At 54.1% G+C, this 129,743-nt stretch overlaps 15 protein-coding genes, 1 long non-coding RNA gene and 1 other non-coding gene across 42 annotated transcripts in view; 9 read left to right on the plus strand and 8 right to left on the minus strand.

Annotated features, from left to right (window-relative positions):
• Positions 1-9,537: 9,537 nt before the first annotated feature.
• On the minus strand, positions 9,538-12,496 carry TMEM95 (transmembrane protein 95). The gene is made up of 6 exons (XM_036451778.2): positions 11,278-12,496; positions 10,996-11,052; positions 10,157-10,237; positions 10,053-10,073; positions 9,846-9,950; positions 9,538-9,721 (listed from the first exon to the last, which is right to left on the minus strand). The coding sequence occupies exons 1-6, from the start codon at positions 11,444-11,446 to the stop codon at positions 9,630-9,632; spliced, it is 525 nt and encodes a 174-aa protein (XP_036307671.2). The 5' UTR covers positions 11,447-12,496; the 3' UTR covers positions 9,538-9,629.
• A 121-nt stretch (positions 12,497-12,617) lies between these two features.
• On the minus strand, positions 12,618-14,510 carry KCTD11 (potassium channel tetramerization domain containing 11). The gene has a single exon (XM_036451774.2). The coding sequence runs from the start codon at positions 13,722-13,724 to the stop codon at positions 13,023-13,025; it is 702 nt and encodes a 233-aa protein (XP_036307667.1). The 5' UTR covers positions 13,725-14,510; the 3' UTR covers positions 12,618-13,022.
• A 653-nt stretch (positions 14,511-15,163) lies between these two features.
• On the minus strand, positions 15,164-27,562 carry ACAP1 (ArfGAP with coiled-coil, ankyrin repeat and PH domains 1). 2 transcript variants are annotated; one of them, XM_036451768.2, is made up of 23 exons: positions 27,442-27,562; positions 27,100-27,237; positions 26,501-26,558; positions 22,985-23,104; positions 22,747-22,800; positions 22,603-22,661; positions 22,173-22,356; positions 22,006-22,050; positions 21,799-21,894; positions 21,617-21,691; positions 20,953-21,062; positions 19,462-19,513; positions 19,269-19,369; positions 18,832-18,955; positions 18,537-18,748; positions 17,838-17,907; positions 17,619-17,713; positions 17,344-17,513; positions 16,612-16,784; positions 16,220-16,329; positions 16,026-16,136; positions 15,644-15,693; positions 15,164-15,360 (listed from the first exon to the last, which is right to left on the minus strand). In XM_036451768.2, the coding sequence occupies exons 2-23, from the start codon at positions 27,150-27,152 to the stop codon at positions 15,260-15,262; spliced, it is 2,223 nt and encodes a 740-aa protein (XP_036307661.1). In that variant the 5' UTR covers positions 27,153-27,237; positions 27,442-27,562; the 3' UTR covers positions 15,164-15,259. The 2 variants fall into 2 exon arrangements, with proteins under 2 accessions (XP_036307661.1, XP_036307662.1); XM_036451769.2 differs by lacking the exons at positions 26,501-26,558; positions 27,442-27,562 and having other exon boundaries at positions 27,100-27,429.
• Positions 27,563-27,586: 24 nt separating this feature from the next.
• On the minus strand, positions 27,587-31,353 carry LOC118726708. Its single transcript, XM_036451771.2, has 8 exons — positions 30,875-31,353; positions 30,423-30,530; positions 30,225-30,272; positions 29,672-29,760; positions 29,339-29,578; positions 28,779-28,943; positions 28,559-28,695; positions 27,587-28,015 (listed from the first exon to the last, which is right to left on the minus strand). Exons 1-7 carry the CDS (start codon positions 31,315-31,317, stop codon positions 28,598-28,600), a joined length of 1,191 nt encoding a protein of 396 aa, XP_036307664.2. The 5' UTR covers positions 31,318-31,353; the 3' UTR covers positions 27,587-28,015; positions 28,559-28,597.
• An 830-nt stretch (positions 31,354-32,183) lies between these two features.
• On the plus strand, positions 32,184-44,357 carry NEURL4 (neuralized E3 ubiquitin protein ligase 4). Of its 9 annotated transcripts, none has more exons than XM_036451759.2 (29): positions 32,185-32,686; positions 33,565-34,012; positions 34,223-34,288; positions 34,433-34,731; positions 34,899-35,010; positions 35,098-35,186; positions 35,641-35,713; positions 35,854-36,118; positions 36,326-36,507; positions 36,828-36,913; positions 37,017-37,189; positions 37,288-37,488; positions 37,573-37,649; positions 37,773-37,851; positions 38,394-38,569; positions 38,652-38,783; positions 39,187-39,332; positions 39,456-39,680; positions 39,776-39,874; positions 39,963-40,121; positions 40,309-40,473; positions 40,980-41,138; positions 41,492-41,671; positions 42,002-42,089; positions 42,176-42,283; positions 42,429-42,573; positions 42,730-42,842; positions 42,922-43,087; positions 43,658-44,357. In XM_036451759.2, the coding sequence occupies exons 1-29, from the start codon at positions 32,405-32,407 to the stop codon at positions 43,860-43,862; spliced, it is 4,698 nt and encodes a 1,565-aa protein (XP_036307652.1). In that variant the 5' UTR covers positions 32,185-32,404; the 3' UTR covers positions 43,863-44,357. The 9 variants fall into 9 exon arrangements, with proteins under 9 accessions (XP_036307659.1, XP_036307660.1, XP_036307652.1 ...); XM_036451760.2 differs by having other exon boundaries at positions 38,394-38,563; XM_036451761.2 differs by having other exon boundaries at positions 32,186-32,686; positions 37,033-37,195; positions 37,290-37,488.
• A 194-nt stretch (positions 44,358-44,551) lies between these two features.
• On the plus strand, positions 44,552-47,277 carry GPS2 (G protein pathway suppressor 2). Its single transcript, XM_036451770.2, is given in 13 exon segments — positions 44,552-44,666; positions 44,870-45,032; positions 45,395-45,504; positions 45,585-45,615; positions 45,618-45,696; positions 45,826-45,905; positions 45,994-46,076; positions 46,241-46,391; positions 46,496-46,585; positions 46,676-46,755; positions 46,844-46,939; positions 47,102-47,122; positions 47,124-47,277. Coding segments are annotated over 12 exon segments (978 nt in total). The 5' UTR covers positions 44,552-44,666; positions 44,870-44,938; the 3' UTR covers positions 47,187-47,277.
• Positions 47,278-47,489: 212 nt separating this feature from the next.
• Positions 47,490-52,205, minus strand: EIF5A (eukaryotic translation initiation factor 5A). Of its 5 annotated transcripts, none has more exons than XM_036451775.2 (6): positions 52,025-52,205; positions 49,996-50,181; positions 48,676-48,780; positions 48,431-48,562; positions 48,261-48,334; positions 47,490-48,118 (listed from the first exon to the last, which is right to left on the minus strand). In XM_036451775.2, the coding sequence occupies exons 2-5, from the start codon at positions 50,158-50,160 to the stop codon at positions 48,272-48,274; spliced, it is 465 nt and encodes a 154-aa protein (XP_036307668.1). In that variant the 5' UTR covers positions 50,161-50,181; positions 52,025-52,205; the 3' UTR covers positions 47,490-48,118; positions 48,261-48,271. The 5 variants fall into 5 exon arrangements, with proteins under 5 accessions (XP_036307668.1, XP_045442532.1, XP_036307669.1 ...); XM_045586576.1 differs by lacking the exon at positions 52,025-52,205 and adding an exon at positions 51,887-51,905; XM_036451776.2 differs by lacking the exon at positions 52,025-52,205 and adding an exon at positions 51,663-51,686.
• Positions 48,780-50,341, plus strand: LOC118726712. Its single transcript, XR_004990381.2, has 2 exons — positions 48,780-49,657; positions 49,899-50,341. It is a non-coding gene; the product is annotated as an uncharacterized LOC118726712 (long non-coding RNA).
• Positions 52,206-71,188: 18,983 nt separating the features above from the next.
• On the plus strand, positions 71,189-76,476 carry YBX2 (Y-box binding protein 2). The gene is made up of 9 exons (XM_036452002.2): positions 71,189-71,520; positions 72,099-72,162; positions 73,488-73,521; positions 74,278-74,367; positions 74,536-74,820; positions 74,940-75,043; positions 75,360-75,537; positions 75,923-76,005; positions 76,107-76,476. The coding sequence occupies exons 1-8, from the start codon at positions 71,244-71,246 to the stop codon at positions 75,971-75,973; spliced, it is 1,083 nt and encodes a 360-aa protein (XP_036307895.1). The 5' UTR covers positions 71,189-71,243; the 3' UTR covers positions 75,974-76,005; positions 76,107-76,476.
• A 405-nt stretch (positions 76,477-76,881) lies between these two features.
• On the minus strand, positions 76,882-82,534 carry SLC2A4 (solute carrier family 2 member 4). Of its 2 annotated transcripts, XM_036452000.2 has the most exons (11): positions 82,288-82,534; positions 80,882-80,998; positions 80,597-80,769; positions 80,384-80,508; positions 80,153-80,268; positions 79,898-80,060; positions 79,627-79,814; positions 79,357-79,461; positions 79,112-79,213; positions 78,406-78,609; positions 76,882-77,891 (listed from the first exon to the last, which is right to left on the minus strand). In XM_036452000.2, exons 1-11 carry the CDS (start codon positions 82,318-82,320, stop codon positions 77,688-77,690), a joined length of 1,530 nt encoding a protein of 509 aa, XP_036307893.1. In that variant the 5' UTR covers positions 82,321-82,534; the 3' UTR covers positions 76,882-77,687. The 2 variants fall into 2 exon arrangements, with proteins under 2 accessions (XP_036307893.1, XP_036307894.1); XM_036452001.2 differs by lacking the exon at positions 80,597-80,769 and having other exon boundaries at positions 82,288-82,533.
• Positions 82,535-97,592: 15,058 nt separating this feature from the next.
• On the minus strand, positions 97,593-97,721 carry LOC118727076. The gene has a single exon (XR_004990488.1). It is a non-coding gene; the product is annotated as a small nucleolar RNA SNORA11 (small nucleolar RNA).
• A 5,717-nt stretch (positions 97,722-103,438) lies between these two features.
• CLDN7 (claudin 7) lies at positions 103,439-105,256 on the plus strand. The gene is made up of 4 exons (XM_036452300.2): positions 103,439-103,779; positions 104,445-104,609; positions 104,721-104,805; positions 104,897-105,256. Exons 1-4 carry the CDS (start codon positions 103,557-103,559, stop codon positions 105,057-105,059), a joined length of 636 nt encoding a protein of 211 aa, XP_036308193.1. The 5' UTR covers positions 103,439-103,556; the 3' UTR covers positions 105,060-105,256.
• A 479-nt stretch (positions 105,257-105,735) lies between these two features.
• Positions 105,736-114,409, minus strand: ELP5 (elongator acetyltransferase complex subunit 5). Of its 5 annotated transcripts, none has more exons than XM_045586583.1 (8): positions 114,255-114,408; positions 114,045-114,105; positions 113,883-113,963; positions 109,776-109,996; positions 107,481-107,662; positions 106,983-107,078; positions 106,743-106,843; positions 105,736-106,155 (listed from the first exon to the last, which is right to left on the minus strand). In XM_045586583.1, exons 1-8 carry the CDS (start codon positions 114,298-114,300, stop codon positions 106,131-106,133), a joined length of 813 nt encoding a protein of 270 aa, XP_045442539.1. In that variant the 5' UTR covers positions 114,301-114,408; the 3' UTR covers positions 105,736-106,130. The 5 variants fall into 5 exon arrangements, with proteins under 5 accessions (XP_045442539.1, XP_045442541.1, XP_045442540.1 ...); XM_036452287.2 differs by having other exon boundaries at positions 105,740-106,159; positions 114,255-114,407; XM_045586585.1 differs by lacking the exon at positions 106,743-106,843 and having other exon boundaries at positions 105,736-106,159; positions 114,255-114,409.
• Positions 114,410-114,693: 284 nt separating this feature from the next.
• CTDNEP1 (CTD nuclear envelope phosphatase 1) lies at positions 114,694-121,196 on the plus strand. Of its 7 annotated transcripts, XM_036452294.2 has the most exons (9): positions 114,694-114,827; positions 115,255-115,617; positions 118,386-118,452; positions 118,540-118,658; positions 118,832-118,924; positions 119,312-119,428; positions 119,648-119,774; positions 120,185-120,269; positions 120,542-121,196. In XM_036452294.2, the coding sequence occupies exons 2-9, from the start codon at positions 115,516-115,518 to the stop codon at positions 120,600-120,602; spliced, it is 771 nt and encodes a 256-aa protein (XP_036308187.1). In that variant the 5' UTR covers positions 114,694-114,827; positions 115,255-115,515; the 3' UTR covers positions 120,603-121,196. The 7 variants fall into 7 exon arrangements, with proteins under 7 accessions (XP_036308187.1, XP_036308186.1, XP_036308190.1 ...); XM_036452293.2 differs by lacking the exon at positions 114,694-114,827 and having other exon boundaries at positions 114,834-115,617; XM_036452297.2 differs by lacking the exon at positions 114,694-114,827 and having other exon boundaries at positions 114,834-115,617; positions 118,853-118,924; positions 119,648-119,759.
• A 1,069-nt stretch (positions 121,197-122,265) lies between these two features.
• Positions 122,266-124,271, plus strand: LOC118726941 (GABA type A receptor-associated protein). Its single transcript, XM_036452301.2, has 4 exons — positions 122,266-122,487; positions 123,046-123,124; positions 123,246-123,364; positions 123,800-124,271. The coding sequence occupies exons 1-4, from the start codon at positions 122,398-122,400 to the stop codon at positions 123,863-123,865; spliced, it is 354 nt and encodes a 117-aa protein (XP_036308194.1). The 5' UTR covers positions 122,266-122,397; the 3' UTR covers positions 123,866-124,271.
• Positions 124,272-124,834: 563 nt separating this feature from the next.
• DVL2 (dishevelled segment polarity protein 2) overlaps positions 124,835-129,743 on the plus strand; it is a 15,237-nt gene continuing 10,328 nt past the window's right edge. The window contains exons 1-2 of the mRNA XM_045586581.1: positions 124,835-124,839; positions 126,485-126,488. The gene's annotated coding sequence lies outside the window, so the exon portion shown is untranslated. The remainder of the gene's footprint in view (positions 124,840-126,484; positions 126,489-129,743) is intronic.
• Positions 125,086-129,345, plus strand: PHF23 (PHD finger protein 23). 2 transcript variants are annotated; one of them, XM_036452277.2, is made up of 5 exons: positions 125,086-125,332; positions 126,796-126,827; positions 126,986-127,078; positions 127,618-128,455; positions 128,560-129,345. In XM_036452277.2, exons 1-5 carry the CDS (start codon positions 125,299-125,301, stop codon positions 128,772-128,774), a joined length of 1,212 nt encoding a protein of 403 aa, XP_036308170.1. In that variant the 5' UTR covers positions 125,086-125,298; the 3' UTR covers positions 128,775-129,345. The 2 variants fall into 2 exon arrangements, with proteins under 2 accessions (XP_036308170.1, XP_036308169.1); XM_036452276.1 differs by lacking the exon at positions 125,086-125,332 and adding an exon at positions 126,129-126,180.

The raw sequence follows: 129,743 nt of genomic DNA on the forward strand, positions 1-129,743 counted from the left end.
AGGACTTCCAGATCAGGCTCCTGCATTCTGACACCTTCACAAAATTATTAGTCACTAAGACACCCCAGAACTGGACTTTTTTTTTTTTTTTTTTTTTTTTTTTAAGTTGCCCCTTTATCTTAGTTCAGCTCATTTATACGGCGAAGGTTATTTTTGCTCAGAATCTCAGCAATTCCAATTGGAAAGCCAAAATCCAAACCAGCCACCCATTTCTTTCCTCCAGTTCGGCCTTAGCCTGGGTTCTGCCAACCCTTAACCTGGGGTTCTGTCAACCCTGGTTCCACCTCGAGGGTTTTAAAACACAGCTCAGGTAAGGTCAGACCCTCTGCCAAAGCCAGGGAAGGTCCTGGATCCAAGAGACAGCTAACCCAATGGGCAGAGCTCAACGGGCCCTTTGCTGGATCCTAGCTCCAAGTCCAAGGCCAAGGGATGATCCCCAGTGAGTTTTCTTTGGAATTCTGCCATGACTACGCCAATTAATGTTAACGAAAAAACCATTGAAACCTGTAAAGAATTTTTGTGAGTTTATTTGAGCCAAACTGTCGACATATGCCGGGAAGCAGAACCTCAATGAATTGAGATAATGCTCCGGAGAATGGCGGGTTACATTTCTATATTTATACACTGCAATCAAAGGAAAGGGACGTAGGTGAGTTACATGAAACTCAGATTAGGGAGGTGGGACAGAGCGAAGTGGGGGAAACCTCTGGGATAGGGTAAAAGGTGAAATGATGGACAGGAGCTTCTTTTACAGAGATGGATACAGGATACTCTAACGGAATTAACAGTTGACAATTAACTTGACAACAATAACAATGAGGGAATGTCTCGAGGCCATTTGTTGTGCCCTGAGGGGTCTGGGTAAAAAGGAAGTTACAAGTTACCCAGACATCTCACAGATAGGTTATCTTACAGGCAGGAAGGCAGATGGGATCAGTAAAGAGATCTAAGTTGATCTTTGTCAGGTGAGATATTGGCCTAGAACATGACTACCCACTGTAACCTGTTTGTAGTTAGATATTTAATTTTCAAACCATCTTTTGCGGTTATTTTAGGTCTCTGAGTTTGCAAGACTGCCACGCAGGCCTCCCCTGAGCTTGTCAGGTTAGCGTGTGGCCCTTTTCCTTCACAATGTGAACATTACTTTCTATGCTGACTGTACTTTATTGAGGTATAACTTACATTCAGTAACATGTACAAATTTAACTGTATAAAATCAAAGCACGTCAAGAAATGTGCCAGTACACATCCCTTAATGCAGATAAAGACCTGGAACAATCCTACAAGCCCAGAAAGTTACCTTGGGCCCATTTGCCATCAACCCCATTCTCCAGAGGCAACTGCTTTTCTGATTTCTTTCTTTTTAAAAAAATATATTTTATTGATTTTTTACAGAGAGGAGAGAGGGATAGAGAGCTAAAAACGTCAATGAGAGAGAAACATCGATCAGCTGCCTCTTGCACACCCTCCACTGGGGATGTGCCCGCAACCAAGGTACATGCCCTTGACCGGAATCGAACCCGGGACCTTTCAGTCCGCAGACGGACACTCTATCCATTGAGCCAAACTGGTTCCGGCCGCTATACTGATTTCTAAAACCCACAGATCATTTTTGCCTGCTCTTGGCCTTCTTATCAATGGAGTTTCACGGTGTTTATTATTTGCATTTAGCTTCTTTCATTCCACACATTTTGAGACTCATCTTAGCGTTTACATACTCTTCTGGTGAAGACACAATGGCTCCAGAAGTTCCTTCAGGGCAGAGCATGTGAAACCTGATTTTTCTCTGAATGTCTGGTGTCCTCACAGGTCTGCGTGACCCAGAGGCCCTGTGGGAGTTGAATGAACACACGAGTGCAGAGCCCACGGGGAAAGTAGGACTATGGGCAGATGCGTCCAGAAAGGCCGGCAGGAGCCAGAACGGGCATCAATTTATCCTTCCGGCAAGCTTTCCCTGTGCCGGATTCTGGGCACTCGGGTGAACAGTAGGCTGAATACCTGCCGGGCTGGGATTCATCCTACAGAGCCTTGCAGAGCACGGTCAGGAGCGTGGGCCTCACCCGGTGACTCTGGGAACCGCTGAAGGGTTTTATTTTATTTTTTTAAAATATATTTTATTGATTTTCTACAGAGAGGAAGGGAGAAAAATAGAGAGTTAGAAACATGGATGGGAGAGAAACATGGATCAGCTGCCTCCTGCACACCCCCTACTGAGGATGTGCCCACAACCAAGGTACATGCCCTTGACCGAATCGAACCTGGGACCTTTCAGTCCACAGGCCGATGCTCTCTATCCACTGAGCCAAACCAGTTAGAGCAACTGAAGGGCTTTAAATAGGGGATGACCGACCAGCTTGCTAGAGAACGAGACTGGGAAAAGGTGAGCGAGAAGAAGCAGGGAGCTCAGGAAAGCGACTCTTACCATTGGTTCAGGGGAGAGAGAGTGGCCCGGGCGAGGCTGTGTCTACGTGATGGGGAAGGCCGAGGATGGTGCACTACCAATGGCCTCGGTCCTCCATGTTCCAGCAGGGAGTCTGAGGTGGAGCCTCAGCCCCACCTTTGCCTTTGGCCTGGGAAAAAACAAACAGGTCATCCGAGGCCTCTTTACTCCTCCCCTTCTCCCCATTCTCACTTTGGGACTGAAGTGCCTCTCCTCGCCACCTTTGCGGGTAAAGGAGGGTGGGGGGTTGGGGAGCATAGTCTGACCATCCTCACCTCCCTCAGGGAGCACCTCCTTCACAGGAAGGTGAGTTCTTACAGCTGGAGGTCCAAACCAGGCACCACCCCAACCCGCCAGGCCCCGTGGGCCCTGCATTCGAGAAGGATGAGCACATTCACACCACCGGGGCCCGGCCTTGCCTCACTGGGCAGAGGGCCAGGGGGATGAGCAGAGGGCGCGTCCGCCCTCCCCCGCTCCTGCGTGGGTGTGGCGTGGAGGTGGAACCCGTCCCTCCGCGGAAACCTCTCCGCCCCTTTCGGGAAGCACGTCGGTGCCCCCTTGGTGTCTTTTCTGCTCTGACCCCTGAGATCTCTGGGCCCTTTCCCTTCCCCTCACCCAGGCGCCTTCTCCACCGGGGAAAGCACCTTCGTGTGCGGGATCTCTCTCTCTTCTGAGCCTTTGAGTGGCTGTTCCTCTGCTTGGAAGAGTGTTCCCACCCTTACCCCAGCCCGACCTCGCTAAGTGCAGGAAACCCATCCCTAACTGGTCAGGTCTCTTTCCCTGCACCCTCACCGCCTGGGTTTGCACTCTCTGCTCTGGTGGGATTTGCCAGTAACTGTCTGTCTGCCCAGCTAGGGCTCCAGGCGGAGAAGAACTTCATCCTGCCTGGCTGTCGCCGTGCTCCCCGTGCCCAGTCCACGGCCTGGCGCGGAGGATAAGTGCTCAGGAACCGCTGCTGAACAAATGGATGGAGAGTCGAGTCGTCTGGCCAGGGTGACGCTGAGGTTTCTGACATGGAGCGCTCCCTCGCAGGAGTGATGGGGATGGGAGTTTCCAAATGTAACCCATCGTTACTTTCCCGGTGAGACCATTCCCTCCTCCCTCCCCATTTGGCATCCCGTGTCCCACATAGAATGGTGCTAATCTGTGAAGTCAATGGGATGCTCTGAAAAGGATGGTGTGTGACTTCTGAGGTCCTAAAAGACGGCGCGGCCTTTGCCCTCCTCTCCTGAGTCACTCGCTCTGGGGGAAGCCAGCCACCATGCCATAAGGACTCTCAGCCCTCTATGGGGAGGCTCTACGCAGGGAGGGCCTTCAGGGCCAAGTTCTAAGCTCCTTTTTCTGCCCACTCTTCCAGCTGTCCGTTGTTGAGTAATAATACCTCATGGGGGAAAATCATTATGCTCCCGGATGCTGAGCACCCGGAATTCCCGCAGGACGCTTTGGGGAGGGTTTACATCTCTGCTCCACTTGGTCTTGGGTCTCGGTTGGTAAAACTGAAATCTGGGGGTGACTTGACGGCTGGGGGGCTGTACTGTCACTACTCTGTCTGGCAGTCGATGGATTTGGGCTGAACTCCTCACGTAGGCCAGGAATCCCCATAGCATCGTGACTCTGCTCCAGGGTGAGAACCTCGAGAGGCAGAGGGCAGAAGGTGCCGATTTCTTAAGGCCTAAGAACAGAAAGTGGCCCAGCATCACTTTGCCAGACAAGAAGCCCAGGTTCAAGGGTAGGATACCTAAGTCCTCCCTCTGTCCAGGAGGCATGTGAGAGAGCATGGGGGCCGTTATTTAAAATGCCTATAGCAGGCCGGAACCGGTTTGGCTCAGTGGATAGAGCGTCGGCCTGCGGACTCAAGGGTCCCAGGTTCGATTCCAATTGGGGGGCATGTACCTTGGTTGCAGGCGCCTCCCTAGTTGGGTCGATGTCTCTCTCTCATCGATGTTTCTTCCTCTCTGTCTCTCTCCCTTTCTCTCTCTATATATTGATATTAAATATATCAATAAAAGCCAAAACCGGTTTGGCTCAGTGGATAGAGCGTCAGCCTGCGGACTGGAGGGTCCTGGGTTCGATCCCAGTCAAGGGCATGTACCTTGGTTGCGGGCACATCCCCAGTAGGAGGTGTGCAAGAGGCAGCTGATTGATGATTCTCTCTCATCGATGTTTCTAGCTCTCTGTCCCTCTCCTTTCCTCTCTGTAAAAAAATCAATAAAATATATTTAAATATATATATATATATATATATATATATATATATCAATAAAATACATTAAAAAAAATAAAATAAAATGCCTCTAGCAGCCTCCCATGTATGTGAAGGGCTCTGGGAGGCCACGCCCCGGTGAGCTGGCCTTCTGTGCTCAGAAAAGAAACACAGACGCCACCAGCCTCCTGTGCTACGTGCTCAGGAGGAGCTCCCTTGGGGAGGGCACGTCACGGGGGCTCCGAGAAGGGGCTGGAGTTGTCAGGGTGCTTCCCAGGCCCGGGGGAGCAAAGACAGAGAACTTGAATCAGTGGCCTTAGGGGGCGTGGCCTGGAGGTGGGCTGCATGAAGAAACACCACCAGCTGGTGTAATAGGTGCCACACGCAGACAGTCCACCCTGCCTCGGGGGCTCAGAGAAGGCTTCCCCGGAAAAGGAAAAGCGGAGTCTGAGCCAGAGGAGAAGGGTGTCCCAGGGGTAGGAACAAGCCCGGGCACAGGCAAGGAAACATGAGACAACAGTGTTGGCCAACTGTGAGTGACTCAGAGTGCTGTGGGGTGGACAGAGCTGAGGGGCGAGGCTCCAGGGACGTGCTGGGGTCAGGTTCCAAGAAGCATTACAGAGGCAGATCACTTACTGGTGGGAAGTGGGCACGTGGCATGGAAGGCAGAGGGTGCCCATGGTCCGCTGGCACTGCCATCAGGCCTGGGAGAGATCACAGGGCAGGGGTGGGGGTCAGGAAGGAAGGACTGTGTGGGGTGTGGGGTAGGAGATGCCTGTGAGGCATCCGAGTGGAGATTCTGGTTTGATATGTGTTTGGACAGGTTTGCCCTGAGGACCAATGAGACAGGGGAGCTGCTTGCCGATGGAGAGCTTTGAACGCCAGGGTCAAGGGCCAAGTCTATATTCTTTTCTTTTTAAAAATGTTTTTATTGCCGAAGCCGGTTTGGCTCAGTGGTAGAGCGTCGGTCTGCGGACTGAAAGGTCCCAGGTTCGATTCCGGTCAAGGGCATGTACATTGGTTGCGGGCACATCCCCAGTAGGGGGTGTGCAAGCAGCAGCTGGTCGATGTTTCTCTCTCGTCGACGTTTCTAGCTCTCTATCCCTCTCCCTTCCTCTCTGTAAAAAATCAATAAAATATATTTTAAAAATGTTTTTATTGATTCTTAGGGAGAGGGAAAGAGATGGAAACATCAATGATGAGAGAGAATCATTGATCAGCTGCCTCCTGCACACCCCACACTGAAGACCAAGCCTACAATCTGGGCATGTGCCCCGACTGGGAATGGAACCATGACCACTTGGTTCATAGATCGATGCCCACCCACTGTGCCACGTCAGCCAGGCCCAAGTCTATAGTCTATAGACAAGGAAGAGTGAGGGGAGGTTTTCTTTTCTTTCTTTTTCTTTTCCTTTTTTTTTTTTTTTTTTTTTTGTGTGTGTGTGTGTGTGTGTGTGTTTTATATATTTTATTGATTTTTCACAGAGAGGAAGGGGAAAGAGAGTTAGAAACATCGATGAGAGAGAAACATCTATCAGCTGCCTCCTGCACACTTCCCATTGGGGATGTGCCTGCAACCAAGGCACATGCCCTTGGCTGGAATCGAACCCGGGACTCTTCAGTCCACAGGCTGACGCTCTATCCACTGAGCCAAACCAGTTTCAGCGCGAAGGGAAGTTTTAACTAAGATATTAGAATGGCTGATGATTACTGAGGGCTCCTTACATGTTGGGTACAGTCCCAAGTATTTTATATGCACTTATTTGGACCTCACAGTCATCCTATAAGGTGAATACTTCTGCATTTCATGGAATTTAAGAAACCACCAGTTGTGTATATACCATTATATGTCTTCAGTTTAAGATGGATTCTTCAGAGATGTTAAAATGTAAACAGGAAAAATAAGGCCACAGAATTGGTGAAACACATGATCTGCATTTAAAATATAAAGAAACAGGAACTGAGAAGTTAGGTAACTTGCCCAAGGCCCACTAAGAGCTAGAGCCAGGATCGGAAGCTCAATCCAAAGCCCAAGTTCTCTTTTCTTTTTTTATTAAATTTTCATTGTTGAAAGTCCCCCATTGACCCCCTCCAGCCCACTCCCACCCCACCCAGGCCCTCAGGTCCCGTTGTCCGTGACCATGGGCCAGACAAGGTTCTTGATTGAAGATTTCCCACACATCCTCCCTCCCCTGCCTTCCCTCTGAGACAAAGCCCCAATTCTTCTTTTCTTTAAAAAAAAATATTTTATTAATTTTTTTTACAAAGAGGAAGGGAGAGGGATAGAGAGCTAGAAACACTGATGAGAAAGAAACATCAATCAGCTGCCTCCTGCACACTCCCCACTGGGGATGTGCCCGCAACCAAAGTACATGCCCTTGACCGGTATCGAACCCAGGACCCTTGAGTCCGCAGACCGACGCTCTATCCACTGAGCCAAACCAGTTAGGGCAAAGCCCAAATTCTTAACTATCTTTTGCTGTTGGACAGAAGGTTGTGAGCATGCGTAGTTTTAAGACCAGTGTGGCCTTTGTACTGAGGGTACAAAGTATTTGAGGGGAGCGGGCAAAGTCAGATGGCATGTCTTGGAGACACGTCCACAGGGAGAGGGTTCTAGAAGGGGCCTGGGTGCCATGGGGCGGGAGGAGGGGACAGATCCGGTAGAGGTCCTTCATGAATGGGCAGAAGCGGTTGACCTATGCATGTTGGGTGTGAACATAAGGACAACTCCAAAATGCTGGGCCTGGGAACAGCGGTACAGCACAGGCGGGGGTGAGCAGCTACCGCAGACCGGAGGAGAGGGGGATCCCTGGGCAGTTAGGACTGCGCTTCTCATCCCCGCTGGGAAGTGACGCTGCCTGGCACCTGGTGGGCACTCACTAAGTGTGGGTCAAATGAGTGGACGAACGAGTTCTTGCATGATCTTGGGCAAGTTGTGTAATCTTGCTGTGAGATCTCTGGGTCTCATTTTGTGTATAAAATGACGGCATTGGACTAGAACATGTTGAACAACATGGGTGGTACTCTCCTGGAAGGGGTAGGCATGCTTCTTCCCATCCCAGGGCCTCCTTGGGTAACCCCAAAACCTGGCTGTACGTGAGATGAGCCAGGCCCCATAGGAGGCCACTGACTTCAGAATCTCTGAAGATGAGGTCCAGGCATGGGTGGTTTTTAAAGCTTCTCAGGTGACTGAGGTGCAGCTGGTTGAGAACCTTGGCCCTGGAGCCTCCAAGTATCCAATGTGAAAACCACTGAGGTCGGTGAGGGCTCAGACCCCTTCCAGGCCCAGGCCCTGGTGACAGGCCTCTCTTTTCTTTCTTTCTTTTCCCCCAAATATTTTAATTGATTCCAGAGAGGAAGGGAGAGAGAGAGAGAGAAACATCAATGACGAGAATCATTGATCAGCTGCCTCTTGCACACCCGCTACTGGAGATTGAGCCTGCAACCTTCCCATGTGCCCTTGACTGGAATCAAACCTGGGATCCTTCAGTCTGCAGGCTGAGGCTCTATCCACTGGGCTAAACCGTCTAGGGCTAGGCTAGGCCTTTCTTTTCATGTCCCACCTCCCATCTCCCAGACCAAAACTCCTGAAGCGGCCTCACTGCCTCTGAAGCAGGGTTTCCTTGCCACATACTAGTGACATTTTGACTGGATCACTCCTAGTGGGGGAGGGCTCCCTGGTCTCTGCCCACTCCCTGGTGCCAGTAGCTTTATCCCCCAGTCAAAGCAATCAACAATGGCTCCAGGCGGGGCAAATGTCTCATGGGGTGCAAAATCCCCCCTTGTGCTCCCCTAAGTTTCCTGCCCTCCCACCCCAGGCGCAGACAGAGAGCAGGCAGGGCGGAGGCCGTTGCACAGCGCGTTTAGTGGGGCCTGGCAGGCGGGCAGCCTGAGGGAGGCCGGGCTTCACCGTGTTAGTGGAGGGCCAGCGTGCCAGCGGACTGACTGATGTGGTTTTGCTGTTCTCCAGAATCCTCATTCCCGGACTCCCAATCAGTCACAGGAGGAGCGTCTGGGGCAAACGGCCCCCGCTTTACGGGAACAGGCCGGCCGACGGGTGTGGGTGTGGGAGAGCGAGTGGAGGGGATTCTTTCCTTCTGTAGACATTTTCCTGGCACTGGTGACGGCCTGTCTGATTGGGTGAGGCTGGAGGGGAGGAACTTTCCACCGGTGGGCGCCTGGTCCCCGAGGCCCGCTGGCAGTAGGATCGTGGGGGTTTTAGAATCTGGAAGACTGAACTTTAGGGGCTGGAACGAAGGGGCTGGCAGCCTCACACCTCCCCTGCCCCCCAAGCTACGTGGAAGTTATGGGTACAAGCTCTTCCCAGCTGGAGGCTAGTATCTTCGTAAGTTGCTTTTTGCTTCAAGGAAGTGGAGCCTGAGGGAAGATGGAGGTGGGAGGTCTGGGAAGGGAAGGGAAGGCAGGGAATGGGAGGGAAAGGGAAGGGGAGAGCCGGGACCGGTTTGGCTCAATGGATATAGAGCATCAGCTTGGGGACTGGGGGGTCCCGGGTTCGATTCCGGTCAAAGGCATGTGCCTTGGTTGCGGGCATATCCCCGGTGGGGGGTGTGCAAGAGGCAGCTGATCGATGACTCTCTCTCATTGATGTTTCTGACTTTCTATCTCTCTCCTTTCCTTTCTGTGCAAAATCAATAAAATATATTAAAATATATATATATATATTAAAAAAAAGAAAGGGAAGGGGAGAGAGGAGAGGAGAGAGGAGGGGAAGGGAAAGAGGGGAGGTGATGGGAGTGGAAGGGGAAGGAAGGGAGGGAACAGGAAGGGAGGAGAAGGGAAGGGAGAAAAGGGAAGGGGAGGGAAAGGGAAGGAAGAGGAGGGAAAGGGAGGGGAGGAAACAGGGAGGGAAGGGAGAGAAGGGAAGAGGAGGGAAGGGGAGGGGAGGAAACTGGGAGGGAAGGGTGGTGGAGAGCCCTGGGCGGGTCAGAGGCAGCGAGGCCGCTTCCCGCCCCCAGCCTCCCGCACTCACTCCACCACCAGGCTAAGGCCGCCCAGGAGCAGGACCGTCCCAAAGACACAGAGGAGCAGAATCCTGGCTTCCTGGAGATCGTGGCTTCCTGTGGGGAACCCAGGGAACAGGGAAAGATGCTGGGAGCCACACCCCCCAACCCCGGGAGCCTCTGGGCTCAGAGGGCTGGGTGAGGCGGGGCCGGCCGCGGGGTGGGGGTGAGGGGTGAGGACCTGGGAAGCAGCGCTTCAGGGGCCAGCAGAGCACCTCAAAGCCCGCGCAGGTGGAGCAGTTGTACAGGATGGTGCTGCCCCCTGCAGGAGACAGCGGGTCCGGCGCTGGGGCGGCCCCACTCCACCCTCCCGGAGCACCGCCTCCTCCCGCGCCGCCCGCTCTCCCGGAGCCCACGGCGGCCTCGGTCCCTTTCCTTCTCTACTCACAGCAGGCGGGGCTGCACAGAGCTGGAGGAGAGAGGTGGGCACAGGTGAGCCCTCAGCCCCTGTGCCCCAGACCCAGGCCTCCTGGGCCCCTCCTCCGCCAGTACCTTCCCTCTCGTACTCAGGAAGCCCGGTCTTGTGAAGCCATTGCCAATAGAGAGGGAGCGAGGAGAAGGAGCTTTTGATCTCTGGGGAGGCAGAGGGCAGCCATTTTGCCCGGGGCCTCACAGGGGCCTCACAGTACATATTGACTTCCACCCCTTTCCCGGGCACCTCCCACTCACTCCCTCTGTCTCCACCTGCCCTCCACCCTTCCCTGCCCTCCCTGCCCCTCCTCCCAGCCCCTCCTCCCAGCCCCTCCTCCCAGCCCCTCCTGCCAGCCCCTCCTCCCTGCCCCCTCCTGCCAGCCCCTCCTCCCTGCCCCCTCCTCCCAGTCCCTCCTCCCAGCCCCTCCTCCCTGCCCTCCCAGCCCCCTCCTGCCAGCCCCCTCCTGCCAGCCCCCTCCTCCCAGCCCCTCCTCCCTGCCCTCCCAGCCCCCTCCTGCCAGCCCCCTCCTCCCAGCCCCTCCTCCCTGCCCCCTCCTCCCAGTCCCTCCTCCCAGCCCCTCCCCCCTGCCCTCCCCGCCCCCTCCTGCCAGCCCCCTCCTGCCAGCCCCTCCTCCCAGCCCCTCCTCCCTGCCCCCTCCTCCCAGCCCCCTCCTCCCAGCCCCTCCTCCCTGCCCCCTCCTCCCAGCCCCTCCTCCCAGCCCCTCCTCCCTGCCCTCCCAGCCCCTCCTGCCAGCCCCTCCTGCCAGCCCCTCCTCCCAGCCCCTCCTGCCAGCCCCCTCCTCCCAGCCCCTCCTCCCAGCCCCTCCTCCCAGCCCCCTCCTGCCAGCCCCTCCTCCCAGCCCCCTCCTTGGCATCGACCCAAGCCCCAGGGTTGTGCCTTCCCTCCCCAGTGACCTCACCCATGACCCTCAGGACCCTGTGCGTCTTCTCCGTGACTTTGTTCATGGACACCTCGTCTGTGGGGACAGGCAAGGAGCAGTGATGTCCTCATTAGCCCATTAGATTCTTTCTGGACTTTCCCACTGTCCACAGACGCCCTCCCAGCGGGAGAGGCCGTGGCGTCCAGGACCCAGCTGAGGGGCGCAGCAGGGGAGCCACACACTGCCCTGCTTGGGGCCGTGTGTGTGTGTGGGGGGGGGGGGGGGGCTGTCGCTGAGCCGTCCCTGGGTGGCTGGGCTTACCTAGGGCGAAGGTGGAGAAGTTCCAGGAGGCCTCGCAGTCCTTCCACTGGGCCTCTATCCGGCTGCAGAGCCACGCCAGGCGGCCCGACAGGCCGTGCGCTGGGAGGCGGCAGAAGAGACAGGCCTGGGCAGCCCCCAGCAGAGCCACCGCTAGTGCCAGAGTCCACATGAGGCCCAGGGGGCTGCGGGAGAGGGAGGCTCTGGGACCCTGGTTCTAGTCCTTTGCCTGAAAGTCGCAGAGTTCCAGAACAGTTAGAGGTTCTAGAGCATTCCAGAACAGTCCCGCTGCCCTGGGGACCAGGAGAGGGGCAGAGGGGCAGAGGAAGACGGCACTCCCCACCTGGCCCTCAGCAGCCTCGACAAGTGTGTGGTTCCAAAAGCAACTTTATTTTTCTTCTTGTGAGCGATAAATAATAAGCGACCCCCCCAGAGAAGTTGTCCATGAGTATCCCTCCCTGCGGGGACGCAAACACCCCATCCCTCCCCATAGCCTCCCGGCCCTCCCAACCTCTCCGGCTCCTCTCTGCTCCGAGCTGACTCCTCTTTCCCCTCTTTCCCCTCCCAGCGACCGAAATCCCAACAGGCCCCTCCTGCATACGTGGTGACGTGAACGCACGTGTACGCGGACACACACACACCCCTGGTGGTTAAACTATTCATTTTCACAGCCACAGACACACCTGGTGCCCAGTGTGTGAGCAACCCCAAGCAGGCCCGGACACGCAGAGACACAGAAACACCGTCGCCCACAACACAGGTGGACGCCCGGATGTCGGGGACGTGCACATCAGTCAGACACGCACGTACACAGGAAGGAAGGTGGGCCAAGGGCCAAAAAGAGCCTGTCCTCCTGCCCATGGCCAGCTCCACCGTCAGCACCAGATGCTTAAAAACCCGGGGTCTCCAGAGGGATGCTCCTCCCACAGTGAGTGGGGATCCTCCTGGCTGCCTCCTGCCGGCCTAGGGTGGGGTGCAGCTTTTCTGTCTCCCTCGGTAGGTGCCTGGGGACACAGCAAAGAATGTCCCTCCCTATGTTCCTTCTTATGCCACTGGTCAGGCCCGGCCAGGCCACTGTGCTCTAGAAGTCACAGTCCAGGAGGCCACATTGGGAGCAATCACCTCACCGAAACCGGTTTGGCTCCGTGGATAGAACGTTGGCCTGTGGACTGAAAGGTCCCAGGTTCGATTCCGGTCAAGGAATTGAATGTACCTTGGTTGCAGGTACATTCCCAGTAAGGGGTGTGCGAGAGGCAGCCGATCAGTGATTCTCTCTCATGGATGTTTCTAACTCTCTATCCTTTCTGTAAAAAATCAATAAAATATGTATTTTTTTTTAAAAAAAATCCCCCTTCCTTCTAGGCCTGTGTCCCTGCATTGTTCAGAGAAGTGCCCCCCCCCCCCCCCCACTTTTCCAGACCCCTGCATACTGAGCTCCAACCAATGAACCTGGAGGCCCACAGGCTCAGTGAGAATGAGCCAGGGCAGCCGCCACCCTCCCAGGATCAGCACCAGTCCGGCCCCTCCATACCGCCTGTGAGCCCGCAGTGGGCTTGGGCTGGAGAGTCCTGCCCACATGTGGGCTCCAGTCAGGTGCAATAGGACCTCTGACTCGGCCCCAGAGCAGAGCCAGGAAGGGTCTGCAGGGGAGCCTTCATCCCCTTTGCTGTCCCTTTCCCCCACACACACACACCGCCCCAATCCTGTCCCACAGTCAAACCCAGGGCGGTCCTCCCAGTTCTGAGTTCTCAGTGGCGGACAAAGCGCAGCGATCTGGAGTTGAGCAGGTCTTCGGGGTCAGGGAAGACGGAGTCTAGCCGGAAGCCGTGCTCCAGGGCCACCTGGAGCACCTCCTCCAGGAAGCCCGGGGTGCCCACCACCTCCCGCCGCTGCCCCGGCCGCCGGGTCCACAGGGGCTGCAGCCCCAGCTTCCCGTACTCCGCTTCGGGGAGTTCTGTGGGGCGGGGGGCCCACTCCAGGCGAAAGTGGGGCCCCCCCTCTGCCCTCTCCTCGGCGGCCACGCCGAACCGGGCCCGCAGGGCGCCCAGGCACTCGGGGTCGGTGCAGAAGAGGTTGGCGCGGAAGGTGTCCACGCGGGCGGAGCTGAGCTCGTAGTGGTGCGGGCCGCGGCGGGCGGAGAAGTGCACCAGGCGGGGGCTGGCCTCCACGTCCGCGTGCAGCAGGGCGGCCGAGGGCGCGGGGCTGCCCTGGGAGGCCTCCAGCTCCCGCAGGGCGTCCAGGAGGGGCTGGATCTGGTAGAAGTCGGCCTCGGCCTTGAGCAGCGCCGTCTCCCCGTAGCCCAGGGGCAGGTCCAGGCGGCCCAGCCGCAGGAAATTGAGGATGTGCCGGAAGGCCTTGCCATCGCGGTCAATGAAGTAGTAGTGGCCGCCTCCCTGGGAGCAGAGGTTGGGGGGGAAGGGGGTGTCGGCCCTGAACATGGCCCCCAGCATGGAGTCTGGGAAGCGGGTCAGGGTCTCCAAAGTGGTGGAATAGAGCGTGCCCCCCACATTCAGGGTCACGGGGCCCCCGAAGGAAGGGGGTGAAGAGGGCACAGGAGGAGGGGAAATTTTGGGGAGTGCTGGAGACACCAAAGGAGAAAAAGGCAGGACCTCCTGGGGGTGTGCAGACTTGGGTCGGAAGGTTCGGCCTCAGTGGGAGGCACTGGTTGGAGCCTAAGGCAGCAAGATTCGGGGGGTTCACCCCCGCTACCTCGGTGGTAGGGGGTGGCTTCCGGGCACAGGGGCGCCCAGAGGCTTAGAGAGCGGATGGAAGGAGCACAGGGAAGCCCAAGAGGAAGGCAAGTTCGGTCCAGACGCATCCAATGTGGGCGGCCAGCGGTTCCGCTCCGTGGGCTGCAGACAGTGGCTTCCGGAGTTCAGCCCGCAGGTGACGGCGCGCACCAGGCCGCCTCGGGAGGGTCCGGCTCCCGAGTCCTCGGGGGATCGCCGTCGCCGTGGGCAGACCCACCGGGGTCCTGGGGGCCAGTCGGGGGCCTGGCCGTGGCCCGGCTCCAGCGCGGGTCCCAGGAGGTGGAGGCGGGGCTCCCGGAGCTGACCGCGGCGGTGCCTCGGCTGGCTGCGGGCGAGGATGCGCTAAATCCCGCTGCGACTGTGCGAGGACTGGATGGAAGCGGCCGCGAGTCTCGGATGGAGCTGACCAGTGCCTCAGCTGCTGCCTCAGCCTCTCCGCCCCCAGGAAGTGGCCTGCGCTGCCGCCCTGCTCCTTTAAGGGCAGCCCCGCCCCCTCGGCCCGCCCCGCCCCCTCGGAGGGCGCCCGCCCCGCCCCCGCGGGCTGCGGCTCCGGCGGCGGTGGGAGCGGAGCGGCGCCCGGGGGCGCGGGGGCACCGGCTGGGCCGGCGGCGGGCGGGGGCTGGTGACTCGTGCTGTCGCTCCGGATGTGGCCGCGCCGCCCGCGGCCCAGGTGTGCGGGGCCTCACGTCCGCAGGCCGGCGCAGGCCCACCCCCGCCGCCGGGAAAGCAGGCGCGGCCCGAGCGCGGGGGCCCGGCCCCCTTCTAATGCTCCGGGAATTCCCGAGGGGGCGGGTGCTGAGCCGCGGCATTCCGGGGATGCCGCCGGGCTGGGGCGGCCGAGCCAGCGTCTGCACCCGGCCGGCCGCCAGCGCCCCTAAGGGAAGCCGGCCTCAGCCCACGCGGGCTGCCGCGCCTCTGCCCGACGGGCCTGGCCACGTCGCCGGAGCCCGAGCCCCGCCCCAGGGCCTCCCGGTGCGAGGGCTGAGGCCACGGCTCCCTCTGTCCCCTCTCCCACCCCACCCCCCTCGGGAGTTGTCCCTTGTATGATTCGACCTCACCAACTCCCATCCCAGGAGCCACAGCACCTGACAGCCTAGGGTGGAGCGGGTCCAGGTGGCGCCCAATAAAAGCTACGAAGCGAAGATCAAAGCACAGAGGCTTTAATGACAGGGTGAGGGCGGTGGGCGGTGGGTGAGGAAGGGTGGGTCGCAGGCCCTCCCCTGGAAGGCCTGGAATCAAAGGGTGTGCAGGTCCTGAGCGCGCCGGCTCAACTTCTCGGGGTCGTCTGATGCCATAAGGGAGAAGTCACGGAAGATGTCCAGATACGTCTCGTCTCCTGAGGGGAGGGAGGGAGGGTTGGGAACCGCGAAGGCTGGGCCCCCAGCTCAGGAGAGGATGCTGGGGACAGTGGGGTGGTCCTGGCAAGAGTGTGGGGGGAGGAAACACCTGAGCTAACGGCACAACTCCTGCCTGTTTTTCCCCTCTGTTCTGAGGCCTGGTGTGTCCAGTACGCCCAGTGCATTGTTGATAATAGACTTAATCAATGAAGCTGGTCACCAGGGGCCAGAAGCCAGAGTTACAGTGAAAGGCCTGATGGAGCAGGGGTGGGGGTACTTTACCAGCCTGGCCCTGGGCTGCTTCTGCCTCTCTCATCTTTGCCAATCGCAGCCTAAAGAGGAGAGAATGAATGAATGAATGACAGCCATGCCCCCCAACCCCCGCTTCCCATCCATTGAGCTGGGTTGTTTATTCATCTCTTTGCCCAGGGCCCAGTGATTAAAAGATGCCTGGCAACAATGTTGACAAATACTGACTCTCAGGATGAGCTCACTGTCCTTGGACCCTGCCCACACCCTGCTACTCCGGTTCCCAGTCAGCACTTGGGAGCATCCCGTCTGCTGCCGCCCAGGAGCTGACCACGCCCCTCCCCAGGCATCTCGGTCGTGGAGTTAGCCACTCCCGTGGGAAAGGTGCTAGTCCCGCCCCTTCAGGTATCCTCACAGGGTGACGATGTCAGCGTTGGCTGTTTCCATGGCGATGGTCAGAGGGTCCCTGCCCTCAGAGTCCTGAGCTCCCAGGTCAGCTCCCCGTTTCAGGAACAGGCAGGCCAGTCTGGAGAGGACAGCCGGGGTTAGCCAGCAGCTCATCCCGTCTGCAACCTTCCTCCCCACGGCCATCATCGCTGCCTGTGCTACCCAGTGTGGCCAAGGATGGTGGCGTGGTGGAGTGGGCCTCGGCCCTGGCTGTCCGCTTGGTTCACATTCGCCCCGTTCTGGAGGAGAAACTCACAGGCCAGAAGAGAATTCTGCATTGAGAAGCAGAGAAAGGGGGGAGAGGGTGGCAGCTGTAGAGGCAGATTTAAAGGTTTGTACAGTTCGGAGAGCAGGGCATGGGATCAGGGGTTTAGGGGTACAACTAGGTGTCAGGCTCTGCTCTGGCTCTGAACCTCTCAGTACATTACATCCCAGTGCGACCTCATGAGGGAGCGTACGGATGGGGAAACGGTTACCACGCCCTATGAGGTGGAGGAGGGGTGGGGAGACGACCCGGCGACGTAGGGTGGATGGGAGACTGGCTGGACGCTCACAGCAGCTGTGGCGTGGATCAGCGGCGTGGCATTCTTCTGACCCGAGTTGACCCAGTTGACGTCAGCTCCGTGGGCGAGGGCGTCAGCCATGGTGGGGAGGGATGGAGGGTGCCCAGCAGCTCGGAACAGCAGGGCCCCCGGGTGCAGGCTGCCCAGGTTTTCCGAGGGTGGCTCTGTCAGGGGGAATTGGCTCTGAGTCTGGGGGGAAACCCTCGGCAAAGTCCCCTGCGGCTGTCACGGGGGAGGTCACTCCTCAGCTGTGCGGAGGCTCCCAGATTGCGGGGAGCGGTGGGAAGGGGAGGTGTACGTGAGTGTGGATGTGTGTGGGGTCCCCAGGGCTAGAAAGCATCACCACCTCTTCCTGTCCAACCACCCGGACTGGCTGGGGTGTTGTGGGCGAGCTGACTCACTGAAGGTTCCCTCAGCTCCCTCTGCTCCAGCCAAACTCACACCTGCCTCACAGGCCTCCGGAGACGCAGCTCATTCTCCCTGCTGACTTTTCTCACGTGTTGACACCTTCCATCGCCCGCCCTGCCCACTCCCAGCCCATGCTCCTTCCTGTCCTTCACTATAACCCCAGACCTCTCACCTTCTGAAACCGGTGCCGATGCACCTGGCTGCTCAGCGTTCTCAAAGGGAAGGCCTGGCCCCACACTCGGAACCTCCCCACCAGGTGTGGCACAGCGCTGAGCACACAGCAGGTGCCCAGTGAATGCCCAGCCGGCCCTCTACCTGGCTTGGACCGGAAGCTCCCTGGCTGGGGCTTGATGGGGGGCTTTGGGGGCACAGGGGGCTGCCCCCTCGGGGGCCCCCGGCCGCCTCTTCGCCCCCGAATCTCAGGAAGCTTGGTCAGGAACTTCTTCTCCACGTATTTGGCATGAATCCAGGCCTCTTTCTCCTGCCTGCAGGGGTGAGGAGGAGAAGGAGGCAGTGTTCCCCCCTCCCATCCCAGCCCCCCCCCCCCCCCCCCCCCCGCAGAGGGCAGCCAACCCCTCCCCCAGCCTCACCGGGAGCAGCTGGGCCCCGGCTTCTTCACTGCCAGGGCCTCCACGCGGGCCTCGTAGATCTGGTTGATGACTACGTTCCCCAGCTCGCACATAAGCTTCAGGTGCCAAGGCGGAGGCAGGCAATCAGGTAGGGAGGGGGCAGAGTCTGAGCCCTCGGGCTCCACAGCCCTGTCCGCAGCCCATCCGACCTCCCCTCTCTTCACAACACCCCCAAATCACCTTCACTAGTTCCGGCTCCCATGAGTCCAGTGTCAGAGACCGGACTTTGGAGAAGTGAACTCCCAGGCTCCTGGAGGGCCAGAGGGGGAGTCAGGCCCTGTGTGAGGCAGCAGCCGTGGGAGCAGCTGCCGATCCTAAGAAGACTTGGAGACAAGGTCTTGCATTGGGGCCATGAGAGGCCCTGGGCCAGGAGGCACAGGGCAGCCGGGGCCCTGTACCTTGACCAGCATCTGGCAGGTCCTGCCTGTTCACATCCCCTCGTCTCACTTCTGCATTTCATTTTCAGAGTCTCCTCCTCTCTATCACTCCCTTCACTCTTGGTGCTTTGGCCTAGACAGCTCTTTCTTGCCATTCTCCTACCGGACTGGCTCGGGTGTGGGCTGCATAGACTTGCTAAGGCCTCACAACCTCTTGTCTCTCTGCTCTTCAGTGGCTCACCCGTCCTCAGCAGTCCTGACCCCACCTCTCCAGTCAAACCAATAAACTACTGTGGGTCCCCAATTGCCGGCTGGACTGGGAGCTGGGCCCCCCTGCATCCGCCTGGTGCCCCACAGGCTCAGCCCAGGCGTGTGCCCAGGGACAGCCGGAATCGGAGAGGACGCCGGGGCAGGCGGAAAGGAGAGCCGTGCGATGGGCTCTGTCTCCGTTCCCCCAGCAGCCAGGAGGAATGGGCCCGGGCGGGGGGCTGTGGGAAGCGACCTGTGGATGCCGGAGCACTCAATGCAGAGGGTGACACCAAGGTTGATGCTAGCCCACTCAGGCGCTGGTTCCCGGCAGTCGCAACACTGGGCGTTGCCATCCACACTCTGCACCTGGGCTGCCACATGCCCCACTCCGCCGGGCTCCCTTCCCCTGGCTGTCCCGCCGGGGCCCAGGGTGGCAGCAGAGCCCATGACAAGGTGTCCTGCGCCCTGGGGCAGATGGGAAGGAAGAGTGACCATGGGGTCTAGGGGAAGGGATGTCCCACCTGCCCTGGACCCCCACGTAAAGGTACCTGGCCTGAACCCCGGGAGCTGTCATCCAGGCGCGACTGGCTGAAGGCCGTGGCAATGCTGCTCTGCACGGCACTGACCCACAGCTGTAGGAGACGCTCCGAGTCGGCCTGCAGGAGGCAGGACCTGGGCAGGAGAGGGGACGGAGAGCAGGGCGGGGTCTGAGGTCTGGAGAGCAAGTGGCAGACGGGCAGGCTGACATTCAGCTAGTATTCCGCTGGTATCAATCATAGGGAAATATTTCTGCACCAAGAGGTTATGTCCTTCTAAATATCCCCTCTCAGCCTATACCCATCCTCAGGCCGAAGGGTGAATGCCTAGGGCTTCATGGGGGGCCTCCAGCCTCTGCTCCACGGGGGCCTCGGTGACTGGCCCTACCTTTCCAGCTGGAGAAGATTATTGAGAGCTATGAGAGCGCCACCTCTGGGATCAGACTCACTTGCTAGGAGACACCACCTCAAAGCAGAACCGCCTCTCGGAGTCGGGGCAGAGCTTCACCGTGCAGAGACGAAGGTCGTCCACCACCACGGTCACAGGGTCCTGGCAGGGGGAGGTGCAGGGGCAGATGTTCAGCCACAGGAAGCAAGGGCGGACCTCCCTGGGCCCAGGCCTCCAGCACCCGGGCTACCCACCTTGAACTTCTTCTGATAAACCAGCTGGTTGCTCTGAATAGTAAACCAGCGTCTGCAGGTGGAAGCAGAGTTTGGACATGGGCAGCACCAGGGTGAGGCTGGGACAGGGACAGCAGAGAGGCTGCGTCCTTGGCCCCGTAAGGATCTTGCCGATAAGATAGAGACCTGGGCTGACTGTCCCATGAGATGCTCCAGAGGAGGGCGACAGTTGTGTGGACTGTCTAAGGGGCCCTAATCACATCTTGGACAACCTGATGTGATATATTTATGAAGAAAACTTACAGCAGATGACGGTAAAATGCTTTTCCTAACAAAATAAGACTGTTGCTACAATTTGTTGTTGTTGATAGAAGGCAGTCTCCTGGGTAAAGGACTCAGTATCTTGGGGAAGGAGCCCATATAGGATCTGATTTACACAAAGACCCCGCAGGGGCTGGCAGTGGCCCTTGAAGGGGAAGGAGACGAGTCAGAGCAGACCACCATCCTGTTCTGTATCCTGCAATGGCTCCCCATTTCCCTCAGAGTTGAGCCCAATCCCTAAAGAAGCCGACAGGCCCTATCATAATTGACATCCCTATTAATTCCATCGTCTCCTACCACTTCCTCCTTCCTTCCTCTCCCTCTCCTCATGCTAGCCTCCTCTGTTCCTCCAGCATCCGGTTTCTCGGGGCCTTGGTGCAGGCTCCCCTCTTGCCTAGAACATTCCTCTCCAGAAGTCCTTGGTGTCCTCACTCAGAAGTCACCTTCTCACCAGGCCTACCCTGACCACTCTATTTAAAATCACACCTTTCCTCAGCTATCCACATCCCTTACTTTATATTTTTTCTCCTCTGGCACGCTTACCTTCTAACCTAATATATACGAATAGAACATTTACCTAATTATTGTATTATCGCCTGTCTTTGCTGATGGGGTATCAACTTTCTGAAGGCAAGGGTTTTTGTCTTTTTCCTTGCAGTGCTTAGCATACTACAACCACTCAAAAAATATTGAATCGGCCTGGCCAGCGTGGCTCTGTGGTTGAGCATCCACCTATGAACCAGGAGGTTGCAACTGGATTCCCGGTCAGGGCACATGCCCGGGTTGTGGGATCGATCCCTAGCGTAGGGAGTGCAGGAGGCAGCCAATCAATGATTCTCTCTTCTCATTGATGCTTCTGTCTCTCTCCCCCCTTCTCTTTGAAATCAATCTTTTTTTTTTTTTTTAAATATATTTTATTGATTTTTGTACAGAGAGGAAGGGAGAGAGATAGAGAGTTAGAAACATCGATGAGAGAGAGTCATCGATCAGCTGCCTCTTGCACACCCCCTACTGGGGATATGCCCGCAACCAAGGCACATGCCCTTGACCGGAATCGAACCCGGGACCCTTCAGTCCCCAAGCCGACGCTCTATCCATTGAGCCAAACCGATCTTGGCTGAAATCAATCTTAAACATTGGGAAAAAAAATTAATCGGATGGCTTTGGCTGATCGGAGTGTCCTCTCCTCACCTGCTCCAGGTCTTAAATGCGTTGCTGGCCCTTTTGAAGAGATGTCCTTCCATGACCAGGCCACCAGGACCCTCCTTGAGACTTGGCTCTGGCTCCTCCCCGCCCAGCTCCTGAGGGCACAGAAAGGTCAAAAGGCAATTTTGTTTTTTTGTGTTTTTTTTTTTATGTTTTATTGATTTTTTACAAAGAGAAAGGGAGAGGGATAGAGAGTTAGAAACGTCGATGAGAGAGAATCATCGACCAGCTGCCTCCTGCACACCCCCCACTGGGGATGTGCCTGCAACCAATGTACATGCCCTTGACCGGAATCGAACCTGGGACCCTTCAATCCGCAGACCGACGCTCTATCCACTGAGCCAAACCGGTTTCGGCCAAGAGGCAATTTTGTGAGCAGAGAGCAAGGACCTGTGCCCACCTCCTCCCTCCAGCAGTCCCAGATCTAACCTACTTATTTATTTATTTACTTTTATTACTGATTTCAGTGAGAGGCTGATAGAAACATCAATGACAAGAGAGAATCAGATTGGCTGCCTCTTACACTCCCCGCACTGGGAATAGAGCCCAAAGCCCGGGCATTTGCCCTGATTGGGAAGAGAACTGTGATCTCCTTGTTCCTGGGCCGATGCCCAACCATTGAGCCACACAGGCTGGGCCCAGCCCTCACCTTCTGTTTCAGCAGCACATGTCTTTGCTCCATGTCCCTCTTCTGTCGAGCTGAATTCAAGACCAGCTGGTGCAACTGGGCATAGAAGGGGCGTTTCAGATGGCCTGAGCCTCCAACTAGGCCAGGAAAGTCATCTCAGAGCCCATGAACCCGTCCCATCTGCCTGTTCCAAGGGGCCCTACCTGGGCACCCAGCTCCTTGCGATACTGGGCCAGCCGGCTCAGCTCCTCGTGGCCCTGCTGGAAATGGACAGCCTGGGCTTCCACCAAACGCAGCACCTGGGGTCAAGGTGGGGAGGGGGCAGGGCTGAGGAAGGGCCCCTCGGTATTTCCCTCTTCCCTCCTGTTCTCCATCAGCAGGCTCCTCCCCACCTTGCCCTTGAAACTCACAAATTCCATGATGTCAAACTTCCTCTTGTCCTCAATCACATTGATCTGAGGGCCCAAAAACACCTCAGGTCAATCTTGGAAAGACAGGGCGCCCTCCCAATGCACACCAGGGACTCTCTAGCCTTGAGGTGGCTGAGGCCCTGGTACCCAAGAGTGGGGACAGGCACCTGCAGGGCGTAATCCAGCGCCCGTCCCCGGTACCCGGCTCGAGCACTCTTCAAAGCAGCCGCTGCCTCTTCTGCCTCCTGGACCCGGCGCCGGGGCACCTCCGCATTGTGGGTCAGAGCGGACTCCAGGCTTTCGGCACCTCGCCAGAAGTCCCGGCGAGCCTCTCGGAAACCCCGCAGACCTCTGGGGGGGGGGGGGGGGGTAACAAAGAATCACAGACACATCCACCTGTCCCTAACCGAGAAGCCCCGAGCGCAGGCCCAGCCTGCTTTCCTCCCAGCGGGTCAGTTGGCCTCTGTACGGTCAGAACTCCAGGGGGTCTTGGGGTGGGGGATAGCAATGAGGTCACAGGAACCCTTAGTCTCAGCTTCATTCAGGGAGGTGCCTGCGGAAATGGGCGGGGGGACTGGCTTCCCTCCCAACACTCACTCCTTGACCAGGGTTTGGATCTGCTGCTGCAGCGTGTGCTGGGTGGCATCTAGAAGCTCCTGAGGGGAAGCGGACATTGGAAGGTAAAGGTCAGGGCCACGGACAACCCTGCTCTCCCCCCATGCCCTACTTACCCCCACTCACCGCATGGCTCTCCAGCTTGTGGCTCAGGCTCTCGGTGAATTTTTCCAGACACTCCTAGGCAGGAAGAGGCAGAGAGAGAGAGCAGCAGGCGTGGGGGCGAGGGTAGGACTGTCTCAGGTGGCAGCACCAGCCCTGCTCTGGCCTGGGACCTGTAGACCCAGACCACCCCCCCTCAGCTTCCACAGGATCTCTCCTCATCTCAGACCCCAGCCCACGCTGGCCCGGGCCCTGCACATACCGCCATCATGGGCTCCGGGGGACCCAGGTGGGCCAGGTCGCAAATGCCTGCAATGAAGGCGCGGCCAGCAGCAATGTAGTGGTGCCCGCTTTCCAGGAGGCCATTGCCCAGCTTGAGGAGCTAGGAAGCAGCAGGGAAAGGGGAGTCGTGCCATGCGCCACCATAGTCGTAGCAACTCCCACTGCTGTCCCCCTTCCTCTCCCTTCTCCGGGGCTGTGACCCTCCCTCACAACCTCGCCCAGGCCAGCTCTCAGTTTCTAACACAGACCTGCTGCTTTCTCACCTCTGCCGCTTTACTCCCCCTGCTCTGCGCCTGGGACAAAACTCCTCCCGGCCTGTCACCCAGGACATGGTCAGCCTCACCTCCAAAAATGTCTCTCCCTGCCTCAGAGCTCCCCAGAAACTCCCTCCTCATGCACGACTCACAGACTGAATGCTCTACCTAACAGGTGTAAATTCTGCAGCAGCGGTCCCCGCCTTCTCCTGGCCCTGCCCCACCTAAGCATCTCTAAATCCTGATGCCCTCCCTATGACACAGAATTCTCATTATTCAAAAAGTGAACTATTCTCGTGGAGGAAGCCTAAATGGCCATTAACTTCCAAAGAACACGGCATCCATGAAAGGAAAAATAAAAGAATGAAAGGACAGTTGAAGGGCTGAGAAAGAAATCACTAAGAAATTGTTAAAATAATAATAATAATATGAAGTGATAGGAAAAAACAGCAAGTAAAGTTTTAAAACATATGGAAATGAAATGCATAGATATGCTACTATATATTTATATACACATGTGAGGCCCCAAGAACCATAAGAAATGCAAAAAAAAAAAAAAAAAAAATCATTCTCAAATCGCCCCCCTTAAAAATCAAATTGCCCCCGAGCAGGGCGCCTGTCAGCTCATCCAGTGAACTTTTTTTTTTTCTTTATTGATTAAGGTATTGCATACTAGTATGTGTCCTTATGCCCTCACTGCCCTGGTGTCTGTGTCCATTGGTTAGGCTTATTTGCATGCATACAAATCCTTTGGTTGATCTCCCAGTGAACTTTTGTTGAACCGGAAAACACTTTTGTGAGCTACTGAAGGCCTCAGGGAAATGTAGTGTAAGGTGGTTAGCAGGATCAGTAATGGTCAGGAAACTGGTCATGATCAAACCTTATCAGATGTCCCCATGGGGTGACAAGGGACAAAACCCCATTGTGTAGAGCTGGGGGACTGAGTGTCCAGTTTTTTCCTTTATCCACCCTTCTCCCTCTTATATCTGAGTTAGAAACCTTTGTAAGACTGAACTAGGGACAAATGGGTACAGCCGTACAAGAGGACGGTACACAGCCATGCAAAGGAGTACACTAGTTGTAGATGAACTATGATAATGAACTACTGGTACTCCTGATGCACAACAACTTGAATAAACTTCAAGGACATTATTCTAAGTAGCGGGGGAAAAGTCAATCTTGAAAGGTCACATACTGTATGATTCCATTCTAGAAATGATGAAAGTCTAGAGACAGAGGCCAGATGGGTGGTCATCATGGCTTAGAGAAGCGGGCAGGGAGGGTATCACTACAAAGCCTAATGCAAAAGAGTTCCCTTGTGTGTGGTGACAGGAGTTTTGTATCTTGTGTGTGACGCTGGTTATAAGAATCTATATAGAGGGAAGGATAGGGGGATATAATGGGAGACATCTGTAATATTATCAACAGTAAAAATGTATTTAATGCCAGGACCGGATTGGCGCAATGGATAGAGCGTCGGCTTGGGGACTGAAGGGTCCTGGGTACGATTCCGGTCAGGGGCATGTGCTTTGGTTGCGGGCATATCCCCGGTGGGGGGTGTGCAAGAGGCAGCTGATTGATGACTCTCTCTCATCGATGTTTCTGACTATCTCTCTCCCTTCCTCTCTGTACAAAATCAATAAAATATATATATTTTTTAAAAAATGTATTTAAAAAAGGATATAGCCATGGCTGGTTTGGCTCAAAGGATAGAGCATCTGACTGTTGAATAAAGGGTCCTAGGTTCGATTCCAGCCAAGGGCTCAAACCTGGGTTTCGGGCTCAATCCCCAGTGGGGGGCATGTAAGAGGCAGCCAACCCATGATTCTCTCTCCCTCTTCCTTCCTCTCTAAAAATCAATAAAATATATTTTTAAAAAAGAATCTATACACATGATCAAGTGTCATAGAGTTATTCACACAGTTTTTTTTAAAGAGCATATGCAAAACAGGTGAGACGCATAGACAGTTCGTTGCAGCACACCGATGTCCATTTCCTGGTTTGGGAGGTAGGCACGGTTAGTACACCACAGTTACTTACGTAAGATGCCGCCATTGGGGGCAGCGGGGTGATGGGTGTGTGGGACTTCCCTGTACTGTTTTTGCAACTTCTTGTGAATCTGTAATTTACTCAAATAGAATGTTTAACTTTAAAATATATGTATATATTAGCTGTTCACCCACTGACTTTCAGGCCATGGTAGAGGCACTGGTGACTGAGCAAAAACAAAACATAAAGGTCCCTCATGACAGTTAGATTCAGATGAAAAGAAAAAAACATCAGCAAAAATATCATGACAGACATATGCCAGGGTGACCCCCAACGATTCCCACCCTTGTATAATCCCTACCCCTTGAGTGTGAGAGAGACCTGGGACTTGCTTCTAACCAGTAGACTATGGCAAACATGATGGGACGGCACTCCCGGTGGACGGCACTCCACATGGCGAAGGTGATGGGTCCGCCCCCGGGGGCGATATGAATGGGTACTATCTTGCCAGCTCACACAAGGGAGACTCTCCTGCTGGCCTTGAAGAAATAAGCTGCTGTGAAGCAAATTGCCTGTGGACAGGGCCCCATGGGAGGGGGCTTGGTGACTTCGAGGACTTGAGGGCCTCAGCCCCCAAACCTGAGGGCTTGGAAGAAAAGCTTGGAAGAGACTGCAGCCTGTGAGGCCCTGAGCAGAGGGTCAGCTAAGCTTCCTGACTCTTGATCCACCAACACTATGATAAAAAATACGTACTGTCACTAAATGTGTAACAACTGGTTATACAGCAACAGAAAACTAAAACGGCAAGGACATATGTGATGTCGGATTGAGCTGAATGCTATAGAGAAGAGCAGAGCCACTAAGAGGACGGGAGTGTATGTATTTGTAGCGGCACACGCATGGGCTGTTTTATAACAGGCGGCGGGGAGGGCCTCACTGCAATGTGTTTAAGTGGTTCACTGGTTTGTCCTCCAGTCAGTCTGTGGGCTCCGGGGCAGAAATAGTCTTGCTCTACCCAACAGCCCAGGGCTGGTACAATGCGGGGCTCAAGAGCCGACAGGGTAAGTCCACAAGTGAGACTTTTTTCCCAAGATCCCGAGCCCCTTGAGGGTATAGAACTACCTTTTTGCTTCTGGTTGCCCCTAAATATCTATCCCACGTGATTAGCATTCAATAATCTCTGGGATTCATTCTCTGTCTCTAACTTCCTTCCTGGTCCCACCCTCTTCACTTTCAAATGGACCCTGAGTCACCTTTTCCAGTCGGGTCTCCAATTCCGACACTTCAGCTTCCACCAGCTCAATAGAGGCTCTGGGAAAGGAGGGATGGTGTCAAGGAACAGAGCTTGGATCCATGTAGTCTGTCTACCTTGGCAAGGCCAGGTCAGGGGTTGGGGTTAGAGAGTGGGGGTACAGACAGACAAAGCTGGTGGGTTAAGAAGGCCCACCCACCAGCCCTCTTTAGCTTGCTCACGCCACAGTGTAGGAGCTACTGTACTATGCCCAGGCCAGAGCAGGAAGGGTAGAAGGAGGGTGGATGTGGTAAGGGCAGGAAGTTGCTAACCGCCCAGAGCAGGTGCTGGGGGAGGGGCGGGGGTCCCAGTGAGAGGAAGGATGGAATGCCAGCTCTGGGGGTGAGACACCTCTGGGTTTGATAGCAGAGGTACTACTTTGGCCCACATGCTTCACCTTGTCCCTTTGAGACCTAGTCCCTGCTAGGACATCTGGCCTGGGGAAGGGTGTGCATGTGTGTGTGCGCGCGTGTGTGTGCGTGTGTGTGTGTGTGTGTGTGTGTGTGTGTAGGGGGGTGTCGGGCCACCTCTCCTCTACCCCCCAGACCTGTGCACACTTACCGGAAGCGGGGTGAGTCCTTAAGACACTCCTCGAAGTCCAGTTTGACTGTCATCTCAGCTGGATCACTTCAGGCCGATGGATCTCGGAGCCAGGCGGGTGGGAATGCAAGTGGAGGCCCTCCCTGCCCCCAAAGGGGCCTTGGGGAGGAAGGAGAAGAGCGGTCTCCCTGGGTAGAGCCTGGGAGGGGTGATAATTCTTTCCCCAAGGGGAAGGGGTGTCGTAGGAGGAGCTCTCGCCCCACACTTCCAGGCAGTGCTGGGAGGGGCAGAGGCGGGGCCTGGCAGAGGAGAGGGGCCTGAGATCAGAGAAGCCACAGCCCCGCCTCAGAGATATGCTGTCACCTTCCTACTGGGTCAGATCTCTGCTCCTTTCTCCTTTAGTGGTTGAGTATTAAGAGCCTGGCAGATACAGGTTCAAATCCTGGTTTGGCCACTTAGAGGGTGCATGACCCTGAGCAAGCTCTCTGATTCCTCAGTTTCTTCACCTGGAAGATGGGGATGGCCACCCCCGCCTCCAGGGTTGTTGTAAGAATTAAAGATGATACCAGGGAATTTATGTTGACCGAATCACACCAATCACTGCCACCCTGCTGCAGCTGGGCCTTCTCAGACTCCGAAGACCTCCTGGACTCCAGTTCCCCATGCTACTCCGAGCTTTCTTCTCTCCTCTTCTCTGCTGCTCGTGGGGGTTTCCTGTGTGCGAATCACCCTCCCTCCTCTCCTCTCTTCAGTGACTGAGCAGGTCCGCCTGGGCCCCCAATTCACAGCACCCAGACTGCTGCTCTTCGTCTCTTTATTTTCCACCCCGGGGGTGGTGAGGGCAGGGGAGGGCTGGCCCCCTCCCCATCTCCAGCTGGCTACATTTTCTATGGTGTGGCTTCTCCCTCCTCAGTCCATCAAAGCCGAAGGGATTCATCTGGAGAGAGGAGGAGGGCTTGGGTGAGTGTTTTCTTATAGCAGGCATGAGATCTGGCCCCTGTGACCCCTCAGGCTCCCTGGGACCTATCCTTAGCCCCTCTCCCTCCCTGGCCAGTGCATGCAGCCACTTGCCCCTGCCCAGGCTCATAGCTGCACTCCTTCTGGTTTGAGGAGTTTGGGTTGCTTCTGGTTTTCCTCTCTGAGCTTTGTGGGCTTGGGCAGTTCAGCCCCTTAGGTGCCAGACACCGACAGTAGCCAGACACTGCTTAGGACCCACTTCTTTGGAAAACAGGGAAGAACCAGGAGTGGGGTAGGTGGCAGAGAGAAGTTGGGAGGAGGCTTGGGACCGGTAGATGGTGTCAAGCTGGAGGGGGTCCCAACCACTTCTGGTCTTCGCGGCTGCTCTCTGGACACTGTAGGCCTTGCACACTAGGATGGTTAGGGCCTCAGCACCTGTTGCAGATCTGCTGGCCTAAAGGGAGTGGGGGCTTGGGGGGTGGGAGCTTGCCAAGAGCCAGGCCCAGTGACATGATGCGCTCACCAGGATGTAACGGTGTCCCTGTCACAGTCAGGGAGTTCTCTATGGCCTGTGATCCCGAAGGGGGCTTCCTCTGTGGTCCAGCGAACGGACCTCAGTTCCTGTGGAATTCTCACTTGCCCAGCTCAAGCGTGAAGAACCTGGAAGCATCCCCGATCAGGGTTGGAGCACCCATCAGTCTGTCAGCTCCCAGTCCTCCCGCCCCCAGGCTAACCGGACCCACTGTCACTGTCCGGCTGCTCATCTTCCGAGTCCTCCTTGAGCTCCGGGTGAGGCCAGCACCTCAGGTACCTTCCTTTGCTGTAATACTCCTTCCGCTGCACATCAGCCTCCTTGTCCGGCATGATTTTGGCCGAAGCTGGGGACTGATTTCTGAAGGTCAAGGAATCTGAGGAGTCACCCAAATTCATCTGTCCTACAGCCATCTCGGGTGCCCAGGTCCCTAGGTGCCCACTGTGACCTTCCCACCGCCAGAGGGGAGAAGCTCAAGCCCCAGGTTCTCATCCCACCTCTATACCTCCTTCTCTTTTAGGAAACCCTTAGTGACCTCTCCATCCCCCGCAGGTCTCGTGGTTGTTCTGCTTATCCTCATCAGCCAGACTTTCCTGGGGATTATCCTGATGGGGAACTTATCCCAACTGCCCCTCTGTCTCTCCTGGGGTCACCTCCCAGCATCACCTTCCCCTCAGGCAGCAGGGCCCTTGGCCAGTCCATGCACACTGAGGAAGAAGGCTCTGGACGACAATTCCCTTGAGTCCCAGGGGCCCCACCATCGCTACTAACCCTCAGTTTCTCGGATGTGGTTCCTGGTCACCAGGCCAATCTCATTTGGGGCTCCTCCGGCCAGTCCTCTTGCCTGGCCTCCCTCCACAGGCCTGGCCTCTGGGCCCAACATCACACCTCGACCGCCACTGCCCAAACTTTCACTACCCGCCTTGCTCTTCGACGGCCGCTTTTTCTGAGCGCTGAGGAACTTTCCTTCATCGTAGTGTGCCTTGCGGTGCTTCTCAAAACCAGCGGTGTCTGTGGGCCGGTTTGAGAACTCAGCTCTCCTGCCACGGTTCACTCCACCTCCCCTTTCCGTGCATTCCCCCCCCCTCCCCCCCCCCGTCTCACGTGTTTTGGAAAAGTTGTCGGAAGGCCCCGAGCTTCTGTTATCAGGATGCTGAAGGACCTTGGGGTAGAAACTGTCCATTGCTGCCAACCTGCAGGGGGTGAGGGGGAATCTAGTTGGGAGCAGTGACGTGTGAAAAGACCATGGGGGCAGCTGGTTGACTCCCCCACCTGCGCCTTGGCTGGATGAGGAATGAGGTCCTCCCATTTAGGGGACCGAAAAGCAGAACTGGCTCAGATTAGAGTTCAGGAGTGGAAGGAGGAAGACACGCATCCCTACTGATCTCCCGCAGGCCTCTCGCCTTTCTTTCTTTCTCTCTCTTTTTAAAAAAAATATATATTTTATTCATTTTTCACAGAGAGGAAGGGAGAGGGATAGGAAGTTAGAAACATAGATGAGAGAGAAACATCCACCAGCTGCCTCCTGCACACTCCCTACTGGGTAGGTGCCCACAACCAAGGTACATACCCCCTACCAGAATCGAACCTGGGACCCTAGAGTCTGCAGGCCAACGCTCTATCCACTGAGCCAAACCAGTTAGGGCAGGACTCTCACCTTTCAGCCAGGGCCTCGGGACTCACTGGGTAGGAGGGCTCATTCGGCCTGCAGAGGGAGGAAGCAGTGCAGAGAGGCGGTAGCATCCAGTCCCTGAGGCCTCTCCGCCTTCTCTCCCGCCTTCCCCGCCCTGCCCTTCCCCTCCGGTGAATAGGTAAGGGAGTCTGGGCTGGGGGATTGTGGCTGACAGCGCAGCACCTGTGGAAGGGAGTGCTCGGCTCATCCACCTTCATAAACCCGTAGTCCTTGTCAGCAGGGTGGTACGTGGTCATGATATTCATCTCATCCCAGTGTTGAGACTTTTTCCTGCAGTTGGGGAAGGACACAAAGAAGGGGTAGGAAACCTAGTGACCCCCTGCTCACAGTCCTCCCGAATTCTTTCAGTCATTCAAAAACTCCTTCTACCCCCTTGCCGTTCCAGAGAAACAGGAGGCCACGGATGAGGGTCACGCCTAAGGATGACCACGGACTACGTACCTAGAGTGCCTGTAGCCCTCTCCCAAAGACCTGGAACCTCCCATTTCCCACTCAATGGCCATCACATCTAGTTCTCAAGACTCCGCCCCTTCCCTCCTGGCTCGGCCCCCTCCAGTGTCCGTAACCCTCCCTCCTGGCTCCGTGCATCCTGCCAGATAAGCTGGGATCCTTACTTTTCCGCACTGGGGGATTTCTGTATCAAGGTGGGGTTGCTGGTTTTTAGGATGCTATGGGGCCGATCCTCAGAGGGTTTGTGAGGGTGCAAAGAAGTTGAACCGGAACGCGAACTGCATCCCGAGTCAGACGTCCCGGATGCACAGGTTCCAGGAACGGGGGGATTAGATCTGCCAGGGTATGTGCCAGTGTGGCCCACAACCTCCCCAGGATGCTGGTTGGGCCTGGACCCATGAGCCGCTTCCACTCCGGAGTGACGGAAGGAATCCGGGCTTCTAGATACTATTCCGGAGCGGCAGGAACCTTGGGACCAGAAAACTCCGGAGGGCAGCCCGGAGCCCGCCTCCATCCATGCGCTGCCTCCTGGCACTTCCCTGGCTGCCCCTCCAGGGGGTTCCTGGGTGAGGCTGCCAGCTGTCCCCCCAGACTCCTGCTTTTCCATTGCCCCACCAGGGGGCCCCGCTCAGCTACCCCGCCCCGCCCCCTCGCCCCACATGGCCCCGCCCCGAGGCCCCACCCCGCCGCTTCCGTCCACGGCTCCGGAGCCAGGACCGGCCCCTCCCCTCTGCCCCGGGGAGTCGCGGTGGGCGGAATGAAGACTATATAGGGGCCTCGGGCTGAGAGTTGCCCCTCCCTCAAAAATCTTTGTCTCTGGGGCTTGTTCCGGCTTTTCTCTGGTGGAGGGCGGGGGCGAGAAGCCTTGTGACCTCACAGTCATCCGACCTCAGCGCGAGCGCCGTTGCTGGGCTGGGGGCTTGATCATAGCTCTGGGGCAATTTTTTGGGGCCGTTAGCGCCGTAGCTTGAAATTGTCCGCCGGGGTTTCTTTGGGCTTTTTATTTATTAGCTTTAAAACCTAAGCATGAATAAACTGGAGTTCAAGGTGGGCTTGGCTGGAAACATCCGCAAGCCTTTTCCCCCCAAAAGTCGGCCGCTTTGCCTCTCACGAGAGGTGCGTTATAAAGTGGAAAGTGGAGGGACTGCGATCCTGTCGCAAGACACATCCGGCCTCGGCGGTGTGGAGGGCCGAGGTCTCCATGGTTAAAGCGACCGGTTCCCGGTCCCTGTTCACACAGCTTCGACGCTCGAAGCTGAAAGACCCCGCCTCCTCTTGCCGTAAAGCGACTACTTCGGGGCGTGGCCTGCCGCGACGGGGGCGGGGCTGCCGGCGCCGCTGCCGCAAAGCTGAAAGTGTTTCAGGCGCCGGCACCCCCCCTCCCGTCGTAAAGACGGCTGCGGCCGTCGTTTCTTTCACTGTCGTAAAAACTCCCAGCCCAAGTCTTCCCCGCTCTCGGAGCCACTCCATCACCTCTCCCTGCCGTAAAGCAAGCCTCCGACCCCGTCGTCCTTCTGTTCCCACCGGGTGGCCGTTAATTCCTTAGCCCTCAGCCCGGGATGCCTCAGTGCCCGGCAGTGCCGTAAAGCACACCTGGCCCCTGCCCCCGGTCCTATTCCTTCAGGGTGTTTGTGCACCGCCGTTGCTACGGTGCCGCCAAACGCGGCTGTCGTGCGGCCCCGGCGTCAGAGGCGATGGCGGCGGGGTCGGGTGGGAGTGGGGGGTCCGGGGGAGGCCCCGGGCCGGGGCCCGGTGGGGGTGGAGGCCCCGGCGGGAGCGGCCCAGGCCCGGGGTCTGGCGCGGCTTTGGGCAGCGGCGGGGAGCTGCACCCGCGCACGGGGCGCCTGGTCAGCCTGTCGGCCTGCGGGCGCACGGCGCGGCGGCAGCAGCCGGGCCAGGAGTTTAACCACGGGCTGGTGTTGAGCCGGGAACCCTTGCGCGATGGACGCGTCTTCACCGTCCGCATCGACCGCAAGGTGCGGAGCTGGGGCCGCAAAGCCAAGATGTGGAGGATGGTGGGAGGGACCAGAGGGAGACGGGTAGGTCAGCCAGCGGAACCACATCATTGGGTACCGAGGGGGGACCGACAGGCTCAGACGCCAGGTGACGTGCAGGGAGGGAGCAGGAACCCGAAGCATTCAGCCTGAGGGAGACCAGGAGAGCTTGAATTTCCTCAGGACCCAGGAGCAGGGGAGGGACACGGGCCCTCGCCCGCTAGAACGAGTAGGGAGCCAGCCCGGACAATGTCTGGGAGATGGAGGATGGAGAGATGTCAGAGACGTGATGGGCAGGGGAGAGAGATAACCGAGAAAGATCAGACCATTGAAGGACAAACTCAGGGTTGGATGGGGAAGATGGATCGGAGTGGGAGGTGTGTGTGATTTAGGGAAGAGGCCAGGTGCACGGAGACTGACTTTGGGCAGAGAAAAGCCAGAGCCTAGGAGAGAACTGGGCCAGGGAGAAGAGAAGGGAAGAGAATGATATATTATACAAGAGCACGGAATACGGACGCGGAGAGCTAGCTGTGAATGTGGGTGGCTGAGGAGCCACAGAGTCCAGTGAAGTTAGAGGGGGCGGGGAGCTGGAGCCAGGAAACTAGCCAGCATGGTGGGGAAAGGACAGATCAGACACTGAGCGGGGTACAGAGCAGAGTGGACCAGACCTCCCAGGGACAGAGTCAGAGAACCACTTGTGGGGCTGCGGCTCTGGGTTAGTGTGTCAAGTGAGAAAAGCCAGTTAAGCCGTCGGCGCGGTGGGGAGAGGAGGACACGGTGGCCTGTGAGTTGTGGTTTCCTAGTGGTGGGAGGCCCACTGGTGGCCCATCCTGAGCCTCTGTCCACCACCCCTATCACAGGTCAACTCCTGGAGTGGCTCCATTGAGATTGGGGTGACGGCACTGGACCCCAGTGTGCTGGACTTCCCGAGCAGCGCCACAGGGCTGAAGGGGGGTTCGTGGGTAGTGTCGGGCTGCTCGGTGCTGAGGGATGGACGTTCTGTGCTGGAGGAGTATGGTCAGGACCTGGACCAGCTTGGCGAAGGGGACCGTGTGGGCGTGGAGCGCACAGCGGCCGGGGAGCTGCGGCTCTGGGTGAATGGGCGGGATTGTGGTGTGGCCGCCACAGGCCTGCCTGCTCGCGTCTGGGCCGTCGTGGACCTTTACGGCAAGTGCACCCAAATCACTGTGCTGCCCCCGGAGCCAGGCTTCAGCTCCCCCACTCCCGTCCCCCCCACACCTGCCCTCGAGCCCGCCGCTGCCCCCGAAGATCCTGCCTTGGCTGAGCAGGGGACCTCTAGGGATGAAGGTGAGAACACAGCTAGGGCCGTGGTGGAGGGGAGGGGCCCAGGGGATGGCTGAAGGGAAAACCTAGGACAAGCGAGGCGGGGTGCGGGCAGGGCCACTCAGACCCCTGAGTGTGGTGAAGGGGAGCAGGGGCTGGAGGAGGGGTCTCCTGGCTGGGGGCTCTGCCGCAGGGCCGAACCCTTATCCCCCTCCCGTCCTGCCTGGTTCCCAGCCTTCATGGTGTCCCCAGCACAGGCCCGGCCGGAGACGTTTCCTAACAGCCTTGAGTCGCATAATGGTGAGGGCTCCCGGGCGGCCCGGGAAGGGGAGTGGGGATGAGGCGGACAAGGGGGGGACCTCAGGAGAGGGGTAAGGAGAGCACTGCGGGCCCCAGGGCGCAGGGCCTCACTCACGTCGGCTTGCCTTCCGCCCCGCTGCGTAGACTTTGCCGGCATGGAGCTGTCTGAGGTGGTGAGCAACGCCATCCTGTCGGCCTATAACGGGGGGCTCCTCAATGTGAACCTGAGCTCCCCGCCAGCCGGGGAAGCGCTAGGGCCCAGCTGTGCCGCCACCTCCCCCGTCCTCACGTCCAACGACGCCCTGCTCTTCCACGAGAAGTGTGGGACGCTCATCAAACTCAGCAACAACAACAAGACGGCGGAGCGGCGCCGGCCCCTGGACGAATTCAACAACGGGGTCGTCATGACCAACCGCCCGCTCCGGGACAACGAGATGTTTGAGGTGCGCAGGCGCCAGGCCTGGCGGCACCTCGCCCGCTGGGAGCTGAAGACGAAGAAGACGGGGCTTGCTCCTCGCTCCGGGAAGGGCGGGGGCTGGGGAAGGACCAGGGGCGGGACTCCCTTCCCTCCATTTACATGCCCGCCTCTCCCTTCCAATCTCCCACCCAGATCCGCATCGACAAGCTCGTGGATAAGTGGTCGGGCTCCATTGAGATTGGCGTCACCACCCACAACCCCAACAATTTGGAATACCCAGCCACCATGACCAATCTGCAGTCAGGTACCAGCGCTGGCGGGTGGGGGGCGGGGGCCTGGGGAACTGCGGTGAAGGAAACTCGTCCCCTGACCAGGCTGTGCTTCCCCCTAGGCACCATCATGATGAGCGGCTGCGGGATTCTCACCAACGGCAAGGGCACCCGCCGGGAGTACTGTGAGTTCAGCCTGGACGAGCTGCAGGTGAGGGGCCAGCCCGCTGCGTCCCTGCCCGGGCCTTGATCTTTTGCCGAAAGGTTCTAAGCAGGCAGGGCTGCCCGCAGCCAGGCACTCAGTTTGTAAGTTGGGTGGGTTCCGTTCCTCTTGCTGGTTGGCCGTGTGTGATGGTGGCCGGAGGCCAGAAGCTTACCCTCTTGGGTAGTTGTTCCTTTCCTGCAGAGTCTAAAATGAGCCCGTTAGCGGGGTTTTACAGATCGTCGTGAGGGTTAAGCAAGTTCCTGGCTGTCAGGGGACTTCCGGAGTTACCGGAGGGCTCGCAGAAGCATCAGGGCGGTCGGAGGACGGGAGGACTTGGCAGCTGTCCCCTGGGACGTGGGAGGTGGGAAGACTCGGGGGCTGCTCCGTGCTCGTGGTTCCCGTGTCCGGAGCCTGATTGTGGATGAACTCCAGACTGTTCTTTTTTGTTCGTCTTGAATAGGAGGGTGACCACATTGGTCTCACAAGGAAGTCCAACTCTGCCCTCCACTTCTTCATTAACGGCATCGATCAAGGTCAGGGGAAGTCAGAGGGCTGGCGGGCCGGGGCTCCCCGGGGGGTGGTCTGTACCTCATCCTCCTGCCTCTGGATTCTCCGTCTCTATATTTGACTCTTCTCTCCTTACCCCCCATTCCTGTGCCTTCCACCCCCACAGGCGTGGCTACCCCATTGACGCCCCCAGTGGTGTATGGTGTGGTAGACTTGTATGGGATGGCAGTGAAGGTGACCATCGTCCACAATAACAACCATAGCGACCGTCTGCGCAGGAACAATGCCATCCTGCGGGCGCTGTCCCCTGAGGGTGCCCTCCGCCGAGCTGCTCCCGCTGCCCAGGCTGAACCCGAGCGGCTGCTCTTCCACCCCAACTGTGGGCAGAAGGCAGCCATCACCCACGAGGGACGCACGGCTCTGAGGCCCCAGTATGGCCCAAGGGGTGGGGAGAAGCCTGCAGAAGGGGCTCTTACGGGATTGGGGGAAGGGGTGAGGAAGTGGGAGGTATAAGGAGTCTGGTCTGGGCTGTCCTGGGCAGGAGGGGGGAGCCTTCTGAGTTTGCTGTTTACCTGGTTGGCTCGGGCATGTTTGGAGTTTGCGTTGGGGGTCTGAGTCCCCGCTTGCTGTGCCCTCAGTGCCACCGATGACTTCAATCACGGCGTGGTGCTGAGCAGCAGGGCCCTGCGGGACGGAGAGGTATTCCAGGTGCGCATCGACAAGATGGTGGACAAATGGGCTGGCTCCATTGAGATTGGTGTCACCACCCACAACCCTGCCTACCTCCAATTGCCCTCCACCATGACCAACTTGCGTTCTGGTGAGCTCCCGAGAGGGGCAGGGCCAGAAGAGGGTCCTAGGGAGGAAGCCCCTCGCGGCCCTGGCGCGAGCTCGCCAGCCAGCCCCTTTTCACTGTCACACGTGTCACACGGTGACGGCCGGGCCAGTGGCCGAGGACAGCCCCAGACAGGGCTGCACTGGCGTGAGAACAGCCTTTTCTCGTCTTCCTCTGGGGAAAAGCCGGCTGTCAGGGGAAAGGCAGGCTGGGCTAAGGCTTCGGGGAGCAGCGTGGGGGCCACTCTGTAAAGGAGGGGAGTCCTGGCTCCCCCCTCATGTCCTCTGCTGCTCCTTGGCCCCCAGGGACCTGGATGATGACTGGGAACGGGGTGATGCACAATGGGACAACCATCTTGGATGAATACGGGCACAACCTGGACCGCCTCAAGGTGGGAGAGCAGACGTGCCGGAGGCCTCGGCAGCGGGGAGCAGGCCGGGGCGGCTGCTGCAGGACCAGCCCAGGCAGGGCCTCTGCCTGACTCCTCACTCCAGCCCCGCTCCTTCCAAGGCAGGGGACACGGTGGGCGTGGTTCGCAGGGAGGACGGGACTCTCCACTTCTTTGTCAACGGGATGACGCAGGGCCCTGCCGCCTGGAACGTGCCCCCGGGTGTCTATGCTGTTGTGGATCTCTACGGCCAGGCTGCCCAGGCCACCATTGTGGACGCCCTGGGTGAGGGCCGGGCTGGGCAGGGGCAGGGCGGGGGGTGGCCTCCGGAGGCCCCAGAGACAACTGCATGCCTAACGGGCGATGCCCCCTCTTGCAGAGGTGACCCCGGTCCCTGAGCCTCTCCCTGAGGGGAACAACCAGGCGTCTCCGAGCTCCCCATCGTCGGGGGCCGGGGGCTCCGACCTCCGCTTCCACCAGCTGCACGGCAGCAACGCGGTCATCACGAACGGGGGCCGCACCGCGCTCCGCCACAACTGCCGCAGCGAGTTCAACGACGCCATCGTCATCTCCAACCGGTCAGTGTCCGGGCGGGGCTGCCCCGCTCCCGCTCCCGCCTGAGCAACCCACAGGGCCTGTCTGATGGCCGCTCTCCCGGGCAGGGCCCTGCGGGACGGCGAGCTGTTCGAGATTGTCATTCAGAAGATGGTGGACCGCTGGTCAGGCTCCATTGAGGCTGGTGAGGGGCAGCTGTGTGTGTGTGTGTGTGTGTGTGTGTGTGTGTGGGCCTGTGCCTATTGGGGGAGGTGCTGCCTGCCAGGGCCTAGGGGCCTGGCTCTGACCTTCCCCGGCCTCCTCACAGGAGTGACTGCTATCCGGCCAGAGGACCTGGAATTCCCCAACACTATGACGGACATTGACTACGATACTTGGATGCTGAGGTGGGCTGCTTGCTTTGGGACCAGCTGGGTGGGTCTGGTGGAGCTGGCTGGACAAGGAAAGCAGGGTTTCAGGCTGCTCCTGTGATAGACGAGGGCCGTGGTCGGCAAACTGCGGCTCTCAAGCCACATGCGGCTCTTTGGCCCCTTGAGTGTGGCTCTTCCACAAAATGCCATGGCCTGGGCGAGTCTATTTTGAAGAAGTGGTGTTAGAAGTTTAAGTTTAAAAAATTCGGCTCTCAAAAGAAATTCCAATCGTTGTCCTGTTGATATTTGGCTCTGTTGACTAATAATGAGTTTGCCGACCACTGGGCTAGGGGATCTGACTACCTCTTCTCTTTAATTCTGGGAACCCACCCCCCTCCTTCCTCACAGGGTACTAATGCTTTTTCATGAGCTCCTGGGGATGTAGGAGACAGGATTGGGTCTCAGACCCCAGGTTGAGATGCTAATCCAAGGCACTGGGAGTTCTGCCAGGCAGACTGGGCGGGGACCGGTGTGGGGAGGAAGCTGGGAGGCTGAGCTCCCCCCTGCCCTCCCGCCAGTGGCACAGCCATCATGCAAGATGGCAACACGATGCGCAACAACTACGGGTGCGACCTCGACGCGCTGGGCACAGGCGCCCGCATCGGCATGATGCGAACCTCCAAGGGCGACCTGCACTACTTCATCAACGGCCAGGACCAGGGCGCCGCCTGCTCAGGCTTGCCTCCGGGTAAAGGTGACTATTCTGTGGCTTCCGACCTGCCACCCCCAGCCTGGCCGTGCAGGCGCCCAGGCTCTGACTCCCGCTCTCCTCCCAGAGGTGTATGCGGTAGTGGATCTCTATGGCCAGTGCGTCCAAGTGTCCATCACCAATGCCACCGGCCCCATGGACAACAGCCTGGCAACCAGCAACACCGCTACCGAGAAGTCATTCCCCCTGCTCTCCCCAGGTTCAGCCGACAGGGAGGGAGGTGGGCTCTACTTGCTGCCGGGGCCTGAGAGAGACAGCTTCCGGGTCAGGGAAGCTGCTCAGGACAGGCTGGCTGCAGCCGCTACCGGCAAAGGGGAGGGAGCAACCCGGGGTGGACAGCAGCCAGGAAGAGGGCAGGGCGATGCCTGGCACACAGGGCCTGGGTGCTTCCTTGCCACCCAGGGGCTAGGACGTCATAAGCTGGGTCTACCAGGTTTGGGGATGAGTCTGAAGGTGGTGAAAAGAGGTGTCACAGGTAAAGGGGTGATGTCAGATGGGACCTTTATGTCCACTCCCTGTTTCACCTGAAAGCTTTGCTCTGTGTGCTGTCTGAAGCTCGCTGCCCTAATTCTACTGTGTTCTCTGGCACCATCTTTCCTCAGTGGCCGGCGTGGCTCACCGGTTCCACGGTGTTTGCGGCAAGAATGTCACTCTGGAGGAAGATGGCACAAAGGCGGTGCGGGCAGCTGGCTATGCTCACGGCCTTGTCTTTAGCACCAAGGAGCTCAAGACGGAGGAAGTGTTTGAGGTGGGCTGTGGAGAGATGACAAAGGAGGCTTCCAGTCCCTTCACACAGGACCAGCCTGCTTCCTACCTACCCCCCTTAGCCCCCATCTATTCCAATAGTTGCAGCTCCTACTTTCTCACGCAGGTGAAAGTGGAAGAGCTGGACGAGAAGTGGGCGGGCTCCCTGCGGATAGGGCTAACGACACTGGCACCAGGGGAGATGGGGCCCGGAGCAGCTGGTGGCCCGGGGGTGCCTCCCTCGCTGCCTGAGCTCCGGACAAAGACCACCTGGATGGTGTCCAGCTGTGAAGTGCGGCGTGACGGGCTGCTCCAGAGGATGAACTACGGCCGGAACCTCGAGAGGCTGGGGGTGAAGCGCTGGGTCTGGGGAACAGGGTGGGGCTGGGAGGTGGGGAGGCAGGGGAGGTGGGCTGAGCCTCTGTCCTCATCTCCCCTTGGTCCTAGGTGGGGAGCCGTGTGGGCATTCGCCGGGGGGCAGATGACTCGATGCACATCCTGGTGGATGGCGAGGACATGGGGCCTGCAGCCACTGGCATTGCCAAGGTAGACAGACCCCGATTTGCCTTGAATTCTGGGAGTGGGTTGAGGTCTGCCACTCGTCCGTCTCCAACTTCCTGTTGTGTGCCTCCAGAGCGTGTGGGCTGTGCTGGATCTCTACGGGCCCGTGCGGAGCGTGTCTATCGTCAGCTCCACGCGGCTGGAGGAGCCAGAAGGCACCCAGCCCCCCTCCCCCAGCTCCGACACTGGAAGTGAAGGTGACGAGGACGAGGACGAGGAGCACGGCCTGGGAGTAAGGCTGCCGCAGGGCCCTTGGGGCACACGGAGGAGCGTTGGTGGGCCGTCGGCCACCAGATTGTCTCTGGGTTCCCCAGTCCTGCCCAGGGTGGAGAGGAGCTTACACGCACGAGCTCTGAACTCTAGGGGGGGTTGGGCCTCACCTTGGCAACCCTAGCAGCTCAATCTCTTCTCCACACCAGGGCGAGGACCAAGTGGCCATTATGCCTACAGCCCTTGAATTCCTGGAGAACCATGGGAAGAATATCCTCCTGTCCAACGGGAACCGTACAGCTACCCGGGTGGCCAGCTACAACCAGGGCATCGTTGTCATCAGCCAGCCCCTGGTGCCCCAGCTGCTGGTCCAGGTGGGCCTTCCTTTTTGTCCTCTCCTGGTCCCCAGCAACTCCTGCTCAGGGTGACCCAGGGCCAGCCTTCCTGGAGCAAGGCCTTTCCGGATCGAGGACAGTGAGAGGCATGTCCTTTGAATGACTTTCTGTGGTGGGAGGTGCAGGTCAGTGCCCGCTTGGTACCTAGTGAGGGAAGCCGGAGAGGAGCTGGGGGATTCCAGGGAAGATGCCGGATCCTGTGTGTGGGAGCAGGGAGGGCTTTCCAGAGGGGCCCTTTTGCTGCCCCTACAGACAGCACTGTCAGCCAGGGGGAGGGAGCCTCTAGGGACAGGAATCCTTGCAGAGTCCACAGCAAGAGCAAGGCTGAGAGGAGAGGAAATCACTGAACTTGCAGTTTCTAGTCCCTCCACACGTGAGAAGGGCAGCATCCCAGGCCGCACTCTGGGCGGTGTGAGCAGCAGGCTGTGCTGGGTGGTGGCCTCTTTCCCAGGAGCCATGACGGGAGTAGCCGCCTTCTCTCCCAGGTGCGGATAGACTTCCTGAACCGCCAGTGGACGTCTTCCCTTGTCCTGGGAGTCATCACCTGCCCGCCCGAGAGGCTGAACTTCCCTGCGTCTGCCTGTGCCCTTAAACGGGCAGCCTGGCTGCTGCGGGGCCACGGGGTCTTCCACAACGGCCTCAAGGTGGGTGGGGAGCGTGGAGGAGGGAGGGGCTGCCAAAAAGAAGGAGCGGGGCCCTGGGCGTGGAGGTAGGTCTGTCACAGACATGAAGCGGGAGCACTGCAGTGAGTGGACTGACACAGGGCGCGAGTGTCATCTGGACAGTCTCCGGCTGGCTGCCTCCTGAGCTGTAACACTGAGAATGTTGCAGGGGGGAGGGAGGTGGCGTCTGGGTCATTGAAGCAGAGGGTGGAACCCAGACTGTGGGCAAGTGTGGAGGCAAGGCCCGAGGACTGGACCTGAAGCAGCGTGAAGGGTGGGGTGGCTGCTGCTGGTGGGCGTCTGCTCGGGGAAGACAGTGGGTCTCTCCTTCCCAGATCTGTGAGAAGTTTGGGCCAAATCTTGACACGTGTCCTGAAGGCACCGTCCTGGGACTGCGGCTCGACAGCTCTGGGGGACTGCATCTCCATGTCAACGGGATGGACCAGGGGGTGGCTGTGCCCGATGTCCCCCAGCCCTGCCATGCCCTCGTGGACCTCTACGGGCAGTGTGAGCAGGTCAGTGGCAGTGGAGGCCGGGAGGAGGGATGCCTGGAGACTTCTGTCCAGGTAAAGGGGAAGTTCAAGGAGGAGATCAGGAGGCTCTAGAGTAGGGGTGTCGAACTCAATCAGAGAAGGGGCCAAAATCTAAAATCCAGCCTAAATCGCGGGCCGAATGGTTTACTGAACAGTCATAAACTGTCATTGTGATGGAAATGCAGCGGAGTGCAGTGATGACAGCGCGGTGCGGGCCACATTGCAAGGCCTGGCGGGACGGATTTGGCCCGCGGGCCTTGTGTTTGACACATGTGCTCTAGAGGATGGTGACTCTGGCTTGCTGTGCTGCAGGTGACAATTGTGAGCCCTGAACCGGGAGCTGCCAGTTTGAAGAGTACTGGAACCCAAGGGGACATGGAGAAAGCTGACATGGTGGACGGTGAGCCAGCCCAAAGGGACCAGGATCTAACCCAGCCCATCCCTCCAGTCCATCTCCCATGACCTGAGCCACATTTGCTCCCTCAGGGATCAAGGAGAGCGTATGCTGGGGCCCACCGTCAGCTGCCAGCCCTCTCAAGAGCTGCGAGTACCATGCCCTTTGCTCCCGATTCCAAGAACTGCTGCTGCTTCCTGGTGAGTCCCAGCCCCCTAGGATCTGCCTTGCTCCCTGGACGGGTGCAGGGCCATGCTGAGAGCCAGAGACCAGTCAGAGGAGGCTGTGTAGTTGAGACCCAGAACAGGAGCCATAGCAGCGAGCCTGCCACTTGCTCTCCCGCAGAGGATTATTTCATGCCTCAACCAAAGCGGAGCCTGTGCTACTGTGAGTCTTGCCGGAAGATGCGAGGGGACGAAGCCCATCGGCGCCGTGGGGAGCCTCCCCGGGAATACGCCCTGCCCTTCGGCTGGTGCAGGTTCAACCTCAGGTACAGATGAGGCATGCATCCCTCTTACTGTTCTTTGCCCCCTTGAAAAAGGAAAGCCCCAAGAGGTGCATGGAAGTGACTGAACTGCATGCCTAGGGAATGCCCTTGGGGAGCCAGTAACCCTTGTCCCATCTGCCCTATCTGCCCACTTCCTAGAGTGAACCCTCACCTGGAGGCTGGGACACTGACCAAGAAGTGGCACATGGCATATCACGGCAGCAATGCGGCCGCCGTCCGGAGAGTGCTGGACCGAGGGGAGCTGGGAGCAGGTACTGTAGCTCTGACAGAGTCAGAGCGGCTGGGCCTGTGGGCGGGGCCTGTGGGCTACTCTGACCCAGTTCTCCTCAGGTTCTGCCTCCATCCTGAGCTGCCGGCCCCTGAAGGGAGAGCCCAGGGGAGGGTTTGAGGAGCCGGGTGAGAACTGTGCACCTCCCCGGGAGGAGCAGCCCCCTCCAGTGCTGCTTTCTCCCTCCCTCCAATATGCTGGGGCCGAGACCCTGGCATCCAAAGTGCAGTAAGTACACAAGAGATGCCCCAGGGCCGCTTGGCTCTCCATGATTTGCTCTCTCCTTTTCCACCTTGTTTTTTTGGTTCCTCAGTCTGCACCCAGCCCTTTCTCAGTGTAGCTCAGTGGTTGAGCATTGACCTATGAACCAGGAGGTCACGGTTCAATCCTGGTCAGAACATATGCCTAGGTTGTGAGTTGGATCCCCAGTAGGGGGCATGCAGAAGGCAGCCAATCAATGATTTTCATCATTGATGTTTCTCTCTCTCTCTCTCTCTCCCCCACCCCCTCTCTCCTTTGTGCTCTCTGAAATAAATAAAAACATTTTTTAAAAAGTGTAGTTGGAGCAGGCATATTAAAAAGGGTAGTCAGGGTGGATATCACTAAGGCTGGAGAAGAGATGAGGGAGTTAGCTGAGCGGGCACTGGGAACAAGGCCATTTAGAGTAGAGGGAACAGCTAAGCCAGGTCCCTATAACGTAGAAGTGATTCCTGGGACTAACAGGCCCCGTAGCTGCAGTTAGGAGAGGTGACTGTGGCCAGAGGCCTCACCGCCCTGTATCTGCTTTTTGCCTGACAGATTTTGGGACCCCAAATTCCAGCGGACACACCAGGCCCAGGTGGCATTCCAGGTGTGTGTGCGCCCTGGCTCCTACACCCCCGGCCCTCCTTCCGTGATCCTCAGAGAACCTCCTGACCCTCACTTCAGCCCAGCCGAACTTGAGTGGGTAACCAAGGAGAAGGGGGCCACACTCCTCTATGCCCTGCTGGTACGGGTGGAATGAGGGAGTGAGACCTCACTACTACAAGCACAGTTGGGCCTCGGGCCCGTGGACTCCGAGTGACGACTGCCTCCGCCTCATTCCAGTGGCCCACAGCATGCATGGTGCTCATTCTGGCAGATGCGCAGGAGCATGGAGGCAGCCTCAGATTTAGGTGGGAAGTGGAGGACATCTCCATGTCCAGAGCCTCAGAACACTCTGAAGTGGAGGAGCTGGTGGGGAACCCAGTTCCAGGCCCTGGGTAACCCCTCTTCATGCACTGATTTGGGGAACACGACTCCCTCTGACTCCCTCCCCTGTATCACTTAATTTATTTCCGTTTTTGTTCCTGGTTACTGTGAATTCCAGAGGAGTCTCCCTGTGCCCCACATGAAGCTGCTTTTTCCGGTGGCCACCAGGCAGGAAAGGGGAAGGGCGGGCGCAGTGGAGGGTTTGGGTCCTCTGTACAGTTGTCATGACTCTGATTTCGAAGGAGCCAATAAACACCGTCTCTGAGCACCTGCGTCGCCTCTCTTGCACTTCCTGAGGGCGTTCCTGGCCGGCCTGGTCAGGTGCCCAACCGCGGGACCAGAGCTGGCCCGGGCGGCTGGCGCGCCACCAGAAGGGGAGTCCAGGGCTGGGCGGCCTGGGGTCGGCTCAGTGGAGAGGTTTGGACGCCACGGGTACCCGTCCTCGGCACTTCCGCCTTTTCCTTCTGCCCAACCCTTAAAGCCCCTGGATGTTGAACCCGGAAGGATTAAGCCCAATTACCGGATGTGACGTTTGGCCGAGGCGCGCAGGTGGGAGCGGAGAAAGCACAGAGAAAGGGTAGGGAGGGGCTGGGGCCGGGTCTGGTGGGGCCGGAGGCGAGAGCCCCGAGGCTAGAGACCCCTAAGCACGCGCGTGCGCGCTGCAGCAGAGGTGGGCGGCCCCGCGATCGGGCGGCAGGTCCCGGACACGTGACCGGGGCGGCGGGCGGCCCTCCGACTCCGCCGAGAGCGCGATTGTCTTGAGCGCTCGCCTGCCCACAGGCCCCGTCCCAGGTCCGGCAGTCAGCGACAGAGCCGGGCGCCCACGGCCCGTGCGCCCCCGGCAGCACCATGCCTGCGCTCCTGGAGCGCCCCAAGCTTTCCAACGCCATGGCCAGGGCGTTGCACCGGCACATCATGATGGAGCGGGAGCGCAAGCGGCAGGGTGAGTTGGGGCCGCAAGCGGCAGGGTGAGTTGGGGCCGAGGCGGGAGGGCACACACCCATGTGGACACCGCCGTTCCAGACCCCACCCACAGGCAGATCAGTGCTGCGGTAGGAGCTAGTATAGGGATGGAACAGCCCCGAGGTGGTGGGAGTTTAAATCCCCAGGTCTGAACTCCAGAATTCCTCAGCTGGAAAGGACCTTGGAGAGCACCTGATGAACCTCACCTCTCCCTGTCTCCTTGCAGTGATTGGAAGCCTCTTACCAAGAGCACTGGGATAGCCGTTTTTGCTGGTTTTCAGTCTCTAACATTCTAATTACTTTAACCATTCTGCCACTTTTCCTGTTTGACCCTTCCTCCAGAGGAAGAAGAAGTAGACAAGATGATGGAACAGAAGATGAAGGAAGAGCAGGAGAGACGAAAGAAAAAGGAGATGGAAGAGAGAATGTCGTTAGAGGAAACCAAAGAACAGGTATGTGTTCCCTTGATCTTTCCCAGCGCTTTCTCCCCGTGGCTCTCCTACCTTCACCTTTTCCTTCCCTCCTTTTCCAGATCCAGAAACTGGAAGAGAAGCTTTTGGCCCTTAGGAGTAGAAGCACCAGCTTTTCCTGCAGCTCAAGAAAGTTTTACACGAGGAGGAAAAGCGGAGGCGAAAGGAGCAGAGGTGGGATTGGAGAGCTAAAATTAGAATTGGGGCAGAACTTCTAGATGGAGCCAGGTAACAAAAGATGGTGTTTGTGGCAAGAGGAGCCACTTGTCCTTGATGTTTGACCTGCCTTCCTTTCAACTCTAGTGACTTGACCACTCTGACATCAGCTGCATACCCAAAGAGCCTGACTGTTCACACGGGAACTCATCTCCTCAGCATGCAGGGTGAGGATTAGACACCACTTGTCAGAGGGGCCCTCCTGGGCCTCCCAGACTGCCACTTCAGCATCATGAAGCCCCTCTCCGTCTCTAGGGAGCCCTGGAGGACACAATCGCCCAGGCACCCTCATGTCAGCTGACAGAGCCAAACAGATGTTCGGACCCCAAGTGCTTACAGTAAGGAGTAAAATTGGGTGTTTCCCCTTTTACTTCCACCCACCTTACCAAGCCACTATTCAAGCAATGAGTGTGACACTTAAATGTACAGAGAAAAAATGGAAGCATACACAGTCACTTGAGAGTCTGCTTTCAAGTTTACAGCGAGTTCTCATCCTTCTCAGACCCGACATTACGTGGGCTCAGCAGCTTTCACAGGGACCCCAGAGCATGGGCAGTTCCAGGGCAGCCCAGGTGGTGCCTATGGGACTGCTCAGCCCCCACCTCACTATGGACCCGCTCAACCAGCCTATAGCCCTAGTCAGCAGCTCAGAGGTAAGTGGTGGGAAAAGGGGAGAGGGGGTGCTTTCCTCAGGCCCAGAGGGTAATGTTGTCAACAGAGTAAAGGGAGGGTCTAATGGCTGTGCCTCCTTTTTCAGCACCTTCAGCCTTTCCTGCAGTGCAGTACCTGTCTCAGCCACAGCCTCAGCCCTATGCTGTGCACAGCCACTTCCAGCCCACCCAGACAGGTGAGAACACCCCATTCATGGGCCCTGGGCCCTCAAGTTCTCCCTTTCCTGTTCTCTATTCACTTCACACACACACCTTCCCCCACCCAGGGTTCCTCCAGCCTGGTGGTACCCTGTCCCTACAAAAGCAAATGGAACATGCTTACCAGCAAACTGGCTTCTCTGACTCAGTGAGTGTGGAGCTTGGGAGATCAGGGGAAAGGGCTTTTGCTATGGGGAACCCCAGGCTTCCTCGGGTTCTGACTCTGTTCTCTGCAGTCCTCCCTGCGCCCCATGCACCCCCAAGCTCTGCATCCGGCCTCTGGACTCCTCGCCTCCCCCCAGCTCCCTGTGCAGATGCCATCCGCAGGGAAGGTAAGGATGGCGTACCTGACACAACTTCTATAGTCTGTGGAAAACAGGATTGGGTAGGACAGGCCCTCATCCGTAGTTTTCCCTTCTTGGGGGAGGTTATGTGGGGATGAAGCGGAAGGGAGAACACGCACACTGACAAACCCCTTTCATCACCACCACCAGTCCAGCTTTGCTGCTACTAGCCCAATCTGGCCCCTCGCTCCCTTTCCTCCAGCACAGCCAGAACCCAAGATTCTATCACAAGTGACCATCAAATTTCATCTTCAACTGCACCCCATCTCCTACCTTGGGTGAGGGTCCCTGGTATCTCCTAGGCCAATAAAATTTATCTGCCATTGCCCCTGGCTACTACTGTTTGTGTTCACCCCCACCCAGGCCATGCTAAGGCTGCTTAGAGGGTAGGGGATAGGTAACATGTCATGGCAAATGAGTGTTCCCAGACTGGGGACACTCGGATGATTGTAATGAACTCACTGACACAATCTAATCTATAATCCATTTTTGGTTCCGTCACCAAGTACCCATTTATTCAGAGTAGCCAAGTTGGGGCTTCATATTAAACTTGTAGTTTTATTCAGGTTTGATTTTAACAAATGTGTCAGGGTAAGAGCCCACAGGAAAGGGTGAAGCCCACGGGGGCAGGGCCCTCCCAGATGCCTGTGGAGGGGGACAGGTCCCCTTTCCTCTCCTCCTCTTCCCTCTCCGGCTAAAGGGATTTGGGGAGAGACATAGGCATGGGGAAGGAGCTGGTCCCCAGTCTGTAGGGCGGTGCTTGGGATAAAGGGCTATAGGAACAGAGACCAGACCAGGGATGAGTTGGGGGGGGGGGCACACGGACCATTTGCCAGAATCCACGGCTGATTCCAGAATTAAAAAAAAAAAAAAAAAAAAAAAAAAAAAAAAATCTAACCACAAGCAGCACCCACCCCATCTCCCCCACAGGGCTGTAGTGTGAGGGGAGAAGAGGAAGGCAGCTTCACCGAGGCCATGGCTCACTCCTGGCCAAGGAAACAGGATGAAGGGCAGGGGCTCCCCAACAGATTGAGGGGGTGGAGGAAACCAAAATAAAACATCAAATAAATTGTGTAGGAGTCCAGCCAAGGGCCGGGGCCAGAGCTGAGCCAGGCTGGGGGAGGGGGCCTCTGCAGGCTGGAGGATCACTGCGCCACCACCGCCACCCTGTGTACAAAAGAGAAACCAGGTAAGACAGGATAATACCTTTAACAGGAAGAAGGGTTAGGGGCCAGAAAGCCTAGGACAATTAAGACTAAAGCATCCACAAAGTATGTGAAGGGGGCTTAAGGGAGTTTGTGACACTCACCTGGGAGCCAGTTATTTTGCCATGGCCTTGATTGCAACAGCTGCCTCCTCCGTCATGGCAGACAGCACTGTAATCTTCAGGGAGCAAAAGGGAGAATCAGAAACCTGAGCTCAGGGACCACGCACAAGGAGCAAAGCTGGACACAGAAGTGGGTGGGTGGGGCACTATACCAGGATCTCCTCTCCACAGTCGTACTTCTGCTCAATCTCCTTGCCAAGGTCTCCCTCAGGCAGACGAAGGTCCTCCCGCACCTCCCCACTGTCCTGGAGCAGTGATAGATACCCATCCTGGATGCCAATCAGCTGGGGAAGAGAGGGAAGGAGGTTGACACAGGGTCTGACACACCAAATACCATCAATCAGTATCTGTGCCCCCACCCCAACTGACTAACCCTACATCAAGACCATCCACATACCTGGAAATCATTCCTTTTGATGTTGGGAACGTCCATATTATGAGTTGACGGGCAGATATCTTCATATTTCTTCCCAGTAAAGATGTCAATACCGACCAGGTGGACCTGTATGTACACATTACATCAAAGAGAATCCCAACTAAACTTCAGGATGGAGGAGATAAAAGTTCAAGTTGTCCCTGGTTGGTGAGGGAAGTTAGACTAGATTGGGCAAAGATTAGGGGAATTGGTAATGAACCATAACCAAAACTTCTAAAAGAAACCTGAGGTGAAAAGACCACCATTGAGGCTGGGTTCACAGCACAGGGAACATGCAGGCTGGTTTTGGAGTAGTCAGTTATCTCGAGCTAGCAAATCATTGGTAAATAAAATGCTAAAAACTTGGAAAATAAGAAAGGTAGAAGGGAAAGAGCAGAGAATACAGGAAGGACTGAGAAAGGAAGAGAGCTGAAAAAATTACTTAGGGGAAATCAAAGAATGAAGCAAATAGGAAATAAGAAAAATGTGAAGTAGGAGAATCTAGGACATCAGGGGGTAACCCAGGATTTATGCCAAGTCAACAGAAGACAGGGTTGAACTTTTGAGGAAAAAATAAGTCTGAAGTGCCAAGGAAAGCACTGGGCAAGAATGTTAGGGCCCAAAAGGCAAGGAGGCTGTTAACTCAAGGAGAGGGGGCTGCCTCCCTGGCCTCCTTCAGGGAAGGCTGTATTTCGTTAGGACTGAAGAAACCCTGGGCAAAGTGATACAAATAAAGAGCACCTATAAAGGGTCAAGGAAAGATGAACAGAAAAAGTGAAAGGATGGAGCAGCTAAACAGCCAGAGCACAAAGGACCACCAAGAGAAGTTACAGGTTCACACAGAAGGGAGAGGAGTTATCAGAGAATGATGGTGGAAGAGGCTCAAGGCTGGTAGCAAGTGTAGAAAGGAAGTATCCAGGGCTGAGTGCTGAACACAAGGAATTGGATAATAGATAAGAAAAGAGTTAGCCGAGACTGGTTTGGCTCAATGGATAGAGCGTCGGCTTGGGGACTGAAAGGTCCCGGGTTCGATTCCAGTCAAGGGCATGTACCTTGGTTGTGGGCATATCCCCAGTAGGGGGTGTGCAGGAGGCAGCTGATCGATGACTCTCTCTCATCGATGTTTCTAACTCTGTATCCCTCTCTCTTCCTCTCTGTAAAAAATCAATAAAATATATTTAAAAAAAAAAAAAAAAAGAAAAGAGTTAAATAGAAGGCTAGGACTGCTGATAGCTTGCTGCCAGGAGCCCCATGGGCAGGGAAATGTGGGGAAGGCAAGATGTGAAGCGGTGGAATTCTAACCTTGGCATGGCCGTGCTTGCCAGTCTTGGAGGTGGACATCTCCACAATCTTACATGGCCGTCCTTTGAGCACCACAAAGCCATTCTTACGTAATGCTGAGCACTGCATTGGGAAGGTGGCTGAGGCCCCTGCATCTCCTGTCTCGAAGTCCAAATCATCTGCCATTTTAAGAGGCTTCGATTCCAACTAGTCAAGAAAAAAACTGGGGTCAGCAAGGATAGAGGCTAACAGTGTCTCCAATTTATCCCATTACTCTCTAGAAACTGCTTCATTTTCATTCCAGATGTTTATTCCATTACCCACTTAAACAAAAATTCCTAGATTAAATACTGACTGTAATCACAAATACTTGAGAACTCATGTGCGTGTTAGGGAGAATAAGCTGGATCCCCACCCCAAATGAAAGTTAAAAGGGACTTGGGAAAAGAAGTTTTGGGGCATTAGGATGTCAAATCTGAGATGGGCAAAGACCTAATCCCTGGGGAGGGGGAGGACTCAGGTGTTACTTGCCACTGAAACCAACTACCCCTTTAGCCCACACATAACCAGGGCTATAATTAGGTGAGCAGCTATGAGCCAGCCAAAGGGCGGGGCTAATGTGGAGGGGAGAAGGGAGGGTGGATACCGGAGGACAGGGCCCCACCCGTCTCTGTTACACCCCCCCCCCACCCTATCCACACACAAGCTAGTCATTGGTACAGGAAACCACAGGGCTCTTTGGGGGATTCCCGCCTCTCCAACAGGCATTTGTAGATGCAGCCAAGGGGGAGAAAGTAGTGTTGTTTTCTAACTGATCCCCCTGCCAAACACCTCGATCTTGTTTCCCAAAGGGAACCCAGGAACCCAGCGTCTCCGTGAGGGCCCTCCCACTTTTCCCAAGATGCTTCGGTCCTGTCGGCTTTTCAGACGGGGCCTGCAAGTCCGTAGAAAGTAAGGGAGTTGGGAGTGGTGAATGACAATAAAACGAAAGCAAAGACTGGTAGTAATTAGTAGTATAACTTATAGTAGGTTAGTAGAATTAAGACTCTAAAACCAGAACTCCCAAAACATACACATGGAGGAAGACAGTGACAAGGTTGTGAGCCCCTAACCGCGGGAGCTCATGTGCCCCGGACTTTAAGGCGCTGTCAGCACCACTGAGTTGGGCTCCCGTCCAATCGCCCTCGTTTTCTCCATTTCTCTGACTTCCAAGCAAGAAACAGTGTCGCTTACTCCTGGCTGGCCCCCCTCACTTCACCTGTTTGGGGGGGAAGCTCCAGGGGCCCATGAGGTGGGAGAGCGCTAACATATGCCCGCAGTGGCTCTCTCGGTGATCACGATCCGGGCCGCCGGCTTCTCCCACTCCTCAAACCTCCAAGCTCCCTCAGGCGCCCACGAGGACCTGCTTCCCCGCGCTGAGGGTTGCCGACTCCCGCCCATGTGGCCGCCCGAGGCTTCCGGTGGCCGGGACTTGGGGGGAGGGGTCCCCGCGCTGCCATGCGGACCCAGTCCACGTTCGGCCATGCGGCCTCTGACCCCGAGGGCAGCCTTCCGTACGGGGCACTTCCGGTGCCGCAGCTGCCCCCTCCTCAAAGGCCGCGCCTGTCCGGAGCCACGCCGGCCTCCCCTCCCCCGCCGGCCGCCAGCTCCCCCGAAATGCCCTCTCACCGAATAGCCCCCTCCCCCACCTCACGTGGCCGCGCGGCGCCGGGTTCTCAACCGCCCAGGTACCCTTGTCCCGGCGGGCCGATCTGGCCCCCGGCCCTCGCCCCGGCGTGACCGCCTGGCGGCCTCTCCCGCGTGGCGGCCTCGCGGCTCGCCGTCCCCCGCCCTGCGTCGCTCCAACGTCACCCGGCGGGACCCAACCGTCACCGCACGGGCTAACCAGGGCAGCACCCGCGCCTTTCCGCACCTCGCGCCGCTTGCCGACCAGACCCCGGCGGCGGCCACCGCCGCTCCTTTCTGCCCCCTCCCCGACCCCCGCGCAGTTCCATCTCTCCTCCCAGGTCCAAGTCAAGGTTCCGCGCACGCGCGCCCTGCTCGCTCTCACCTCGCGCGAACGCAATAACTCGACCCCGTCCGCTCGCCGCGAGCTCAACCGCTGCCTCTGAGCCCGCTGCTGCTGCCGCCGCCGCCGCCGCCGCCGCTGCTGCACACGGGTCTTAGTACGCAGGCGCCGACTCCCCACTGACCAACCAAGCAGCCCTGTGACAGCCGCGCAAGCGTGCTATCCAGCTCCTCCGCCCTCCACCCCCGCACTGCGCAAGCGCAAAGATCCTCCCCAAGCTCCATCCTCCCTCCCACCTACCCGGCCAATGACGTGTACGCGCGACTCCGCCCCTCACTAATACTGAGTTCAGCCCACTAGTAGGCAACGCGCAGGCGCACCCGGTTTTTTAATCCCTTTAACCTCCTCTTCCCTCCCCGTGATAGACCACTAGCCCTACCGGACAGTTCTTGCGCCTGCGCAGTAAGGAGCCCTAGCCTCCACCCTCTGAAGGAAACGCCTCGACCACAAAGCGCATGTGTGTGGGACTCTTGGCCACCCCTCCCACCTCAGACGTCGCTCCTACGCCGGACGTAGGAAGACCACGCCATCGTCTCGCTGGTCTCATCTAGGACGCATGCGTTGTAGGAAACGCCCCACCACGGCTGTAACCGGACCTAAACGCCTCACACGTTTCAGAAAACTTGCCCTGTGAAGTGGGCTCCCTGTCTCAAGACCGCCCCCCACCCACCCGGCCTCAGACCCAGTCGCACACATGCGCAGCAGAGCTCTTTGCCCTCCAGTCGGCCCAGAGCGCCAGTGCGGCCGGGCTATCACCCATCTCAGCTTCGGTTCTGAGCTGTAGGCTCTGCTCTGCCATAGAGTTTCGTTCGGAAAGATAGAGCGGTCCTGTCTCGGCCACCATCTTGTTTAAACGCTTGATCCGCATTGGTCCCTGTGGCTCACGCAGAGGCTATTCTACCTCTGAACCCTGAATTAAGATACTTATTTGTAATTCCCCTTTCCCCCCAATCCAACTGTTCTCTGTGATCTCCAAAACAATTCTCTGCTAGCGCACTTAGAAAAAAAAATTATAAGAATGGTATGTTAAATTCCACTGACGTTCTCTTAAATTATAGATGTCCGTGAAGCTGGAAACATCAACCAGGCCATAATTCTATAGCACATGTGTCAAACACAAGGCCCGCGGGCCAAATCCGTCCCGCCAGGCCTTGCAATGTGGCCCGCACCGCGCTGTCATCACTGCACTCCGCTGCGTTTCCATCACAATGACAGTTTATGACTGTTCAGTAAACCATTCGGCCCGCGATTTAGGCTGGATTTTAGATTTTGGCCCCTTCTCTGATTGAGTTCGACACCCCTATTCTAGAGAATAAAACTGCATTTCCAGCCCTGATCGGTTTGACTCAGTAGATAGAGCGTCAGTCTGTGGTCCCTAGGTCCCGAGTTAGATTCCGGTCAGGGGCATGGGCCTTAGTTGCGGGAGCATACCCAGTGGGGGGGGGGGGGGGGGGGGGGTGCAGGAGGCAGCTGATTGATGTTTCTGACTCTGTCCCTCTCTCTTCCTCTCTGTGAAAAGTAAATAAAATACATTAAAAAAAAACACAACACCCTGCATTTCCTGAAAACTTCTAGTCTCCCACCAGTTCCCAGGTTTCCAGTACCACCTTCATGGCTATTTTGTTTGCTTCAGTAAGCTAGGTGAACAATAGTACTGTGGAACAAGAGGAGCAACTAAATATCTGGGATTAGAATCCAAAATCCTGAATCTGGTTCTTTTATTTTATTTTTTTACAGAGAGGAAGGGAGAGAGATAGAGAGTTAGAAACATCTATGAGAGAGAAGCATTAATCAGCTGTCTCCTGCACACCCCCTACTGGGGATATGTCCTCAACCAAGGTACATGCCCTTGACCAGAACCGAACCTGGGACCCTTCAGTCCGCAGGTCAACGCTCTATCCACTGAGCCAAACCGGTTAGGGCTGGTTCTTTTATTTATTTTTAAATATATTTTTATTGGCCGAAACCAGTTTGGCTCAGTGGATAGAGCGTTGGTCTGCAGACTGAAGGGTCCCAGGTTCGATTCCGGTCAAGGGCATGTACATGGGTTGCGGGCACATCACCGAGGGGAGGTGTGCAGGAAGCAGCTGGTCAGTGTTTCTCTCTCATCGATGTTTCTGACTATCCCTCTTCCTTCCTCTCTGAAAAATCAATAAAATATTTAAATAAATAAATAAATAAAATTTTATTGAGTTCAGAGAGGAAGGGAGAGGGAAGAGAGAAACATCAATAATGAGAATCATCGATGGGCTGTCTCCTGCACGCCCTCTACTGGGGATTGAGCACACAACCCAGGCATGTGCCCTTGACTGGAATCCAACTCAGGACCCTTCAGTATGCGGCTGCTGCTCTATCCACTGAGCCAAGCCAGCTAGGACCTGAATCTGGTTCTTGTTTAAGAATCCTGTGACATGATAAATGTGAGCTGCAAACATCAGCTTGAATTAATACATTTAGGTAGCACACCAAAGGCCCAGTGCATGAATTCATGGACTAGTAATGTCCCTTGGCCTGGCCTGCGGAATTGGGCAAAACCAGCTCTGATATCCGCTGAGGGGTCCCGGATTGCAAGAGGGCAAAAACTAGGCCGAGGGACCCCACCATTGCACTACTGGGGCCGGGGAGGGATGTGGGAGGTTGGCCAGCTGGGGATGGTGGAAGGGACCCAGGACATGTCTAACCCCTCTAGCTGAGTCCCAATCACGGGACCCCAGGAAGAAGCTAACCTACTTGTTGGAGCATCTGCCCCCTGGTGATCAGTGCACATCATAGCAGGGGTTCAGGAGCCTTAGCATATGGTTAGCATATTATGCTTTGATTGTTTGAACAGACAACCAACCCCATGATGGAACACTTAGCACATTAGGCTTTTATTATATAGGATTATACTATCACCCCTCAGCTCTTTCCATTCAATTTTCTGAAATGCTTGCCCTTTCCTTTGTAAAACAAAATTTTCTGGCCCTAGCCAGTTTGGCTCAGTGGATAGAGCATTAGCCTCCAGATCATTCTGGTTTTATTTTGGTCAAGGGCATGTACCTTGGTCGCAGGGCGCTGGTCAGGCTGATGGAGGATATTTCTGTCTCTCCCCCTCCCTTCAGCTCTCTCTAAAAATCAATGGGGGGGTGTGTGTTGGGGAGGTAATATCCTTAGGTGAGGATCAACAACATACATGAGATCACAGTAAACTGTGTCTGTATCTCATGTAAAGATAAATTAAGACAGCTGATGGAAAGAATTCCCATAGAGAGAAATCAGGCAAGGATTAGGGTTCTCTGTGGTATAAATATTTCACAGTGAACTGATCCTTATCCAGGGACCTGGGCAGGAACTATCTATTCTTCCACCCTCAAGGGCTTGCATAAAAGTCAAATCCATCAGCCAAAACCGGTTTGGCTCAGTGGTAGAGCATCGGTCTGTGGACTGAAAGGTCCCAGGTTCGATTCCAGTCAAGGGCATGTACATTGGTTGCAGGCACATCCCCGGTAGGGGGTGTGCAAGAGATAGTTGGTCGATGTTTCTCTCTCATCAACATTTCTAGCTCTCTATCCCTCTCCCTTCCTCTCTGTAAAAAAAAAAGTCAAATCCATCAAATGGATATTGAGAATGGTCAAATAGGTAACGCTTTGAAGAACAGGTCTTGAACCTACTCTCACAACACCCAGCTGCTGGGATCATAGCAGAAATCTTGACTGCACTCACCCATTCATTCAGTTAATATTTACTGAGTCTAGTAAGTACCAGATACTTGGGACACAAAGATGGTGAGCTTAGCAGTATGATCTCTGCCCCACAATTGGATGGAATGAGATTATCAGATAATAAACAAAAATCCAATGTTGGTCTGTGTGCTCAGGCCAGTGCCTGTCTACCACTAGTGAGTGATGGGTTTATAATGAGAGTAGGTAGGAGGAGAAGCCCCCTGAAGTATGCCTGAGGGATCTTTGTGATTCTGGCCTTGCCTCTTTGGAAGTTGAAGGAAAGAGCTGTAGGTGGAAAAGAATGAGACTGAAGTTGTTCTGGGTCTGGAAGAAAAGACCTATCTACCCTCGTTGAAATCTTGCTCACCCTGGGTGCTAGAAAAGTGAGAACATTTCTTAACAACTGGACCAAGTGAAGAGAAACAAGGCTGGGGACAGAATATAGACCCGGCTCACAGAGGAGGGAAGCTAAGGAGTCAATCATAAATGACTACAGCATGTTGACTATGATAATTCATTTTCTCATTCATTCATCTCCAGGTGGTCTCAGAAGCCTTGCTCTGTGCCATGCTTTATGGCCCATGGGGGAAAGCCAGGCACCTGTAGAGCAGTGTGGTGCAGCCCTTTGTAAGGAATGTGGAGTTGAATGAGCACTAAGATGGGGTCAAACCCAGTCTGGAAGGCTGGTAGGTCTTTTGGCAGTGGAGACACCAAAGCTGAGGAATCAGAGGATCAGCCTTCAACAGGGTGAGGAAGGATCTGGGAGTTCTGTGAATGAGATAAAGACACAGCCTAGCCATAGACGGTTTGGCTCAGTGGAAAGAGCATCAGCCTGTGGACCGAAGGGTCCCAGGTTCGATTCCAGCCAAGAGCATGTGCCTGGTTTGTGGGCTTGATCCTCAGTAGGGGGTGTGCAGTAAGAGAATCAATGATTCTCTCTCATCATTGATGTTTCTCTCTTTATCCTCCCTTCCTCTCAGAAATTAATAAAAAATATATTTTTTTTTAAAAGAAAGAAGTCGAGCCGAAACCGGTTTGGCTCAATAGATAGAGCGTCAGCCTGTGGACTGAAAGGTTCCAGGTTCGATTCCGGTCAAGGGCATGTACCTTGGTTGTGGTCATATCCCCAGTAGGGGGTGTGCAAGAGGCAGCTGATCGATGACTCATCGATGTTTCTAACTCTCTATCTCTCCCCCTTCCTATCTGTACAAAATCAATAAAATATATATTTAAAAAAATAAAAATAAAATAAATAAAATAAAAAGAAAGAAGTCGGGACTGGTTTGGCTCGGTGGATGGAGCATCGGCTTGTGGACTGAAGGGTCCCAGGTTCAATTCCCGTCAAGGGCATGTACCTTGGTTGCGGACACATCCCCAGTGAGGGGTGTGCAAGAGGCAGCTGGTCAATGTTTCTCTCTTATAGACATTTCTAACTCTCTGTCCCTCTCAATTCCTGTGTAAAATCAATAAAATATATATTTTTTTTTTAAAAAGGAAAGAAACAGCCCAGCTGGTGTAGCTCAGTGGATGAGCGTCAATCCATGAACTAGGAGATTAGGTTTCAATTCCTAATCCAGGTTTTGGGCTTGATCCCTAGTGAGGGTCCTGTAGGAGTTAGCCTGTTGATTCTCTCTCATCACTGATGTTTATATCTCTTCCTCCCTTTCAATTAAAAAAATATATATTTTATTGATTTTTTACAAAGAGGAAGAGAGAGGGATAGAGAGTTAGAAACATCGATGAGAGAGAATCATTGATCAGCTGCCTCCTGCACACCCCCCACTTGGGGATATGCCCGCAACCAAGGCACATGCCCTTGACCAGAATTGAACCCGGGACCTTTCAGTCCGCAGGCCGATGCTCTATCCACTGAGCCAAACCGGTTTCGGCTCCTCTCCCTTCTTCACTCTGAAATCAATCTATCCTATCTAATAAAAGAGTAATATGCAAATTAACCATCACTCCACTACACCCACAAGCCATGCCCACCAGCCATGCTCACCAGCCAATCAAAGCGAGCAAATTAACCCCAACCAAGATGGCTGTGGCCCAGAGGGCAGGAGAGAGGCTTGGGTTTCCCTGGCAATGGAGGAAGCCAAGCTTTCCACACACCCTGGAGGGCCCAGGCCTCCACTCAAGGGTACAAAGTTTCAATTATAGAAGGTAAATAAATTCCAACAGAAATGGTGGTAGCCATGGAGCTGAAAGAGCAGGAGGGTAGGGCTGCCCGGGGCTATGGAGGAAGCCAAGCTTATGCAGCCCTGGCAGGCTCAGGCCTCCACTCAAGGCTACAAAGTTTCAATTATAGAAGATACATAAATTCCAACAGAAATGGCTGCCGACACAGAGCCAGCAGGAGGCTTGGCTCCACTCCAGAATACAAAGTTTCAATTGTAGAAGATAAATAAATTCCAGATACCAAGGCCTTTGCTTGGGTCGCCAAAGGCCCCTCACCCAGGCCACCCCACACCCCAAGGGAACCCCCACCCTGATCCAGGACACCCTTCAGGGCAAACCAGCTGGCACTCACCTGTGGACCAGGCCTCTATCCTATCTAATAAAAGAGTAATATGCAGATTGACCATCACTCCAACACACAAGGTGGCTGCCCCATGTGGTCAAAGATCCTGCCTCCATGAGGACACAAGATGGCCACCACAAGATGGCCAGTAGGGGAGGGCAGTTGGGAGGGACCAGGCCTGCAAGGGTGGGCAGTTGGGGGCGATCAACCCTGCAAGGGGAAGGCAGTTAGGGGTGACGAGGCCAGCAGAGGAGGGAAGTTGGAGGTCAACAGGCTGGCAGGGAAGCAGTTAGACATAAATCAGGCTGGCATGGGAGTGGTTAGGGGGTGATCAGGCTGGCAGGCAGCAGCGGTTAGAGGCAATCAGGAAGGTGAGCAGTTGGGAGCCAGCAGTCCTAGATGGTGAGAGGGATGTCTGATTGCCCATGGGATTGGACATCCCTCAAGGGGTCCCAGATTGGAGAGGGTGCAGGCGGGCCTGAGGGACACCCTCCTTCCTGTGCACAAATTTCGTGCACCAGGCCTCTAATATATATATATATATATATATATATGAAACATTATATATATATGAGACATTTTACATATATGAAACATTTTATATATATGAAACATTAGCTGGGTATCAACCCATCTTGGCTGGTCTAGAACCACAAAAAGAATAGTTCAAGATGTAAAAGTGGCCCTGACTGGTTTGGCTCAGTAAATAGAGCGCCAGCCTGCAAACTCAAGGGTCCTGGGTTCGATTCGGTCAAGAGCATGTACCTTGGTTGCAGTCGCATGCCCAGTGGGGAGTGTGCAGGAGGCAGCTGATTGATGTTTCTAACTCGCTATCACTCCCCCTTCCTTCCTCTCTCTCTCTCTCTCTCTCTCTCTCTCTCTCTCTCTCTCTCTCTATATATATATATATATATATATATATATATATTTTTTTTTTTTAATTTTTAATTTTTTTTTTTTTTTAAGAGGTGGTGAGGAGCAGGTAACATCTGTGTTCAGAGAAGAAAGATTCAAAGGGCAGGTTGGGGCCTCAGCTGTAGGCCTCCAATCCAAGGGGATACCCTTGCTGTGTCTTGTGTGCCCTGGGATCTAGCTTCTCCCACTGAGGCCATCCCAGCCACTCCCAGGCTGATCTGGATGGCATCTTTTCTGCCTCATTACCTCTGTGATGATCCAACCTAGCACTTGTCCTACAGACACACGTCTGTCTACCCCTCCAGACTATAAGCAGTGTCTTTCCACCCCCAGCACCCACCACAGAGCCTGGCATATGGCCAGTTCTGAATGTTGATAGAATGAATAAACTGGAGGGAGGAGGCAATCTGAGCAGGAGAAACTGCCAAGAACACAAAAGGATATCAGGAAGGAAGAGTGTTGAGTCTTCTTAGCACTTCAGGTAGGTGGTCTTACTATGCTGTGGGCTCTCCTAGAGGGAGATGAAAGCTCAGCTTACTTATGCGTCAGTTTGGTAACAAATGATACACAGTGCACCCAGTGATTACTATTTTGTTTCAGATGCTTCAGATACATAGTCAAAGTAGTTTACAGATCAAGAGGAAGTCTACTTGAGAAACCACTACTGGAGAGCCTAATGTGTGCATGGACCTGATTCAGAGGATGAGGTCTGAAACTGTCCTGATGACATAATTAATGGAGACTCTTGGGAAGGGTGTAGTGCATTTTGCAATGGGAATGAGGTGAACTGTTGGAGAGAGGGCAGACATTGTATTATACAAAGATTGTCCCAGTAATATTTCTCATCTCACATGTTCTTATCCTGTGTGATCTTGCCATTCCCCATTTAGAGGTCTGATGGATGTGGGCAGGCTTGTGGTTGCTTTGACCAAAGCACAGGGTGAAAGTGCTGCCATGTGCCTTACAAGGCTGGGTCATAAAGAGTGATGCAACTTTCACCTTACTGTTTTATTTTTCTTTTTTAATCCTCACCTGAAGATATTTTCCCACTGATTTTTAGAGAGAGTGGAAGAGAGAGGGAAAGACAGAGAGACATATCCATGTGAGAGAAACATTGATTGGTTGCCTCCTGCATGTGCCCTGACCAGGGCCCTAGCAGGGGAGAAGCCTGCAATGCACTTATGTGCCCTTGACCGAATCTAACCTGGCACGCTTTGGTCTGCAGGCCAATGCTCTATCCACTGGGTCAAACCGACTATCACCTTATTTTTTTTACACACTTGCACCTGATGCCCTGGACCATCATGAAGAAAATCTAGCTACCACATCCAGGCTGTTAGGAAACCGAGGCTATATGGGGAGGCCATGCATAAAGACTCCTGTCAACAGTTGTAGATATGAGGCCTTTGAGTTGTCCTTGCTGAGACTATGGGCATTGTGCAGAGACAAGCCAACATCATCATGCCATTCACGTCAAAATTCCTAAGCTATAGGATCCATAAACCTATTAAAATAGTTGTATTTTATACACTAAGTTTTGAGGTAGTAACTGGAACAAGTGGACAACTTAAACACTATAAGAATCATTTGACCTTTTGGTTTATGATTAAAGAGGCTTCATAATGAGTCAAGTATGAGTTTCAGTAAAAAAGTTTATGACACACATTTTAGCTGCTTAATGGATTGTAATGGCTTATTTAGTCATTTCTTTGGTTTTAGGATATTAAGTCTTATGGCTCCATATGACTGCATATTAGTTTGTACAGGTTTATTTGTAAACATTCCATTTAATTTGCATTTTGTTCTACTTGATTGAAAATTCAATAAATATAATGATTGTTTTTTAAATATATTTTTCTTGATTTCAGAGAGGAAGAAAGAAGGAGAGAGAGAAACATTAATGATGAGAGAGAATAATTAATCGTCTGCCTCCTGCATGCCCCCCACCAGGGACTGAGTCTACAACTTGGGCATGTGTCCTTGACCGGAATCAAACCCGGGACCCCTCAGTCAGCAGGCCAACACTCCATCCACTGAGCCAAACCAGCTAGGGCAATATAATGATTCTTTAAAAAGAATGTTGTGCCCTGACCAGTTTGGCTCAGAGGATAGAACATTGGCTTGCAGACTGAAGGGTCCCAGGTTCGATTCCGGTCAAGGGCATGTACCTTGGTTGCAGGCACATCCCCAGTAGGGGTTGTGCAGGAGACAGCTGATTGATGTTTCTCTCTCATTGATGTTTCTAACTCTCTATCTCTCTCCCTTCCTCTCTGTAAAAAATCAATATATTTTAAACTTACACGGAAGAGAATCCCTCCACTCCCTGGCTTGAGGCCCCAGTCTCCTGCCTATTTACAGAAGAGGGAGTCCCCTCTCCCACCACCCTCAAAGTCCTCCGAGTCAGCCCCACAGTTCATCTGAGCAGTCCATTTTAGGAGCTACCTTGGTTCCCCAGACTGAGCTGTCATGTCAGAGTTTGATCTGAGAGGCCACACAGACCTGCCTATCCAGAAAAATACGCACCATCCTCATTGCCTTCTGGAGTCTGCCAGGGAAGCCTAAATCCCCACCAATGGCATCAGTCTCAGAGCCAATTCAATTCCACCAAGAACCCAGGAAATGGCTTTAGACAACCATTCAGGGCCACTCAATTTAGAAAAAGTTTCCGCAGGGATTCAAGACCTGCCAGAGTCAGGTGCCAACCTACCTGTCCCACTGTTCCTTCCTTCCATAGCCCTGCAGGCCTCCTGCATTTGACATAATAGTCGCGCCTTTCCCACTCCTGGGCCCTCACTGCTTTTTTAAGTTAGCCTCTCCTGTCTAAGAGAATAGAGAGATTAATACTCACTAGTATTTTATTAAGAGCTCACCCAACCCTAGGGCTATAAATCTCATCTATACACAGGACTCCAAAGGCAAGACTCTAGCTCTGTCTCCTGAGCTGCAGACTCCTGCCTCCAACTGCCTGCTTTTGTTAAATTATTTTATTTTTTATTTTTTCTTAATATATTTTTTTATTGATTTTATACAGAGAGGAAGGGAGAGAGACAGAGAGTTAGAAACATCGATGAGAGAGAGTCATCGATCAGCTGCCTCTTGCATACCCCCTACTGGGGACATGCCCACAACCAAGGTACATGCCCTTGACTGGAATTGAACCCGGGATCCTTCAGTCCCCAAGCCGACGCTCCATCCATTGAGCCAAACCGGTCCCGGCTGTTAAATTATTTTAAATTGGAGGCCCAATGCATAACATTCATGCACTGGGGGTGGGGGGGGGGAGAGGGAGAGGAAGGAAGAGGAGGATAGAGGGGGAGAGGGGGAGAGAGAGACTCAATCTGGCCTGCACCCTTTTTCAGTCCAGGAGCCATTGGGGGATGTCCGGCTGACGGCTTAGGCCTGCTCCTGAGCTGTCAGCTGGACATCCTTAGCATTGCTGTGGAGGTGGGAGAGGCTCTGACCATCAACACTGCACCTTCTGGCCGAGGGGAGCTCCCTCTGTGGGAGCCCACTGACCACCAGGAGGTGGCTCCTGCCTTGAGCATCTGCCACCTGGTGGTCAGTGTGCATCACAGAAACCTATGGTTCTGCCATTCGGTTGATTTGCATATTACCCTTTTATATAGAATTTATCTGAAAGAGAAAGAAAGGGGGAAGAGAAGGAGATGAGGTGTGGAGAGAGAGAGAGTTTTTTTGTTCCACTTATTTATGTATCCATTGGTTGATTTTGTATGTGCCCTGACCTGAGATCAAACCCACATTGGCAAATGGGGTGATGCTCAACCAATTGAGCTACTCTTCCAGGGCTCCAACATGCTGCCTTGAGGTCTCTTGGGTGTTTCAAATCAAACTCCTGACTATGTTCTTCCTCTAGGGTTTCTCAGCAAAGTAAATACCATCGTCATCCAGCAAAGTACACCTCAGTTAGAAACCCAAGTTTCCTGATTCCTTTTCACACATTCCTACACATCCATCCCACCACCAAGTCCTGCACACACTATTTCCAAAACATACTTCATGCTGGTCTTTCACTGCCCCCACACTAACTATGCTCCCAGCATCTCTGCCTCCCTCCAACTTATTTCCACAGAATAACCAAATATTTTAAAACAAATTAAGTAGGGAAGATTGTGCATGGAGGGGAGGTATATGAGAAGTTTCTGTATCTTCTGCCCAATTTTGCTGTGAACCTCAAAATGCTTTAAAAAATCAGTTGATCAGGCCACATGACTCACTCCCCCTTTTAAACCCTTCAAAGACTCCCCATCATTCTTGGAATCCATCCATTTGGTTGATCTGGCTCTGCCCACTTTACCCTCCTCCTTATTCTCTGAACTTTCCCCTCTAATAAACTCTGCTGCCTCAGGGCCTTTGCACTAGTTGTTCCATGCGCCTCAAACTTTCTCCCCTCATCCCTTCGTTAGCTGTCTTCTTCTCAGCCTTCAGGCCACAGTTTCAGCTGTGACCTGCATCCTGGCAATGTCTTCCTGACAGCCTAATCTAGATTAACTCCCCACATCCTTCTCTTCTCTGTCACACCGGCCTGTGCATTTCCTTCAGGGCTGTTATTGTATCTATAATTAGCATGTGTATCTAAACAGGTACACTGTCTTGTTAACTAGAATGTGAGTCATGTGAGGGCAGGAATCTTGTGTCTTATTCACCACTATATTCCCAGCACCTTTTATCACATCTGGCACACAGTAGGTAATCAGTGCATATTTATTGAAATAAATGAATATGCATATTTTACTGTAAACTATCTGAAATATTTTTAGAAGTCACAGAGTTGCTAACAAGCACTGCAATTATCAATAGTTATTGCCGCACTTGTCTTCCTCACTTCAAGGTCAGAAAATGGTACTCAGTAAATGGCAGCAGTGAAATTAGAGAACAGATGATTTAGTATCATGAAAGTTGAGATTTAAAAAGATTGATCTGGTCTGGCCAGTGTGGCTCAGTGGTTGAAAATCAACCCATGAACCTAGAGGTCCCCAGTTCAATTCCTGATCAGGCCACATGCTAGGTTTCAGGTTCAACCCCCAGTACAGGAGGCAGCCAATCCATGTTTCTCATCAATGTTTCTATCTCTCTTTCCCCTTCCCTCTCTGGAATTAATAAAAACATTAAAAATATAGATAGTTCGGCCAAAACCGGTTTGGCTCAGTGGATAGAGCATCGGTCTCAGACTGAAAGGTCCCAGGTTCAGTTCTGGTCTAGGCATGTACCTTGGTTGCGGGCACATCCTCAGTAGGGGGTGTGCAGGAGGCAGCTGATCGATGTTTCTCTCATCGATATTTCTGGCTCTCTATTCCTTTCCCTTCCTCTCTGTAAAAAATCAATTATATATATATTTCTGTAGCAGCACTATTTACTAGAATTGTGTGGACAAATATTCCTTATCAGTACTAATACAGTATCCACTAGCCACTTATGGCCATTGCTCTTGAAACATAGCTAGTGGTTACTGTATTGGACAATTCAGACCAGTATCACAAAGACCTGTCAGGAGGAATGTTTGGGGCCCAAATGGATAGGGACTCAATGGGAAGACAGAAGGCTGGATCTTGGGTCTTCAGAGCAAATCTAAGAGATTTAAACTTTACCTATGAGTCTTCAATGGGAAGTCATGGAAGAGTTTTAAGCAGAATAAAGTATTTCATTCATAAAGTTTATTTTATTTTTTTACCTCTTTTTTCTCTTATTTTTGTTAATCCTCACCTGAGGATATTTTTTCCATTGACTTTTTAGTGGGAGAGGAAAGAATGGAAGGAGGAGGGGGAGAAGAGAGAGAGGCCCTGACCGGGGCCAGGGGATTGAACCTGCAACTCAGGTACATGGTTTTGACTGGGAATTGAACCATCGACCATTTGGTGCCCTGGAAGATACTCTATCCACTGTGACACCCCGGGGCCAGGGTTCTTTTTTTTTCTTTTTTCATTTCTTTATTGGTTAAGGTATTACATATTTGTCCTCACATCCCCCATTACCTTCCCAACCCTCCTCCCCCAGCCAGGGTTCTTACCCTATTCTATCCCCTCCTTCCATAGGCAATTGTGCTAGTATATATCTTTTTATTTTCATGTATACTGACAAGACATAATTGTCACTTGTGGGAATGTTGTTTTTTTTAAGTGAAAAAGAGTTTATTAGTGAGACTGAGAGTGACTACCCCACAGACAAGAGCAGCTGGGAATATGTGTTTTTAAGTAAAATCATTGTATATGTCATTCTGTTTCTTGCTTTTTCTCTAAACATCTATTTTACAAGTACTTTTTTTTTTTTTTTTACCATAAGTACTTCTAACTGGTTGTTTCTAATCGCTGCACAATACTCCATGGTATACACTCAGCTCACCACATCTTACCTATCACACTCCCAGCGATGGGTGCCCAGGATGCCTCCAACTTCCCACCTGCAGGTACTCATGCATGTCTCCTCACAGACCTGTAAAAGAATCCCCGTAGGTTATGTGCTCAGAAGGTGAATTTCTGGGTCATAGGGAATGTGTATATTTAATGTGCCTAAATATTGCCCCAGAAAAAATACATTTTGTAAAGTTTTTTCTGGCTGCTTTTTTTTTTTTTTTTTTTTTTTTTTTTTTTTTTTTTTTTTAATATATTTTATTGATTTTGTACAGAGAGGAAGGGAGAGAGATAGAAAGCTAGAAACATCGATGAGAGAGAGTCATCGATCAGCTGCCTCTTGCACAGCCCCCATTGGGGATATGCCCGCAACCAAGGTACATGCCCTTGACCGGAATCGAACCCGGGTCCCTTCAGTCCCCAAGCCGACGCTCTATCCATTGAGCCAAACCGGTCTCGGCTGGCTGCTTTCTTTTATTCTGCCAAATATTTACTGGTCATTTACTGGATGTCAGGTATAGTTCTAGGTACCAAGAATACAGCAGTGAATAAGACAGACAAGATCCCAAGCTTACAAATTAGAAACAAGAAAATATGAAATATCAGGTACTATTAAATACACAGTGAAAATAACGTAGGCAATGGAACACAGGGGCTGGGAGGCTACTTTGCTTGTGAGGTGCTTTCTGAGAAGTGGGCTGGAGGGGATGGGAGCCACTGAAGGTGAAGAAGCCAAGCAGGCAGGAGGCTATGCAGTGGTGGGGGTGAGAGCTGCTGCTGGTGTGAACCCGATACGGTGGAGCCTTTTACCAAGATAAGGCACCCGGAGATCTCCAGCTTGCAGTTGGCCATCATGGGCCTGCAGGCATAGATTGGGGAGTCCTCTGTATTTGTGTTGTTTGCTGCTTTCCTAGCGCTACTGCAACAAAGTACACACACTTGGCACTTAAAGCAACAAAAATTCGCTCTCACGGTTCTGTAGAAGTCTGAAGTCAGAATGTTGCAGGGCCCTCCTCTCTCTGAAGCCTGGAAAAGGATCCTTCCTTGCCTCTCTCAGCTTCTAGCAGCCACACACTCCTTGGCTTGCAGCTGCGGCACTTCAGTCTTGGCCTCTGCCATCACAGGGCATTCTCCCTTCGTATCTGTCTTTAGGAGCAGTTTCCTCTTATAAGGACACCAAGCATATTGGGTTAGGGCCCCCTAATGACTTCACCTTAACTTGATTACATCTGCAAAGATCCTATTTCCAAATAAGGTCACATTCACAGGAGCCAGGGGTTAGGACTTCAACATATATTCTTAGGGGACACAATTCTGCCCGTAACAGGTCAGATGTGAGGCTGTGGGAGAGGGTGAGTCTCCACAAGAGAGGTTACAGAGGCAGGACAGAGGGCTGGGGACTCTGACCTTTAGGAAGGGGCAAGTAAAAGACTGAGGACCCCTTGTAGAAATGTGAGAAGAAAATGGCCACGGAGACAGAAATAAGGGCAAAAAAGTGCTCATTGAACTAAGTAATATGACAACTGTCAGTATCTTTCTTGAATGCTGACTAAGAGAAGCAGCGGAGCCTGGGAAATTTAGTTTGGAAGGAAAAGCCTGACATGTGGAAAGAACTAGAGGGGATGCGAAGCCATGAGGTTGGTGAGGCAGATGGAAACGTGTAGTCCCAGCACGGCGGAAGGAGGTTGATGACTTGGAAGTTGGGCTCTGGAATTAGGCTGACCTGCATTTGAATTTCAGCTTAGCGTGTTCCACAGTATTGTGACTTTAAGCCAGTTGCTTCCCTTTACTACAGCTCAGTTTCCTTATCTGGAAAATGAGATAATTTTCATAGTATCCACTTCGAAGGACAGTTGCAAGGACTAAATGACTGAAGGCCTTTAATGTGCTTAGGAGAGTATACTGCTTTTAGGTTAAAAAATAATAAGGTTTCAGAAGGAGGTGGTAAGTAATATCAGATATGGTAGATAGGACAAGGAAATGGACAATGGAGAAAAGATCAAGGATTTGGCAGAGTGTCAAACAGGGGAGGACAGAGGAAGCAGCAGCTAACGAGTAGATGGGAGAGGGTGGACGCTGTAGGTATGAAACACCTCACTGTAATGGGTGAGAAATAAGAGAACAGGAATTGGATGAGAGAAGAAGTAAAATCTGATTTGAACTGCAACAAGAAAGTTGGAGGGGAATGTTGCTGGGAGTATTTGGTTCTAGGGGCAGAGGTGACCTCTTTTATTTTTTTTTACATATATTTTTATTGATTTCAGAGAGGAAGAAAGAGGAAGAAAGGGAGAAACATTAATGATGAGAGAGAATCATTGATTGACTGCCTTCTGCATGGCCCCCACTGGGGATCGAGCCCACAACCTGGGCATGTGCCCTGACTGGGAATCGAACCATGACCTAGTGGTTCATAGGTTGATGCTCAACCACTGAGCCATGCTGGTCAGGCAGTGACCCCTTTTAAATCTTTCAAATCCGATCTCAGTTTGATGCCACAAATCTCCGCCTTTGCTATATAGGAGGAAGTGCTCTACAGATGGGGATGGGTACTGAAGAATGATCCCTTGGGGGAATGTGGTGATGTAACTCAGCAAGGAGGAAGTGGGAGGGAGGTAAAAGAGGAGCTGAGAGGTAGGCTTGTCAAGTTCCAGAAGCCTATGGAGCAATGGGCTAGAGAGCGCCTGGTTCAGAGTCTGATAGACGGTGGGAAGAACACAGGGCTGGAGACACGTTTAAGTGCCATGAGTAGCAGGTAGTCACCCAAAGCAGGGGAATGGATAAAACACTACAGGTAGATGGCAGGTGGCAAGAGAAGACAGTCCAGGAAAGATTGAGGCTGGTGAGGAGGGCCAGCCACAGAAGAAGAGGTATAAGAAAGGTTGGGCAGTGAAAGCTACCGGAAGAGCACTTCTCCTGATGGAGTAGAAAGAACCAAAAAACACCCACTGAATGTCTCAATTAAGAAGGGACTGGCCCGGCCGGCTGCACAGGTAAATCTTAATAATAATAATTATATATATATATATATATATATATATATATATATATTTGTTTTTAAGAAGGGATTGTAAGACCGTTGCTGAAGCCATGACAATGGAGTGGGAGAGCAGGAACTGGATTTGGGTTGGTGGGGTGAGAAAGAAAGATGAGGGAGCAGAGACAGTAAACACTGCTTTCAGGAAGTTTGGTGTTAAACGAATGGAAATAGACAGGGCAGTAGTTAAAGAGGCATGGTGGTGTTTGTTGAGCAAATGCAAAGAGAGTGACAGAGGAAGGAGGAAGCCTTTTCCTTAGAATGCCTTGGAGTCCTTGCTATCCCTAGCACAGAATGATATTTAAATTACCGGGAAATTACATGCACAAACCCTTCAGCTGAACAGGGAAATTAATTCAGTTGAGCACCTCTGAGTGGCATCTGCTAATTCTTACCCACGAAGGTAGAGAGTGTGTAACTGTTGTGTGTACGTATGTGTAGTTTCATGTCTCAGATGCTGCAGCCCCCCACCCCTAGTCTCCTGACTAATTTTAAAATATTTTTGGTTTGTTTTAATATATTTTTTATTGATTTCAGAGAGGAAGGGCGAGGAAGAAAGAGATAGAGACATCAATGATGAGAGAGAATCACCGGCTGCCTCCTGCAGGTCCACCTCTGATGTGCCCTGACAGGGAATAACCAGAGACCTCTTGATTCATGGGTCGATGCCCAACCACCGAGCCACGCCGGACAGACCCACGCCATTCATTCTTTGGTTGCATTAGGAACTATCTTGCTTGCCTTCCCCCAGCCTTGCTTGGTCTTCTGCTTCCGGCATCCCTTGAATTCGGGGTGGGCCCAGGTAAATCGGTCCTTCACAGGCTAAAGGAGGGTGATCATTTCTGTATCCTTCACTGCCTCGCCTTGTGATCTAGTTGTTTTCTCTCTCTCTCTCTTTTTTTTTTTTTTTTTTTTTTTTTTTTTTTGTCCATTGTATCCTGGGAAACAGAATCCTCAATTCCAAAACAGTGAGGCGAAAGGCACCTGATTGAACCACACAGCAAGGAAGCCAGTGCCAGCGGCCCCCGGACCTGCCGGGAGAGGGCGCTCCAGGACCGGGCAGGCCGCGGCTGGAGCGCCCAGGCCGGGTCTGGCGTGGGACACCTGGACCGAGGGAGCGCACGTGGGGCCGAGTTGCGCTTGGAGGCACGTGTGCTGTCCCGGCGCTGTGTCCCGGCTAAAAATACACTCTCCCGGCGCGGGCCAGGCCCTCCCCGGGCCGCGGAGCCTGCGGGAGGAGCGACTTCTGGAGCCGCATTAATTCAGAGGAGGAGAGTGCGGCGCCCGGGACAGACCTCCGGGGCTCCCGAGGAACCGGGGCAAGCTGCCCTCCGGCCCGGTCTTCTCATCGGCGGAATGGGCACCATTCACTTACTCAGTAAACAGGGAGAGCCTGTGTTGTGCCCGGCACTGTTCCGGGCGTCAGGCATCAATCACTACGGGATTCTTACTGCTGTGGAGCTCACAGCCTCGCGTCGCGGAGGGGACCCTGGGGGTGGGGGGCCAGGAATAGAATAAAGAAGCAAATGAACAAACAGGATGCTCTCATGTTTTTCAAAATCACCACGAGAAAAATAAAGGGTGATGTCATAGGAGCGCTATGTGAGCTGGTATTTGAAGACGTCCACCGAAAGGCACGGAGGACACGTCTAGGCAGAACAAACCGTGTGTGCAAAGGCCTGAGGTCCGGCCAGCTGGAGGGAGGAGAGGAGGAGGGGGCTGAGGAGGGCGGCCCCGCTGGAGCAGAGACCACGACGCCCGGCACGACGGGCCCTAAGACGAACCCAGGCTGGTGGGCAGCGGAGGTCGGCGGGGGGGCGAGGCTGTCCGCAAGGAGCTGGAGGGAACTTCTGGGGGCGAGGGAAGAGCACCGTGACTAGGATATCCTCTACCTGGCGTAACACGTGTACCGAACTCAGAGAAGAGTCGTGCATGTTGCTGTATGTAAATTTTACCTTCAAAGCAAAGGTGAGAGTCCCCGGCTGGGAAAGCTGTCCGCCGCGCCTTCCAGCTGGGTCCGCGGGCAAACTCCGCATCCTCCGGAGAGGGCGGGGCGGGCCGGGCCGGGCCGAGGCTTTCACGTGCGAGCGGCGTCGCGGGCCAGGGCGGTCTCGAGAGCGGAGGCGGCCCGCGCAGCTCACGGCCAGGACGGAGGCCGCGGAGCCCGGCCCCCTCCCAGATCGTTAGGGGCAACCTCGGAGCCGCCCGCTCCGCCCCGCCCAGCGCGCAGAGCCCAGGTGGCCGTTGGGGCGCCACAAGCCCGTTTGATTTCCCGCGGCCGGTGGAAGGGGGCGGGGAGGCGGGGAAAAGAGGCCGCCGACCAATGGGCGTGGCTGTGGAGCGTCACGTGACGCCAACGGGGCGGGGCCCAGGTGTACTTACAGGGCGGCGGGCGCGGGCTGCGGCCGCGACGCGAAGCCCGGGAGGCGGGGCGGGAGTGCGGGTCCGCGGGGATTGGCCTGCGGCCGGGAGGCGGGGCCTGCGCGCGCCGCGGCTGCGGGCTGCGATTGGCCTGGGGCGGGGCCCGCTGCCGGCGTGCGGGCGAGGCTCGGGGCGCGAGGACCGAGCGGGGTGGCGGGTGCGCGGGCCAGGGGGAGGGGCCGGGGCGGCGGCGGTGGTGGCGGAGGAGGCGGTGGTGGCGGGGGCCGGTACTGGACCCGGCGGGATGAGCGAGGCGGAGGCGGCAGCGGTGGCGTCAGCGGCCCCCGCGGCGACGGTGCCCGCGACGGCGGCAGGGGTGGTGGCGGTGGTGGTGTCGGTGCCGGCGGGGGAGCCGCAGAAAGCAGGCGGCGGGGCGGGCGGCGGTGGGGTCGGAGCCGCCTCCGGCCCAGCTGCTGGGACCCCGTCGGCGCTGGGCCCCCACACTCCTGGCAACCCGGCGACGGCGGCCTCGGGGACCCCCGCGCCCTCAACCCGGAGCCAGGCGGACAAGCCGGTGCTGGGTGAGGGGGGAGGACACGAGCCAGGACGGTTCTAAGGGGGGAGGGCGGGCTGGGTGAGGGGCATCGTGGAGCCCGGTGGGGTCTAGAAAGCCCGAGGCTCGAAGGACTAGCCGGGGGACAGGGACAGCGGACCACAGTGGGGTCCCTAGTGGGCGCCCCGCCTTGCCTTCGTGGGCGGGAGGGCGCGGTGAGCTGGTCCAGCTAGGGCCTCGGGTGGAGAGGAACCTCAGGGTCTGGCCACGCCCCCGGGGCGGAGGACTTGGCCTAGCTGCCTCAGGTTAGTACCAGTAAAGCGCTCAGCCCGGAAGCAGGTGCACTAGGGACCCTTACATTAAGCCTTTGTGGACCAGGTGAGTACCCGACTTTAAGTGAAAGGCCTGGATCTTGAGGGCTTGAAGGAGCAAGTCTTAGTGCTGGAGGGTTTTGAAAGCCTGAGCTTCACTGCCGGGGCACTTTCCCTGGAGGTTAAGTGTATGCAGGCAGTAGGAAGGTAGGTTAGATCTTGGAGTGTCTCGAAACTGAGCCCAACTCCATCTCTTCCCCCATCTTGCTGTCCCTACTGCATCTCTGCCTGGCAGCAATCCAAGTCCTGGGCACTGTCAAATGGTTCAACGTCCGAAATGGTTACGGATTCATCAACAGGTATCTGAGGAACGTAGGGAGGGGGAGGAACGGGTGTCTCCCCGCTGGCCTGTGGGACTGGACACCCTCCCGAGCTCATCTCCACCCCTGCTTGCCGAAGCACATGGTTGCAATGTCCAGCTGGTGTTGGTTGAAAGTCTTTAATCATAACACAAACGTGGGCAGGAGGAAGCTCCTCTCCAAGGGCAGCGGAGGGTTAATGATCTAGGAAGTTGGCAAACCTGCTCCGACCTCCCAGCTTGTCTGTCTCACCTCCAGGTTTAGTTTGCCTCACCTCTGGGGCAGAATGTACCTGCTCCCTGTGCCCCGGGGCTCTGGGCCACACTCACTTTCCTGTTTCGGGTAGCACATAGCACTCGCGTAACTCATCTTCCTTACACAGTTGTTGGTTCATTTGAAACCCCCACCTGAGGGGACTGAGGCTGGTGGGGGCTGGGGAAGGAGCCGGCCCTGCCAGAGGCTGCTGCTTCTCTTTTTGGCAGCCTCACCCCTTCCCATGCCCTGGGAGAGGCCCTAGGGGCAGATTCTGAGCAAAGCCAGGTCCCCCCCTGTGGGCCCTTCCCCAGCCTGGGCACCCTGCCCAGCCCAGCCCTCTTGGGAGGCCCTAGTTCCCTCTTAGCAGGCTGACCTTTGTGCAGATCCAAGTGCTTTACAGCTAGAATAGCTGTTCCAGGGAAGGGCTCTTCTCTAATTCTGAAAACTGAGGACTCCTGGGAGGTTCGGAGGAAAACCCCTCCCCTCCCCGCATTGGGGTGCTGGGATAAACTGGGGAAATGGGCAAGTAGTAATAGAGAATGGCCGGATACTACCGTCTCTCTCACCCTTGGCCCCTGGGTGTGTTGAAAAGGGGCCTGACCTTGGGGTTCACCTCCTGGCTGGGGCTAAGAATGAAGTTTGGGGGCTCTAGAGCAAGTTCTTGACACACTGTCCCCATCTCAGACTGGTCCTGCACCTCTCCTGCCTGCACTTCTTGCTCCTTGGCTGTAGAAGGAAGGAGACAGGAGTGGAATTTTCCAACCATGATGGGGGTGGGGATGAGGGGGTGTTGACAGGGACAGTTATATCCAGCGCTACCAGGTTCTAAGCGGTAGAGGGTGGAGTGCTCAGCTCCTGCAAAGTGAGTTTCCTTTCCTCCTCCACCCTTTCTCCATGACGCCCAGGCTCTCCACCGAGGTGTAGGTAGACTTCTCTCCACACCTGCTCTGGGCCCCTGTCCACTCCGGTCAGCCACGGAGGCAGGAGCGGGTGGGCCGCGGATTTAGGAATGGGCAGCTAGGGAGCCCGGGGGAGGTGAGCACCCCCTAACGGCCCATCCTGTCCTGCAGGAACGACACCAAGGAGGACGTCTTTGTTCACCAGGTAAGGGCCAGGCTGGCTTTCTGAGGGAAGGAGCCGCCCTTCAGAAAGGGCGTTAATCCTTCGGCAGCTTTCGCCTCAGCACGTCCACCAGGAAACAGCTTCCCTCCCCATCTGCATCAGGTGCCCCAAGTAACTGCCATCAGCCCCACTGTGTCGGGTCTTCTGTCAGCAGTGTGTGTGCTGCCCTCTGAGCATGGCATGCTCAGCACCTACTGTGTGACCTGTGAACACAGGAATGAGTCACAGGCCACGTTCAGAGGGAAAGGACACAGGCTAGTGGTTCTCAAAGTGTGGTCCCTGCACCAGCAGCATCACCTGACATCCAAATTCTCAGGCCCCACCCCAGCCCTGCTGAATCAGACTTGGGGGAGAGGCGGCAATCTTTTAACGAGCGCGCCAGGTGCCTCTGATGCCCGCCACAGTTTGAGAACCACTGTGCTCTCAGTGGGACCGAGGTAAGAAGCACAATCCTTTTACCCACTTTGCCACTTAAGACTGTCTCTGCTTTTTGTTTTGATTCCCTTTTTTAAATCCCTGAGGGGTGAAGGAGGGATGGTGGTAACTGCACAATTGTTGTTGAGGCCCCTAGTTGATGGCTTTTCCCCTACTAAACCCTGACTGCCTTCTTGCTCCACCCTCCAGCACCCCCCCCCCCCCCCCCCGCCCACAGTAAGATGGTGAAAAGAGTAAGATGGGGTGGTGGGCCCAGCAGGGGTGAAACTAGTCCTCACCCTTCTCACGGCCTTCCCCCAACAGACAGCTATTAAAAGAAACAACCCCAGGAAGTTCCTGCGCAGCGTTGGAGACGGGGAGACTGTGGAGTTTGATGTCGTGGAAGGAGAGAAGGTTAGGGGGCTGTGGTGTGGGACACAGAGTGGGAGGGTGGCCAGAAGCCAGAGTGGCTGAAGAAAGTGGGAGAGGGATTTAGCTGGAAGAAGGGGAAGACAAGTGATCCCAGCCAGTGGGAATGTTGTGCATTTGTTGTTGGAGCAAGTTCTTCCCCCTCTTTTCCAGGGTGCAGAAGCTGCCAATGTCACCGGGCCTGGGGGGGTGCCGGTGAAGGGTAGCCGCTATGCCCCCAATCGACGTAGGTTCCGCCGATTTATCCCCCGGCCTCGCCCGGCCGCCCCCCCGCCCATGGTGGCTGAGGCTCCGTCAGGTGGGACCGAGCCGTGCATCGAAGGGGAACGAGCCGAAGACCCTGGGCAGAGGCCCAGACGGCGGCGCCCACCGCCCTTCTTCTACCGACGGCGCTTTGTGCGAGGCCCGAGGCCCCCCAACCAGCAGCAGCCCATCGAGGTGAGGGAGCTCGGGCTGTGGAACCAGGGCCCCGGAGGACGGAACCGGGCTGGGGAGAGCTGTGGACACCGGCTCCCAGGCAGCTGCTGTGACCCCGCTCACCAGGCCTCTGTTCCCAGGGCACTGACGGGGTAGAACCTAAAGAGACAGCCCCACTGGAGGGGGACCAACAGCAGGGAGATGAGCGGGTTCCCCCACCCAGATTCCGGCCCAGATACCGAAGGTAAGGCTCACTTTCCGGGGTCCTGACCCTTCACTGTCCAGTATTGGGTGGGGGTGAGGGGTGGGGGTACAGGAAGGGTTGGAGGATGGGAAAGGGAAGAGCTAAGTGCTCAGACAAGCCTGAAGCTGGTGGTTTGGGGTGGGGGTGGGGTTGCCAGGGAGAGATTAATGCACAGGTGCCATGGGAAGCCACTCCTAGGGGTGGAGGTGGGGATGGGAAGCTGGCTGGTCTGCCTCTCCTGGGGAGCCCTGAGAGAGGAGGAGGAGTCTGCACAGGGCTCCTCCATGCCCTTTAGGGTCCCCACTTTCCTCCCCAGGCCTTTCCGCCCCAGGCCACCGCAGCAGCCTACCACTGAAGGTGGGGATGGCAAGACCAAACCCAGCCAAGGTCCCACTGATGGCTCTCGGCCTGAGCCCCAGCGCCCACGAAACCGCCCCTACTTCCAGCGGCGACGGCAGCAGCCCCCTGGACCCAGGCAGCCCACAGCCCAGGAGGTGAGGACCTCGGGCTATCTTTCTCCCCGCCCCCGCCCCACTCTGCTTTTTATCTTCCCCTTCTCATGTCACCCTGTCCTCCTGTTCCCCCATCTCCTGGCCCTGCCCCTACCCCACCCCACCCTTTCCTTCAGCCTGACATCAGTACTGCTGCGCCCACCCCTGGCCGAACCCCACCCACCGGGAAACCCCAGCAGAGGCAGCCCAGCCCGGCAGCCCCTGCAGACTCCTCTTTCAGCTCCGCTCAGAACCACAGCCCCAGCTGTGGATGCGAATTCCAGGAGGAGTGGGAAGGGGTTATAGGAGTGGGAAGAGAAAAGATGAGAGAAGATTGAAGTTGGGGGGCCCTAACGAACAAGGTCTCAACTGACACCCTTCTCTCTAGACCTCAGCCCCCATCAACAGTGGGGACCCCACCACCACCATCCTGGAGTGATTCCACCCAAGGACACCCAGAACTACCATCTGGTGAGAGGCTGCACTTCCAGGGCCAGGGTGGGAGCAAGAGGGCGGGGACTGGGCCTGAGAAGTTACTAGCCATGACTTGTCCGTTTCTTTTCCTCTCTCAGGTATCTGCCAGGTTTTCCAACTGACCTGCACCCTACCCAGCACCCCCTCCCCCCTTTCCCTATTCATGACATCAAAACACTGGCTTTCCCCCCTTTTCCACGAGACTCAGGAGGGCCAAAGCAACAGCTTTTTGCTTTTTTTTCCTCTCTCCCCTACCAAGGGTTGAAGGAAGGGATCCATCCTTTTTGTTCAGAGGCATCAGCTCCCTCCCCTAAATGAGGCTGAGAAGGAACCAGCCAGCTCTTACCTCCTCCTGGTTGTTTTTCTTTCCCACCCCAGTTTATTTTTGATCCCCTCTACCTCTACCTCTGAAGCCATTTTATGAACTGTCATGTGCCACCTGAGCCTCCAGTAAAAACAAAAACAGGCTTTCTGGTTGTCTTGGTCTCTGCCTCTTTTCTGCCCGGAGAATTGCTGGTAGCTAGCGGGTGAAGCGGGGAGGAGGTTGTGGGCAGTGGGCAAGGCCCGGTCATGAATCTCCCGTGGTTCTAGCTGTGGAGCTCTGAACAAGCACTTCCACACTGAGTCACTTTTCCCGTCTGTAAAATGGGAATAATGTTTCCCTTGCAGATTACGTGTTTTGTAAAGTGCCAAGAGCACAGTCTACGACTTATTAATTTGCTATTAATTAAAGCAATGACTAGAAATGTAAGTGGGGGCATGAGTGACAGCGTCCGGCGGATTCTTCAGCTGGAGCTGAGGGGCAGGACATGGGAAGCTGTGGTCCATCCCTGTCTGAGCCCATCCTTGAGTGCCTCCACGACAGGACACGTGTCTCACACAGTGACTTTATATACGTATCTATATATTTACATTTAGTACAACAGACTTTTGGTTTCTTCTCCCTACCCCTTCTTTTTCAAGCGTATACAAAAATATCTGAAGGTTCCTCCCAGCCTAAGGTTTACTGGCAGCCTTTCACAGCTCTTTCCCTTGGTTGGTCAAAAGCCTTTGGGTTCAACCCCCTTCCAGACGGGAGAGGAGCAGAGCCCTGCGTCAGAGGCAGCGCTTGCTATCCCTCCTCTCCCCTGTGGGCAGGTGGAGGACGAGGACTGAGCCTTCAGCGAGAGTGAGTTAGGCCTTGGGAGGCTGCATCCGTCGCCTTGGAGGGGTCAAGACCGAGCCCCCTTCACCCAGAGTCTATGTGACAAGAATTGAGAGAAAGTGCCAGAGAGGTGGAGGGTCCGAGGCGAAGGACACTGATTTTCCTTGGCCATTCCGCTCTGTACCTCAGTTCACTCCCCTAAAGTCAGTCCCGGAGCCTCTCCTCCAGCCCTCCTCTGGCAGAGGCGCAAACACACTCTGGAGCGGGTTGGGGTGAACTACGGAGGGAGGAGGAGAGGGATAGAGGGGAGAATGGCCCACCCTGATGGCCACAACCTAACCACAACACAAATAATCCAACAGTGTCACCCGAGGGAAATGAGGGTCTCAGACCGCCCCTCCCTCCAGCTCCCCAGTCCCACAGGCGCAGGGGCTTTCTCCCCGGGAGTGCTGGGGAGGAGCGGGTTAAAGTGCCACCGAGGAGAGGAGGGGGTGTCTGGGGACAGAGAACTGGCTCTCCCACCCTGCCTGGTCCCTCAGTCATGCTCATCTGGCCCTAAGTACTCCAGTTCCGTGCTGGGCTTCACCTCCTGCTCTAAGAGAGAGGGTGTCCGACGGAAGGCAGCTGAGATCTGGTCAAACGTCCGGCCCCGGGTTTCAGGCACTTTTAAGAAGGTGAAGATGAAGAAGCCGAGCAGGAGGGCCGCAAATAGAAGGAAGACGTAAGGACCCATAGCATCCTGGGACAGGCAGAGAAAGAGGTGTTGACAGCGGGGAGGGGAGGGGCAGGCTCAGGCAGGCTAGGAACTAAAGTCTCTCCTGGGGAGCAGGGACACTGCGGGTGGCAGGTGGCTCCTCTGCAGGGGAATGGAGTAGCCAGGAATGAGCATTTAGTGAAAACAGGATCCTCTGAACCCCAACTCTCAAGTTTGTCACCCCCTTACCATCCTGAGTTCCTGTACTCAGAGTGGACTCCCAGACATTCACAGTATTAATAATGACGTTTATCACTTTATTCCTGGTCTAAGTTATGCCACTAGTCTGCTCTGAAGACACCTCTATTGCTATGCAATCTAGTTCGGCTCCCTTCTCTGCTTTGATTCCTGCGGAGCAGGTGTCTCGGTCCACCAGAGCGATCTTCAGGACCAGCGGTCTGGGAGCTGAGGGAGTGCCTGACCGGAAACCAACGGGCTAGTCCACGCCCTCCCCCCTGGCCTATGGCTGTGGGAGATCGGCTGGGGGCAGGTCACCTACCGCAACATACTGGAAACACATGCCAATGAGGAAGTTGCACGTCCAGTTGGAGAAACCAGCCAGGGCCATGGCTGCCGGGCGAGGCCCCTGGCTGAAGAGCTCGGCCACAATGAACCAGGGGATGGGGCCGGGGCCAATCTCAAAGAACGCCACGAAGCCGAAGATGGCCACGATGGAGACGTAGCTCATGGCTGGAACGCGCTCCTGGGGACCAGGCAGGGGGTGGGAGTTCAGGTCAGGTCTCTCTGGATCTTCCTTTGCCCTCAACCCAGAAAACTAAAATCCACCCCACCCAGCAGCTCGTGGGGGAAGGGGCCTGCCACCCTAGGTTAAAGCAGCCCCTGGAGCATCTGTGAACACGGACATTCAGCTGGTTTCCCCACGCCAACTCAAGGCAGAGGGAATGTTGTGGACGCTCAGCCATTAAGCTGGTCAGTCCCCCTGGTTCTAAAGCAGATCCTTGGGAAGTTTTGTTCCCAGGCTGGACAGTGGCTCTCCCCACTGGCTGCCAGAATGGCGCTACAGCTTCCTCCAGAATGGGAGGAAGTGCAACCTGGGTCCCGAGGGAGCACAGGCCATGTCCCAGCACACAGCCGGCTCCAGGGCCAAAAGCACAACGAGGAGTGGCCCTGCCGGACACAGAGCCTGTGGGAGCCGTCCCCGTGGGTTTGGGCCCCTGACCCCCTTCCCACTCCCCAGGCCTCACCAGCAGCAGCAGAGCCACAGTCATCAAGATGGCGCAGCCACACATCCCCGCCAGGCCTAGAAGATGGAGGGTGCGGCGCCCGGCCCGCTCCACCAAGAGCACCTGCAAGGAGAGTCAGGGCTCGGTGGGGAGCCTTCAGGATGGGGAGTGGGAGGGAGTGGGGGGGAGTGGGGGGGACTGGGTGGATGGACACAACCAAGGGGCGGGGAGCCAGTGGTGGGGCCATTCCAGAGGCCAGCAGTTACCGAGATCAAGGTGAAGACGGTGTTGACCACACCAGCTCCTATGGTGGCATATGCTGGTTGCCCTACCCCCGCCGACTCGAAGATGCTGGTTGAATAATAGAAAACCTAGAAGCAGGGGAGGAAAAAGGGGATGGCAGGGATGTTCCTTCCTCCCTTGCAGCCCCTCCAAGCCGGACTGACCCTGAGCCTTAAGGGAGGGGGCTCGTTCCCTTCTCCCCTCCTCTCGGGCTGCTCCCTGCCCCGCCCTTCCCGGAGGCTGCGCATACATACGGCGTTGATGCCGGAGAGCTGCTGGCTCAGCTGCAGCACGATGGCAATGATCAGGGGCTGCCGGTGGGTCCGGCTGCCCAGGAGCTGCAGCAGGGACAGCGGCTGCTCGCGCTCCAGCTTCCGCTTCTCCTCCTTCAGCTCAGCCAGGGCCCCAGACACGTCGGCCCAGCCGGTCAGGCGCTTCAGACCTGGGGGGGGAGGGTCAGGGCTGAGAGGACAGGGAGAGGCTCGGGGCGGGAACGGGCACTAGCGAGACGGGGTGGAGGCTCACTCCGTTTGGCGGGCCCCTCCAGGTTGCGGATGATGTAGAGGTAGCGGGGGCTTTCCGGGCAGAAGGGCAGCAGGACCAGCTGCAGAAAGGCAGGCAGCACGGTGATGCCCAGGAGCAGTGGCCAGAGCGTGGCAGTGCCCAGCATGGACTCCAAGCCCAGCACCTGTGGGGGAAAGATGGCAGATCATTCAGCCTGTGCCCCCGAGCCCCTCCCCAAACCTCTCCCAACCCCCAAACGAGGTCAGGCCCGATCACCTGGGCGATCAGGATGCCAATGACGATCGCCAGTTGGTTGAGTGTCCCCAGGGCGCCCCGCAGGTGAGTGGGCGCGATCTCCCCCACGTACATGGGCACCAACCCTGATGTCAGCCCTGGGCAGAGTGAGGAAGAGAGGGCTGAGGCAGCTGGCTGCCCGCTCCTCCCCACCAAACCCAGGAGCAGTAAAGGAGAGCAGGGCACCGGGCAGGGCCGTGGTGGCCTGGGTACCTGAGTAGGCACCAATGAGGAACCGTCCGAGGATGAGCATCTCATAGGAGGAAGCGGCGTTGGCCAGGCCCATGAGCGCGCCCCCCAGCAATGCCAGGGCGTTGTTGACCAGCATTGCCCTCTTCCTGGCAGGCAGAGAGTGGGCTGTGAGAGTCAGGGTGCCTGCGCGACAGCCCCCTTCCTGTCCCCTACCCTCATCCTTCAGCCCCGTACCTTCCCAGCCACTGGGAGACGATGCCGAGGAGAAAGGAGGAGACCATGCCGCCCACAGAGAAGATGGCCACGGAGAGAGCCCAGAGGGTGGTGAGGGTGCCCGGAGGGATGGAGCCCGGCCCGTCAGGCCCCTGCCTCCCCAGCCACGTCTCATTGTAGCTCTGTTCAATCACCTGGGGAGACACAGAGGCGTGAGTTCCCGCAGGCCCTTCCCTCTCCGCTCGCCCCGCTGTCCCCTGCCTTCCCCGGGTGGGCACCCCGGTCTGCCGGCCGCAGGACCCTCACCTTCTGCGGGGCATTGATGACCCCAATGTTGTAGCCGAACTGCAAGGAGCCGAGCACCGCGGAGAACACGGCGAGGACCAGGGTCCCGGTGACGCGCTGCTGCGGAGGCTCCCCTTCCTGGGCAGGCAGAAGAGAGAGGACGCATGTCACACGGAAACATGGCTTCTTTCCTTCTTCCAGGGGCCTGGGCCCGCGCCCAGCCCCAGCCTTATGCTACTGGGTCCCGTCCAACATGCCGGGTGAGGGAAACTCGGCCATATTAGGACTTGCGGGCAGATCTCAGCATAAACAGCAGCAGAAAGAACCCCGCAGTAGCCGGGGCGTGGAGGAGGAGGAGACGCTGGATGTGTGCGTCCAGCCGGCAGAGACACGTCTGAGGACCGAGGTCTCCCAATCCCTCCGTGACCTTGGGACAGGCCTGGCCTGAGGAGGCCCAGGTTCAGCGTTGTGTGACCTTGGACAAGTCACTTCCCCACCCCGAACACGGCTCTTCTCTGAGTGAGGCGAGAAAGGGGGGATGTGGCTCGCTTTGCCTACCTGTCAACGGAAGTGTGGTAATCAAAAAGTTAACGGTACCCCGGCAGGGCTGGTTGTATACACTGAGGGTGCATGTCCATCCTCTGCCTCTGTCCTCTCCCCGCCCGCCCGCCCCCTTGGGGTTCTCTCGGCGGCTCCTGGGGGCCCCCCTCAGGCTCCAGAAGAGCGGTCCCAGGAAGGACATCGCGGTCATTCCTCCCGTGGCCCTCGTGGCGGCCTGTCTGCGCCCGGCCTCCCTCCCCCGCGGCCCCGGGAAGGCGGGGAGCCACGCTCGCTCCTGCGTGGGGCGCGGTGCCCTGGGAGGGGGCGGAAAGGTGGTGTGAGGGGCGGTGGCGGCCGCTCACTGGCGGCACAGACTGTCTCCGAGCCGAAACCTGAGCTTGGGGGTGCCCCTCCTCTCTGCCCCCCCGCCGCCCGGGGCCAAGGGAAAGTTCAGCGTCCTGGAGAGCCACCAGCAGTGGGGGCGGGGGCGCCGCGGGGCCTCAGCCCTCGAAACGCTTCCCCGGAGCCGGGGACGGGGCTCCTGGAACTCAGGACCCGCCTGGACCCGCCTCCTCGGGCCGGATCGAGGGCAGAGTGCCCCGGCTCTGGCGCAACCCACCGAGCCCTGGCGGAGGGAGGGGGCAGGTCCTGGGCCCGCTAGGTCCGGGCGTGGCCCGCGGCCCTGGGCAGCCCCCCAGACCCGCCAGCCTCCGGCCGGCGCTGGAATCCGACAGTCACGGGGTGCCATTCCCGGGTATAAATAGCCGGGCTCCCCCGACACCCCCCCCGCCCCTGCGCGGGGACGCCCCTCGGCCGACCCCCGCGGCGACCCTGGCCCCAGGGAAGCGCGCCCCGCGCCCCGTCCCTCCCCTCCGGCCGAGCCCTACCTCGGAGCCGATCTGCTGGAAGCCCGACGGCATCTTGTCTCAGGAGCCGGGTACCGGGAGGGAGGCGCCGGGGTGGGGGTGGGGGTCTTCGGCCCAGCCTGGCGGGCGGAGGGCGCGGGGCGGCGGGGGGTCCCGGGGTGAAGCGCGGAGGGGTGCCCGGCGGGACCCGCAGCCGCCAGCCAGGGAGCTCGAGAGCCGCGGGGCTCCGGGGATGTGGCCGAGCCGGGCTGCGGGGAAAAGACCCGGGAGCGCCCCCACCCCACCCGCCGGGGCCCCGCCCTCCGCGGCGCCCATTGGCCAGGGGCCCGCACACCCCGCAGGCCCCGCCCCCGCGCCGGGGGCCCGGGCGCCTGGCACCTGCCGGCCGGTCCGCCCGCCAGGCCGCGCCCGGAGCGTGCGGACCGGACACGCCCCCGGCCCCGCCAGGTTTGGGAGGCCCCGCCCCCCGCGTGGGGAGACTCCGCCCACCGGCCCAGGTTTGGGGTGGAAGCGGCTACTTGGGAGTCCGGAGCCGCTAGCTGGGGCCGCGGGTTCGAATGGAGGGCCCGGGCCCGGCACCCCCGCCCGGGGGGGGGGGGGGTGCGCTCGGGCGGCCTGGGAGCGGCGGGCCGCGCGAGGAGCCGGAGCAGCAATGGCCCAAAGTAACCCACGGCGATTATTTTTAGCTCCCACGTCGGGAGAAGCCAAATGTCAAGTCCCGGGTGTCCGGGCTTGTCCCGGGCTGGGCAGGGCCGGGAGATGGGCCTTAAAGGGTCCGCGGCTTGTTTTCCACGCGGGGGGGGGGTGGCCACGGAGGACGGGAAAGTCCGTTCCCAGCGTGGCGGGTGGTCCTCTGTCTATTCATACACCCTGCTGCCCTTTCCGGTCCCCCGTCCCCCGTCCCCCACGTGGGCTCCTGGAGGCAGCCCGAGGGGCAGGCGGTCACAGCAGCCGCGCCGCGCCGAGGCCCCGGAGCCCCCGCGCCTGTGTGTGCTGGCCGCGTGGGCACCGTGGACGCTCTCTCTGGAGGCCGATCCTGGTGTGGATCCCCCCTAACTCCGGCCCCGCTCGGAGGACGCGGCCCGGAGGGGGCTCGTCCGTCAGGAGAGCGGGACGAAGGATGAAGACCGAGCGCACGCGGCGCCGGATCCCGGCTCGGAGCGCGGGGCAGCAGCGCCACCTGGAGGGCGAGCGGGGTTCGTCGTCCCTGCCACGCTGCCTTTGCAGGGCTTCTGCTCCGTCCTGCTCAGGAACTCCGGATCCGAATGTCCAGCTACTGCCTGGATGGAGTCCAAACCTGCTCCTTCCAACTTTCTGATCCAGCGAATGGTCTCAATAACAACCCTGTTATCAGAATATGGGAAGTCTCTAGACGGTTTGGCTCAGTGGATAGAGCATCGGCCTGCGAACTGAAGGGTCCTGGGTTCTATTCCTGGCAAGGGCACTTACCTCGGTTGCAGGCTCCTGGTCCTTGTGGGAGGCATGTGGGAGGCAACCAATCCATGTGTCTCACATCCGTGGTTCTCTCTCCCTCTCCCTCTCACTCTCTCTAAAGATCAATGGAAACAAATTATCCTTGGGTAGGGATTAAAAAAAAGTATCTTGGAAGTCATATTCAACTTCTCTCCTGCAGCTCCCTTCCAGTGGTTTGCTGACTACTGTACCCTTTACCCCTTTGCACACAATATGCCACAATTGCCTAATCCCCACAGCTTCCGACTACACAGTAACATTTAGTCTAGTTTGTCCAGTTACCAACATTAGTGTTTGGACCTCCAAAGCTCACAATCATCAGATTTTCTTCCCCTGTTCTGCAGCCAATTTGGTCCAGACCCCCATCACCCGGACTGGTATTCCTGCTTCTCCTTTTTCCCTTACACGGAGGGTAGAGTATCATACAAAAAAAGTTCAACCTCATCACCTGATCCCCAAAAGTCACTGGCCCTTTGTTTCCCCCACTGTCAAGTTCAAACCCCTTTTTAGAGTGAACAAAACCCCTGCCTCTCGCCTCCCGTCTCTTCCGCACTTTCCCTCTTCTCCACTCACTACCAGACTACTTCCTGTGCCCAGGACACACGGTGCTTTGTCATTCCCCGGAGTCTTTGTCATACTGACAAACCCGCAGTCTGGAATACCACAGGACTCCCATTCATCCTTCAGAGAGAGGCCACCCCTCTGAGACCTTCCTTGGCGTTCCTCCAGAAAGCCATGGATCCCCACGAGAGTATATTGTTATCATTTCTTCTCTGTGCTTTAACCTTGTTTACCTCTGTACCCCCAGCACCCAGCCTGGGGAATGAATGAGGGTCTGCTCCCAGCGGCCAACAGCACCTACTGAGGAGCCATCGCTGGAGAGAGCCATTTGGTAAAGGGCTTCACCTGTCTGACCAAAGGGGAGGAGATGAGGAACTTAGGACTGAATGTTAGGAAGAGCCCATCCTTTATGAGCAGAAAGGGGAAGAAGCAATAGATGGCGGCAGAGAAGACTGATCTGGAAGGTAAAGGAGAACCGGGGACGAGGTCAGGGAGAGGGGGAGGCAGAGGAAGGTGCCAGGAAGAAGGAAGGACAGGCAGGAGGCACAGGTGGGGACAGGTGCAGTCAGTACACGTGACGTGCAGGGCTGGGGCCGTTCCGGGGTCTGTCCTGCCACTCCAGCAACGGCACATGCCTGCACTCCTTCAGAGGCTTTGTTTCTGATGCTTCTCGGGGACAGTCTAGGGATTTAAATCCCAGGAAAAGCAGGATTAAGAAAAGCAAGTCGGATTTAGATATGAAAAATATGGAGAAATGATGGGGAAGTAGAAGGGGAGACGAAAGAAAGAAAGAAAGAAAGAAAGAAAGAAAGAAAGAAAGAAAGAAAGAAAGAAAGAAAGAAAGAAAGAAAGAAAGAAAGAGGGAGGGAGGGAGGGAGGGAGGGAGGGAGGGAGGGAAGGAAGGAAGGAAGGAAGGAAGGAAGGAAGGAAGGAAGGAAGGAAGGAAGGAAGGAAGGAAGGAAGGAAGGCCAGCCTCGGTTGGGGTGTGTACAGAAGGAACCAATCGCTGTTTCTCTCTCTCTCTCTCTCTCTCTCTCTCTCTCTCTCTCTCTCTCTCTCATCAATAAAAACATTCCTCAGTAAGGATTTACAAAAAAAGAAATGAGAGAATTGGGAAGGAGAAAGAAAGCATGGCATGGAAAATGGGGGAAAGATGTTGACTGACAGAAGATTGAAAATGAAGGAGAGCTCTCGCTGGTTTGGCTCAGTGGATAGAGCGTCAGCTGCCGGGCACAGGAAGTAGTTCCGGGTTGGATTCCAGTCAGCACACGTGGGGGTTGCAGGCTCAATCCCCAGTAGGGGGTGTGCCAGGAGAGAGCCAATCAGTGATTCTCTCTCATCGTTGGTGTTTCAAGCTCTCTCTCCTTTTCCCTTCCTCTCTCTGAAATCAACAAAAATTAAAAATAAAATGAAGGAGAGAGCCTGGCTGACCTGGCTCTTGTTGACCATCAACCTATGAACCAGGAGGTCATGGTTCCAGTTCTGATCAGGGCACATCCACAGTAGGGGGCATGCAGGAGACAGCCAATCAATCATGCTCTCATCATCTTTCTTTCCTTCTTTCTTTCTTTCCTTCCTTCTTTCTTTCTTTCTTTCTTTCTTTCTTTCTTTCTTTCTTTCTTTCTTTCTTTCTTTCTTTCTTTCTTTTTTCCTTTCTTTCTTTTTTCCTTTCTTTCTTTTTTCCTTTCTTTCTTTCTTTCTTTCTTTCTTTCTTTCTTTCTTTCTTTCTTTCTTTCAGTGTTTTTATTGATTTCAGAAAGAGGGAGAGTGAGACACAAACCTCAGTGATGAGAGGATTATTCATCAGTTGCCGCCTGCACACAGCCGGGGCCTGTGCCCTGACCTGGAATCAAACTGTGACCTCCTGGTTCATGGGTCGATGCTCAACCACTGAGCCACACTGGCCAAGGGCCAGGCCATCACTGGTGTTTGTATCTCTCTCCCTCTCCCTTCCTCTCTGTATATATATTTAAAAAAGAAAGAAAGAAAGAAAGAAAGAAAGAAAGAAAGAAAGAAAGAAAGAAAGAAAGAAAGAGCCGAAACCGGTTTTGCTCAATGGATAGAGCGTTGGCCTGCGGACTGAAATGTCACGGGTTCGATTCCAGTCAAGGGCATGTGCCTTGGTTGTGGGCACATCCCCAGTAGGGGGTGTGCAGAAGGCAGCTGATCGATGATTCTCTCTCATGGATGTTTCTAACTCTCTATCCCTCTCTCTTCCTCTCTATGAAAAAATAAATAAAATATATATTTTTTAAAAAGAAAAGAAAAGAAAGGAAGAAAGGAAATAAAGGAGAGAGACTTATGAAACAGTGGGAACTTTGAATTGGAGCTCATGCGCGCGCGCGTGTGTGTGTGTGTGTGTGTGTGTGTGTGTGTGTGTTGATTTATCGTAGTGATCCTTGGCACATGTGATTTCAGAACCAATTGCAGCCTTTCCTAAACTCTGCCCTATATCGTGGGGAGCTAAATCCTGCAGGCTTTTGTTTTCCAAGCTCCTGTGTTCCCTGCTTTCTGGCTGAGTCCAGCCCACGGCAGCAGGAGATTGGTGGGCTAGAGAAAGCCAGCATATTCCTTCTCACAACAGCCCCCTGCCTCCAGCTCCTCCCCTTATAGGTCCTCTTTGCTTCTCGCTTCAGGAGGGAAACCTTGGCTCCTGAGCTCCGGGAATGCTGTCATCTCCCTTTGTCCTTCACATTTGTCTGTGTATTAGGGCCTCAGAGGTGAAGAGCTGAATTAATAACAGTTTTTGGTACACTGTTTTCATTGATTTATGCTTTATTTTATATATATATATATATATATATATATATATATATATATATATATAATCTTTATTGATTTCAGAGAGGAAGGGAGAGGTAGAGAGAGATAGAATCATCAATGTTGAGAGAGAATCATCGATTGGCTGCCTCCTGCACACCCTTTACTGAAGATCGAGCTCACAGCCTGGGCATATGCCCTTGACCTGAATTGAACCTGGGACCCCTCAGTCTACAGGCCGACGCTCTATCCACTGAGCCAAACTGGCTAGGGCTATGCTTTATTTTTATGTTGAAAACTATTCTCTTTTAGTTACATATCCATTTCTTGTTCATTCTCCTTCCAAAGGCAACCATTATAATAACTTCAATGCTCTTCTTTTTTTTTTTTACTCGTGGTCCTGCAAGATACGAATTGTTTTGTGCGCAAACATTTTAAATTAACATAAACAGCATCTTGTTGTATCTTTCATTCTGATCTTATTTTCAGTAAGCACTGTTTTAAAAACTCGTGTTCTGTGATTATTACCGTCAGTCACACCACATTGTATAACCCCACTGAGCAGCGCCTCCTAGCTCCCAGCTAAACAAATAATGGCAATGAGCACCCTCATACCAGCTTCTGCGAGAGCTTCTGTGGAGGATATACTCTGCCCCTGCCTATGTCTCTGTCTTTATTTATATCTATCTCCACAAGTGGAACTGCTGAGTCACAGGGTATACTTACACCTAGTATGACTAAGAGCTTGCTGTTAAGAGCTGTCCCAGTCTCAACTCCCATCAGCGGTGCAGAAGGCTTTTGCTGCCACCACGCCCTCTCAGTCACTACCACCCAAGGCTGCGTCCTTAAGAGTGTGAACTCTGGGGCCCAAGGCCTGAGTCAGAAGCCCGGCTCTGACACTTGCTAACTGTGTGCCCTTGGGAAAGTTACCGAAGCTCTTTGTGCCTTATTTACCTCACCTGTAAAATGAGAAGGGAGATAATAATAGTATCTACATCTTGGAGTTTTGATGAAGGTGAATAATGTAATACTCATATAATGCTTAGAAGGGATTGAACTAAAATAAGGTGTTTTGGCCAAGACCGGTTTGGCTCAGTGGATAGAGCGTTGGCCTGGGGACTGAAGGATCCTAGGTTCGATCCCAGTCAAGGGCATGTACATTGGTTGCGGGCACGTCCCCAGTAGGGGGCGTGCAGGAGGCAGCTCATCGATGTTTCTCTCTCATCAATGTTTCTAACTCTCTATCTCCCTTCCTCTCTGTAAAAAATCAATAATATATATTTATATATATATTTTAAAAGGATGCTCAAGGAACTTACCATGTTTTCCATGTATAAAATGCTATTAAAAATAAAATGAAATAAGGTGTTTTGTTTCTTTTTAAATAATTATTATTTGAGAGAGAGAGAGAGAGAGAGAGAGAGAGAAACATTTATTTGTTGTTCCACTTAGTCATGCACTCACTGATTGACTCTTGTATGTGACCTGACCAGAGATCAAAGCCAAATCCTTGGTGTATTGGAATGACACTCTAACCACCTGAGCTTACTGGCCAGGGCTCTGTTTCTGGGGTGTGTGTGTGTGTGTGTGTGAGTGTGAGTGAGTGTGTGTGTGTGTGTGTGAGTGTGAGTGTGTGTGTGAGTGTGTGTGTGTGTGTGTGTGAGTGTGAGTGTGTGTGTGTGTGAGTGTGTGTGTGTGTGTGTTTAATTTTTACCTGAAGATATGCTTATTGATTTTATTTTTAAAAATTCTTTATTGTTTAAAGTATTACATATAACTCCTTTTTCCCCATTGACCTTTCCCCAGCCACTCTCACCCCCCCCCCATTTTTTAAAAAATATATATTTCTTAATGATTGATTTCAGAGAGGAAGGGGGTGAGAGAGAGAAAAAAAGAAGAGACAGACAGACAGACAGAGACACAAATAGAAACATCAATGATGAGAGAGAATCATTGACCAGCTGCCTCCCGCACACCCCACAGTGAGGACGGAGCCCACAACCCGAGCATGAGCCTCGACTGGAGTACAACCCTGACCTCCTGGTTCATAGGTTGGTGCTCAACATTGAGCCGCACCAGCTGGGCTGCTTATTGATTTTAGAGAGAAGGGGAAGAGGGGGGGAGAGAACATCGATCAGCCCACCTCTGAATGGGCTTGAACCAGGAATCGAACCCACAACGTTTTGGTATATGAGATCACACTCCAACCAGCTGAGCCACACCAGCCAGGGCTGCTTCTGTTTGTTGTTGTTGTTGTTGCTATTGTTTTACACAGCTTTATTGAGACATAATTGCCAAAAATAAAGTATACATATTTAAAATATACAGTTAGCCGGAACCGGTTTGGCTCAGAGGATAGAGCATCGGCCTGCGGACTGAAGGGTCCCAGGTTTGATTCCGATCAAGGGCATGTACCTTGGTTGCGGGCACATCCCCAGTGGGGGGCGTGCAAGAGGCAACTGATCAATGACTCTCATTGATGTTTCTTTCTTTCTTTTTTAAAATATATTTTATTGATTTTTTACAGAAAGGAAGAGAGAGGGATAGAAAGTTAGAAACATCAATGAGAGAGAATAATCAATCAATCAGCTGTCTCTTGCACACCCACAACTGGGGATGTGCCCGCAACCAAGGTACATGCCCTTGACCGGAATCGAACCTGGGACCTTTCAGTCTGCAGGCCAATGCTATAGCCACTGAGCCAAACCGGTTTCGGCCTCATTGATGTTTCTAACTCTCTATCTCTCTCCCTTCCTTTTAAAATAGACAGTTAAACTTTTAACATTTGTATATACCCATGAATCTGTCCAAATAATCAAGATAATAGCCCTAGCTGGTTTGGCTCAGTAGATGGAGTGTTGGCCTGGGGACTGAAGGGTCCTGGGTTCAGGTCTGGTAGGGAGCACAGGCCAGGACTGCAGGCTTAATCCCCAGCTGGGGGCCAGAGGTGGACCAGCAGGAGGCAGCCAATCAATGGTTCTCTCTCTTCATTGATGTCTCTCTCTGCCTCTCCCTTCCTCTCTAAAATCAATTAAAAAAAAAAGATAATAAGCCCTCTCCATTCCTCTCTGTAAAAAGTCAATAAAATATATATATTGAATATTTAAAAAGATAATAACCATATCCATTATCCCCAAAGTTTCCTTGTAACTCTTTGTCATTCTTCCCTTCCGCCCTTTCCCCATCCCCTAGGTAACCACTAATCTGCTTTCTGCTATTATAGACCAATTTGCATTTTCTAGAATTTTATGTAAATGATCATACAGAATGCACCCTTTTTGTCTAGCTTCTTTCACTTAACAATTATTTTGAGATTCATCTATTTTGTTCCATGTGTCAATAGTTCATTCCTTTTTATTGCTGAATATTATTTATTTGATTATTAATGGTGATCAGTCTGACTATCCATTCACCTGTTGATGGAGATTTGGGTTATTTCCAACGTCAGGCTATAACAAATAAAGCTGCTAGAAGCATTCATGTACACATGTCTTTGTACAGATAGGTGCTTTCATTTCTCTTGGGAACTACCTGGGAGCAGAATGGCTGGATTGTATGATAGGTGTATATGTCACTCTTTATGAAACCGCCAAACTGCTTTCCAACGTGGTCGTAGCATTTTCTATTCCCATCAGCAGTGTTTGAGAGTTCTGACTCATCTACACCCTCAACAACACTAAAAATAGTCACTCTTGCCCTAGCTGGTTTGGCCCAGCGGATAGAGCATTGGTCTATGAACCAAAAGATCCCAGGTTCGATTACGGTCAAGGCGCATGCCCAGCTTGTGGGCTCAATCCCCAGTTGGGGGCGTGCAAGAGGCAGCCAATCAGTGATTCTCTCTCTTTCTCGCTCTCCCTTCCTCTCTGAAATCAATAAAAATATATTTTCAAAAAGATAGTCACTCTTTTCTTAAATGTAATATATTTAATTAAATTTATTGGGGTAACATTGGGTAATAACATGATATAAATTTCAGGTGTACAACTTTATAACACCAAATCTGTATACCCCATTATGCATTTACTACCAGAAATCTGGTCTTCCCATCACCACATACCTGACCCCCTTTCCCCTCCAAGTTCTCCCCAAACCCCTTTCCCTCTGCTACTCACCATTCTGTTGTCTGTATCTATGAATAGGTGTGTGTTTTTATCTGTTGCTCTTTTGTTTTATATCCCAAATATGAGTGAAATCATATTGTTCTCGTCCTTTTCCATCTGACTTACTTCACTTAGCATAATACTCTCAATTTTCACCCATGTTGTCACAGATAAATTGATCAGTCTTTTAAAATCCAGAATATACTCATCAGATTTTAATCAAACACATGAGAATTGGTTTGGATTTCTAATATTTGTCAGTTCAATGGGTGAAAGGTGATATTTTACTGAAGTTCTGTCTGATTAGTCATGGCGTAAAGCATCCCTTTAAACACTTATTAGTGCTTTGGCTTTCTTTTAAAAAAATATTTTTTTTTTTATTGATTTCAGAGAGGAAGAGAGAGGGAGAGAGAGAAATATCAATGATGAGAGAGAATCATTGATTCTCTCCTGCACACCCTCCACTGAGGATCAAGCCCACAACAGCAACTGGAACATGTGCCCTGACCAGGAATTGAACCGTGGACTCCTGGTTTATAACTTGATGCTCAACCACTGAGCCACACCAGCCAGGCTGTTTTTTGACCCTTTTTTTTTTTTTTTGTAAATTCTCTCCTTATAGTTTCTGCCTATTATCTCTTAGAGTATTTGTCTTGTTGATTGACAATACTTAAAAAATTAAATTGGTTCTTTCTCAGACAAACATTTGTAAATATTTTCCCTTATTTTATCATCTGCCCATTAAATTTTCCTCAGTGAACTTCATGGAATAGAAACCCTAATTTCGGTGTAATCAAATGACATATTCCTTTATGGCTGACCAGAGGCTCAATGCACAATATTTGTGCAAGAGTAGGCCTTCCTTTCCCCTGCTGCCGGCACACGCTTCTCTCTGGCACCTGAGACCCAGGCTTCCCTTGCAGTCCGGGCTTCTTCCGAAGGTCGGAAGGTCTAAAATTATTATAGCACATTACACTTTCATTATTATAGATGATTTTAAATTTTTGCATATGTTCTTTTCAATCTCTGCACCAGAAAGACTTTTTAAAAAAGTTTTCTTCCAGCCCTAAATGGTGTGCTCAGTGGTTAGAATGCCATTAGCCTGTGCATCAAAGGGTCAAGGGTTCGATTCCCAGTCAAGGGCAGGCACCCAAGTTGCAGGTTGGATCTCCACTCATTGTGTGTCGATGTTTCTCTCTCCCTCCCTCCCTTCCAATTCTCTCTCCAAATCAATGAAAAAAATATCTTTGCATGAGGATAACAAAAAAACATGTATTTATTTTCTTCTTTCAAAAACTATAGTTTTATTTATTTATTTTTAAAAATATATTTTATTGATTTTTTTTTATAGAGAGGAAAGGAGAGGGATAGAGAGAAACATCGATGAGAGAGAATCATCGACCAGCTGCCTCTTGCACACCCCCCACTGGGGATATGCCTGCAACCAAGGTACATGCCCCTGACCGGAATTGAACCTGGGACCTTTCAGTCCACAGGCCGACACTCTATCCACTGAGCCAAACCGGTTTCGGCCAAAAACTATAGTTTTACTTTAATTTTTAAAAATTTTTTATTGAGCCCTGACTGATTTGGCTCAGTAGATAGAGTGTTGGTCTGTGGACTGAAGGTCCCAGGTTTGATTCTGGTCAAGGGCACATGCCTGGATTGTGGGCTCGATCCCCAGTGGGGGTCATGCAGGAGACAGCAGATCAATGATTCTCTCTTATCATTGATATTGCTCTCTCTCTCTTGCTCTCCTTCTTCTCTGAAATCAATAAAAATATATATCTTTTAAAGTTTTTATTGATTGGCCGAGACCGGTTTGGCTCAATGGATAGAGCGTCAGCTTGGGGACTGAAGGGACCCGGGTTCGATTCCAGTCAAGGGCATGTACCTTGGTTGCGGGCATATCCCCAGTAGGGGGTGTGCAAGAGGCAGCTGATCGATGACTCTCTCTCATCGATATTTCTGGCTTTCTATCTCTCTCCCTTCCTATCTGTACAAAATCAATAAAATATATTAAAAATAAATAAATAAAAAATAAAGTTTTTATTGATTTGAGAGAAAAGAGAAACATCAATTTGTTTTTCCTCTCATTCATGCATTCATTGGTTGATTTTTTTAAAAATGTATTTTTATTGATTTCTGAGAGGAAGAGAGAAATAGAAACATCAATGATGAAAAGGAATCATTGATTGGCAGCCTCCTGCACCCCCCCCACCGGGGACCTCGCCCACAACCCAGGCATGTGCCCCTGACGGGAACTGAACCCAGAATCCTTCAGTCCACAGGCCGACTTGAGCCAAACCGGTTAGGGCAGTGATTGGCAAACTCATTAGTCAACAGAGCCAAATATCAACAGTACAAAGATTGAAATTTGTTTTGAGAGCCAAAGTTTTTAAACTTAAACTTCTTCTAACACCACTTCTTCAAAATAGACTCGAGCAGGCCATGGTATTTTGTGGAAGAGCCACACTCAAGGGGCCAAAGAGCCGCATGTGGCTCATGAGCCGCAGTTTGCCGGCCACGGATCGAAGGCTGTCGGTTGATTCTTGTAAGTGCTCTGACCAGGAATGGAACCCACAACCCTGGTGTATCAGGATGACACTAACCAGCTGAGCTGCCCCACCAGGGCTTAGTTTTACTTTTCACATGTAGGTTGTTTTAGTTCATCAGGAGCACACCCTCGTTTTAGGTGTTAGAGATCCAATTTACTTTTCTCTTATTGAGCCAAACTTACCACATATCAAATTCTGATATATAAAAGTATCTGTTTCTGAGCTCGGATTCTGTTTTATTAGTGTAGCGGTCTGTTCTTGCACTAATGTGCACTGTTATTACAACTACAATTAAGACTACAAACTTCTGCCCTAACCGGTTTGGCTCAGTGAATAGAGTGTCAGACTGTGGACTTAAAGATCCCAGGTTCAATTCTGGTCAAGCATGTACCTTGGTTTTGGGCACATTCCCCAGTGGGGAGTGTGCAGGAGGCAACTGATCAATGTTTCTCTTTCTCTCTCATCGGTGTTTCTAACTCTCTATTCCTCTCCCTTCCTCTCTGTAAAAAAATCAATAATATATATATTTAAAAAAAAAAAAAGACTACAAATTTCTGTTTTTCATGATGCTTTGTAGCAAGTTTAAATTTCTGGAAGGGCAAGACCCCTCTTTTACTCTTCCTTTTCAACGCCAACTTATCATTTGTAATCTTTTATTTGGGGGTAAACTTACCAAGATCTTTTATATATATATTATTGATTTTTTTTTTACAGGGAAGAAGGGAGAGGGATGGAAAGTTAGAAACATGGATGAGAGAGAAAGAGAAACATCCATCAGCTGCCTCCTGCACACTCCCTACTGGGTATGTGCCCGCAACCAAGATATATCCCCTTGACTGAAATCAAACCTGGGACTCTTGAGTCCGCAGGCTTATGCTCTATCCATTGGACCAAACCAGTTAGGGCTATCAAGATCTTTTTTTAAATTGTTTTTTTTTTATTGATAATGTATCAAATAATAAATTTCCCTGGGGACAACTGATAACTTTGTAATGATTTATTGAGGTCATCTTCTATTTTAGAAATAAAAGGTGTTTTTTTTCTTCCATCGAGGTCCTATGAATACTTGGTTAATTGCTAGATGCTCTATAATTTTGTTACTGATGCAAACTAAATGTTATTTTTTATTACATTTCCTAATTAGTTACTACTGGTATAGTAAAAATGCTAATGAAATATATTTTTTGGAATACATTGTTTTTTCTTGTATATAGTAACCTTGATGCGCATCCTTGCTGGTTCTGGTAGTCTCTGTTGATTCTGTTTGCTTTTGCTAGTAGATGATTATATAATCTGTAAATCAGTTTTATGTTGTCCCTTTCAATCTTTGCACTTCTTATTTATTTTCCATCCTTTATATTTATCATTTTCCTTCCTTTATATTAATCAAAGACCTTTAGGACTTTGTCAAACAGTGAACATCTTTGTCCTTTTTCCACCATAAAAGAGATGAGTCTAGAATTTCTCCATTAACTATAAAAATTTCCTTTCTGGGAGCATTTGAGATCTTGCTCCCTGTTTGACTCAAATAAACTCATACAAAAAAAAAAAAAGAATTTTCTTTCTAATCTTTGTTTACTAAGAGTTCTTATCATAAGTAGGTGTGGAGACTTATCAAATGCTTTTCATGTCTATATTTATAGATGAAATGGGCCTTTAATACTTTTCTCACATTATCTTTAAAATATATATATATACATTTTATTGATTTTTTACAGAGAGGAAGGGAGAGAGATGCCCTTGACCGGAATCGAACCCGGGACCCTTCAGTCCGCAGGCGGATGCTCTATCCACTGAGCCAGACTGGTTTCAGCTCACATTGCCTTTTTGTTGCTGTTGTTAATTCTCACCTGAGGACGTTTTTTTCCATTGATGTTTTCAGAGAGAGTGGAAGGGAGGAAGCGGGAGAGAAACATCTCGCATCCGTTGGCTGCCTCCCCCAGGCTCCCAGCACAGGCTGCCTCTGCTGTAACCACACTGAGCCACACCAGCCAGGGTTCTCCGTTACCTTTGACTTCAGAGGCAAGAGTACCCTAGCTTCATAAAAGGAGCTGGTCCCTGTATCACTCCTCAGGAACTGTATCTTAAATATGTGCTCTCGGCTGAACCACAGGGATCATCTGGCCTAGCCTCCTGTTCCCTAAGCAGGCAAAGCATCTCCACTCCTGTTTTACAGGTGAGTCAGTTAAGGCCCAAGAATAAATTTCTATTCTCTTTAATGTATTGGTTTTAGAGAGAAAGGAAGAGAGAGATAAAAGAGAGGCTGATTTTTTTTTTGTTCCACTTATTTATATATTTATTGGTTGATTCTCTTTTTTTATCCTCCCCTTAGGGAATATATATATATGTGTGTGTGTGTGTGTGTGTGTGTGTGTGTGTGTGTATTGATTTTAGAGAGAGAGGAAGGGAGAGGGAGAGAGACATCAATGTGAGAGAGAAACATCAATGGGCTGCCTCCTGCACACCCCTTACTGAGGATCAAGCCCACAACCCAAGCATATGCCCTGACTGGGAATATAATCTAATCGGAGACCTTTAGGTGCGTGGGACAATGCTCAACCAACTGAGCCACACCAGTTGGGAATTTTTTAAAATATTGATTTTATAGAGAGAGGAAAGCGGAGAGAGAAACATTGATCAGTTGCCTCCCAAACGTGCCCCGACCAGGGATTGAACCTAAGACCTAGATAAGTGCCCTGACAGGGAATTGGACCAGCAACCTTTTGGTGTACTGTAGGACGCTCCAACCACTGAGCCATCCAACCAAGACAATTTCTAAATGAGGTGGAATTAGTCCTGGCTGGGTAGTTCAGTTGGTTAGAACGTTGTCCTGATACCCTAGGGTTGTGGGTTCCATCCCCAGGCAGGGCACACCCGGGAGTCAACCATGAGTGCGTGGGTAAGTAGATGCTTCTCTCTCTTAAAAAACAAACAAACAAACAAACAAACAAATTCCCCTTTTCCCAAAATAAAATCAAGGTGGAATTAGAAGCTTGAATGTTCTATCTGCCTTGGGGCCTAACCAGTAAAATAAAAATCAGCTGGCACCGGTTTGGCTCAGTGGAGCGTCGGCCTGCGGACTAAAAGGTCCAGGGTTCGATTCCAGTCAAGGGCATGTACCTTGGTTGCGGGCACATCCCCAGTAGGGGGTGTGCAAAAGGCAGCTGATTGATGACTCTCTCATCGATGTTTCTAACTCTCTATCCCTCTCTCTTCCTCTCTGTAAAAAATCAATAAAATATATATTTTTAAAAATAAAATAAAATAAAATCAGTGATCAATATAATAATTAGTTTGTTTTTAGTAATAATGCATAATCTATAATAATAAAAGAATAATATGCAAATCGACCAAAATGCCGAACTGCACGACGCCCGTCGGGAGGACCATGCGATGACACGCACTGGCACCAGGCGGGTTCCACGTGATTGGTCAGGGGCCCCGCTGTCACCCCACAATCGCCCCAAAGAGGGAGGCCTCCCTCTGCTGGGCGATGGATCACGGAGCTCCTAGACTGCGAGAGCGCGCAAGCCAGGCTGAGGGACGCCCCCTTCTCCCCCCCCCCCCCCCCAGGGCACGGATTTGTCACCGGGCCTCTAGTATTAAAATAATATTGCAAGTTTACAAAGTTTATCAGTTTTTCAGAACTCAGAGCACACTTTCCTAGAGAAACAAACAAGTTAGTCAGGTTTCCATACCCAGGTTGCTTACCTCATCCTATCACCAGCCATTTCCATGCTGTGGGGTATATCCCCTAATCTGACCCAACCCCCAAGCAGATTTGATCTTTCAGATCTCTGTGACTTTTTGAACTCCTTATATTCCCAGCCTGTTCTCTGAATGTTCCTTTCCTTTTTTTTTTTTTTTTTTTTTCATGTACAGGGCGTAATGTCACAGGAAAGTCATAGTATCCTGCCACCCGTGAAGAATAAGCCCAAGTTGCTGTTGGGTGCGTTATTCACAGAGAAGCCATTCTCCAGGCGCTCTGCTCTCTTAACACCCTTGAATGTTCCTTTCCTAGACCTTATTAAAATCTGGCTGTCTGCCCTAACCGGTTTGGCTCAGTGGATAGATAGAGTGTCGGTCTGCAGACTGAAGGGTCCCAGGTTCGATCCTGGCCAAGGGCATGTACCTTGGTTGCGGGCACATCCCTGGTAGGGGTGTGCAAGAGGCAGCTGGTCAATGTTTCTAGCTCTTTATCCCTCTCCCTTCCTCTCTGTAAAAAATCGATAAAATGTATTTTAAAATGTTTTTTAAAAAAATCCTCATCTGAGAATATTTTTTAAAATACATTTTTTATTGATTTTTTACAGAGAGGAAGGGAGAGAGAGAAAGTTAGAAACATCGATGAGAGAGAGTCATCGACCAGCTAACTGTCTCTTGCACAACCCCCACTGGAGATGTGCCTGCAACCAAGGTGCATGCCCCTGATCAGAATCGAACCCGGGACCCTTCAGTCCGTAGGCCGACGCTCTATCCACTGAGCCAAACCGGTTTCGGCAGGATATTTTTTCCAACAGTTTTTAGAGAGTAGAAGAAAGGGAGGGGGAGAGGAAAGGAGAGAGACACATCAATTGGTTGCCTCCTGTACATGCCCTGATTGGGGCAAGGGATGGAATCTGCTAGGAGGTACCTGCCCTTGACCGGAATCAAACCCATGACCCTCCAGTCTGTGGGTGGATGCTGTAACCACTGAGCAACCAACCATGGCTTGATCTTATTTCTTATACCTCAGGTTCTGGAGCTGGGAGTATTGCTCCCCAGTGCTGCTCTAGACCATTATTCTTCCTTCATCCTTCGGAATCCTCTGCTCCTTTGAAGTTCATGTCTGCAAGAGCGTCACTCACTGCCTCTAATTGTGGCTAGGATCTTCCACCTGCTCCTTCACCCGCACTCACCAACAACCTTAACTTCCTCTTTACACTTACGTCCCTATAGTTGTTGTTGAATTCACAATCCATCAGGGTTTCCATCTAATTGTAGCCTCTCAGCCTTCAGTCTCATTGCCAATGATTTTTCTCTCTCTCTTTTTATTTTATTTTATATTTTATTGATTTTTACAGAAAGGAAGGGAGAGGGAGAGTTAGAAACATCAATGAAATGAGAGAGAAACACCCATCAGCTGCCTCCTGTACACCCCCCACCGGGGATGTGCCCACAAGCAAGGTACTTGCCCTTGACCGGAATCGAACCTAGGACCCTTCAGTCTGAAAGCTGATGCTCTCTATCCACTGAGCCAAAGCAGCTAGGGCTGATTTTTCTCTTTGGCTCATTCCTAGGCTGTGTCATCTCCAAATCAGCCTCCTCTAATTTACTGAACTCGAGCCTCCTGGCCCTGATGCTCACCTCCTCGCCTTCCCGTCCATTTAGCACTCAGGTACTTACTCGTGTATCCTTCACGCCACAGAGACCTCTAAGCCATTGACCCATCGTTTTGTATCATATACCAACTCTTCTTCTTACCCAATTTATATCACCGATCCAACACATAAAACACTCCTGTGCAAACACCTTAAAAACCCCTTCTCTCTCTTTTTAGCAATCCACCTTGGTTAATCCCAACGATCCATCTGCTTGCTCCTTGCACCCATTTTTTAAATTATAATATTATTAATCTTCACCCAAAAATTTCTTTCCACCTTCTATTGATTTTTAGAGAGAGTGAAAGAAAAGGGGAGACACACACACACACACACACACACACAGAAATATCGATGGGAGACACATTGATTGGTTGCCTCCTGCGTGGGGATCAAACCTGCAATTGAGGTACATGCCCTTGACTGGAATCAACCCCATGACTCTTTAGTCTGTGCCTGTGGGCTCAGACTCTATCCACTGAGCCAAACAGGCTGGAACTGCATCCCCCCCCCCTTTTTTTTTTTTACTGTCACACTGGGGTTCAGGGGTAGATTCTCCTGGCATCTAATCAGTAAAAGAAATTAAGGATGCTAAATATCCTATGCACAGGACCATCACCCATATCAAAGAATTATCTGGCCCCAAGTATCAAATGTGTGAGGTTAATAGATCCTGCTTTAAATTAATACCACAGGCCTCTAAGGGGCAGCCGACACAGGGTCTTAGCATTTGCTGTGACCTCTGGCTAGTACATGATTCTTACATGGCTGGCTTCTTATTCACTCTTCCCAGAAAGGACTCCCTCATCACATGAACCTGTCTTATTGCCTTGAAAACATCAGCCATTTTGTTTATGATTTTATTGCCTGCTTCCTCTCTCTCTAGAATGGAAGTCACGTGAGCAGTGTCCTTATCTTTCTTGGTTACAGCTGTGTCCTCAGGGTCAGACATGGTGCCTGGTCCATTATACAAGCACTCAGGGAGTATTTATTGAACAGGTGGATGAAAATATAGTTCGTTTTCAAATTTATTCATTTATTCGTCAGATATTTTTTTAAAAAATATTTTTTGTTGATTTCAGAGAGGAAGGGAGAGGGAGATAGAAACATCAATGGTGAGAGAGAATCATTGATCGGCTGCCTCCTGCACACCCCACACTGGGATCGAGCCCGCAACCCAGGCATGTGCCCTGACCGGGAATCAAACCATGACCTGGTTCATAGGTCAACGCTTACCCACTGAGCCACGCTCATCGGGCCGTCAAATATTTATTGGTGATAAAACCCAGGCGCATCTCTGTGTAGTGGGAGACGGACGTTGAATAAATAAGCACACAGTGTAAATAGTTTCAAACTACGATAAGAGAGTTGAAAGTAAAGTATAAGTAAGTAGCGGTGACAGCATTCAGCAGGTGATCTGACTCAGTCCGAGGTGGGGGGTCAGGCCAGGCTTCCTAGGAGAAGTGATATTTGAGCTGCTAGCTGGAGGATTAGTTGGCTGGCTGGGTAGAGGGAAGAGGGTGTAGGTAAGCGGAGAAAAACATCCAGGCATTGAGAACGGAGTGTGCAAAGGCAATTTGGTGGGAAGTCTGTTTCAGGAACAGAAAGATGCCAGTGTGGCTAAAGCAGCCTGGCGGATGGCATTTGCCAAACCCAGTGGGGAAATAGGAGCAGAAGAGCGCCATTGGAAGACAGTAAGGATTGTCGACAGAAAGTGACAAGATTCTCCAAGTTTGTTTGAAAAGACAAAAAAAGAAGTCCCTTCCAGAGACTAGATTTTAGGACAAGAAGGGAAGCAGGGGGTTGGTTTGGAGGCAGGTAGTGTCCAGGCAAGAGGTGATGGTGGCTTGGCCTGAGGTGGTGGCAGTGAGTGTGGAGAGAAGTTGTCTGTACGTAAGTAATGAGAAATACGGAATTTTAGAGTTGGAAAACACCTTTAAAAAAACACCATTGCCCCAGCTGGTTTGGTTCAGTTGACAGAACAGCAGCCTGCGGACTGAAGGGTCCCGGGTTCAAATCCCATCAAGGGCACAAGCCCAGGTTGCAGGCTCTATCCCCAGTAGGGGGTGTGCAAGAGGCAGCCAATCAGTGATTTTCTCTCATCATTGATGTGTCTATCCTTCTCTTCCTCTCCTTTCCTCTCTCTGAAATCAACTTTAAAAAAAGACAAAAAAAAAAAAAAAAAGACACACACACACACACAAAAAGACCATGAACCAAAAAATGAATGAATAAACGAGTTCATTAAAGTCCTAACCGGTTTGGCTCAGTGGATACAGCGTCAGCCTGCAGACTCAAAGGTCCCAGGTTTGATTCTGGTCAAGGGCATGTACCTTGGTTGCAGGCACATCCCCAATAAGTGATGTGCAGGAGGCAGCTGATCAGTGTTACTAACTCTCTATCCCTCTCCCTTCCTCTCTGTAAAAAAATCAATAAAATATATATATATATATATATATATATATATATATATATATATATATTAAAAAGAGTTCATTACAGTTTGCATTTATAGAAAAACGCGTTAAATGAGTTGTGTAATATGTTTATTGAATACAAGAAGGGAAGACCTACAGAGACATGTTTAAGAGGGAGGAACAAAACAAAAAAAGGAAATTCGTGAGAATTGAGGGGGAAAAGGAGAGAGAAAATGAAGGAAGACAGGTGAGCGAGGTGCGGGGTCTGGGAGGTGTGGCAAGGTGGGCGAAGAGGAAGATGGGAGGGAACTGGGCAGGGAGATGCAAGGAAAGACTCATTGCTGATGCTGGACTCGAGCGCGCTGGAGACAGGAGGGTCCAAAGGTAGACTAAAGGAGAGGACAGTGAAATAGGAAGTGGAAAAGGCAGGAAGGGGAGAGGATAAACGCCTGGGAGGAGTGAGTGAATGTGGGGTGCTGGGAAGAGCTATCCAGAGGGAGGATGGGGAAACAGTTTGGGGAGGGTCAGAGAAGGAACCTGAGGGTGCGGTGGGATCCTGCGAGCTGAATCAAAGGTCCCAGATGAGCCAGATGTTAGGGAGACAGAGCGGGTGGGAGAGCCCACACAGATAGGCTGGCCCAAGCTCAGAATGAAAGAGAAATGGGGGTTTGGCTGGGGACACGGGGGTGGGGGCTGGTGGTAAGAGGGAGGAAGAGGCGAAGGTGAAGGACAAGCTTGGAAAGACGTAAGGGAGGGAAGGAGGGCTGTGACCAAGGCTGTAACGGAGGCGCCACCTGCTCCCATCTCCAGCTGGCTTCTGGTTGCGGTGGTTTCTTCCTTCTGTGACAGGGACCCTTGATGCGGGAGGGGACAGGCACTAAGTCAGGGCAGGGGTTTGAATGGAGGGGACCAAGAAGCCGGGAAGTCATGCCTGCAAGCCGGGTGCCAGCTGGAGGGCAGGGTGCCTGCTGGAGGGCAGGATGTCTGGGGGAGGGCATGGTGGGCAGAGGGGGCGGTGTGCTGGGGCGGTGGCTCTGGGTAGGACGCCAGCACAGCAGCTGAAGGGGGAATCTAAGGATTGGAGCCAGGGCCCTGACGGGGTCGGCGAGGCTAGGAAGAAGATAAAGGAGCAGAGCACCGCCCTCCATGAAGAGGGTCGGCTAGGAATAAGAAGAAAAAGCGGTAGAGCTGAAGTTGGGGGGAAGGTCGGGCGGGACAAAATGCTCCCGGAATCGCGGCCTGGAGTCCCCGCGGCGGGAGGGGAGGGGGCGGGGGCGGGGCGGGGCGGAGGCGGCCGGGGGCGTCTCCGCGCTCGGCGCCCCCCCCCCCCCCCCCGCGGTGCACCTGTCGGGCGGCGGGGAAGGGGCTTCCCGGCGCCGATCGAAGTCCGGGTCCGGAGGGCTGATTCCCGACCGGCCGCCGCCCGCTCCCCAGCTGCGGCCCCGGACGGGCCGCGCAGGGGCGTGACCCCGGCGCTCAGGTTTCCTCCTCTGCACCTGGGAGAGGAGGGGAGGAGGGGGCCGGCACTTCCGGCCCAGGTGAGTGTCCCTCGGTGACGTCAGGTCACCCTCGGCCGCCCCTCCGGTTCCGCTCCCGCCGCGCTCCCGGGGCCGCGGGGCGCGCCCCCGACGCCCTACAAATACCGGAGCCGCACCTGCCGCCGCACCCGCCGCCGCACCTGCCCCCGCCGCCGCCGCTGCACCTCGGCCCGGCCACAGCCCAGGGTCCGCGGGGACTTCGGCACCAGAGCCGCCCACCCCGCTGCGCCTTTTGTTTGGGGAGCGGCGCCGACCGCCCCGGAGAGAACGGCCCGGACGGACGTCGGGGATCGGGGATCGCCTCGCCGCCCGCTGGTCCTCGGAGCGGAGCCTGTGCCGCCGGAGGGGAGCTTCGTGTTCACCCCGGGGGATAAGAGATTCGCAGTCGCTCGACTAGAAGCTTTTATTTTTGGTTTTGATTTTGGTGGCTTGTGACTCCAGCCCGAGTCGTCTGGTGGGGTCGCCCCTCGACGTTTCTCCCGCCGCAGAGGCTCCCGCCCGCGCCCTCGCCTTCGGGAGCGGCATGGCCAACGCGGGGCTGCAGCTGCTCGGCTTCTCGCTGGCGCTGCTGGGCTGGGTGGGCCTGCTGGTGTGCACCGCCCTCCCGCAGTGGCAGATGAGCTCGTACGCGGGCGACAACATCATCACGGCCCAGGCCATGTACAAGGGGCTGTGGATGGAGTGCGTGACGCAGAGCACGGGCATCATCAGCTGCAAAATGTACGATTCGGTGCTCGCCCTGCCCGGTAAGGCCGCCAGACGGACGGGGCGGACGCGCCGGGCCGAGGTTAGGGGGTGGGGTGGGCGGCGGGCAGGCCGGGCCCGACGCCCCGGGTTGCCTGGGAGCCGCGGGGCGGGGAGGGAGCGGGAGCGCCGGGCCGGGCAGGGGGGCTGGCCGGGGCGGGCGGCGTCCAGGCGGCCACACCGGGGCCGCCCCTTCTCCCCCAGCTCCCCGGGTGGCCGGGCCCGGGCTGGCGGTGGCCTCCCTGCTCCCACCTCTCCTCGCGGACAAAGGGGGCGCGGGTTCGGCGGAGGAGCCGCGCTCCGGGCAGACCTGCGGTCTCTAATCTTATCGCCCGATTAGACGAAGCCACAGGCCCGCGGCCTCGATAGCGGGGTCAGGGCTGTGCCGAGCCGCCCTCCGCGGCCCGCGCGGAGCCTCCGGCCGCCGCCGCCGCCGCTGTCCCTGCCCCTTCCCCCTACCTCCTTCCCCCTTCCCAGGGTAGTTTCATCGAAACCGGGGCGCCCCGGGCGAGTCGCAGAGCAGAGACGGGGCGGGGCGGAGCTGGAGGCCCTGGAGCCGGGATCCACCCTGAACCGGCCCCGGGCCTGGACGCAGGGCATCTCAGCCGGCGGCCGCCGGCTCGAAGGCTGCCTGCCTCCCAGTAATGAGGCCCCCTCCTTCCTCCAGCGGCCCAGCAGGCCACCAGGGCTCTGATGGTGGTGTCCCTCGTGCTGGGCTTCCTAGCCATGTTCGTGGCCACGATGGGCATGAAGTGTACCCGCTGCGGGGGAGATGACAAGGTGAAAAAGGCCCGTATAGCCATGACCGGAGGCATCATCTTCATCGTGGCAGGTGAGTCACAGGTCCAAGGAAGTCCAGGGCTCCGAGTTAGGGTGGACGTGGTGCCGGTTTGAGGGGGGGGGGGGGGTCCTCACAGTACCTGCATCCTCATTCTCTCTCTAGGTCTTGCTGCTTTGATAGCTTGCTCCTGGAGCGGCCACCAGATTGTCACAGACTTTTATAACCCTTTGGTCCCCATGAATATTAAGTAAGTATGGGAGTTTTGCCTCCTGAGGGGACAGGTCTGGGGTCTGGAGAGACAGGCCAGGGTTTCTGACCGCAATTCCCTCTCCCCACAGGTATGAGTTTGGTCCTGCCATCTTCATCGGCTGGGCAGGGTCTGCTCTGGTCCTCCTGGGAGGTGCAATGCTCTCTTGCTCCTGCCCTGGGAGTGAGGGCAAAGCTAGGTATGGTGCTCCCCGCTCCTACACTAAGCCCAACTCTGCCAAGGAGTATGTGTGAGCCGGGACTCCATTGCCCCAGCCTGGCAACCTACACTTGGAAGGACCTGGGGCAGAGCTCGGCCTGTGGGCAGGATGTGCGGGCGCTGTGGGTCGCTGCATTCCTGTACACCATGTACAGTTCCCTGGGGGCTGGGCGGGGGAGAACAGAGGGTGGATGTGCTTTTTGTACAGTAATAAAAAGTATGTTTTGGAAAGGAGGCTTCTTTCTTTCCCCTTCAGGGCCTCTGCTTCTTCCTACTGAAATCCTTACAGGGAGGCTGGGACCTAAGTACACCTATTTCAGCTAAAAAACCCCACAAAAAACAAACAAAAAACACCCACACCAATGGTGTGCCGGGCATCCTGTTCCAGCAGTTCATTGTTCTTCTGGCCCCACATTATTGACTCTTGAAGACTCCGGCACTTCGTTTCCTTAATCCATTGCCATCTTCCAGTCCCTTCTACTCCCAACTCTTGCTTAAATAGCTACCAGAGAGTTTCTTTTTTAATAAAAAAATATTTATTAGGCGTGTGTGTGTGTGTGTGTGTGTGAGAGAGAGAGAGAGACAAGTTTCCTAGTCTCTCACCTTTCCCTCTGCCCCCATCCCATTTTTTGGTTAATCCTCATCTGAGGATATTTTTCCATTGATTTTTAGAGCGAGTGGAAGGGAGAGGGCGAGACAAACATCAATGTGAGAGACACATTGATTGGTTGCCTCCTGCATGCACCGTGACCAGGGCCGGGGAACCTGCTACCAAGGTACATGCCCTTGACCAGAACCGAATCCAGGCCGCTTCAGTTAACCGGCTGATGCTGTCCACTGAGCCAAACTGGTTAGGGCCCATCCCACTTTTTGTCCGACTGGACACTGCTCCCCAGCTCACGGGTCACAGGGTATGGCCTCCAGACACAGGAAACAAAGGAGGGGAAGAAACAAGGTAAGGCCAACTGGAACAATGGTTATAGGCCCGCAGTCTCCTAACCCCCCTCCAATTCAGTCTAGTCAAATATCTAAGTCATCATCTGGGTCCTCTTGGTCCAGGTCATCATAAGCATCTGGCTCATAGAAGATACGGCTGGTAGGTTGGCCTAAGCCACGGCACAGGAGAGCTTGCTGCCTGAGAGAGAAGAATTGGTGCTGGTGAGGATGGGGAACAAGGGTCCTATCTGAATACCCTATACCTGGTAACTATGACTCCTTCTCTGTACTCCAAAGTTTTCTTGGTCCCAGTCCCTTTCTCTGACCTCCTGATTTAGTTAGTATTGAAGCACCATTTGGTCCTGGAATAGATTACCCAACACCACTCCCTTGCAGCTTGAGGGCAAGGATCCTGCCATAGTCTTACTTCAAGCACCCACACACTGGGCACAGAACAGGTATCTACTAAGCCCTTGTTAACCTGCCTCTGCCCACTCCATTTAGCTTCCTGTCCTGACCTTTTCCCCAGGGTCTGTTCTGGCTCAGCTCAGACCCAGATGTGGGGCTGGAACCCAAGGCTGTGATGGAGGAAAAAGATGACAAAGGCTTTGTCATTGTTGGGGTATGGGTGGTAGAGAGCCACTCCCCAGACTTGGCGCTGGAGATGGACTTCAACCCTAATAAAGTCAGAGGTTAATCAACAACCTGTTGTCACCCCACCTCTGGGGCCCAGACACTGGGCTCTATGCTTAAGGACCCAGGGATATAGGCTGCAGCCTTACTTTTCAGAGCTGAACTGGAAGGGCAGGGTCAGGCTATCTTTGACTTCCTTCTCTTTCTCGGACAGGTGAAGGTTAAAGGTCAAGTGAGTAGTGGGATCCACCTGTAGGTACAAAGGATGCTGTCATTATGCCCCATCCTTGTAATCTCTGCCCCCACCCCCAAACCTCTGCAGTTTTTATTCTCTCTTTTTGCCAGATCCCAACCCCATTCTCTTTTCTGGCCCTGGCGCTCTTAGATACCGGGTGTGTGCGAGGATCTGGGTGGGGCTGCGACTTCAGGGGAGACTCCCCTTGGAGGTCCAGGCTGAAGTCAGGCAGGATGGAGAACCACTGAATCTGGGGAAAAGGAGAGTATTAAAAGTTTTTTTTTCCATCTAACTGAAGAAACCAGAGAGAACTTCAGCCTCAATCGGCTGTGTCACTGCTTTCGGCTCTTGCTCTCACTCCTCATTCAAACTTATGAACTTGTTCCTTCCCCTCCCTAGGAACCACTCCCAGTCTTTTCTCCAGTTCCATTTCCTGGAACCAGTATCTTTCATTGGTTAAGCTCACAGGATCTGAGTTTCCCAGGCCACAAAGCGGGGGTAATAAAACTATCTCACAGGGAGCTGTGAAAGTTAAATGAGGAAAATAAGGAAATGATGGAAGCACAGAGAAGTGCTTCATCACATCGGCTTTTTTTTTTGTTCTTCCCCTCTGTCCGACCCCAACCTTTGGGCCTCCCAGGTTTCTCCTGACCTTATGTGTGAGACGATGTTGGGGCCTCCGATAGAGAATGTGAGCTGAGGCCTGGCCCCCTGTACCACTCAAGGTCACTTCAGTCTGAGCAAGGGAGCTCAGTGCTTCCAAGGGGCCCCGGCCATGTAGCTCTTCATGCAGCAGGCCCAGCACACACACATGTTCTACCGGGGAGCTGTCATCTGGAGAGGGACAAGAAATGCAGGTCACACAGGGCGAAGGGAGCGTTTAGGGTGGAGGCCCGGGATCAATGGTGAAGAGGAAAGAGAGAGAAGCAGGCCCATATTTCGTCACTGCTCTGCCACACTCCTAGCTCAGTGTGGCCGTTTCATGGCCCTGCATTGGCCTCCTCCAGCTCTCACCTCTCATGAACAGTGGAACCTCATTTCTCGAACTTAATTTGTTCCGGAAGGCTGTTCGAAAACCGAATCATTTTTTCCCCATTAGAAATAATGTAAATGGAATTAATCCCTTCCAGACCCCCAAATAATTGTTTTAACCTTTCTCATATATAGTACATGTCTATTGTACTGTTTAATCTATAAATAAACACTTTAAAAAAGGACATGAAATGTAAAGGAAAATTTAATGAAAAGGAAAGGAAATGTACACCAAAAAACGAAAATTTTACAATAAGTATAAACAGCAACAACAGCAAAAGAACACGAAAATGTTCACAGTACAACATCCTGAGATTTTTAACAGTGGTTAACTGACTCATATTTGTACGTTTTCTCCTTTGTCGCATGAAAGATGCGTGACTCAGCATACAGGTATCAGCATGAAAGGGTTGTCCGGTAGAGAGGCGGATTGTTTGCGATAGGAGACTTTCCAAAAACCTGGGTCCATGGTACTTCCTACTCCAATGTAGATCTCATCAGGAGACTACCGACTACAGCTCTCGGGCACCTCCAAGCCTTAATTAAGGATGAATCAGCACTTTCCTCACAGGGCCCCCGCTTCTTACATACCGAGTTACTTGCAGCTTTTCGAACTTGCCAAGATCCCATTGGTGCCTTTTGGGGGAGCATTTACACTATACTAAACACTTTACTGTAACATTTCAATCCTTATACAGTTCATCATTTTTAGGTTGAACCATATGAACTTGCTCATATTTGACATTTAACTACCTCTGAACTACAAAAAATGGCAATTCCACATGTTTACAGAGGAAACTGAAGTACTGAGAGATCAAGTACCATAATATAAAGCCAGGTTTCTGACTTCAAAGTCCATGCTGGCCTGGAAGTGCAGGGCTAGTACAGGGTGTGGCAAAAGTAGGTTTACAGTTGTTCAGATGGAAAGCATTTCAGTAAATAAAAATACAAGAACAAACTCTGGTTTCACAACTGCACTCCTACGTTTGCCCCGCCCTGTACTAGCCCTGCACTTCCAGGCTAGTCCTAGTGCCAGGGGCCTGGCCAAATCTGCTGGGCTCACCTCTTATCGTCAAGGTTCTTATCAGATTATCTTGTAACTACCTGTTTACTTGTCTGTATCCTTGATGAACTTTGAGCTCCCAGAAGACAAGGACTAGACTACAATTAAGTCTTTATCTTCCTATTATCTAAAATTGTACCTAACATGCTGTATGTATTTATTGTTTGCTGAATGAATGAATAAAATCGATGAGTAAAAAAGAACTTGGAAAAGTGATGGGTAGGTGGCATTACAGGAAAGTCAAGAACTAGAATAAAGGTTAAAGAGATTAAAAAAAAAAAAAAAAGGCCTGGCCAGCATAGCTCAGTGGTTGAGTACTGACCTATGAACCTGGAGGAAATGTACACCAAAAAACGAAAATTGTGACCTGGAGGTCACAATTTGATTCCCAGGTTGCAGACTTGATCCCCAGTGAGGGGTGTGCAGGAGGTAGCCGATCAATGATTCTCTAATTACTGATGTTCCTATCTCTCTCATTCTCCCTCTCCTTGCCTTTCTGAAATAAATAAAATATACTTTAAAAAAAGAGATTGAAAAAAAGGCCCTAGCTGGTGTGGCTCAGTTGGTTGAACATCGACCCATGCTCCAGTTTGATTCTTGGTTGGGACACATGCCCAGGTTGCAAGCTTAATCCCCAGTAGAGGGCTTATTGGAGGCAGCATATTGATGTTTCTTCTTCTCTGTCTCCCCCTCCCTTCTTTCCCAAAATCTATAAAAATGTATTTTTAAAGAATGGTTAAAGTAATACATTTTTTAAAAAGAGACGGAAGAAGAACCACTTGGAGATCTCTGATATGTTGTTCCTTGGCAGAGGGACACATCTGAGGGGAAGTAACGAAGGAGGGGTCTCACCGCGGTGGGAGTCCTGTCGGCTCAGAGCATGCAGGGCTTGGCAGAGTGCGGTGCATGGAAGGTGGAGCAGCAGCCAGCTCAGTGAATCAAGCGCAATGGTGACAGGACCGGGACCTGCTCTCCTGCGCATTGCTCTCAACACTCCCAGGGCCCCCCCCGGAAGGGCCTCTCCAGTGTTGGACCAGTTGAGAGGGTCTTGGAAGAGGTCATGGTAAACCAGCCTACAAAGAGAAAATAGGAGACAACATACTGCCCCTCTACCAGTCTTGAAATTCACCCTCTGACCTTTGTGGCGCTGTTTTCTCAGTTTTTACCAGTATCTTATATTCCAGTGAAAGGTAATAATGGAGAAGTAGAAAATAGTGATTGAGTAAAGAGACTTTGGCATCAGACAGCCCTGAACTCGAAGCTTGCTAACTGCCCAAGGACACGTAATGGATAAATTACTTAATCTTTGGTTTCTTCATTTGTAAAACAGGAATACAAACCTTTCGACATTTAGCACAGTGCTTGAAACATACTAAATACTTCATAAATGTTAGCTATCATCACTGTCAAATAAGTCTTGAGTGGTGCTTATCTCTGGATGGAAAGGAAAAGGAAAGAACGAGACATGGTTGCAGCCTGTAGAAGAGCTTAGCAAAGGCCACAAATTAAGCTATGTGGTACCAACTACAGATAAAATAGCAATTCAGGAAAGGGATGCCGGAGTGGGCTGAAAATCCTGGGAAAGCTTCATGGTGGCAGAACTCGTTCCCAGACCCCTTTCTGCCTTCTGTTTCCCTTTCAAATGGTATCTCAACATATAGCATCACCTCTCGCGCAATGACTGGTACAAAATAGGGCTCAACAGATAGATATAAACTATTATAATTCATGGAACTAGCCAGACCAGGAAGTAATCTTTCTTAATCAGGCAATGTAAATGGGTTCAGGGACCTCCTGACCTGGATACTTGCCCCTACCCCACATCTACAAGTCCATCTATAAGTGGCTCAAGTCCTTTTTCATTTGTCCTAAACGCTCCATTCATACTGCTACTCCCGCAAGCCAGCTCTGTCACCTCCTACATTATGCTCTAATTTCAAACCAATAGAGATCACATCTGCCTCATTCACCACTCTGTCTCCAGTGGGCAGCACTGATTCACAATTGGTGCTCAGTACATACACCTGAGTCAACCTGGATTACTGCAATAATTTTCCCACCTGGTTTCCCCATCTCCATGCTGACCCCTGACAACCCTTCTCAACACTGTGGTCACTGACTCTAACAGGAATGATGATACTACGCTCCCAAATTTTCAAATGACTCCCCACTTTCTTTACAACATCTTAACTCCTTTCAGACCCTGCAAGACCTTTCACTCTCAGGCATCTTTTTTGTTGTTGTTAATCCACTGGAAGATAGTATCCACGGGAGAAAGCCACATCAATTATCTTCCAAATGCGCCCCAACTGGGTCCCTGCCCTTGGGGAATGTACAACCCAAGTCCATGCCCTTGACTGGAACAGAACCCACGATCTCTGGGTTTGGGGGGCCAATGCTCTAACCACTGACCACGCTGGCCAGGGCTATCAGGTCTTTTGTTGTTGTTGTTGTTGTTAATCCATACCCCAGAATATTTTCCCATTGTTTTTAAAAAAATACATATTTTATTGACTTTTTACAGAGAAAAAAAGAAAGGGATAGAGTTAGAAACATCAATGAGAGAGAAACATCGATTCAGCTGCCTCTTGCACACTCTCTACTGGGGATGTGCTGGTAACCAAGGTACATGCCCTTGACCTGAATCGAACCTGAGATCCTTGAGTCTGCAGGCCGACGCTCTATCCACTGAGCCCAACAGGTTAGGGGTCCCATTGTTTTTTTAGAGACAGTGGAAGGGAGGAGGAAAGACAGAGAGAGAAACATCAATGTGAGAGAGACACATGGACTGGTTGCCTCCTGCACACTCTGTGGAGCCCTTAGATTGGAATTGAACCTGGGACCCTTTAATCTGCAAGTCAACGCTCTACCCACTAAGCAAAGTGGCTAGGGCTCAGGTATCTTTTTCTGTCTGACCTCAGTAAGCTCTCCCATCATCCATGCACTGGTATGCCTTCCTAATATATGCCTAACTGTGCATATGCTGTAGGACAAACCCCTCAGTAGCTTACAGTTAAGTGTTGATGCATGTTTGGAATCCAGATTCTGACTAACTCAAAAAAAGCAGAACATGTTTATTTTTCTTCTCCAGTACAAACTTGCCTACTGTAGGCCTTTACCCTCTATTTCACATTCTGCTTTGGATTCTCCACATACTCACCAATTCCTTATCACTCCTCTTGCTAATTCTTGCCTCCTGGAAGATCCATATCTATTCACTCAACGAATAAGTAGCTGGTACTACACACCATTAGACAAGAACACAGTAAGGATGGGCCAGGTACAGAAAGCCCCAGATGCCTAGCAAGGGCAAAAGTGGGAAAACAAGAACCTCACCTCCAGGATAAGCTGCCCTCTATCATATCTCTGGTCATGCAGTTTGGATGCCTGACCTTTTCTTCCCTAAAGATAACATCTAGGAAGGGGAGTGGGGGTGTGGGAAGAGACTGAACATAAACTGTGCACCTATGGATGAGGACAATGGGGGGTGGGGAAAGGGCAGAGGGTGGGGTGGGAACCTGATGGAGGGGGGAAAAAATGAACTTTTGTAATAATATGAATAAAGATGTATTAAAAATAATAATAATTAAAAATAAATATTAAAAAAAAAAAAAAAAAAAAAAAGGATAACATCTAGGCCTCTGTTGTATTTCAGCTCCAGGCCCAAAAAAGCAGCAAAACCAGATAAGTGGCCCTAACCGATTTGGCCCAGTGGATAGAGCATCAGCCTGAGGACTGAAGAGTCCCAGGTTTGATTCTGGTCAAGGGTATGTACCTTGGTTGCAGGCACATCCTCAGTAGCGGGTGTGCAGGAGGCAGCTGATTGACGTTTCTCTCTAATAGATGTTCCTAGCTCGCTCGCTCTCTCTTTTTTTTTTTAGAAATTTTTTTTATGTTTTATTTATTTTTACAGAGAGGAAGGGAGAGAGATAGAGAGTTAAAAACATTGATGAATTATTAATCAGCTGCCTCTTGCACGTCTCCCACTGGGGGATGTGTCCTCAACCAAGGTGCATGCCCTTGACCAGAATTGAACCCGGGACCCTTCAGTCTGCAGGCTGACGCTCAATCCACTGAGCCAAACCGGTTTCAGCTGTTCCTAGCTCTCTATCCCTCTCCCTTCCTCTCTGTAAAAAATCAATAAAATATATTTTTTTTTTAAAAGAAAAGAAACAACAGACAAGTGACCCCCATGGCTGCTTCAGGACCACAGACTAATGGCCCTGCTCCGGCACTGACCAATCAGTGGAGACCAGGCCCCTGAAGGGACACACCTGAAAAGCTGATGAATATTCTATTAAGACACTCCATCCTCCCCCAAGAGTCCCAATTGCAAGAAAGAGATAAATTTGCTCAAGAAAAAGGACCCAGCACCCACTCGCCAGAGCCATTCCCTCCCCCTTTCTTTTCTCCAAGGGACCCCACCAGACCTGCAACCAGGGGAGCAACAGGCAGTGGCAAATCGTCCGGGCTTAACCCCTTGAACCTGTCTCCTCAGTCCCCTTTTCTCTGACTTCTCAGTGAGCCAAGCAGCCCGGCCTCGGCTTTCCTGTTGCTGCTTCTATTCTATGCCCTTCCTTGTTTTACTGTCCTCAGTGGGTTTTTGCTGCCAACCTAGACTCATCTCCTGGAAGATCCATATCTATTCATTCAATGAATAAGTAGCTGCTACTACATACCGTTAGAAAGACAAGAACACAGTAAGGATGGGCTAGGCACAGAAAGCCCCTTGGCTTAGTGCTGTGTCGCACTTTCCTTTGGATATTCCCATTCCCCAACCCCTTTTCCTACGTAAGTTCAATTTTTCTTTATTCACCGTCTGAGGTGGCTATTTAGCCTGCCCAGGCATTACTGACTTGAACCTTTCACATGCCAGACCCTGGTCTTGCTGCTTTGAGGGAAATTCCTTAGCAATAGGAGGTCCCACGTCCAATGAACTCTCTTCCAATCTGTACTTACTGGCTGTTGGTAGCGGGATCAAAACCTTCACGAAACTCTTCCTCGCTCACTTCACAGCCCAGGACCTGGATCTGCTCTCCACTGGGGTACACAGGAGGCGATGTCAGGGTGGGCCCCGGCTTCCTGCCCCGGGAGGACGGGGAGGCGCCACGCGATACTCACCGCAGCGCGGCCTGCCTGATCAGCGCCTTCAGGAGACTGCGCCCCTCCCACTCCACCGAGTCTGGGGAGGACAGATAAGACAGCGTGAGCACAAGGTTTCCGCTTTCACGGACCATCGCTGCCACCACCCGAGCCTGTGACCCACGGCCCTTCCGCGCTGCTGCCGCCCCTCGAACCCGGTTCCCGAGCCCCCGTGCCGGCGCGCCTCACCCCGAAGCAGCACCAGGCCACCATGACCCGACAGCGACTCCAGCATCTCCCACTGGCGGACCTGCCGCTTCTCCGACGCCCTCTGATGGCGTCATCACCCGCGGTCCCGCCCCAGGGGAAGGGGCGGAGCGCCCATGGCTCCTCCCACCGCCGAGATCCGGCTCCGTCTGGACGGAGAGGTCACACTATGTTCAATATTCCCGGGGCGGTTCACGCGGAGGCGCCCCGCCCGCGCCGGGCGCCCATACGTACGGACGACGCCCCTCTCCACGTTTTTACAGTAACCAGGGCGGAGGAGCGGTTTGGGGCGGGTGTCGGCGGGAGGGGGAGGCGGCCGCACGATCCCGTCAGACCGCCCGAACTCGGGGTCAATTGGAGTCACCCCGCCCCGCTCACCCCGTCAGAGGCGGGGCCCGCTCCGCCCCAGGCCGGCCCACCGCCGCCGTCTGCGCGTGCGCGGTCCGCGGCCTTGTGCGCGGCCACACCGCCCTCCCGGTCCCTCCCCGTAGGCCGAGTCCGGAGCTGCAGCCCGGGTGAAGCGCACACACGTCACCACCGGAAGTAGTGTCAGAGGTGAAAGGAGGGGGGAAGAAAGGAGGAGGGAGCCCTTTGGTAAAATGGCGCCTGTCAGAGTGGGAAATCCAGCTGCAGAAGCTGCAGCCCCGCTCCTCAGCGGTTAAGGCGCCCCCGACCTCGGGGAGGGGGAGGCCGCTCCGGCTCAGGCATCCGCGCCCTTCGGCTCCCCCTCCCCTCCTCCCCCGCTCCTCCGCCAGCCGGCCCGTCCTCCCGGGCCGCGGCCCTTCGCGCGCCGCTGCCCGCGCCCGCCCCTTTCCCGCGGGCAGCCCCCTAGCGCGCCTGCGCAGCGGGCCGCCCTCCGCTTCCTCCCCTCCCCCTCCTTTCTCCCCAGCCCCCTCCCCCGGGCCCCCTCCCCCAATTCTCCATCCCCTTCCCTCCTGCGCTCGGAGGACCCCGTCCTAACCCGGTCTGTCTCGGCCCGCAGTCTCCGCGAAGCCGCCGGTGCCACTCCCTGCCCATGTGGGCCCCCGCGGGCTGCCCACGCCTGCCCCCCAGCTCCTGGTTCCGCTGGGCTTTGCCCTCGCCCGGGGTGGCTTTCTGAGCCGCCCGCTCCGTGCCCCTCTCTGCAGCCTCTCCTGCCATTCGGGGCCCCCGTTCCCCCTCCCGGCGGCGGGGGGCTGCCCCCGGGGGGCTGGCGGAGCTGGGCCGCGGGGGCCCCGGGGCCGGCGGTGCCGGGGTCATCGGGATGATGCGGACGCAGTGTCTGCTGGGGCTGCGCACGTTCGTGGCCTTCGCCGCCAAGCTGTGGAGCTTCTTCATTTACCTTTTGCGGAGGCAGATCCGCACGGTGAGCCTGGGCGGGCGCTGGTCGTGGTGGGGACCTCGGTCAGCGGTGCTCACGGGTTTTCGGAAAGTGTCGGGCCTCTGTCGGGTCCTGATAGCAGCTTCTCCCCTTAGCGAATTAGGGCACCTTTCGCAGGGCATGGGGTGGAATGGGGAGGAGGGAGATCCTTGTAGTAGAACCAAGATTGGGGGGAGGGGGACTTAGACAGGGACAGGATTTGGCAATTCTTGGGGGCTAGGGTGGTGGGTGGGGCGCTCTTAATAAAAGCTGGAGTTGCTGCTAAAGGAACGGAGAGGCGGGGAACACCTGTTTGATGGCAGCAGATCTGTTCATGTGGGCTAATCCTCCTGTTATTAGGAAACGGTGTGTTTGGCCTTATAACAAGGGAGCCACGGGCTTAGGGGTCTAGAGTGGAGGTGGGTGGAAGGGTATATGTGACAAACAAGGGCGGGAACTTGAGAAAAACCCTGTGTGTGAAGGAGAAACCCCTGCGGTTTGCATTAAGGCAACTCCTCCAAAAAAGCCCAGAAAACTTACTTCGTAATGTGAGTGTGGGTACCTGGGTTTATTGAGATCCTGGGACTAAGATGCTTTTTTATGTTGGGCTGCTTTAGTTGCGGAAGGGAGCACACACAGTAAAGCCAGGGTATTTCTGTCCGCAGGCCGTGTTTGTCAGTTGTAGGCTTGAATCCCAGGGCAAGGCCCCTTGTTTCTCCCGGAGAACCCCAGCTTTGTGAGAGGTTCTGGGGACAGTGGAAACTGCATGTATCCGTGCCTCTGGGTTCCGTCCCTCATAGTTTTTCACCAAAGTCAAAGCTTCTTAGGATAATATCGTTGCGGTCCCACCACCACTGGGAAGAACCCTCTGAAGTCTGGGGAAAATTAAGTGAGCTAGGGTGCTGAGTTCTCTGGTCTGAACTCTTTGGCATACCTCAGGAAAACTTGAAAGAATAAAACCAGGTAGGAGCTGCCTGTGTCAGGGAATTTCCAGAAAACCCTGGGCGGTAGTGGTGAACTCGATTGATTTGGGGCAGTGGGCCTGGCCTTGCATTTAGTGTCTCCTTTACCATTCGACTTCCATTTCCTGATTTAGAGTATGGATTGTTCTGGGTGGTCATGGTGGTAGGCAGGGCTATTTCCTTGAGACAAGAGTTAGGAGCCTAGAACCATGGTCGGCAAACTGCGGCTCTTTGGCCCCTTGAGTGTGTCTCTTCCACAAAATAGCACTGCCCCGGCGAGTCTATTTTGAAGAAGTGGTGTTAGAAGTTTAAGTTTAAAAAATGTGGCTCTCCAAAGAAATTTCAGTCGTTGTACTGTTGGTATCTGGCTCTGTTGACTGAATTTGCCGACCACTGGCCTAGAAGAATTTGGGGTTAGATGCTCAGATGTGTGGGTCAGCCCCTGGGGTTTTCTCTCCATGTTAGCTACCATCTCTCTCTGCTTGGCCTAGCTCTGAGCACCCCACCTTCTTCTGCTGACACATCATTTTTTGTTCTGGGTGCAGGGAGTAGTCCTTCAGCCCAGCCAGAGGTTAGTTGCTTTCCTTTGAGCAGCACTGACCCCACAGTCTTTTGTCTTCTCTTCCAATCTGGTCTTTCCCCCGCCCCCTTCCTGGCAGATGCTTGGAGCAGTCCCTGCATGCCTAGCATGTGCAACCCGAGATAGCAGGCAGGACACCCGAGCTGCTTCAGCCTCATGGTGGCCCAGGGAGAAAAGAAGGGCAGATGCCTTGGGATTAGGGGTGAGGGCTCTTTGGTTTGCAAGGGGACCCTGGTTCTGGTGAGCCCGGGGCCTGCGGTTGGTCTGAAGAGCATTTGTCTGTGCCTTAGAAGAAAAGGGCAGAGGAGGGAACTGCCAGGCTTTGCATGGGGGAGAGTAAGTGTTAGAAGTAAGAGCCTTAAGGAAAGGTTTGGAGGAACTAGAAGGCTGAGCTAGGGATGCCCTTGTCCCATCCTCACCTCTTACTCATAGCCCTTACTTCACTCTGGCTTTCTCCACGCCCTGTCAGTTGGCTTGGCGGGTGGGGCTTTCCAATGTCCTCTGCTTTGCCCTGGGTACCAGGAAAAGGAGGCTGTTCTGAGGGCTTAGGTTCTTTGCAACTTGTGACTTGGCTCATAGAGACAGAAATGGACAGGTGGCTGGTTAAAATAGGCCTGGTGGCCCCTAGCCAGAGGAACTTAGCTGACCTGACAACCCCTGGGTTCCCTCATCCTCTGTTCCCCCTAGGAGCCCAAGGACCTCCCTTCTTGACTCCTACTCTGTGTCCACTGAGGAATCCGAGGCTGAAGGGAGTTGTCACAAAGAATCCCTGGGGTGGACGTGGGGAGAGCTGTGACTTCTTTGTTCAAAGTAGCAAGGGGTATCAGAGTTAAGAGAGCAGGTTCTTGTATCGGCCTGCATGGGTACAATCCTGACTCCACCACTTTATCCATTCTAGTATTAACTGTCCACTGTCCACCCCTTGCTACAGTGTTCTAGGAATACAGCGTGATGGAGGCAAAATCCATGTTTTCATGGAGCTATTTTCATTCTAATTGGATCAAACAGCTAAATAATATAATTCCTAGCTGTGTGGCCTTAGGCAATGTTTTCAATCTCTTCAAGCTTCAGTTTATTCTTAAAACAAGAATATTATTGTTTTGAGAAATAAATAAAGACATCTTAAGTTCATTTACACAGTGCCCAACACACCGTAAATGTTCAACACGTGCTACCTGTTGTTACTGAGGAAGATTTCCTTGTCAAGGATTCTAATCCTCTTTTGTTCTCAGGTAATTCAGTACCAAACTGTTCGATATGATATCCTCCCCTTATCTCCGGTGTCCCGGAATCGGCTAGGTGAGTTTGCTAGCCGGGAAGATCCTTTAAGGTGAGGCAGGGTTCGGGGTCTGGGCTGGAAGTTGGTTGGTGTTTTCTCCTGTTCAGGCCAGGTGAAGAGGAAGATTCTGGTGCTGGATCTGGATGAGACACTTATTCACTCCCATCATGATGGGGTTCTGAGGCCCACAGTCCGACCTGGAACACCTCCTGACTTCATCCTCAAGGTGTGTGCTGTGGGAAGTGATGGAATGGTTATGTCTGTTCTACTTAGACCTTTCCCAGCCCCACAATGTGTTGTCTCCATCCCCTGGCACCAGTGCCAGCCTGAAGAAGGGGAGCAGGCAGGGAGGGTGGGGGTGTCTCCAGGCAGTGCTGTGGTGCTCAGGACCTCCCCCAGTCCTTCCCTGTTCCTCTACAGGTGGTAATAGACAAACATCCTGTCCGGTTTTTTGTACATAAGAGGCCCCATGTGGATTTCTTCTTAGAAGTGGTGAGTTTGCAGAAGCCAAAGGGAGCTCTGTGATGAAGGAATGGCTTTAGGGCTCTGGTGATTGAGAAGGTTTGGAGGAAGTAGGGGTGAGGAGAAATGGCTAGGGGCAATTTGTGGGTGGGAGGTTGTGGTATGGTTGAAGAATGGCTTTTGGTAGTTTGGGTTCATTTGTTCGGGTATAATTCTGTTCTTCCACAGGCTTCCTGCTCTTCTGTCCTTGCATCTTTGAATCTTAGTTAAGGGTGTATGGTGCCTAAGACCCTGAGTTTGGGGGCACTCAGAATTTTGTGTCCTCAGAGACATTCGATAGCCCCAGTGAAAGGGCACTACATGTCTAAACGAATGATCAGCTCTTCTGATACCTCCTCCTTCCCCTATCTATTTCAGGTGAGCCAGTGGTACGAGCTGGTAGTATTCACAGCAAGCATGGAGATTTATGGCTCTGCTGTGGCAGACAAACTAGACAATAGCAGAAGCATTCTTAAGAGGAGATACTACAGACAGGTAAGGGGCTAGAATCCACGTCTAAGCAAACTCCGGAGGCAGGTCACCAGACAGGGATTTGAGTTTGAGGCAGTTGCCTTGCAGTGAGACCTGGGGATGTGAGGGAGGCTTACTGCATGATCCCCTTTGTGGGAGTTTGGCTGCCCAGGCGTTGGGGTTGGGGGAGCAATTACAGAGGATCGAGTCTCCTTTTGATACCAAACTCACCCTGCCTTGTAGCATTGCACTTTGGAATTGGGCAGCTACATCAAGGACCTCTCTGTGGTCCACAGTGACCTCTCCAGCATTGTGATCTTGGATAACTCCCCAGGGGCTTACAGGAGCCATCCAGGTATGGGGCAATGGGGTGAGTGTGAAGGTCCAGGAAGTGGCTCTGAGGAAGTATTTTGAATGCGTGGAGCTGGGGTGCCTTACTTTATTGTCGGCCAAGATGCAAATTGTTTCTCTCTTAAATGAGATTTTCCCCCTCCCTCGCATGTCTGTTCTGTAAATCAGATTCCTCATAGCAGATATATGTCATATGATGGCGGTAGGTGTGACTAGAAGCCTCATACTAGTATACGATACAGTGATTACGGTTAATTTATTTTGGAGTACAAATCGGGAAGGTTTTTCTTAGGTGATTGATTTGGGTAGGTGACTGGTGGTGAGGTGAATACATGTATTTTAAAGTAATGATTTCTACTCCCAAACAAAAGAAAAAACACCTTGTCCCTCTTGAATCCATTGATTCTTCTGTGACTTCTCCACTCTCAGACAATGCCATCCCCATCAAGTCCTGGTTCAGCGACCCCAGCGACACCGCGCTTCTCAATCTGCTCCCGATGCTGGATGCCCTCAGGTAAGGAAAACTAGACATTTACCTTCAGTGGGAAAGAAGAGGTGGGGAATCCCGAGAGGGATTAAAAGTTTGTCCTCTTTTATCTATCTCTCTTCCCTTAAGCATTTAGCAGTTGAATGGAAATCTTATATTAAAGCTGACCATTTTTAGCCCTAGTGTTTTGAGCAGACTGAACCTCACTCTCATTATGTGAAACGGTGACTGCCCCACCTCTCCAGTGAGGCTGCCTGTCACTGGAAGGACTCTACCAATGCAAGTTATTGTCACCCCAGGTTCACCGCTGATGTCCGCTCTGTGCTAAGCCGAAACCTTCACCAACACAGGCTCTGGTGACAGCTGCTCCCCCTCCACCTGAGTTGGGGTGGGGGGGAAAAGGAGGGTGAGCCCTCGAGATGCTGTCTGACGCCCTGTCCAACGGTGAGGACTGCCTGGGCAGGGTCTGCCCCTCCCTCCCCTCTCTGCCCTGGGAGCCCTGCACTCCGTATGGAACCTGGATGGACACACGGGCCAGACTCTGAAGCAGCCTCTCTCAAACTTCGTGCTCGCACTCCCTGGAAACCCGCCTGGGACATACGCAGAGGTCTAGGAGAGCCGAAACACTGTCTTGTGACTGAGAGAGGACTGGCCAGAGAGACAGACAGACATTCAATAATCCGGGAGGCTCGGAGAGAAGCCAAGCCAGCTTTGTTGTGATTTAATTTTTTAAAAAACTCTTGTACAAAACTGATCTAATTCTTCACTCCAAGGGCTGGGTTGTGGGTGGGAAATGGACTTGGGCCACTGGATTTCCTCCAAACTTGTCCCCTCCCCTCCTTTTCTCTACATTTCCCTTTCTTAGATTTCCTCAGACCTGTAACCAGCTTTCTCTCTGTTTCTCCCCCACCCTCCCCCTTCTTTTAAACCATGCATTATAACTTTGAAACCAAAGCTGCCCCAGGTCCTTCTCTGGGGTTTGGGGACATGAAAGGCAGAGGGGAGAGACTGCTGCTGGTCCTAGGGTTAGGGGGAAAGGTGGTGTTGGCTTGGCGAGGATGGAGTGGTGAACATATACCTCCCACGCTTTGGTGGGAAGCGGCTAAGCGGCGAGATGGGCGTCCTGGCTGGGAGAAAAGGACAGCTGTGTGTCCTCGGAACTTGAGCTTCAGAGCGGAAGGACACAGGGGTATGAAAGGAGAAACCTAGATGCCAGAAAATGCGTATAGCTGGAGAAAGGCCGGGCTGGGGGCTGGCTAGGTAAGCTCAGCGGCCTGTCCCTGGGCGCGGCGCCCTCGGCCCTCTGCCCTCCCCGGATACACCGACCAGCCTCTGGGATCCCGCTCCAGCAGTTTCGGCTCGGCCTCCCTCTGCCCTCCTGCAGCCGGCTCTACTTTTCGCATTCGCCACGTGACGTTCCACCCTTCCCTCCGGTCACATGATTGCGTTGCTACGAGTCTGAGTGTTCTTCCGCGCTGACGTAGTCCCCACCTTTCAAGCCTACTCTCCAGTCGCTATTGGTCCACCCTCCTGAAACCTAAGCGTTCTGTGCGTCTCTGTAAACATATATTAGTTTCTGCCCTCTATTTCGGAAGACCCCCCTTCTCCCCTGGGGAACTACTTTGTTTTGGTGTCAACGGCCGCCTTTTGCGTACCAACAACTATTCGTGAATAGCTGTCCTTGTAAGTTATCTCCGCTTTCCTCTACGTTATGTCCGGAGAGAATTGGGGGGGGACCGAGTCTCCAATTATGGTTACTATCTCCTACCTTCTTTCCCAGCTTCGTGGGGAAGGTCAGGAAATGGGTTTTCCGTTCTTTTTGAAGGTAGGGAAGACCAATCACCCAAATTTGCTACGTCGCCCCTGTAGCCCACAAATTGATTCCGAAGTGATTACGCTGGCGGCGTGGGGGTGCGGTCAGTAGGCGGTGCTAAGTGGTCCGCGTTGGAGCTGCTGCGCTAGTGGCGTACGTAGCACGCAGGGCGGCCCCAGATGGGCGGGGGCGGGTTGGCGAATAGGGAAGTGGCGCAAGTCTTGGGATCGCTCCGCTGAATCCGCCTGCGCGTCGCCACCGTCGCCGCCGCCGCCCCCCGTCCGGGCCCCCCCCTCCCTGGGTTTCCTCAGCCCAGTCCGGTCCAGCCCGGTTCCCGGGAGGATGAAGTTCGTGTATAAGGAGGAGCATCCGTTCGAGAAGCGCCGTTCTGAGGGCGAGAAGATCAGAAAGAAATACCCGGACCGGGTCCCGGTGAGGACGGCAGCCTGGGCCGAGGGCGCGGGGCGCTGGTACTGACGCCACAGCCTAGGCTTGGGTCCGGACGGGCAGTGCGGCCATCAGGCTGCTTACTGGCTGCGGTGGGGTTGGAAGCGACCCTGAAACCGCTCTCTGGGGCTGGAGGTGAAAGGAGGGGCAGTGGTGGTAGCTGGGGGCTCGGGTGTAGATGGGGGAGCTAGACCTTGGAATTTGGGTCGGAGGCTATAGGGAGTTTGACAGTCTGAATGTCACATGGTAATTACCCCAGCTACCTAGGCTTTGAGATTGAAACTACAGCCGCCCAGACAAGTCATCCCGTGGGGTTAAGCTAGTTGTTTATTATGACGCCCTCCATTCAGGGCCCTGCGTGGTTGAGAGGGTTGAGTCAGTGGGGTCCCAGGTCTCTACTCAGAGCTGCATCACGTGGTCAGAGACAAAGAAATGAGTCTGGGGTGTTTGGGTGCTTAGGAATATTGTTGCTTGGGTTCCTGGCAGGTGGAGCTGGGAGTTGTAATATCTAATGTCTTCTCATTTTCATCTTCCCTTTATCAGGTGATAGTAGAAAAGGCTCCCAAAGCTCGGATAGGGGACTTGGACAAAAAGAAATACCTGGTGCCTTCTGATCTCACAGGTGGGAACCTTATCACAATACCCAGGTTTTGCTACATGTGGGAGGAGACTCCACATAGCAGCTGTTCTTTTGGAGGCATTTGTGATATCTGTGACTTTATCACATCTTATATTTTGGGCAGTTGGGCAGTTCTATTTCTTGATCCGGAAGCGAATTCACCTCCGAGCTGAGGATGCCTTGTTTTTCTTTGTCAACAATGTCATTCCACCCACCAGTGCCACGATGGGTCAGCTATACCAGGTATGGCGATTGGGACGTAGTGGTGGTTTTGGAGAGGAGTTGGAAGAGCTTGAGGGGAAGAAAGTTTTATTTAGGTCAGTTCTTGGATTCACTGGGTAAACCTGGGTTGGAGGTTTGGACAGGACAGTGGGAGTAGACAGAAGGGAGAGAACAGTGTGCTGGGGCAACTGTTCTGATATGGACCCTCCCCCACCCTCGTCTTCCAAGGCAGCAGAGAGCAGTTTGAGGGTTGTGGGGGGTTTTTTCCCCCAGGGCTGCTGCTAGAGATAATCCTTTTAGGCTGAGAGGTCCTGGAACAAATGAGGGAGAGAATTAAGGCACTGGTTTTGAGGGTCTTCAAAAAAATGGTTTTTGAAGAATGTGTTTGGGTGTTGGGTGGTTCAGGTAACTAAAGGCCAGATGCCTGAGCACCATTATTTTCTGCTTTCACCCCAGGAACACCATGAGGAAGACTTCTTTCTATACATTGCCTACAGTGACGAAAGTGTCTATGGCCTGTGAAGCTGCTGCGCCTGCGGTGGGGGGGTCCCATTCTACATAGAGAGAGATGGCCCCCCCTTCCCTGACTTCTTCCTTCAGGACCTGTACTTCCTAATGTTTGAGGCTCTTCTCCAGAACCTCCAGCAGGGGGGTTAATGGGGGTGATGGCCTCTGGTACCTCTCCTTTCTCCTGCCTTCTCCTTTCTACCACCTTTCCCACTCTGCTTTAGACTTCTTGATTGTCAGTCTCTGTCACATCCAGTGATTGTTTTGGTTTCTGTACCTTTTCTAACTGCCCATGGAGCTCAGAACCCCAATACTGGTTCCCTTTCACTGTCTTCTTGTGGGGTAGATGGAAGGGGATGAAATTGTGGGGGGGGGGGGGAGGTAAGAGGCACATCAATAAAGAGGAAACCACCAAGCTGAACTGGATTTTGCTTTGTGTTGCTACATTCTCCATTGCTTTTTAGTGGTTGGTGGGAAAAGATGAGATTGGGGGGATAGTAATATATTTTGGCTTATTCTATTGATATCGGGCTTTTCCTTGTGCATAAAAGGGTGCTTTTTGTTGTGATGGATGGGATATCCTGAGTATTGTTTCTTGAAACTTCAGTTGTATATACCTGTGTATTGGGTCCTGATGTAACATTTTTACGGTGGATTCCTGTGGGGAAAGTTTGAAAGTACCTGCTTTAGATAAATACATCCAAGTTTGTTCCTTTTGGATTAAGGAAGAGATTTTATCACTTGCCCAGACTTTGTGCGGACATGTGGGATTTAGTGGAGTGAATCCAAAGAAGGGAGAAGGCTAGGAGGAGGGGTCTATTATTACTACAAGAACTTCACCTCCCAGCAACCACTTCTCTGGCCGGAAGTGGGGCGGTCCCCCAAGGGAGAAAGAAACTGCAGAGTGAGGCAGTATGGTGGCCGAGAGTTCTAATCCCTTCTTTCCCCTTCTCATTTAGTCCCGCCCAGCCTACATTTCCCAGGAGCCTGTGCGCCCGTTTCCGTTCTTTACCCTCTGCTACAAATCTCCCCGCCACTCCCAGGGGGAGGGGAGCGGCTTAGTGCGCCGGCGCGAAACCGTAGCTTGTTGGGAACTGAAGTTCCCAAGACTCATGCTGTCCCCTTCCCGCTGCACCCAGATGGACTACAAGCCCCTAGATGCATTGCGCGCCGGCGCCCGCGAAGGGAGGGAGGAGGGAGTGGAGAGGAGGAGGAGGAGGAGGAGGAGGGAGCAGGCGGCCGGCGGCGCGGGGGGAGGGGGCTCGGTCCGGGAGTGCGGGAGGCAGTGGTAGAGGGAGGTGGCGGCAGCGGCTAGCGGACTCGAGTCACCACCGGGGCCAGGCAGACGCCTCTGTGGAGCGAGGCAGCGGGAACACCGAGCACCGGAGGCGGCACCGGGATCCCCGGCTCGGGAGGGGGCCGCCGGACCGGGAGGAGGGGAGGGGGCGATGCTGGAAGCCATGGCGGAGCCCAGTCCCGAAGGTAAGCTCTCGACCGGCACCGAGCACTGAGCCGGAGGGGGGCGGACAAGGGATCAATTGGCAAACTTGGAGGTCGAGCCCGGAGCCAGCGAGGGAGGCGGGGAGGGGCTCGGGGGCTGCCCCTGGAGGTGGCGGGCGGCGAGTTGGGAGACCTTGGGGAAGCCGGAGTGGGAGGCTGTGCCGGGGTAGTTGGAGACCAGATGCTGTGTGCTGGGGGGTGGCGGGAGTGGGAGCTGGAAAGCAGCCTGGGGTAGGGGCCGAAAGGGCCTCCGGCGAGTGGGAGCCGTGGGGCTGGGCGGCCGGGGTCGGGCCGGAGAGTTGAGGGGAGGCGAAGGGCTGAGTGCGGGGCCGGTAGTTCCCCGCGGTGGAGTTTGGCGGCGGCGCCGAGCTCCCGGCAGTTGCCGCCGGGGTGGCCGGTGCTGGCCGGAGGGAGGGAAGAGTTGTGCGGAGTCTGGTATTGTCTGCGGCAGGGGGGACCGGAGCCGGGGAGCCGCCGGGGCGCGGGGAGGCGAGGAGTTGCGGGCGGCGGGCGGGTGGGGTGCGGGACCCAGGCCGGCGAGTTGTGCGGGGAGCGGGGACTTGGGCGGCGCGGGGGAAAGGCTCGGAGTTGCGCAGGGCGAGGGCGAGGGCGCAGCGGGGCCGCTGTGAGGGGAGAGGAGAGGGGCGGGGGCCGGAGTTCGGGGTCCGGAGCCCGGGGACTCGGTGGCGGGTACGGGGTGGGGGAGGCGGCGGCCGGAGGGAGCTCCGCACCGGGCCCGGGGGCCCGGCGGGGAGCCCGAGCTGCTCGCGGCGGGGAGGGGCCAAAGCCCCGGATGGGGGCGGAGGGACCGCGACATTGTGGGGAGCGCGGTGTGTGGGGGCAGGTGGGGCCGCGTCCGGGAGAGAACGCCCCGGCCCGTCCCGGACGCGGAGCGGCGCCGGGGTGAGCGGCGGGGTGAGGGGCGCGCCGGCCTCGTGCTCGCCCAGCGCCCGGGGGGCGGAGGGCTGCGCGGCGCGGTCCTCCGGGCCCGGCGGGCGGCGTGCTCGGCCCGGAGGGCCGGGGCGGAGAGCGCGGCCCGGCGGCAGCTCGGCCCCGGGGCCCCCGCCTGCGGAGGATCGGGCCGCCGCAGCCCGCTCGGCCCCGGAGCGGTGTGGCGGGCGGGGCGCCGGGGAGCGGAGTGGACTCGGAGGGAGAGACCGGGGGGGGGGGGGCGGGGGGGCTGCGGGGGGGCGGAGCGCAGGCCCGGCGGGGGGAAGGGGAAGGGGAGCGCTATACCGAGGCCCGGGAGGGCGCCGCGCCCAGGCTCCGCCCCGCGCGGGGCGGGCGGGGCAACAGGGGCGGAGCGGGCTCCGCAGGGGCTTGCGGGCCCAGGCTTAGGGACCTGGGCGAGCTGGAGGTTCGCTTGGGATCCCCAAGATGTAGAGGTGGGATTTTTGCCCAGACTCTTTCCTAGTCCTTTGACTCAGCTTTTATTGCTTTCACAGATCCACCTCCGACCCTTAAGCCAGAGACTCAGGTAAGGTTTCCCTTACCTTTGCAGCCCAGTGTTCCTCTCCAACCCTCTTCTCCCCTCCCTCTCCCCCTCTCCTTCCCTCCCTCCTACCTTATTCCTGGGTATATGCCTTTGGAAATGCCCCTCTTAAACTCCACATGATGCAACTTTCCTTCCTTCAGCCACCGGAGAAACGGCGGAGAACAATTGAGGATTTCAACAAATTCTGCAGTTTTGTCTTGGCCTATGCCGGTTACATCCCCCCCAGCAAAGAGGTAGGAACAGGAGGTCAGCTGACTGAGGGTAGTGGCTTGGCACTGTAGAGGTCTGTTGAGCAACTGGAGTTGTACTTACAGAAGAAGCCCATCGGGAACTATGTGTAAGACTAGGGCCATTGGAAGTTCTAGTAGGAAAGCTATCTGGGGTGGGGGTGGGGTTAAGAGATAGGTGGCTGGAGCAGCAGTGAATGGTGTTGGTGTTCTGTTAATGGAAGGTGTTTTGGGTAAATATTTAGAAACTAAGTGATCACCTTTGAGGCCGTATGGAAAGCTAGACAATAAAGTTCTTGTTGGAGGTATACAATGTTGCAAAGACAGCGGGAATTGGGGAAATGGCTAAACTTGAAGGGCAAAAGTAATATGGAGATGCTAGTGAGAATTGAGGTGGGGGGATACATTGAGTCCAGTGGTGATTTGATGTTTGTGGCAGGGTATTTGGGGTAGATTCGTCCTTAGTCCTTAAGCTAGGTTTGTAGAGGAACTGAGTGAGGTAACACTGGGCCCCCTGCTGACCCTGGTCTTGTTCCTCTTTTAAGGAAAGTGACTGGCCAGCTTCGGGCTCCAGCTCTCCATTGCGAGGTGAGAGTGCGGCCGACAGCGATGGCTGGGACTCGGCCCCCTCAGATCTCCGAACCATCCAGACCTTTGTTAAGAAGGCAAAGTCATCCAAGAGACGGGCCGCCCAAGCAGGTCCCACCCAGCCAGGACCCCCGAGGTCCACTTTCTCTCGTCTGCAGGCACCCGACAGTGCCACCCTGCTTGAGAAGATGAAGCTCAAGGACTCTCTCTTTGATCTAGATGGGCCCAAAATGCCATCTCCACTGTCTCCCTCAGCCCTCACACATGCCTCCCGGCCCTCTGCTGCTCTCACCCCGGTGCCCCTTTCCCAGGGGGACCTTTCCCAGCCTCCTCGAAAGAAGGACCGAAAGAACAGAAAGTTGGGGCCCGGAGCGGGGGCTGGCTTCGGGGTGCTTCGGAGGCCCCGGCCAGCCCCTGCGGATGGGGAGAAGCGGTCGCGGATCAAGAAGAGCAAGAAGCGGAAGTTGAAAAAAGCAGAGCGAGGGGATAGACTCCCACCCCCCGGGCCTCCCCGGGCACCTCCCAGTGATACAGACTCTGAAGAAGAGGAGGAGGAAGAGGACGAGGAGGAGGAGGAAGAGATGACAGCCATGGGAGGGTGCGACACGCCAGCCCCTGTGCTGCCAGCACCCCCTGAGGCTCCTAGGCCCCCTGTCCCCGCGCACCCTGAAGGAGCCCCTCCCACTGACAGTGAAAGCAAGGAGGTAGGCAGCACTGAGACAAGCCAGGATGGAGACGCCAGCTCCAGTGAAGGGGAGATGCGAGTCATGGATGAGGACATCATGGTGGAATCCGGTGAGGAGTTGGGGGTTGCCCTGGGGCAGCGGGGGTGACGGGTGTGGGGCTGATGTGGATGCAGCAGCTCAGGCACAGAACTAAACCCACCTTCCTTTGCCCAGGTGATGACTCGTGGGACCTGATCACGTGTTACTGCCGAAAGCCCTTTGCCGGGCGGCCCATGATTGAGTGCAGCCTCTGTGGAACATGGATCCACCTCTCCTGTGCTAAGATAAAGAAGACGAACGTCCCTGACTTCTTTTACTGCCAGAAGTGCAAGGAACTGCGGCCAGAGGCCCGGCGGTTAGGGGGCCCTCCCAAATCTGGGGAGCCCTGACATCACTGTCTCTAGGCTGGAACTTCCACATGTCCACGTGGCTTGGGAACTGAGCCTCGGGGTCTTCAGCCCATCCCCTGAAGCTTGGGTATTGTCCCATTTCAAGGCAGGAATTCCCAAGGGAAACTCATTTGGAGATGAGTTGTTACTCTGTTCTTCCTTCCCACCTTGTGGACTTGAACTGGGACCCATTGCAGGTGGGGGTGAGAGGCTGTCTGAGTCCCTAGACACAATCTGTCCCTTGGACCTGCCACCTCTCACAATGTGCCAGGGTTGGAATGGGGATGGAATGGGACAGTTGTCTATAAAACGCTAGTGTAAATATAGCACTTCCCTCCCTCATCTTTTCTCTCCATCCCCATTTATTCTACACTGGTTTTATTTTTAATTTTGGACTTGCCCTTTCGGGCACGGCAGCTCAGAGGTGGAGTACCAGGGCTTGGCTGCCGGAGGAAGGAAGACAGGTGATCATCCTCTGGGTCACCTTGTTTTTAACAATAACTGGCCGCTGTCTGTGCAGGCTGCCTGCGTGTTGTAAATAAAGCAGAGTGGGCTCTTTGTGTTTACAGCCCTCACTGACTGTCCTTGGGAGGGAGGTTTTGGAGATGCCTGGAGGTGGTCCAGAAATCCGTCCCGAAAGCCGGGGCTAAAAGTGACCCTCCTTCTTGCCCAACAATTCTGACTTCAGTTGAAGTCATTCAGCCCATTTCATCTCCAGGCTCGAACCCCTGAAACCCCACCCTCCCCGCACGCCTGCATCCCCCATCGGACCACAGTTGCTTGGAGCCCCTGCCCGAGGGGCTGAGCGAAGTGGGGGGGTGCGGCCTGCCCCCGGGGGCAGAGACCAACTTGGCCAGGGTGTTCCGAGGACGCGGGAGTGGGGAGGCGGGGGCGGGGCCACGAAGGAGACCGTTGATGAAGGCGGTCACGTGGTGGGGCGCCGGACACGTGACGTGGGCGCCGCGGGGG

This window comes from Pipistrellus kuhlii, unplaced genomic scaffold (assembly GCF_014108245.1).
Source record: "Pipistrellus kuhlii isolate mPipKuh1 unplaced genomic scaffold, mPipKuh1.p scaffold_m20_p_23, whole genome shotgun sequence".
Taxonomy (NCBI): Eukaryota; Metazoa; Chordata; class Mammalia; order Chiroptera; family Vespertilionidae; genus Pipistrellus; species Pipistrellus kuhlii.

Coding starts and splice junctions, on each gene's coding strand:
- TMEM95 (XM_036451778.2), bottom strand. CDS start 11,446: ATGTGGACTCTGGCACTAGCGGTGGCTCTGCTGGGGGCTGCCCAGGCC. Junction 11,053..11,277: donor CTTCTCCACCTTCGCCCTAG/GTAAGCCCAGCC, acceptor CTGTCCCCACAG/ACGAGGTGTCCATGAACAAA. Junction 9,951..10,052: donor TCTGTGCAGCCCCGCCTGCT/GTGAGTAGAGAA, acceptor GGGCCGCCCCAG/CGCCGGACCCGCTGTCTCCT.
- KCTD11 (XM_036451774.2), bottom strand. CDS start 13,724: ATGCTGGGGGCCATGTTCAGGGCCGACACCCCCTTCCCCCCCAACCTC.
- ACAP1 (XM_036451768.2), bottom strand. CDS start 27,152: ATGACAGTCAAACTGGACTTCGAGGAGTGTCTTAAGGACTCACCCCGC. Junction 19,370..19,461: donor TTTATCAGAAGAAGTTCAAG/GTGGGTAGCCCG, acceptor TCCCCCTGCCAG/GACCCTGTGACCGTGGTGGT. Junction 17,514..17,618: donor CCGGGGCCCAGCTGCTCCCG/GTGAGGCTGGGG, acceptor TCACCCCTGCAG/GCAGGAGAAAGAGGCCTGGA.
- LOC118726708 (XM_036451771.2), bottom strand. CDS start 31,317: ATGGAAAAGCAGGAGTCTGGGGGGACAGCTGGCAGCCTCACCCAGGAA. Junction 30,531..30,874: donor AAATCCCCCAGTGCGGAAAA/GTAAGGATCCCA, acceptor CCCCAACTGCAG/GAAAAAGTCTCAACACTGGG. Junction 28,696..28,778: donor TGAGCAGCCGGACAGTGACA/GTGGGTCCGGTT, acceptor GGATGCTTCCAG/GTTCTTCACGCTTGAGCTGG.
- NEURL4 (XM_036451759.2), top strand. CDS start 32,405: ATGGCGGCGGGGTCGGGTGGGAGTGGGGGGTCCGGGGGAGGCCCCGGG. Junction 36,119..36,325: donor CGCACGGCTCTGAGGCCCCA/GTATGGCCCAAG, acceptor CTGTGCCCTCAG/TGCCACCGATGACTTCAATC. Junction 42,090..42,175: donor GAAAGCTGACATGGTGGACG/GTGAGCCAGCCC, acceptor TTGCTCCCTCAG/GGATCAAGGAGAGCGTATGC.
- EIF5A (XM_036451775.2), bottom strand. CDS start 50,160: ATGGCAGATGATTTGGACTTCGAGACAGGAGATGCAGGGGCCTCAGCC. Junction 48,781..49,995: donor GCAAGCACGGCCATGCCAAG/GTTAGAATTCCA, acceptor GTGTACATACAG/GTCCACCTGGTCGGTATTGA. Junction 48,563..48,675: donor TCAAAAGGAATGATTTCCAG/GTATGTGGATGG, acceptor TCTCTTCCCCAG/CTGATTGGCATCCAGGATGG.
- YBX2 (XM_036452002.2), top strand. CDS start 71,244: ATGAGCGAGGCGGAGGCGGCAGCGGTGGCGTCAGCGGCCCCCGCGGCG. Junction 72,163..73,487: donor GGTTACGGATTCATCAACAG/GTATCTGAGGAA, acceptor CCTGTCCTGCAG/GAACGACACCAAGGAGGACG. Junction 74,821..74,939: donor ACCAGCAGCAGCCCATCGAG/GTGAGGGAGCTC, acceptor CTCTGTTCCCAG/GGCACTGACGGGGTAGAACC.
- SLC2A4 (XM_036452000.2), bottom strand. CDS start 82,320: ATGCCGTCGGGCTTCCAGCAGATCGGCTCCGAG. Junction 80,770..80,881: donor TCATCAATGCCCCGCAGAAG/GTGAGGGTCCTG, acceptor GTGTCTCCCCAG/GTGATTGAACAGAGCTACAA. Junction 80,269..80,383: donor CCTCATTGGTGCCTACTCAG/GTACCCAGGCCA, acceptor CACTCTGCCCAG/GGCTGACATCAGGGTTGGTG.
- CLDN7 (XM_036452300.2), top strand. CDS start 103,557: ATGGCCAACGCGGGGCTGCAGCTGCTCGGCTTCTCGCTGGCGCTGCTG. Junction 103,780..104,444: donor TTCGGTGCTCGCCCTGCCCG/GTAAGGCCGCCA, acceptor TCCTTCCTCCAG/CGGCCCAGCAGGCCACCAGG. Junction 104,610..104,720: donor CATCATCTTCATCGTGGCAG/GTGAGTCACAGG, acceptor TTCTCTCTCTAG/GTCTTGCTGCTTTGATAGCT.
- ELP5 (XM_036452287.2), bottom strand. CDS start 114,300: ATGCTGGAGTCGCTGTCGGGTCATGGTGGCCTGGTGCTGCTTCGGG. Junction 114,106..114,254: donor TGGCCTGGTGCTGCTTCGGG/GTGAGGCGCGCC, acceptor TGTCCTCCCCAG/ACTCGGTGGAGTGGGAGGGG. Junction 113,964..114,044: donor ATCAGGCAGGCCGCGCTGCG/GTGAGTATCGCG, acceptor TGTGTACCCCAG/TGGAGAGCAGATCCAGGTCC.
- CTDNEP1 (XM_036452294.2), top strand. CDS start 115,516: ATGATGCGGACGCAGTGTCTGCTGGGGCTGCGCACGTTCGTGGCCTTC. Junction 118,453..118,539: donor GGTGTCCCGGAATCGGCTAG/GTGAGTTTGCTA, acceptor TCTCCTGTTCAG/GCCAGGTGAAGAGGAAGATT. Junction 118,659..118,831: donor CTCCTGACTTCATCCTCAAG/GTGTGTGCTGTG, acceptor GACCTCCCCCAG/TCCTTCCCTGTTCCTCTACA.
- LOC118726941 (XM_036452301.2), top strand. CDS start 122,398: ATGAAGTTCGTGTATAAGGAGGAGCATCCGTTCGAGAAGCGCCGTTCT. Junction 122,488..123,045: donor AATACCCGGACCGGGTCCCG/GTGAGGACGGCA, acceptor TCCCTTTATCAG/GTGATAGTAGAAAAGGCTCC. Junction 123,125..123,245: donor GGTGCCTTCTGATCTCACAG/GTGGGAACCTTA, acceptor TATTTTGGGCAG/TTGGGCAGTTCTATTTCTTG.
- PHF23 (XM_036452276.1), top strand. CDS start 126,144: ATGGGGGCGGAGGGACCGCGACATTGTGGGGAGCGCG. Junction 126,181..126,795: donor GCGACATTGTGGGGAGCGCG/GTGTGTGGGGGC, acceptor TTGCTTTCACAG/ATCCACCTCCGACCCTTAAG. Junction 127,079..127,617: donor ACATCCCCCCCAGCAAAGAG/GTAGGAACAGGA, acceptor TCCTCTTTTAAG/GAAAGTGACTGGCCAGCTTC.